General features: G+C 37.1%; 1 long non-coding RNA gene across 1 annotated transcript; it reads right to left on the bottom strand.

Annotated features, from left to right (window-relative positions):
• Positions 1-36,438: 36,438 nt before the first annotated feature.
• LOC147350165 (uncharacterized) lies at positions 36,439-75,570 on the bottom strand. Its single transcript, XR_015149194.1, has 3 exons — positions 75,490-75,570; positions 55,323-55,430; positions 36,439-37,830 (listed from the first exon to the last, which is right to left on the bottom strand). It is a non-coding gene; the product is annotated as an uncharacterized LOC147350165 (long non-coding RNA).
• Positions 75,571-144,179: the final 68,609 nt, after the last annotated feature.

The raw sequence follows: 144,179 nt of genomic DNA, 5'->3' as shown, positions 1-144,179 counted from the left end.
CATCTATTTCTGCTTTATTGACTATGTCAAAGCCTTTGACTGTGTGGATCACAACAAACTGTGGAAAATTCTGCAAGAGATGGGAATACCAGACCACCTGACCTGTCTCTTGAGAAATATGTATGCAGGTCAGGAAGCAACAGTTAGAACTGGACATGGAACAACAACTGGTTCCAAATAGGAAAAGGAGTACATCAAGGTTGTATATTGTCACCCTGCTTATTTAATTTATATGCAAAGTACATCATGAGAAATGCTGGAATGGAAACACCCTGCTTATTTAACTTCTATGCAGAGTACATTATGAGAAACACTGGACTGGAAGAAACACAAGCTGGAATCCAGATTGCCGGGAGAAATATCATAATCTCAGATATGCAGATGACACCACCCTTATGGCAGAAAGTGAAGAGGAACTAAAAAGCCTCTTGATGAAAGAGGAGAGTGAAAAAGTTGGCTTAAAGCTCAACATTCAGAAAACGAAGATCATGGCATCCGATCCCATCACTTCATGGGAAATAGATGGGGAAACAATGGAAACAGTGTCAGACTTTATTTTGGGGGGCTCCAAAATCACTGCAGATGGTGATTGCAGCCATGAAATTAAAAGACGTCTACTCCTTGGGAGGAAAGTTATGAGCAACCTAGATAGCATATTCAAAAGCAGAGACATTACTTTGCCAACAAAGGTCCGTCTAGTCAAGGCTATGGTTTTTCCTGTGGTCAGGAGGACCACATCCATAGTATGGATGTGAGAGTTGGACTGTGAAGAAGGCTGAGCACCAAAGAATTGATGCTTTTGAACTGTGGTGTTGGAGAAGACTCTTGAGAGTCCCTTGGACTGCAAGGAGATCCAACCTGTCCATTCTGAAGGAGATCAGCCCTGGGATTTCCTCGGAGGAATGATGCTAATGCTGAAACTTCAGTACTTTGGCCACCTCATGTGAAGAGTTGACTCATTGGAAAAGACTCTGATGCTGGGAGGGATTGGGGGCAGGAGGAGAAGGGAACGACAGAGGATGAGATGGCTGGATGGCATCACTGACTCGATGGACGTGAGTCTAAGTGAACTCTGGGAGTTGGTGATGGGCAGGGAGGCCTGGCGTGCTGTAATTGATGGGGTCACAAAGAGTCGGACACGACTGAGCGGCTGAACTGAACCGAACTGAACACATACACACATATAACTCAATTACTTTGCTGTTCAGCAGAAACTAACACAACATTATAAAGCAACTGTACTCCAAAAAATTTTAAAAAGTAGCGGAAAATGTCAATATGGAAATTCACTAAAACATACTTTAAAATTAAGCTTTGTTAATCATTCTTCACTGAAAAAGACATGCAAAGCTACAAAAAATAGCATATCCTCTGAATTTCAATAATGCAAACCAAAAATGTGATACAAGAAGAGCAAGCTAACATTTCTGCTACAATAAATTGTGAATGTTTTGGGAGGAAATTAATTGCATTCTTGTCTACAAAATTTCTGAACTATGCAATGCACTAGTTACAATAATGCTTGCATATTTGTGGGAAAATGTACAAAGATGTTCATTATTGTGTTGCTTTTTATATGAAAATGTCACAAATCTTAAAAATGAATAATCAAATAAATTATGGAACATACATTCTATGAAATATACATATTTTTAAGTCATTAAATTCAAGTCCAACTCTTTTGAAACCCCACGGACTGTGGCCCACCAGGCTCCTCTGTCCATGGGATTTTCCAGGCAAGAATACTGGAGTGGGTTGCTATTTCTTTTCCCAGGGTATCTTCTTAACCCAGGGATCAAACCTGCATCTCCTGCTTGGCAGGTGGATTCTTTATCACTGAACCATATGGGAGTCCCCTATGAAACACTATGAAGCTATTAAAATTGTACATGAAGTAACTGTCTGTGGAGATGTTTCTGATAATGAAGACTAAGGAATGAGTCAAGTGATAGAAGTAATAAAATTACTATCATAACAAATATATATTGGGTTCTTTATCAGTGTCAAATATTATTATAAACATCTCAAATACATTACACTTATATTCACACACTACTTCTGTAGTGCAGGTACAATTGTAACTCTCTTTTCACAGATGAGGAAATGGAGTCTCCGAGAAATTTATCATCTTGGTCAAGATTACAGGACTAGTGAACCTGGTGAAACTTGGAAACAAACCAAGGCAGCCTGTTCCTCAGGCTATATTATTCCTACTGGGAGATACAATATTAATATACATACACATACAGACACACATAAGCTCAGTAGTGAGTGTGTATGTGGGTGTAACTTAAAGATACTAGAAATTAAAGGATACTGTTTGATGGGGAAAAAAAAATTGTCCTGTCACTGTAAACCAACAATGCTTTAAAAAGAATGATAGGATAAACATCAAACTTCCACATGTGGGACCAGAATATAGGCTATTATATTAATCTTATAAAAGCTGTTGCTGTATTTGCTTGTATAAAGCTTTCTTTATAGCCACAGAGCTTTGCTGAGGTTAAGCATTTGATAAATACGTTGCTAAATTACTGAGTAATGGAATGTTTGAATGTTCACAATGCTTGTGAAGTGCTTGTGCTTAGTTGCTTATTCGTGTCTGACATTTAGTGACCCCACAGACTGTAGTCCACAAGGTTCCTCTGTCCATGGGGATTTGCCAGGCAGGAATGCTGGAGTGGGTTGCCATGTCCTCCTCCAGGGGATCTTACCAACCCAGGGATCGAACCCAGGTCTTCCACATTTTAGGTGGATTCTTTACCATCTGAACCACCAGGGAAGCTCAAGAATACTGTATGGGTAGCCTATCTCTTTTCGAGGGTATCTTCCCAATCCAAAGATTGAACTGGGGTCTCCTGCATTGCAGGCAGATTCTCTACCAGTTGAGCTATGAGGGAAGTCCCCTTTACACTCTACTTAAATTTCTCTACCACAAATTCTCCTATCAGGGCAGTTTACAAATATCTAACCCTTGACATATATAGAAGAAATGCCACATCCAAATTTGCCACTATGCAAAAATGTTCATTGAATGGAATTTAATGCATTTAAATCATAAAATGGCTCGCTCTCATTTTGTCACAAAAGAAATGCTATAACCAGTGAGAGTGTTCCTGACCTAGGGAGCAGCAGCAAACCCAGTCACCTTGGAATCTCATTTGCCGTAAATGACAAGATACAATAACCATAAAACCCTATTATAATAGTGTACTTACATGCATACATTTACTGACTGTATATGATATAAACAATACACTACATGCACAATATTCTATAACTAAAGTATTAACCTATCTCTACCAAGGGGAAAAACAGAAACAGTACCTCATCAACAATGGGTACCTCACAAAAAAATAGTAAAGCAGAATTAAAATTACATTAAAAAAAACCATTAAGGCTCCTTCCATCCTTAAGTTCCATGAAAAATACGCTCCATGATATTGCAAATATGATAAATATATCTTAAAAATAATCAAATTTTGATGAGAAACATTCTCACACTAACTTTAAAGACAGCATTGCTTTTACCACTTAGGTTTCTTAAGATTTTGAGAGGAATAAGAATTCTACACATAATGATCAAAGGTTTAATCCAAAAAGAGGATATAACAATTATAAATATATATGCACTTCTTTTAGGTTAGTTGAATTATTGGAAATGAGGTCATATTATTCATAGCCTTATGCTATAACAAATTTTGACAATTATCTCTAGACATAAGTAAGTTTTATAAATAGTTTAAGTTCATGCCACCTTAGGGTATCAGTAAGATTTTCAGGCCACCCCTAGTAAGGAGAAATACTCAGTTGAAAACAGAATTTAAGCATAGAGTTTACTAAATTTATTCAAAAGTTTAATAACAAACCACTTAATATCATCATTTATATGATTTTGATGGATGTTTCTATGTTCCTTTGAAAATTTTAAATACTCTGGGTCACCCTTATGAGTTCACTGAGGTTTTCAGGGGCATGTTTTCATGTATATGGAAACCATGGTGTCATAATAGAATTTAAATTCCTTAGTTTGAAAAAATATTTTCAAAGGTATATTTTAATTCCAAATGTAAATTATTTTAACTTAGATTTGTTAATTAACATTGAATTAAATAACAGAATTAAATAATACATTACTATTAATTATGTTAATATCAATATCCTTGATTAATGTAATTTTTTTCAAGTTTTTATGATTTTGTTTAGGGGTATGGTCCTTTTCTGATCTATATAGTAACTGGCAATTTCTTATAGGTTTCTTCTGTTTTTAGGTAAAAGGTAAATGTATAGTTCTCTGGAATGTTTCTAAATGTTTTCATGACCTATTCATTTCTATATTGATAGTTATGTTAACCTGTCAAAATGAAATATGAGCTTTATGGCATCAATAATAGCTGTTTGAAGAGTGGCTGTTATAAAAATAAAGAGAGAGGGGCTTATGACTCACATTTTATCATTCTAAATATATATATAATTTTTTCTATGATGTGAAATATTTTTATATTGTGAGAAAGCCATAAATGTGCCACTAAAAGTCTTCCCAAGGAAATAAATTCTGGATATATTTAATGATGATATCAACATAAAATCATGCTTTTAGAAGTCATGTGTATAAATGAATATTTTTCAATAATTTAACATTGTAAATTGAAAGCCAAATTTCACTAGAGATAGATAAGAGATACCAAATTAGTTTCTAGTGCTTTTAATACTACTATTAAGTGTAACCATAAATGAATTAACTTTGTTAACTTCACCATGAGATATAAAGATATATAATCTTCCTCACAAGTCAATGCCAGAGTCAACTGAACTAAACTTTATCAATAATGCCTGGCACAAGGAAGTCATTAATCTAGTAGGTACAGAATTTAGAATTTCAAATTTATTTCTGAAAAACTAAATTGTTCATCTGTTATTTTGCTTAAATAGTTTACATTTCATCAATATTTACTTGAAAAATATTTACAAATATTTCTGTATAATCTGTCAATTATTGTAGTAAGAACCAGAGATGAAAAATTGAGCAAGACAAACATTGTTGGCCACAATGGAGCTTCCTTTATTAGTATGTGTCTGAGATGTGGGGATACAGAAAAAGTACTCACAGGATACAAAAATGTAACATTTCAAAAAGTGATCAATATCATGATTAACTACTCACTGGGAAGTTATTTTGGATAGAATGGAAAGGGTAATAAGGCAACATCTAAAATCAGGACTTAATAATAAGGAAGAACAAGTCCTACCTCCTAGGAAAATAGATTCCCATGCAGATGAATCTATACAAAGACCAAAAGATGGGAATAAACCAGAACTAACTGATGAGTAAGACAAATGTTAGAGAAGAGCTGACTCATTGGAAAAGATACTAATGCTGGAAAGATTGAGAGCAGGGGGAGAAGAGTCCAACAGAGGATAAGATGTTTGGTTGGTCTCATTGACTCAGTGGATATGAGTTTGCTCAAACTTCAGGAGATAGTTTGAGCCTCCAGGGAAACCTGGAGGCTGCAGTCATTGGGATCTCTAAGAATCAGACACAACTGAGCGACTGAACAACAAAAAGTACAGCTACAACAGAATGAGGAATGTTTCAGGGGGTCTCACTGCAGGAGAAAGGAGGGATCAGATTTCTATATCATGACAGGAAGGCTATTGTTGGGCTTGCCTTGTGGCTCAGCTGGTAAAGAATCTACCTGCAATACAGGAGACCTGAGTTTGATCCCTGGGTTGGGAAGATCCTCTGGAGAAGGGAAAGTCTACCCCTTCCATTATTCTGGCCTGGAGAATTCCATGGAGTATAGCCCATGGCACAAGTCAGACACAACTGAGTGACTTTCACTTTCACTTCACACTTTCAAAACTGTGTTGTTGTTCAGTCGCCCAGTCATGTCTGACTTTTTGCAAACCCATGGATTGCAGCATGCCAGGCTTCCTTGTCCTTCAGCATCTTGTGAACCTTCCTCAAACTCATGTCCATTTAGTTGGTGATGCCATCCAGCCATCTCGTCCTGTGTCATCCCTTTCTCTTCCTGCCTCCAATCTTTCCCAGCTACCAGGAACTTTTCTCGGAGAAGGCAATGGCACCCCACTCCAGTACTCTTGCCTGGAAAATCCCATGGATGGAGAAGCCTGGTGGGCTGCAGTCCATGGGGTCACTAGGAGTCAGACATGACTGAGCGACTTCACTTTCACTTTTCACTTCCATGCATTGGAGAAGGAAATGGCAACCCACTCCAGTGTTCTTGCTTGGAGAATCCCAGGGACGGGGGAGCCTGGTGGGCTGCCGTCTATGGGGTCACACAGAGTCAGACACGACTGAAGCGACTTAGCAGCAGCAGCAGGGTCTTTTCTAATGAGGCAGCTCTTTGCATCAGTTGGCCAAAGTATGGGAATTTCAGTATCAGTCCTTCTAATGAACATTTAGGACTGATCTCCTTTAGGATTGACTGGTTTGATCTCCTTGCAGTCAAAGGGACTCTCAAGAGTCTTCACCAACACCACGGTTCAAAAGCATCCATTCTTTGGCGCTCAGCTTTCATTATGGTCCAACTCTCACATCCATACATGACTACTGGAAAATGATAGATTTAACTAGATTTTCCTTTGCTGCCAAAGTAATGTCTCTGCTTTTTAATATGCTGTCTAGGTTTTTCATAGTTTTTCTTTCAAGGAGCAAGTGTCTTTTAATCTCATGGCTGCAGTCACCATCTGCAGCGATTTTGGAGCCCAAGGAAATGAAGTGTGTCACTGTTTCCACTGTTTCCCCATCTTTTTCCCATGAAGTGATGAGACCAGATGCCATGATCTTGTTTTTTGAATGTTGAGTTTTAAGCCAGCTTTTTCACTCTCCTCTTTTACCTTCATCAAGATGCTCTTTAATTCCCTTTTGTTTTCTGCCATAAAGTTGGTGTCATCTGCATATCTGAGGTTATTGATATTTCTCCTGGCAATCTTGATTTTGATTCCATCTTGTGTTTCATCCAGCCCAGCATTTGCATGATGTACTTTACATATAAGTTAAATAAGCAGGGTGACAATATACAGTCTTGATGTACTCCTTTCAAATCTGGAACCAGTCCGTTCTTCCGTGTCCAGTTCTAACTGTTGCTTCTTGACTTGCATACAGGTTTTGCAGGAGACAGGTAATGTAGTCTGGTATTTCCATCTGTTGAAAAATTTTCCAGTTTGTTGTGATCCACACAGTCAAAGACTTTAGTATAGTCAATGAAGCAGAAGTAGGCAGGAAGGTTGGATTTGTTCTAATACTAGTAGAAAGATTTTGGGTGATTTAATCAAGTTGTAGATGTGATTAAATCTGTTTAAAACAGAAACTCAAAGTTAGATAATTGTTAGGCTTTTGCATTAGTTTAACCGGGAGAAAATGGATTTGTAATAAATGGTATTAGAGGAGATGTGGAGAAAAAATTCATTTGGGAAATATTTTGGAATACAACCAAGAGAATGAATTTTCTGAAAGCAGGCATGGAAGATTAATTTGGGATAATTTATGCCATAGAGGAATTCTGATACCATAACAAGAGAATGAATGAATTATGAATTAATGCAAGGGAGTGTAGAGGAAACAAGTCAAGATATCTTCTTTTGGACATATAAAATTAGAACTAACACACACAAAAGATGTGCTTTTCATTATAGGGGACTGGAATGCAAAAGTAGGAAGTCAAGAAACACCTGGAGTAACAGGCAAATTTGGCCTTGGGAAACAGAATGAAGCAGGGCAAAGACTAATAGAGTTTTGCCAAGAGAACACACTGGTCATAGCAAACACCCTTTTCCAACAACACAAGAGAAGACACTACACACGGACATCACCAGATGGTCAACAACGAAATCAAATTGATTATGTTCTTTGCAGCCAAAGATGGAGAAGCTCTATATAGTCAGCAAAAACAAGACCAGGAGCTGACTGTGGCTCAGACCGTGAACTCCTTATTGCTAAATTCAGACTTAAATTGAAGAAGATATGGAAAACTACTAGACCTTTCAGGTATGACCTAAATCAAATCCCTTATGATTATACAGTGGAAGTGAGAAATAGATTTAAGGGCCTAGATCTGATAGATAGAATGCCTGATGAACTATGCAGTGAGGTTCATGACACTGTCCAGGAGACAGGGATCAAGATCATCCCCATGGAAAAGAAATGCAAAAAAGCAAAATGGCTGTCTGGGGAGGCCTTACAAATAGCTGTGAAAAGAAGAGAAGCAAAAATCAAAGGAGAAAAGGAAAGACATAAGCATCTGAATGCTGAGTTCCAAAGAATAGCAAGAAGAGATAAGAAAGCCTTCTTCAGCGATCAATGCAAAGAAATAGAGGAAAACAACAGAATGGGAAAGACTAGAGATCTCTTCAAGAAAATTAGAGATACCAAGGGAACATTTCATGCAAAGATGGGCTCAATAAAGGACAGAAATGGTATGGACCTAACAAAAGCAGAAGATATTAAGAAGAGGTGGCAAGAATACACAGAAGAATAGTACAAAAAAGATATTCATGACCAAGATAATCATGATGGTGTGATCATTCACCTAGAGGCGGACATCCTGGAATGTGAAGTCAAATGGCCCTTAGAAAGCATCACTATGAACAAAGCTCGTGGAGGTGATGGAATTCCAGTTGAGCTATTTCAAATCCTGAAAGATGATGCTGTGAAAGTGCTGCACTCAATATGCCAGCAAATTTGGAAAACTCAGCAGTGGCCACAGGAATGGAAAAGGTCAGTTTTCATTCCAATCCCAAGGAAAGGCACTGCCAAAGAATGCTCAAACTACTGCACAATTGCACTCATCTCACATGCTAGTAAAGTAGTGCTCAAAATTCTCCAAGCCAGGCTTCAGCAATATGTGAACGGTGAACTTCCTGATGTTCAAGCTGGTTTTAGAAAAGGCAGAGGAACCAGAGATCAAATTGCCAACATCCAGTGGATCATTGAAAAAGCAAGAGAGTTCAAGAAAAGCATCTGTTTCTGCTATATTGACTATGTCAAATCCTTAGACTGTGCAGATCACAATAATCTGTGGAAAATTCTGAAAGAGATGGGCAAACCAGACCACCTGACCTGCCTCTTGAGAAATCTAGATGCAGGTTAGGAATGAACAGTTAGAACTGGACATGGAAAAACAGACTGGTTGCAAATAGGAAAAGGAGTATGTCAAGGCTGTATATTGTCACCCTGCTTATTTAACTCATATGCAGAGTACATCATGAGAAACGCTGGGCTGGAAGAAACACAAGCTGGAATCAAGATTGCTGGGAGAAATATCAATAACCTCAGATATGCAGATAATATCACCTTTATAGCAGAAAGTGAGGAGGAACTAAAAAGCCACTTGATGAAAGTGAAAGAGGAGAGTGAAAAAGTTGGCTTAAATCTCAACATCCAGAAAACAAAGATCATGGCCCGGTCCCATCACTTCATGGGAAATAGATGCGGAAACAGTGGAATCAGTGTCAGACTTTATTTTGTTGGGCTCCAAAATCACTGCAGATGGTGACTGCAGCCATGAAATTAAAAGACACTTACTCCTTAGAAGGAAAGTTGTGACCAACCTAGATAGCATATTCAGAAGCAGAGACATTACTTTGCCAACAAAGGTCCGTCTAGTCAAGACTATGGTTTTTCCTGTGGTCATGTATGGATGTGAGAGTTGGATTGTGAAGAAAGCTGAGAGCGGAAGAATTGATGCTTTTGAACTGTGGTGTTGGAGAAGACTCTTGAGAGTCCCCTTGGACTGCAAGGAGATCCAACCAGTCCATTCTAAAGGATGTCAGTCCTGGGTGTTCTTTGGAAGGAATGATGCTAAAGCTGAAATTCCAGTACTTTGGCCACCTCATGCGAAGAGTTGACTCTTTGGAAAAGACTCTGATGCTAAGGAGGGATTGGAGGCAGGAGGAGAAGGGGACGACAGAGGATGAGATGGCTGATGGCATCACCATTTCAATGGACGTGAGTTTGAGTGAACTCTGGGTGTTGGTGATGGACAGGGACGCCGGGCCTGCTGCAATTCATGGGGTCGCAAAGAATCGGACACGACTGAGCAACTGAACTGAACTGAACTGAGTACATTTCCAAAGGAAGAATCTGAGTAATTTGTTAGATAAATGGACATATGAATCTGGCACTCATGGGAGATAGCAAGACTATAACAATAAATCTGGCAATCATTAGAATATAAATTATTTAAAACCTTGAGGGTAAATGACATTATGCAATGTTATGCAATACAAGGAGTAAAGAGCCCAAGGTGAAGCCCAACGTACCCTAGAGTTTTGAGACCCCCTTTAAGAGAAGCCTTAGAAGTGGGGCTAGGGTACAAAGAAAATTAGGATATTCTATTGCACTAATTCCTGGAAATGGAGTTTTCTGTTTGTTTGTTTTAAGAAATTGGGAATGATGTTCTATCATATCCTGCTGAGAAGAAAATTAAAGTGAAAATATAGGATTAATATTTTGCAAGGTATAAAATGCTTTCAGTTTTAGTAAGGACTCTTATTCGCATGTTAATGAAGAAAGCTATTGTAGTGTAAACTTAAGAAAAAATAAGGATAAAAAAATGACAGCATTTACACACATTTGGTGTATTAACTGTACAGTATTATGGAAAATAATGGACTTTAGATTAAGTTGCATCACTTCAGGTTTCTTTAAAAGTAACAATTTAGTGATTAATGGAAAATAATTCTATTTATTCTGCTGATGAATATACAGAAGTGTCAGTGATTTATTATTTTTTTCTGATATTAATAAAATAATATTCAAATTTTAAACATCAAATTCCTATTTTAAAATCTAATTGTAATAAAGCTTATATTTGAGCCACTTAAATTGCATAAAATAGAAATATAATTTAGAAGACTTTTTAAGATATTTAATTTCATTTTCAAAAATATTTGTTATATTTATTGATAATATGTTTGTCAAGACTCAGTAGTTCAACTATATTATTAATATTTTAGCACAATGTTTTTTGTAATAAAAATATACGCATGTGAGTATCTTTGTTTGGAGACAGACAGACATACATAGAAGAGTCAAAGAAGAGGAAATGAGCTTTGGGGAGGGATGAAAAATTTTAATAGCATAAATGTATCAGCTGTATGAAGACATTGCTATTCAACTATAATTTAAACAAGAATATATTTTTACTTGTCCTTCCAGACTAAATATAAGCTAACTTTCGAATGTGTTTTGGGGCAGGCTTTGTTATATCAAATGCCATTAGGAGTGTTGTAGACCATTTTATATACCATTTTTAGAAGGGATGAGCTTAAAGTACAAATGAATACTAAATATAAATGAATAGAAGTATTTCTTAGACTAGTAAGAAAGATTAAATATTATCACATTCAATAGTTCAGTGAAGGCACATGGAATTTTAAATATATACTTTTTCAAATAGAATTGTATGTTATAAAATTTGGTTTTGTATTACTCAAAAAGGTATGCCTGTTGTTTGAAATTTCCTACTGCTAATTGGATGTGAATCCAGATGAGTATTTGCTTAGCAGTAGATTATTAGAATGCAGACTACTTAGAAAAGAAAATACTTCTCCTTGGTATTACTGAACACTTCTGTTAGCATAAGATTTTGTATCACTATACTGAAAGATCCCCTTACTTCCAGGTGGTAATAGTTGTGATAAAAAAATGAAGAACAAAGAAAACTCCATAACACCACACATTATCCCTTACTAAAAATTTCATGATGACAGGATTAAATGAGAGCTTTTACACTGAGCCAGTGTTGAAGGAGAGACAGAGGGGGAAAGTTATGTGAAATCCTTAAATTCACTAATAAAATTTTCTTTAAGCTTATGCATCAATGAAGAATTCAAACTTTATGTGAAAGGAAGGAGAATTTAACGTCTCCTTTCATGAAAACATCTGAACACAGAAACAGTTGGAGAAAACAAAGGATCAAAACAAAAATTTTCAAACTTAAAATGTTATCGTTGAAAATAGAATACTCCAATTCCAGAGAACATAAATAGTTAGCATGTTATAATGAATAGAAAAATAATGATGCAAAATAAAACCAATGGTTACATTTGCTTTATAAACATTGAATAGATAGAGATGTTTTCAGGAAAAATATTGAAAGTCTTTATACATTTTATACATGTCTCCAACAGTGTATTGAAAAGGATAAATCAAAATAAGAAATTAAAATCTGGACTTTACTATATTAATTATAGCTATCATTTGGTTAACTTTGCATAACCCCATTAAATCTTTATAATATTGTAAAGTCTTAGCCAGTTTTTCAAAGCAAGTTTTTGGCCACCATTTAACAAAATGGAAAAAGACTGGAAGTTGTTTGATAATGCCTTAAAGATATTTCAGTCATTTTCATTCCAAGACATATTGTTTATCTTATCCCCAAGCAAAATCTCTCATAGGCACACATTGAATTTTTTAAATTTATCAACTTCTTATTTAGAGTTTATATCTAAATTCAATACTGTCTGATTTAACTATGTAGACAAGATTTGCTTTTATTTCACAGAATATGCTGCATAAATAAAATTAATTCTTTGTTTTTTGAATGTTACAATGACAATGTTTTAAGTGCATAGTAAGTGCTTTTGTTCTAACAAGTCATAGTGAAGGTAAGACTCTCCTCAAGATGTGGCAAGTGGAATGTTCTCTTAGGTTTGGGAATTAGAATACTTTCATATTGAGGATTGTTTTTCTGTATATGTTACATTATGCTATATCAAATGTCTATTTTACATAGGAGAAATGTGATATCAAGTATATGACAAATGGGTACATTAAAAGAAAATGGTAAGTACATTTTTTAAAATGTATTTTTTCATTTAAATACTAGATATTTATGTCTGTATAAAATATAGTTCAGTTATCAAAGTATTTTTCTGTTAAAGCTGGCCTTAACAATCTATTTGCACAAAGTGCATTTATGCATTAAATTGAAAATAATAGCACATATTGTTTTAAAAGATGTGATTTATGTGTAATATGTGAGTTATATAATTTATGTAACATAAAATATTTATATAATTGGCCCCTTTGACAGACATTTTCTGGACCAGATGAATAAATTCATAAATGATCCCCTTATTGCCATTAAACTTGTCACTTCTGCTCTCTTCTCCAAATGACAGAGGCACTGATATTTTATAAAAGCAAATTTATTCTTGTTGTTCTCTAGCTTAATTTCACTCACTCTATCCCTATTAAATTTAGAATGCATTTCAACATGCCTAGCAGACATAAGCTCTTGCTTCATCTTGACTTAATTTCATTGTACTCTCTGCTTCATTCATTAATCTCTGGCTACCTTGGTCTCTTGTCTCTATGGGCCTTTATTGCTATCAGAACTTTATACATCCTTTCTCTATATTTTGAATACTCATTCACCTTTCCTTTACCTTGCAGGCATCAGATCACTTATTTCAAATTAGACTAGTGTTCTACTTTTTGGTGCTTCTATAGATTTATTTTATTATAATTTTAACATAATTTTTTCAAAAAATATGTTTTCTGTAAATGTCAGAATAGAATGGTGGTTACCAGGATTTGGTGGGTGGGAGACCTGGCTATCTGTTGTTTAAAAGCACAGAATTGCAACTAGTAGATAAATAAATGTAGTGATTATACACAACATTGCAGTATTATAAACTTCAAAGTTGCTAAGAGACTAGACCTATATTGTTCACATCACAGAAAGGAAACAGTTATGTGAGATGATAGAGATATTAGCTAACCCTATGGTGGTAATCAAGCTTCCCTGGTAGCTCAGCTGGTGAAGAATCTGACTGCAATGCAGGAGACTCTGTTTCAATTCCTGGGTTGGGAAGATTCCCTGAAGAAGGGAGAGGCTACCCACTTCAATATTCTCAGGCCTTCCTGGTAGCTAAGATGGTAAAGAATTCACCTGCAATGAGGGTGACTTGGGTTTAATCCCTGGGTTGGGAACATCTCCTGGAGGAGGGCAACCCACTCCAGTATTCTTGCTTGGAGAACTCCATGGACAGAGGAGCCCGGTGGGCTACAGTCCCTAGGGTCACAATGAGTTGGAAATGACTGAGCAACTAAGCACAGCACATGGTGGTAATCATATTGCAATATATAAATGTATCAAATCAACATTTTGTAAATTTAAACTTACAAAATTTCCATCTTATTTTTTTAAATCATGGTTTTCTTTGTTTTGTGTAGTCCTTTTATTTATATTATTATTTTTGGAATGCTCTAGCAGCTATTTAAGTTATGGCCAACCTAGATAGCATATTCAAAAGTAGAGACATTACTTTGCCAACAAAGGTTTGTCTAGTCAAGGCTATGGTTTTTCCTGTGGTCATGTATGGATGTGAGAGTTGGACTGTGAAGAAAGCTGAGCACCAAAAAATTGATGCTTTTGAACTGTGGTGTTGGAGAATACTCTTGAGAGTCCCTTGGACTGCAAGGAGATCCAACCAGTCCATTCTGAAGGAGATCAGCCCTGGGATTTCTTTGGAAGGAATGATGCTAAAGCTGAAACTCCAGTACTTTGGCCACCTCATGCGAAGAGTTGACTCATTGGAAAAGGCTCTGATGCTGGGAGAGGTTGGGGGCAGGAGGAGAAGGGGACGACAGAGGATGAGATGGCTGGATGGCATCACTGACTCGATGGACATGAGTCTGAGTGAACTCTGGGAATTGGTGATGGACAGGGAGGCCTGGCGTGCTGCAATTCATGGGGTCACAAAGAGTAGGACACGACTGAGCGACTGATAGGATATGATCTGATCTGAGCAGCTATTTCAATACTCAAAATGATAAAATGCAGTTCTCAAAGCCTGAAAAGCATTTGAGCAAGCATCAGTATAATTTTTTCTAGATTTCTCTCTCAAATACTGGGGCAAAGAATTACAGTGACTATGTAACGAAAATAGCTTAAAATCCAATTAAAGATTTTCTCCATGATGAAGAAATTGAATTAAATTTGTATTTGCTTTTAAAGCACTAAGATAAACTAAATTTTTATTTTTGGCATCTCTATACAATGAGAGAAATTAGCACACACACAAAAGAGCATTATTTTATAGGTCATTTTTTTAAATGATATAATTTATCTGGTAGTAAAACAGTACCTTGTAGGGAAAAGTAGAGTTGACATAGCAGTATTCTATAGGCATTACAGCCTTTGGAAAATTATCTAATTTAAAAGTAAGATATTTTGGTTATGGTTGATTAAGCTATTTAAGCTATCTTTCCTCTTATATGCTGCTGTCTTTACATAATCTGAAACAAAATACATAAAAAAATATAAATTTTATCTCCTGATATATTGCTGTGTATATTTTTGTAGTTTAAAATGCACATTATTGTGGTTTTTAAGCTAATTCTACTCTGGATTGAAGATGAGTATTTTAAGAAGTTAGTTACTTCCCATCTTCTGTATAGATTGATTCACATCACACACACACACACACACATACACACACACACAGACACACACATGACACTCCTAGACTTATTGTTCTGATAACATTTAAGAATTAGATTTTATAGTATATTTAATACATATTTATTTGACTTATGGAGTGGATTATAAAGATTATGAAGGGTTTATATATAACCTTTATTTACCTCATTTGTCCCACATTATTGTGAGTAATACAATGTTAATAGTTAGTATTTTCAATTCATGGATGGAAATTATGTTTCTGTGTTCATCAATTCAAATAAACATGTTTGATAATCAGAATTGCAAGTTCCAAAATCCATATCTTCTTCATTCCAGTGACTTTATTAACATAGAGAAAATCCTTAAGTCTATAGCAAGCAATAGATAAGGTATGCCATATTTATTTTTGTGCACTCTTATTCAGAGGGTCTGTTGTTGTGCCTTTCAATCACACAGTGCCTCCTCCTGTGCTTCCAGCTTAATTAATACAGTCCATGGATCTGTAAATCTCTTAGGAATTTTCTAACCTAAAATACAACTTTAGGTCACTAAGGCAGAAATTTAAAAAAACCTTAATGCAATTAGTGTGGCTTTATTTTGCATTGCATGTTATACTAAATTCTAATCTGGGTTCCCAAAGATTTGTAGTTGTTTATCTATATTTTGGGAGGCAAGCAATGCAAAATGCCTTTCTGTGGGATGAGTCACTTCAAGGAGTATGACTAGAGACAGCAGATTAGCATTGCTTGACAAAGCACCTTATTATTACAAGCACTGAAAGGGACAAGAAATTGTATTTGAGTGAAAGGAAAAGAGGAGGCAGAAGAGGAAAATCATCAGTGCAAACCATAACAACCAGAAAATTGGATGAAAAGAATGAAGTCAAAGTTGTAGGAGGAATACCAAATGCAAGCATAGCCTGCTGCTCTACTTATCAGCTGCATACAGGCCAAGCTCCTCTAGAAAATCCAATTTGTTTAGAGGAAGTGACCAAAAAGATAGAGCCAAGCAAATGATCCAATGTGCCCTGTAACAAAACATACCAGAGAAGCAGCTTTCCACAATTTGAACCATTTCCCACTAGGCTTTGTCATGAGAAACCACCCACTTCAAAAAAGCACAAAGAATCCTTAATTTGTTCAGAGTTATTATATATATATATATATTCAAAAATTTATGTAGTGGGAAAATGTATAGACCACTGAAACACTGAATTCACATTCTTTTAAGTAGTAAAATTCTAAAACCTGTAGCATTCATTCTAAAATATCTGAAAATATGTTCTTGATCATTTTAAGAAAATAAAACCTAATTAAGGAAAATAAAAACAAAACAGTTTGGCAATAATTACATCAGATGAAGATTCAAAAGTGCAAGTAGACTATATGGACCATCAGATGCATACTAAGTCACTTCAGTTGTGTCCAACTCTTTGCAACCCCAGCAACTATAACCTGCCATGCTCCTCTGCCCATGGGATTCTCCAGGCAAGAATACTGGAGTGGGTTGCCATTCTCTTTTCCAGGTCATCTTCCTGAGCCAGGGACAGAATGAAAGTTCTCATGTCTCCTGTATTGGCAGGCGGGTTTTTTTTTTACCACTAGCACCACCTGGGACACCCTTGGAATCCTATGGACTGTAGGATAGCATAATTCTGAAAGACAAGTGCTATACTGGTGGGAATGTGCTACAGCAAGAATCCGTAATGGAATTACCCAGGTTGAAGGACATGTAAGAAACTCGGTCCCTATCATCTTGAACATAAAAAATGAGGTACAAATAAACATGAAAAATGCAGGCTTAAAGAAATATGTTTGCATCAAGGCAGTAATTAACATGGACTTCCCTGGTGTCTCAGATGGTAAAGAATACGCCTGCAATGTGGGAGACCAGGGTTCAATTCCTGGGTCAGGAAGATCTGCTGGAGAAGAGAATGGCTACAGTCTTCAGTATTCTTGGGGCTTCCTGGGTGGCTCAGCAGTAAAGAAACAGCCTGCCAATACAGGAGAAATGGGTTCAACACCTGGGTTGGGAAGATACCCTGGAGAAGGAAATGGCAATCCAATCCAATATTGTTGCCTGGGAAATCCCTTGGACAGAGGAGCCTAGTGGGCCCTAGTCCATGGGATCACAGAGTCAGACATGACTTAATGACTAAACAACAGCAACAGTAGTTAACATAATACAGTAAGCTCCGAAATTGGGCATGGAATCATAGAATCACCAAATTGCCAAATTTCAAACTAAGTTTATCTAGAGATATGGTGCTGGGTTAGTATAAGTCTTGGGATCTTGGAATAGACTGGTATGTGTGTGTTGTATAAATTCTTTTATCTCTAATTTTGTTTGGAAACAAAGAATTTGTGTTGTGGAGTCACAGTTCAGTCTTTATATATTTACATGTAAACCAGAATGATTTTCCTTTACCCCAGTTTCTTTCAATTCTAACTTACTTTGTTCACACTTTCTGTATTTGGTTTATAACTGCCTGAATGTTGCTTCTATGGTTGTTGGTTGCCTATATGCACAGTAGAAATTAATTGTATCACAGTTGTTTTAAAAGTACTGCAGCATTAAGAATCCTTGAAAGTGTTTTTGGCTTAATACTGTGAAAAATGATCTATTTGCTAAAACTATATTTAAGCCTATGTTGTCTTTATGCTCAAAAAGATCAATTTTTCAGTTTGATGGAAAAATGCACTAACTATCCTCTAAGTATCATTTTCTAATGTGTATGAATTATTATTCTGACATTTTTCCTTTATAGCAATTACATAACTTTTTATGGTTTCTTTCATCTATATTTCTACTTACAGTCTTATTTCACATGTGGGAGCATGCAAAACCACTGAATTTCTTCCCATATAGTCTTCCCAATCCAGGGATCAAACCCAGGTCTCCTGCATTGCAGATTCATTACTGTTTGAGACACTAGGGAAGTTCTAATGAAGTGTAATTATTTATAATTTCTAGTGCAATACATTCCCAAAATACTTGAAGTGGTTAGATGGATAAAACACTTAGGTGTTAATTTGTTGCTGTTGTTGTTGTTAAGTTGTCCATTTGTGTTTGACTCTGTGACCCCATGGACTGCAATATGCCAGGCCTCCCAGACCCTGATCATCTCCCAGAGTTTGCCCAAGTTCATGTTCATTGCATCAGTGATGCCATCAAGCCATCTCATTCTCTGATCCCCTCTTCTCCTTCTGCCCTTGGTCTTTCCCAGTAACAGGGATTTTCCCAATGAGTTAACTGTGAGCATCAGATGACCAAAATACTGGAGCTTCAGCTTCAGCATCAGTCCTTCCAGTGAATATTCAGGGTTGTTCTTGCTTAAGATTGACTGGTTTGATCTCCTTGCTGTCCAAGGGACTTTAAGGAGTCTTCAGCATTACAGTGCAAAGGCATCAGTTCTTTGGTGTTCTATCTTCTTTATGGCCCAGCTCGCACAACTGTTATGTGACCACTAGGAAGACCATACCTTGACTATACAGACCTATGTTGGCAGAGTAATGTCTCTGCTTTTCAACACACTATCCAGGTTTGTCATTGCTTTTCTGCCAAGAAACAATCATCTGATTTCATGGCTTCAGTCACTGTCTGCAGGTGTTAGTTTACATGGAGTCTTTTCAAGTTGTTTCAAAATATTTAGAACAATTGATTTTATGTATATTATCTAACCTACTCTTATTTATTTGGTGCTCATCCATGATAATCACAGTTTGAAGGTCTGGAATGAATTTCTGAACAAGACAGACAGTTCTTTCCTCCTAGAATGCTGTCATCCTTCTTAAAAAAGGGACAAAATAATTGAGTAGCTGATCAAATACCCAATTGAAAGAGTTCAGTTTGTGGTTCATATTCTGCATATAATATATGGTAAAATGTGGTAAGACATAAATGACAAATGCAAGCTGCTTTGCAGTGGGAGAGGACTCTTACATCACACACATATCAAGGTATAAACAATAAAAAATAAAATATAATCATAAAAATATGAGAGAGGGCATTTCAAGAAGAAATATCATGTTGGCCAAAAAGTTCGTTTGTGTTTTTCTGTAACCTCTTATCGAATGAACTTTTTGTCCAACGCAACAGAGAGCACATTTTGTGACCAGTATGCCAAGTTCTCTCCAAATATCAGATCTACGTTTTTCCAAAGAATTCCTTACAAGGTATAAAGTTAAGTGGCTCAGTCATGTCCAACTCTTTTTGCCCCCATGGACTGTAGCCTTCCAGGCTCCTCTGCCCATGGGATTTTCCAGGCAAGAATATTGGAGTGGGTTGCCATTTCCTTCTCCAGGGGATCTCCCCAACCCAGGGATCAAACCTGGGTCTCCCGAGCTGCAGTCAGGCTCTTTACCATCTGAGCCACCAGCGAAGCTCTTACAGGTATATTCCTGAGTAATATTTACATATCTACATTTTCTTCTCTGTCTCAATATGGGCCAAATATATGTGAACAGAAATGGTATGCACTTGATTCCTAGGAAAAGTCCTCATAAACAATCAGCTAGTGCCCTTGCCTGACATTTATCTCTTCCAGTTATCTTTTTGACAAAAAGACAGGAGACACGTGAAATTAAATTCTAACTACCAAGTTGTACCATGAAGTTGAGGGTCTATATCCAAGTGGAAGGAGTTGATCATTTCATCATGAGGACCATGAGAATTTCATGAAATACAAGGCATCTTGTCAGCTACAGCCTGGTCACCAAGGGAGTATTGCAGGAAAAGAGAAGGACCATGGTTATCTCAGACTTTTTTCTCAACAGATTCCTAGTTTATTGTTACATATAGGATTGTTCAAGTATAACAGAGAAAATAATTTAAATAATTTTGCAGTGAAAAGAAAAAACTAGAATATATATATTCTTTGGAAAAATTACGAGACACTGTATTTCTGAATAAATCACAAACAATATGTCATTGGACCTACTTTCCATGTGTCAACAGAGAACTCTTGCGGCTCAGAATAGATGGTAGTTTCATTAAACTTTTTAAAATTACAGTTGATTTATAATATTACATTAGTTTCAGTTATACAACACAGTGGTTCAGTATTTTTATGGATCATACACCATTTGAAGTTATTTATAAACTATTGGTTATAATCCCACTGTTATACAATACATCCTTGTTTTTTAGTTTATACATAGGTGTAGGGATTTAAGGAGAAGGCAATGACACCCCACTCCAGTACTCTTGCCTGGAAAATGCCATGGATGGAGGAGCCTGGTAGGCTGCAGTCCATGGGGTCGCTAAGAGTTGGACACGACTGAGCGACTTCACTTTCATTTTTCACTTTCATGCATTGGAGAAGGAAATGGCAACCCACTGCAGTGTTCTTGCCTGGAGAATCTCAGGGACAGCAGAGCCTGGTGGGTTGCCGTCTATGGGGTCACACAGAGTCGGACACGACTGAAGTGACTTAGCAGCAGCAGCCGGGATTTAAGAGGTAAATGCTATTATTTTGTCCCCCATCCCTTCCCCACTGGTAACTATTAGTTTGTTCTCTGTATCTGTGAGTCTGCTTCTATTTTGTTATATTAATTTCTTTTACTTTTCAGATTCCACTTTTAAGTGATAAAATGAAGTATTTGTCTTTGTCTTATTTCAATAATTGTAAAACCCTCCATCCATATTGTTGCAAATGGCAAGACTGAAATATTTTTATGGTTGAATAATATTCTATTGTCTATATAGATCTACAATATCTTTATTTATTCATCTGTTGCTGGACACTTTAAGTTGCTTCTATTTCTTGGCTATTGTAAATAGTGCTGCAATAAACACTGGGGTGTGTGAATTTTTTCAAATTAATGTTTTTCATTTTCTCTCGATATATACCAAGAAGTGGAATTGCTGGAAAGTATTATAGCTCTATTTACATTCCCACCAACAGTGTAAGAATGTTCCCTTTTCTTCATATCTTCATCAGTGTTTGCTGTCTGGTCTTTTTGACAATAACCACTCTGACAGGTGGGTGATAGTTCCTAAACTGGAGAGAGATTATCTATAAGTAGAATTTTATTTGATTTCAGAGTATAATTTTATGACTAGCTTGCAATGAAACTAGTCGGTTGTGGGAGTAGATGATATTGATGACATAGTTAAGAGAGAAGGAACTGACATTTATTGATCACTGAAAATGCTATGAGAATATTCATATATTTTATGATGAATCAAAAATTCTGATGTATATCTCATTTAACCCATTTCTAGCCAAAATAATTTAAAACAATTTAAGCACATTTCTGAAAGTAAAAGATTAGGGTAACCTGAAAAGAAACTGGAGCTGTTTTGCATGATTTATTATATACTACATATTGATTCCTGGGTCAGGAAAATCCCCTGGAGGAGATCATGGCAATCCACTCCAGTCTTCTTGCCTGGAGAAGCCCATGGACAGAGGAGGCTGGCGAGCTATACAATCCATGGGGTCGCAGAGTCAGATAGGACTGAAGTGACTGAGCATGCAAGCACACCTATCTATATAAGATTAACCACAAAATGGTAGTAACCCAGTTTGTTTTTGAGATAATCCAGCTATTCTCAGTTTAAAAAAACAAAATCACAGAAGTGAAGAAAAATCACTAGTTAGTGAAAAAAAAATCACTAGTTAGTCAAAGATATATGTGGATATTAAAGAATTATGCATGTGTGCTTGGTCATGTGTGATTCTTTGCAGCACCATGGAGTGTGGCCCACCAGGCTCCACTGTCCATGAGATTTTCCAGGAAAGAATAATGGAGTGGATTGCCGTTTCCTCCTCCAGGGGATTTTCCTGACCCAGAGACTGAACTTGTATCTCCTGCTTTGGCACATGAATACTTTACCACTGAAAGAATTATAACCTATAACAAATTAAAATAAATTGCATAACTGTGATACTAATCACCTACCATGAAAGAATATTCCAATGTGAAATATATATTGTTTAATTTCAACAGCCCAAAATTTTATCTATAAAATTCAGAAAGTAATATGTTTATTATTGTAAGATTAAAGTTCATTGCAAGAGTAAATGAAATATTAAATATACACCAGATTTTGACAAATATTAAATATCAATCAATATTAATTGTATGCAAATAATAAATGATAAACATATACTATTTTAGTTTACTCAAATAATAAAGACATAATCATGAAATCAGAACAATTTTCCATTACTAAAATCACTAAGCTCATCATATATATATATTGTATGTTTATGCAAAATAAATGTTCCATTACTTGTGGTTGTGTTAAAAAATATTTATTGCAATGTTAAACACATGATCCAGCAACCCCAGTTGGGCAAATGTCTAGAGAAAAACATGATATATATCAAAGGATGTATGCACCCCAACATTCATTGCAACACTATTTATGATAGGCAAGACATGGAAGCAAACTAAATGCCCATCAGTAGAGAAACGGATAAAGATGTGGTAGATACATACAATGAAATACTATTGAGTCATTAATAAAAGTGAAATAATGCCATCTGCAGCAATTTGGAGACAGGTGGGGTGGAGGAAAAAATCAATAGTCTGGGTGGACATGTACACAGTGCTATGTTTAAAATAGATTACCAACAAGGAAGGACTTACTGCATAGCACAAGGGATTCCGCTCAATATTCTGTAATAAATAGAAGAAGAATTTTGAAAAAGAAGATATACATGTATAACTGAATCATTTTGCTGTACACTTGAAAGATAACATTGCTAATCAACTATACTCCAATATAAAATAAAATTTAAAATAATTAAAATATAAAATTTGATAACCTAAAAAAGGCAAAATGTGTGTAACAGATTGTATCTAATCTAGTTATACAAACAGGGTAAGATTTCTTTTGTTCTTTGTTATCTCTTTAGCAGATTACCTGTGATGCACTTTATAAGGGATAAAGCTGTTTTATTCTTTTTAAAAATTTATGGATATGTGTACTGGTAGGATCAGATCAGATCAGATCAGTCGCTCAGTCGTGTCCGACTCTGTGACCCCATGTGTTGCAGCACTCCACCTCCCTGTTCATCACCAACTCCCAGAGTTCACTCAGACTCACGTCCATTGAGTCAGTGATGCCATCCAGCCATCTCATCCTCTGTCGTCCCCTTCTCCTCTTGCCCCCAATCCCTCCCAGGATTAGAGTCTTTTCCAATGAGTCAACTCTTCACATGAGGTGGCCAAAGTACTGGAGTTTCAGCTTTAGAATCAGTCCTTCCAAAGAAATCTCAGGGCTGATCTCTTTAGAATGGACAGGTTGGATCTCCTTGCAGTCCAAGGGACTCTCAAGAGTCTTCTCCAACACCACAGTTCAAAAGCATCAATTCTTCGGCGCTCAGCCTTCTTCACAGTCCAAATCTCACATCCATACATGACCACAGAAAAAACCGTAGCCTTGACTAGACGAACCTTTGTTGGCAAAGTAATGTCTCTGCTTTTGAATATGCTATCTAGGTGTTCATAACTTTCCTTCCAAGGAGTAAGTGTCTTTTAATTTCATGGCTGCAGTCACCATCTGCAGTGATTTTGGAGCCCAGAAAAATGAAGTCTGACACTGTTTCCACTGTTTCCCCATCTATTTCCCATGAAGTGATGGGACTGGATGCCATGATTATTGTTTTCTGAATGTTGAGCTTTAAGCCAACTTTTTCACTCTCCACTTTCACTTTCATCAAGAGGCTTTTTAGTTCCTCTTCACTTTCTGCCATAAGGGTGGTGTCATCTGCATATCTGAGGTTATTGATATTTCTCCCAGCAATCTTGATTCCAGCTTGTGCTTCTTCCAGTCCAGCGTTTCTCATGATGTAATCTGCATATAAGTTAAATAAACAGGATGACAATATACAGCCTTGACGTACTCCTTTTCCTATTTGGAACCAGTCTGTTGTCCCATGTCCAGTTCTAACTGTTGCTTCCTGACCTGCATACAGATTTCTCAAGAGGCAGATCAGGTGGTCTGGTATTCCCATCTCTTTCAGAATTTTCCACAGTTTATTGTGATCCACACAGTCAAAGGATTTGGCATAGTCAATAAAGCAGAAATAGATGGTTTTCTGGAACTCTCTTGCTTTTTCCATGATCCAGTGGATGTTGGCAATTTGATCTCTTGTTCCTCTACCTTTTCTAAAACCAGCTTGAACATCAGGAAGTTCACGGTTCACATATTGCTGAAGTCTGGCTTGGAGAATTTTGTGCAACACTTCACTAGTGTGTGAGATGAGTGCAATTGTGCAGTAGTTTGAGCATTCTTTGGCATTGCCTTTCTTTGGTATTGCAATGAAAACTGACTTTTCCAGTCCTGTGGCCACTGCTGAATTTTCCAAATTTGCTGGCACATTGAGTGCAACACTTTCACAGCATCATCTTTCAGGATTTGGAATAGCTCAACTGGAATTCTATCACCTCCACTAGCTTTGTTCGTAGTGATGCTTTCTAAGGCCCACTTGACTTCACATTCCAGGATGTCTGGCTCTAGGTCAGTGATCACACCATCATGATTATCTGGGTCGTGAAGATCTTTTTTGTACAGTTCTTCTATATTTTTAATTATATTTCTACAACAACTGAACATTGAGGACAGGATTAATTTGGCAGTTTCTGAACTGAGTGGACACAGCTGAGGTTCTTGTGGTAGCAGAAATATAAGGTAAAAGTCTTACTTCTGGCTCTCTTCTCTTTTAGTATGAGAGTGGATGTGTTAGTCACTCAGTCACATCTGACTCTTGTGACCCTTTGGACTGCAGCCGCCAGGCTCCTCCATCATGGGATTCTCCAGGCAAGAAGATTGGAGTGGGTTGCCATTTCTTTCTCCAGAGGATCTTCCCAAAACAGGGATTGAATCTGGGTCTCCCACATTGTAGGCAGATCCTTTACCATGTAAGCCAAAAGGAGGCCATTTAGTATCAGTTCAGTTCAAATCAGTCACTCAGTCGTGTCCGACTCTTTGCGACCCCATGAATTAGAGCACGCCAGGTCTCCCTGTCCATCACCAACTCCCGGAGTTCACTTAGACTCACATCCATCGAGTTGGTGATGCCATCCAGCCATCTCATCCTCTGTCGTCCCCTTCTCCTCCTGCCTCCAATCCCTCCCAGCATCAGAGTCTTTTCCAATGAGGCAACTCACCTCATGAGGTGGCCAAAGTACTGGAGTTTCAACTTTAGCATCATTCCTTCCAAAGAACACCCAGGACCGATCTCCTTTAGAATGGAATTTTTGGATCTTTGGCAGTCCAAGGGACTCACAGGAGTCTTCTCTAACGCCACTTCAAAAGCATCAATTCTTCTGTGCTCAGCTTTCTTCACAGTCCAACTCTCACATCCATACATGACTACTTGGACAACCATAGCCTCGACTAGACGGACCTTTGATGGTGAAGTAATGTCTCTGCTTTTCAGTATGCTATGTAGGTTGGTCGTAACTTTTCTTCCAAGGAGTAAGGGTCTTTAATTTCATGGCTTGCAGTCACCATCTGCAGTGATTTTGGAGCCCCAAAAAATAAAGTGTGACACCGTTTCCACTGTTTCCCCATCTATTTCCCATGAAGTGATGGGACCAGATGCCATGATCTTCGTTTTCTGAATGTGGAGCTTTAAGCCAACTTTTTCACTCTCCTCTTTCACTTTCATCAAGAGGCTTTTTACTTCCTCTTCACTTTCTGCCATAAGGGTGGTGTCATCTGCATATCTGAGGTTATTGATATTTCTCCTGGCAATCTTGATTCTAGCTTGTACTTTTGCCAGCCCAGCGTTTCTCATGATGTACTCTGCATATACGTTAAATAAGAGGTAACAATATACAGCCTTGACGTACTCCATTTCCTATTTGGAACCAGTCTGTTTTTCCATGTACAGTTCTAACTGTTGCTTCCTGACTTGCCTACAGATTTCTCAAGAGGTAGGTCAGGTGGTCTGGTATGCCCATCTCTTTCAGAATTTTCCACAGTTTATTGTGATCCACACAGTCAAAGGCTTTGGCATAGTCCATAAAGCAGAAATAGATGTTTTTTGGAACTCTCTTGTTTTTTCAATGATCCATCAGAATATGGCAATTTGATCTCTGGTTTCTCTGTTTTTTCTAAAACCAGCTTGAACATCTGGAAGTTCATGGTTCATGTATTGCTGAAGCCTGGCTTGGAGAATTTTGATCATTACTTTACTAGCATGTGAGATGAGTGCAATTGTGCGGTAGTTTGAGCATTCTTTGGCATTGCCTTTCTTTGGGATTGGAATGAAAACTGACTTTTCCAGTCCTATGGCCACTGCTGAGTTTTCCAAATTTGCTGGTCTATTGAGTGTGGCACTTTCACAGCATCATCTTTCAGGATTTGGAATAGCTCAACTGGAATTCCATCACCTCCACTAGCTTTGTTCATACTGATGCTTTCTAAGGCCCACTTGACTTCACATTCCAGAATGTCTGGCTCTAGATGAGTGATCACACCATCATGATTATCTGGGTCGTGATGAATTTTTTTGTACAGTTCTGTGTATTCTTGCCACCTCTTCTTAATATCTTCTGCTTCTGTTAGGTCCATACCATTTCTGTCCTTTATCGAGTCCATCTTTGCATGAAATGTTCCTTTGGTATCTCTAATTTTCTTGAAGAGATCTCTAGTCTTTCCCATTCTGTTGTTTTCCTCTATTTCTTTGCATTGATTGCTGAGGAAGGCTTTCTTTTCTCTCCTTGCTATTTTTTGGAACTCTGCATTCAGATGCTTATATCTTTCCGTTTCTCCTTTGCTTTTTGCTTCTCTTCTTTTCAAAGCCTCCCCAGACAGCCATTTTGCTTTTTTTCATTTCTTTTCCATGGGGATGTTCTTCATCCCTGTCTCATGTACAATGTCATGAACCTCCGTCCATAGTTCATCAGGCACTCTATCAGATCTAGTCCCTTAAATCTATTTCTCACTTCCACTGTATAATGATAAGGGATTTGATTTAGGTTATACCTGATTGGTCTAGTGGTTTTCCCTACTTTCTTCAATTTAAGTCTGAATTTGGCTATAAGCAGTTCATGATCTGAGCCACATTCAGCTCCTGGTCTTGTCTTTGCTGACTTTATAGAGCATCTCCATCTTTGGCTGCAAAGAATATAATCAATCTGATTTCAGTGGTTGACCATTTGGTGATGTCCATGTGTAGAATCTTCTCTTGTGTTGTTGGAAGAGTGTGTTTGCTATGACCAGTTTGTGCTCTTGGCAAAACTCTATTAGCCTTTGCCCTGCTTCATTCCATATTCCAAGGACTACTTTGCCTGTTACTTAGGTGTTTCTTGACTTCCTACTTTTGCATTCCAGTCCCCTATAATGAAAAGGACATCTTTTTTGGGTGTTAGTTCTAGAAGGTCTTGTAAGTCTTCATAGAACTGTTCAACTTCAGTTTCTTCAGCATTACTGGTCGGGGCATAGGCTTGGATTACGATGATATTGGTTTGCCTTGGAAATGAACAGAGATCATTCTGTCGTTTTTGAGATTGCATCCAATACTGCTTTTTGGACTCTTTTGTTGACCATGATGACTACTCTATTTCTTCTAACGGATTCTTGCCCACAGTAGTAGATAATAGTCATCTGAGTTAAATTCACCCATTCCAGTCCATTTTACTTCACTGATTCCTAGAATGTCAACGTTCACTCTTGTCATCTCCTGTTTGATCATTTCCAATTTGCCTTCATTCATAGACCTAACATTCCAGGTCCTATGCAATATTGTTCTTTACAGCATCGGACCTTGCTTCTATCACCAGTCACATCCACAACTGCATATTGCTTTTGCATTGGCTCCATCCCTTCATTCTTTTTTTTTTGTAGTTATTTCTCCACTGATCTCCAGTAGCATATTGGGTACCTACCTTTAGTACAGAAACAGACAAAACATCCTCTCCAAGTTCAAGATTTATGGTGGAATAAGCACTGGTAATATAATTCTTACATCTTGTAAGGATCACTGCTAGTTTTTTTTTAATGGTATACAAATATGGTCAGCCAGGAATGTATTCTGCAAGTATTTTTCACAAGTGACTTATATCTCTCCATCATATTTGAAACAGGTTTACATATATGAATCCAATCTTGCAGTAAGCCAGAGAATGGTGTCTCAGATTTTGATAAATAAGGTATTTATAGGTAACCAGTCACAAGTAAATGGTTGTTATTTGTGGGGTGAGTATCATCTTAAGAGGAAAGTTAAAAAATAGCCAGGGGAAAATACTAAGAGAAAAACTGAAGGGGAAATGTGATCATTTATGTTACTTTCTTGCTCACAGAATCTTTTTTTTTTTTCTCTACTATTCCCTCCCTCTTTCATCCTTCTGCATCTCTTAGTCCCTCCTTTCCTCAAAATCAACTCCTGGGAAGAGGGAGACAATGATCTTTCAGATATATGGCCCCCTTCACATGTGCATTTCCATACAAAAAGAGACAGGTGCACCATATCTTTAGCTGGTAATGAACCACTTTCTCTGAGGACCCAAGTTGTGAACCTCATGACCTAACTGGGATCTCTTAATGTATTAGCCTGGATTTAACATTTATCATCCACATACCATGTGGCTAGGAAGCAGGAATCACAAAGATAAGATTAGAGGATAACTGAGAACTTGAGTAGGAGGCTGTGTCCCTACATGAAGTCAATAATTTGACCAGTCATTGTGCTTGGGACTTGGAGAAGGCAAACAGAAATACTAGGTGGAAATACTGACACAGAGGGGGGAAAAAGCCTTGAATTCTATGTTTTTATCTCAATAGGAGGAAAATCAGCCCTTCTTATTCAGACTGCCAGTGGAGCTGATGCCAGCGCAAAGCTACCCAGGCCTCCTATGTAATTCACCTGCTCTCCTCCTGCTGTTATTACTCATTTATTTTTCCTTCTTCCCTGTGTTCTCTTGTCAACTATTCAAGCTCACATGAGGAAAAAGAGAGTAGAATGGCAAAGACAGACTATTACTTAAAATCTTAGCAGCAGCTTCTTAGTTTAGGGACAACATAGAGATAAGAAGAAATAAAATAATTTTAAAAATACAGTGTCTGCTTCTGAGTTTGAACTATTTATTCTCAATATAACCCTTTCTCTGCACATCCTTTGAAGGGAGCTAGGGAAGAAAGAAACACTATATTACTGCAAGAGGCTGGGACAATGGAAGATGGACTGCAGAAAGAGACTTCAAGAAACACAGAAATGGTAGCAACAGGGATTCAGAAAATCCCAGAAGGACAAAATCCTCATCTAGGGAATAACTAGCAAATGGCTTAACGTTGATAGATTGAAGGAAATCTCTGAGGCAGTGACTGGTGAAATATGTTTCAACATATTTCCTTTATTCTGTCTTATTCCTTGCCATTCCTAGTACATACTTATGCTATTTATTCCATACAAGTCTCTTACTTTTGATCTGGTGATGCATCAGTATCAGTTGTTGGTAATTTTAGTCAGCTTTTCACTTTTCTCTTTACTTTTTATTCAGTATTTTTCATACAAATATTTTATTTTAACTGAGGAACAGAGTTTCCCCTCCCAATCACCTGTAAACTGATTTGGAAGACAACGGCTAGGCAAATTAGGCCTCAGCATTCTGTATGCCAGATAGAATAATTATGGAGCCCCCTGGGGGAATGAAAGGCATTTTATCTGCCTATTTTGTCCTTTCTGAAAGAAAAGGGAGTAAGGCAGTGGCATTCTCACAGTATGTTGGAAAAATACCCTCAATGGCAACAAATAAATGTATCAGTTTGGGCTCTGAAGGTAATGATACTGGTTTAATTCAACATGTAAAACAAATATAGCTAACAAAACAATAAGCCACGGCCAAGTGTAAAACGATATCCTTTGTCAGCACTCAGAATTAAAACAGTTACATAAGAATTAGAAAAAGAGGGATAGGTAAAATGGGAAGTCACCCAATACTTCCGTATGTTCTATAAAGAGGAAGTTAAATTTGATCAAGGTGGTGACCCCTCTATCAAGGCTATGTATAAGATTTTAATGAAGCAAACAAATTGCTGTTTAAATAACCATACTGTAGTTCCTAACCCTGCAACTATTTTTATTTTGGTACCATCATCTACAAAACTTTTCTCTATAGTTGATCTACATTCTGCTTTTATCCCCTTATTCCTCTTTTGAATGACTATTAAAGTTTTGTTGGTGTTTGCTTATAAATGAGTCCAGAATTTATGGCAAAGGAGTTTGTAGGATTTCAGGTTTTTTATTTTCTCTTGTTATTTACAGGAAAACTTGAAGAGAGTTGTCCCACCTGAGAGATTTATGAATTATTCACAATGTAGATGATTTGTTGGTACCCTTGGAAACTAAATAGCAATGCAAAACTGATACATGGACTTGGCTAACTATCCTTGCTTCACAGGGGCAACGGATGTCAGTAGACAAACTACAGTACTGCTGGAATGAAGTAAAGTATTTAGGGCATCTGTTGTCAGCTAAACCCAACAAGTGCTACAATCTATAAGTCAGATATGCTACACTAGGGGTTTCTAAAAGCCAAAGAAGTATGCAAACAAACCCCAAATAGACAATTTAGGGACAAGTAGGGTATTATAGAGATTGGGTCCCAGCTTTAGTGAATGCTAGAAAACCACAACGGAGCAGTTATGTGGCAACACTCTAATTGTCTGGGTTAGTTTCTAAGGAGCTAAAGAGACTCTGAACCACTGAAGTGGGCTATAGTCTCTCTCTCAGTTTTAGAGATTCTAGATTTTGAGAAGCCTTTCCACTTGTTTTGTTATGAAGATAAAGGTGCTGCTAGTTAAATTTTAACTTAAAACTTGTTAGCAGACTAGAGATAAATAACATATTTTTCCATTCTTCTGCAAGTGTGGGTGCATGGAGTGTCTGAACACCTCCAAGAAGATAAATGGAAACCACACTTTTGAGTTACCATGAGTTACTGAGCTATCGTGGGTTACCTGACAGCTATCTTACAGGTGCACAGGATCTAGCATTCAATGCACTATCAAACTAGCTATTAATGAGTGCTGTTTTGTACTTATGATATTTACTTAGAAAGCATTCCCCAAATTCCCTAAATCTTACTTACAAATCAGATCCTGAGGAAATAGAAGATGATGATCATCACAGGAATAATAGAGGATATTAGACCCTGATTAGAATGTCTGATATTCCTGTTCCAAATACACATGTGATTATATGACGTTAGTGTGAGAGAGTGTAACACACATAAGTACATGTGTACGCATGTTTGGTCTAACGCAACGGGGGACATTTGGAAAAGTAGGGAATTCTTGATTTTGATGAGAACTAAAATGTCACTTGGAAAATTCATGGTCGATTTGCAGAGGCTTTACAACTAATTTCCTGCTTGCTGCTACTGCTGCTAAGTCACTTCAGTCGTGTCTGACTCTGTGCGACCCCATAGATGGCAGCCCACCAGGCTTCCCTGTCCTTGGGATTCTTCAGGCAAGAACACTGGAGTGTGTTGCCATTTCCTTCTCCAATGCATGAAAGTGAAAAGTGAAAGTGAAGTCGCTCAGTCGTGTCCAACTCTAGCGACCCCATGGACTGGAGCCTACCAGGCACCTCTGTCCATGGGATTTTCTAGGCAAAAGTACTGGAGTGGGATGCCATTGCTTCTCCGAATTTCCTACTTAGATATTAGTAATCCATTATAGAGCTTAATAAAGGCAAAACAATAAAAATTTTTAAGGCAGTGCTTTTTCTGACAAAGTTAGAAGAAAAAAAAAATAAAACATGAGACTCCAAACTCAGAAGACCCATTTTTAATAAGAAATTTTCAAAGAATAGATACATGCATAACTGAATCACTTTGCTGTACACCTGAAACTAACACAACATTATTGCTCAACTATACTCCAAAATAAAATAAAAATTTAAAAAATCAAGTAGTCCTAACTATCTGGAATTGGAAATGTAGATAGCTAATACAGTGTTGCCATCAACTCAAAAGTGATTTTTGAATTTGAATAAATCTTAATATCTTGTATAATTCTCTGCAATAAATCCTCAGTGTATGAATAAACCATTCTGAATGGCATAGAATAGTTTTATGAAAGTGCTGGAGGCAGAAGTTTAACTCAAAAGTACAAATGACAGAAAGTTTTATTGAAATTAAATCATTCATGTATATTGGAACTTGGTGATTTTTGCATCATGATTATCATTGTAAACTGCTCAAAGTTTCTCTAGGAATAAAAATCTGAGTTGTGCCTGATGGAAAAAAAAAAGAAAGAAAGAAAAAAAGAAAAGAAAGAAAGAAATGTTCATTCATTTTAAAAAGATCCCACAAGAGAATTACCCGGATTTAGAAAAATAAATGAAACTCAGTGAGTAATGGGAACTATCTTATGAAGAAATTCCTATATCAGTCTTTATTTGCTTTGTTAAAATTGCTGTCACCAATAAAGCCAAAGTAACTAGACTCTGTGTGTGCTCAGTCGCTCAGTCTTATCTGACTTTTTTGAGACCCTAAGGACTGTAGCCCACCAGGCTCCTCTATCCATGGAATTTTCCAGGCAAGAATACTGGAGTTGGTTGCCATTTCCTATACCAAGGGATCTTCCCAGCCCAGGGACTGAACCCAGATCTCATGTTTCCTTCACTGGCAAGAGGATTCTTTACCACTATGGCACCCAGGAAGCCCCTACCAAAAAGATGAAATTATTCAAAACTTATTAAAGAGGAATGCTTTTTTCAGAGTTCTTTGTATGCCAATTCCAAGATACCTGCAGAATATTCCTCATCAACTTTACAAGAAACCTGGCAGCAGTTGGGTTTTATAGAATCAACACCCATGGGAGGTAAGGGATTTGGTCTAATTACATTATGTATGATGCTTGAATTGCCTATTATCTTTTCCTTTTCAAAAGTTGATTATCAAACAGTAGTACTAGCTCTCATAATACACAGAATTCTTACTTCAAGGTATCAGAGCATATTGAATCAGAGAGGAATTAATTTTGTTTTCCCTGCCATGTAGAAGTTACATAAATGTTTGTGGGTACCTATTGGTTATTACATTTCTTTATCCTCAGCCCTTTGGATAAATAGAATGGATGAACCAAACTCTAAAGAAATCAAAACCCAACAAAACGGTTCAATGATTTATTGGCTAACCTTCCACAATCTATTGGATTAAAATGGTCTGAAGCTTTACTATTATACTAGCTTTGGTACAAAGTACAGAATTCCGGCAAGCAAGAATATACTTTTCCCTTTGAACTTATGTTTGACATGTCTACAAATTGGGTCTGAGATGCTGCCCTGGGCCTGATTTAACTGAATGCTCCATAATTGTTTCCAATATTTAAAAAGGGCTTCTCCCTTCCCTGGAAAGTAAAGTCACAAGGACCTGGAGGATCAACATAGAGAAGTCTGTCATTTCTCTTGGGAGATTTCATCTACATAAAAGTGTTCCAGAGGAAGATAGGCTGTCCCCATGCTGAGAGGGATCCTTTCAAGTGTTACTTATCATTCAGAAAGCTATTAATGTGAAATGAATACCTAGTGGGATTCACGTTTCCTTTGTGAGCCAGCACCTCAGGAGGACTAAACTGTGGCTTCCACAAAACACCAGAAATCTAAGTTTTCCAGACTCACTGATACTGAACGCAATTGAACTGGTACAGAACTCAATTGAAAGGAGGTCTTCTAAAGAACTTACTACCAATATTTTACCTTACTATACTATTCTTATATTTTATTCTAATACCCTATTCATAGTGAGAGTTGTTTCAGTGACTTAAAGGACCAAATTTACATTTAACTTGCTATATTACTTTTCTTCCTATACTTACAATAATGCATACAGAAGGGAACAGCTGGGTACTGACAATATGAGGCTACCTCAGAAAAGACAGGAAAAGGCAATGGCAACCCACTCCAGTACTCTTGCCTGGAAAATCCCATAGACAGAGGAGCCTGATAGGCTGCAGTTGAAGGGGTCACTAAGAGTCGGACATGACTGAGTGACTTCACTTTCACTTTCATGCATTGGAGAAGGAAATGGCAACCCACCCCAGTGTTCTTGCCTGGAGAATCCCAGGGACGGGGGAGCCTGGTGGGCTGCCATCTCTGGGGTCGCACAGAGTCGGACACAACTGAAGCGACTTAGCAGCAGCAGCAGCAGCAGAAAAGACAGAAAGATGTAGAAAAGGAAAGCCTTTAACTAATAGACAAATCTGGCACTTGCAGACAGAGGTTACAAAAGACAGGTCTAACATTATTCAGTTAATATTGGAAGGTAAATTCTTGCTGCTAAAATATAGACAGATAAACAAAGATGAATGCCTATTATTCATGGAGACATAATTAACTTATCATAATAAAGCTATTGATTTTAACCTATGTGAAAAATGGCCCACTGTTTGTATTTGTTTTAATGAGTTAAAACAATTAGAGCTATGTACTTAAACACTATAATTTCAATCTGAACACTTCAATGAGTGCCTCCTAATAAGACTTCAAAGCCTGTTAACAGCCATGGGCATCGTTTTCTTTCACATCCAGGAAAAATTATCTGGGAAGACAGAATAATTACCACAGCACCTAGATTAGTGTATAAATGTAATGTTGCTTATGTGATTGATGAAAACAAGAAAAATGTACTGGCTTTACAAGAAAAACTCACAGAAAAGACAGAAAGATGTAGAAAAGGAAAGCTTTTAACTAATAGAAATCCAGCACTTACAGACAGAGGGTGCAAAAGACAGGTCTAATATTATTCAGTTAATATTGGAAAGTAAATCTTCCAATTTTAAAAATTTAAATATTTTATTTATTTATGTATTAAATACATATTATTATAAATATAAATACATAAAATAATATTAAATAGTTATTTTTTAAATAAAATAATTTTTTAAATTAAATATCAAGCTCGAGTCAAGCAATAAATATTTAACAGTTTGTGTAATTAATTTTATCATGTTGTTAATCAAGAATCTGCCTTAACCATTCATTATTAGCATAATATATTTAAGGGTAATTCTCCAAGACAAACATTGATTTTAAGACAGTCCATCCCATTGTTATTCTGATAACTGCTTTGCTTTTTATTTTGATAGGGACTTGCTAGATATTTAGACAGCTAGATTTCTCTGCAGCTACTATGAGAAAGGTTGAACTAGAAGTAGAGATAATGGAAAAGTCAAGATGTTACTAACAGTTATGAACAATAATAGGAGACAACATATAGGTAAACACACATCTAAAAATATTAATTGTAGATTTTTCTGATGCCAAACGGAGAGTGAACTAAACCTCTCTTTTAGCATTTTTCCTTTTAAAAATGTGTTTGTATGTTATTCCTCTGTATCTTTGAGATGTGTGCAATTTTTTCAAAAAGATAAATGAATTTCTTGCAAGTTTTGCATTCTAGGGGTGTCTTTCTTGAGAGTCATGGAGTATTAGCATCAAGGAGGTGGCACCCTATAATCTATTCTCTGTGGGAGGTTATCCAAGGAACTTGGCTCCAAGTTACATCTTCCACTTGTCAAAAAAAGATACAAGAAGTGAATGCAGTAATAAAATTTCATTTTCTGAAACCGAAACCAATAAACAAGGGTAAAAATGCAACCACGCTTACACCAACCATGCTTACAAGAATAAAATTCATAGTACAATATTTTCCTTCTTTATATATCCACTCTCATTACTCATTACTGGACTCACTTCCACGACTTGATTTTTCATATACCCGTAAATACCAATAAAGTATGCACACCATGTTATTTCTGATCTTGGTAAGATATATCATCACAGTGTCTGTATGTAAATAATCCTACTTTGAACATGGGAGAATTCCTATTTAAAAAATGAATTATCCATGTTGACACAGTTCTTACATTTTATAAACTATTGGTTGTTCATTGTTGTCAAACATCTTGGGAAAATTTATTTTTGGTGAGGTCCCCACCACTAGATGATTTCTCAAAACTCCAACAGTTTTTTTTTTTTTTAATCTTTATTTTGTATTGCAGTTTAGCCAATTTAAAATGTTATTATAGTTTTAGCTGAACAGCAAAGCAACTCAGCCACACATATACATGTATCCATTTCTCCTTCAACCTACCCCCCCCACCCCCGCCCATCCAGGCTGCCACATAACATTGAGCAGAATTCTATGTGCTATACAATATGTCCTTGTTGGTTATCCATTTTAAATATAGCAGTGTGTAGGTGACCATCCCAAACTCTGTAACTATTTCTTCCCACTGGTCACCAGAAGTTTGCTTTCTAAGTCTGTGAGTCTGTTTCTTAGCTGTTGTAAACAGTGCTGCAATGAACATTGGGCTGTATGTATCCTTTTGGATCATGTTTTTCTCTGAATATATGTCCAGGAATGGGATTGCAGGGTCATATTGTAGCTCTATATTTAATGTTTTGGGAGGAATGTCCATGCTGCTCTCAATGATGGCTGCACTAATTTTCATTCCCACTAACAGTGTAGGAAGACTCCCTTTTCTCCACACCCTCTCCAGCTTTTACTGCTTGTGGATTTTTTTGATGATAGTCATTCTGGCTGTTGTGAGGTGATATCTCATTGTAGTTTTTATTTGATTTTCTCTAATAATTAGCAGTGCTGAACATCTTATCATGTGCCTATTGGCTATCTGTATGTCTTCTTTGGGGGAATATCTTCTTAGGTCTTCTGCTCATTTTTCAAGTGGGCTGTTTTCTTTGATGCTGTTAAATGTCATGAGCTATTTGTAAATTTTGGAGATTAATCCTTTATTGGTCACATCATTTGCAAATATTTTCTCCCAATCTTTGGGTTCTATTTATCATTTCCTTTGCTGTGCCAAAGCTTTTGAGTATGAGTAAGTCCCATTTGTTTATTTTTGTTTTTATTGCCATTATTCTGGGAGATGGAACAAAAAAAGATGTTTCTGTAATTTATGTCAGGGAGTATTCTGTCTGTTTTCTTCTAGGAATTTTACAGTCTCTGGTCTCACATTTAGGTCTTTAATCTATTTTAAGCTTGTTTTTTTGTACAGAGTTAAATAATGATCTATTTTCATCAAAACAGCAATGTTTAAAAATGTGGCTGCAAATGATTTAGGATGCCTTCAGTAGTATTTTCTTTGCCCAATTCTTAATGAGTTCCTGAAGTATCAGTTCAGTTCAGTTGCTCAGTCATGTCCAACTCTTTGCGACCCCACAGACTGCAGCACACCAGGCTTCCCTATCCATCATCAACACCTGGAACCTACTCAAATTTATGTCCATCATGTGAGTGATGTCAAACAACCACCTCATCCTCTGCCATGCCCGTCTTCTTCTGCCTTCAATCTGTCCCAGCATCAGGGTCTTTTCCAATGAGTCAGCACTTCACATCAGGTGGTCAAAGTATTGGAGTTTCAGTTTCAGCATCAGTCTTTCCAATGAATATTCAGGACTATACTGAAATATAGTTTATAACAAAACATTAATGTACCAATATTAATACAATAAACTATAGTTATTAAGAAAAATATAAATTTAGTTCCTGAACAGGTTTTCAAATTGCTATATATTTAAATTTTCTACATCTACTTCTAGATATTCCTAAGAGAAAATATTTACAACTGTTTCATAGAGAAGTAACTACTGCTCAAATTGTGTCCATAACATGTAATGTGTACCTGTTCGCATTTTCTTTTGATAAAATTAACATGAATTTACATTCCAAACAACAGAGTAGGAGAGTTCATTTATCTCCACAGCCTCTACAGAATTTATTGTTTGTACTAATGAGAATGTACTGTATAACAGAGCGGACTCTACTCAACATACTGTGGTGACCTAAATAGAACAAAATCCAAAAGTGAGATTACACACACAAACACACACAAACACATAAGTGGTTCACTTTGTTGTAAGGCAGACACAATATTTTAAAGCAAATATGCTCCAATAAATTTTTTTTAAGTATGCATTAACACTTGGAAGAGAGTGTTTGCTATGACCAGTGCGTTCTCTTGGCAAAACTCTATTAGCCTTTGTCCCGCTTCATTCTGTACTCCAAGGCCAAATTTGCCTGTTCCTCCAGGTGTTTCTTGACTTCCTACTTTTCCATTCCAATCCCTTATAATGAAAAAGATATCTTTTTGGGGTGTTAGTTCTAGAAGGTCTTGTAGGTCTTCATAGAACCATTCAACTTCAGCTTCTTCAGCATTACTGGTCGGGGCATAGACTTGGATTACTGTGATATTGAATGGTTTGCATTGGAAACGAACAGGGATCATTCTGTTATTTTTGAGATTGCATCCAAGTACTGCATTTTGGACTCTTTTGTTGACCATGATGGCTGCTGCATTTCTTCTAAGGGATTCTTGCCCACAGTAGTAGATATAATGGTCATCTGAGTTAAATTCACCAATTCCAGTCCATTTTATTTCGCTGATTGCTTAAGTGTCAATGTTCACGCTTGCCATCTCACTGTTTAACCACTTCTAATTTGCCTTGATTCATGGACCTAACATTCCAGTTTCCTATGCAATATTGCTCTTTACAGCATCAGACCTTGCTTCTATCACCAGTCACATCCACAACTTGGTGTTGTTTTTGCTTTGGCTCTGTCTCTTCATTCTTTCTGGAGCTATTTCTTCACTGATCTCCAGTAGCATATTGGGCACCTACCGACCTGGGGAGTTCAACTTTTAGTGTCCTATCTTTTTGCCTTTTCATACTGTTTGTAGGATTCTCAAGGCAAGAATACTTGAAGTGGTTGGCCATTCCTTTCTCAAGTGGACCACATTTTGTCAGAACTCTCCAACATGACCGGCCATCTTAGGTGGCCCTACACTGTATGGCTTAGTTTCATTGAGTTAGACAAGTCTGTGGCCCATGTGATTAGATTGGTTAGTTTTCTGGGACTGTGGTTTTAGTCTGTCTGCCCTCTCTCAGTGCCTACCATCTTACTGAGGTTTCTCTGACCTTTGACTGGAGTATCTCCTCTCAACCTCTCACTGATCCAGCACCCCACAGCCACTGCTTGCCATCACAGAAGCACCCTTTACCAACAACACAAGAGAAGACTCTACACATGGAGATGTCTAGATGGCCAACACTGAAATCAGATTGATTATATTCTTTGCAGCCAAAGATGGAGATGCTCTATACAGTCAGCAAAAACAAGACCAGGAGCTGACTGTTGCTCAGATCATTAACTCCTTATTGCCAAATTCAGACTTAAATTGAACAAAGTAGGGAAAACCATCAGACCATTCAGGTATGACCTAAATCAAAACCCTTCTGATTATACAGTGGATATGAAAAATAGATTAAGGGACTAGATCTGATAGAGTGCCTGATGAACTATGGATGGAGGTTCATGACATTGTACAGGAGATAGGAATCAAGACCATTGCCAAGAGAAAGAAATGCAAAAAAAGTGAAATGGCTGTCTTAGGAGGACTTAGAAATATCTGTGAAAAAAAAAAAAGAAGTGAAAAATAAAGGAGAAAAGAAAGATATAAACATCTGAATGCAGAGTACCAAAGAATAGCAAGGAGAGATAAGAAAGCCTTCCTCAGTGATCAGTGCAAAGAAATAGAGGAAAAAAATACAATGGGAAAGACTAGACATCTCTTCAAGAAAATTAGAGATACCAAGGGAACATTTCATGCAAAGATGGACTCAATAAAGGACAGAAATTATATGGACCTAACAGAAGCAGAAGATATTAAGAAGAAGTTGCAAGAATACACAGAAGAACTATACAAAAAAGATCTTCACAACCCAAATAGTTACGATGGTGTGATCACTGACCTAGAGCCAGACATCCTGGAATGTGAAGTCAAGTGGGCCTTAGAAAAGCATCACTACGAACAAAGCTAGTGGAGAAGATGGAATTCCAGTTGAGCTATTTCAAATCCTGAAAGATGATGCTGTGAAAGTGTTGCACTCAACGTGCCAGCAAATTTGGAAAACTCAGCAGTGGCCACAGGACTGTAAAAGGTCAGTTTTCATTCCAATCCCAAAGAAAGGCAATGCCAAAGAAAGGCAATGCCAAAGAATGCTCAAACTACCGCACAATTGCACTCATCTCACACGCTAGTAAAGTAATGCTCAAAATTCTCCAAGCCAAGCTTCAATAATATGTGAACTCTGAACTTCCAGATGTCCAAGCTGGTTTTAGAAAAGGCAGATGAACCAGAGGTCAAATTGCCGACATCCATTGGATCACTGAAAAAGCAAGGGAGTTCTAGAAAAACATCTATTTCTGCTTTATTGACTATGCCAAAGCTTTTGACTGTGTGGATCACAATAAACTGTGGAAAGTTCTGAAAGAGGTGGGATTACCAGACCACTTGACCTCCTCTTGAGAAACCTATATGCAGGTCAGGAAGCAACAGTTAGAACTGGACATGGAACAACAGACTGGTTCCAAATAGGAAAAGGAGTATGTCAAGGCTGTATATTGTCACCTGGCTTATTTAATTATATGCAAAGTCCATCATGAGAAACACTGGGCTGGAATAAGAACAAGCTGGAATCAAGATTTCTGGTAGAAATATAAAAAACCTCAGATATGTAGATGACCCTGAAAGAAAGTGAATGTGAAGTGGCTCAGTCGTGTCCGACTCTTTGTGACCCCATGGATGGTAGCCTACCAGGCTCCGTGATCCATGGGATTTTCCAGGCAACAATACTGTAGTGGGCTACCGTTTCCTTCTCCAGGGGATCTTCCCAACCCAGGGATTGAACCCAGGTCTCCTGCATTACAGACAGACGCCTTACCGTCTGACCCATGACACTACCCTTATGCAGAAACTGAAGAAGAACTGAAAAGCCTCTTGATGAAAATGAAAGAGAAGAGTGAAAAAATTGGCTTAAAGCTCAACATTCAGAGAACTCAGATCACTGCATCTGGTCCCATCACTTCATGGGAAATAGATGTGGAAACAGTGGAAACAGTGGCTGAATTTATTTTTAGGAGGCTCAAAAATCACTGCACATGGTGACTGAAGCCATGAAATTAAAAAACACTTACTCCTTGGAAGGAAAGTCATGACCAACCTCGGCAGCATATAAAAAGCAGAGACATTACTTTGCCAACGTAGGTCCATCTATTCAAAGCTTTGGTTTTTCCAGTAGTCATGTATGGACGTGAGAGTTGGACTCTAAAGAAATTTGAGCACCAAAGAATTGATGCTTTTGAATTGTGGTGTTGGAGAAGATTCTTGAGAGTCCCTTGGACTGCAAGGAGATCCAACCAGTTCATCCTAAGGGAGATCAGTTTTGAGTGTTCACTGGAAGGACTGAATCTGAAGCTGAAACTTCAATACTTTGGCCACCTGATGGGAAGAACTGACTCATTTTGAAAGACCCTGATGCAGGGAAAGATTGAAGGTAGGAGGAGAAGGGGATGATAGAGGATGAGATGGTTTGATGGAATCACTGACACAATGGACATGAACTTGAGTAAACTCTGAGAGTTGGTAATGGACAGGGAGGCCTGGCATGCTGCTGTCCATGGGGTCACAAAGAGGCAGACATGACTGAGGAACTGAACTGAACTGAAACCTTGGAACACCTTATTTTTTTTATGCCACTGAATAGTGGCATAAATAGAAAATAATTGTCCATGATTTAGAGTATAAAAAACATAATGGATGTGATAAAGTAAGAGGAGAGAGGAAGCAACTATTGGGCTATGCAAGAATGACTAGTTAATAGTATGGTTAGTCAGTTCAGTCAGTTCATAGTATAGTCAGTTCATAGTTCAGACTAGTTCATAGTATAGTAAGTCAGTTCAACTTTCTTTATATGTCCAAAACACATTCATACATGACCACTGGAAAAACCATAGCCTTGACTAGATGGACCTTTGTTGGCAAAGTAATGTCTTTGGTTTTTAGTATGCTGTCTATATTGGTCATAACTTTCCTTTCAAGGAGTAAGCGTCTTTTAATTTCATTGCTTCAATCACAATCTGCAGTGATTTTGGAGCCCCCAAAAATAAAGTCTGACACTGTTTCCACATCTATTTGCCATGAAGTGATAGGAATGAATGCCATGATCTTAGTTTTATGAATGTTGAGCTTTAAGCCAAAATTTTCATTCTCCTCTTTCACTTTCATCTACAGGCTTTTTAGTTCTTCTTCACTTTCTGCTATAAGGGTGGTGTCATCTGTCATCTGAGGTTATTGATATTTCTCCCATCAATCTTGATTCCAGCCTGTGCTTCATCCAGCCCAGCATATCTCATGATGTACTCTGCATAGAAGTTCAATAAGTAGGGTGACAATATACAGCCTTGACGTACTCCTTTTCCTATTTGGAACCAGTCTGTTGTTCCATGTCCAGTTCTAACTGTTGCTTCCTGACCTGCATACAGATTTCTCAAGAGGCAGGTCAGGTGGTCTGGTATTTCCACCTCTTTCAGCATTTTCCACAGTTTATTGTGATCCACACAGTCAAAGGCTTTGGCATACTATAAGTAGAGAAACTTACATTTCATCAGCATCTTTCAGAATTAGTATGCAGTCTAGGAGTTTTGTGTATTGCCATTTTTGAAAGTGTTATATAAGAGTTTCTTGAGATAATATAGTTGAACGTAGTCCGTTGATAATTTCAGATAAATTGATTTACATATAATTTATGTAATGACATTTTCATATGCTAAGTTTTGATGAATCAAAGAACTGACTTCTTTGGAAAACAATAATGTTTCATTTCCTCAAATTGGTTAAGTCAAAACAATAAATTGTTTTAACATGATGATATTCTTTGTCAAGAAATAAAAAGTTTTTCAATTTTCAATTAACTAGAAAATATCAATGCAGAGGGGAGATAGAGTATATATATTACAATAAGATATTCAGTTATACATATATATATATACACATATATAATGTATATACATATACATTATACATATATACATATATAATGTCAATTTAAAAAAAACAGAACATGTGACATTATTTTCACTACAGATAAGATTTTACTTTATATTGAAACATTATACATATTTTCACACAGTTTATTTGAACCTCAGTATAACCTGAATAAAGATGGACAGTATATTATTTCAAAGGTATACCTAATTCTAGACAGGAAAAAAAAATTATATATTTAGTAACACATGCCAACTATCAAGTTTGCAGTACTGTTCTCTTAGATATGAGCATCTGGAGATTTTAATAGCAAATAGGTCCAGCCTGTTTTAGAGAACTTTAATGAACCTCACCCTATCAGTTGCTATAGCACCATAGATTCCAGAATATGAACAGATAATTCCTTCAATGGAGCTTTGAGTTTCACTTTCACATAATCACCTAATTTGTATTTCCACCTGCATTTGTCAAGACATTTCAATGGGCTTCCCTTGTGGCTCAGCTGGTAAAGAATCCGCCTACAATGTGGGAGACCTGGGTTCGATCTCTGGAATGGGAAGATTCCCCTGGAGAAGGGAAAGGCTACCCACTCCAGTATTCTTGCCTGGAGAATTCTATGGACTGTATAGTTCATGGATTGCAAAGAGTCGGACACAACTGAGCAACCTTCACTTTCACTTTTCAATGATTTCAGTGACTTTCTATGATGTGATATCAAAAGTGAAGAGCTGGAATGGTAGAAAACAAGTAATCCATTGCTTGGTGGTAGAAACATAGTGAATGAATGGCTAGGAGTGAAATGAACAGAAATTTTTGTCACAAAAGTAGGAAAGGCTGCAGAGCTATGTTTAGATTTCTCTGAGGCCACAGATATGGGAAAAATATATTATCTCTCACAGTCAGTGAACCCTGAGAGAAGAAAATCAAAGATATGACCTTAAGAAATGCATTTAATGGCCAAGCATTCTCTACAGTTAGAAAAATTTTTAAATATATATAGTTAGAGAATCAGACTTCCTCATCATAGAAGAGAAGAAACAAAAGAGAGTGCAGTATGCCAAGATCTCCCTGGAGAAAGCTCTCAGACAAACAGGAGAGTGTTATTAGAGATTGGGTGTTCAAATGCACCTTTTACATTGCTTTCTGTAAAGAGACTTCTTGAATTTCTGTACAGGTATTTCTTTTTGGGTGATCTATCCTTTTTTATATTTTCATTATTTGGAAAAATTTACAAAACACATAGGAATAATTGCTTGTTAATCCTCCACTCAAAGTCAATTGCTGCTAATATGTATACATATACATTCACACTAATGTATATTTACACACCTTTTTCATTGATATGTATTTACAGGTTGTATACATTTGTTCATAATGTTATTATTCTACATGTTTAATATAGATTTAATACTATGCCATTCAGCAATATTTTTTAAATGACTTTCATGGTTATATGATATCTTATAAAATTTTTTGTATAATCTGTTCCAAGTTCTTCTAATTGAACTTGGGGACTATTTCCAATATTTACTATTCAATACAGTTGTACAAGAAACACATTTTTTAAATGTCAATATGCATTTAAAGATCAGTGATCTTGGGAAAATGTGCAACTACATTTTAAATTGTGTTTATATATATCCAGAAAACATATCAAGTGTATCAAAATTATATATCACAATTTTGTATATTATATATTTCAAAATATACAGAAATACATTATGCGTATATATTTCAAATTTTAAGAAATATAATACCAAATAACCAACAATTTAGTTGAGTGATTGTTGTGTGTACCTATTTCAAAGCAAAACATAGGTACTTTAGAAGTTTTTCTCCAATTCCTATTGAGTCAATTTTCCCCTACAGCTATCAGTACTTTAGAGTTTTTTTTAGGTTATCAATAATTTATACTGGCAAGCTGTAGCATTTTTATTACTAAAACTTTGATGTACATAAACCAGGAAGGGATACATATAAAGACTGATTATTGCAGGTGAAGTTCTCATCAGCATGCAGAGAGGTGCGTATTAGCATGTTGAAGGTTGAATAGGGAATGCTTTGGTATGAAGCACTGTGGGGCTGAGGAGATGATAGGAAAGGAAGTTAAGTTTCCTTTAAAAAAATAAGGAGTTAGACATCAAAGTAGTCACAACAAAGCCCCAACTAACCTGTGGGAGATTTGAAGCTAGAAGAGCCATCAAAGTGTTCCAGAGTTGGAGCAGGAATGTTAAGCTATTAAATTAGCTAGGGCTAACGTAACAGTTACAACTGGACATGGAAAAACAGTCTGGTTCAAAATAGGAAAAGGAGTTCGTCAAGGCTGTATATTGTCACCCTGCTTATTTAATTATATGCAAAGTCCTTCATGAGAGACACTGGGCTGGAAGAAGCATAAACGAATCAAGATTGCCAGGAGAAATACCAATAACCTCAGATACTCAGATGACACCACCCTTATGGCAGAAAGTGAAGAGAAACTAAAAAGCCTCTTGATGAAAGTGAAAGAGGAGAATGAAACTGTTGGCTTAAAGCTCAACATTCAGAAAATGAAGATCATGGCATCTGGTCCCATCACTTCATGGGAAATAGATGGGGAAACAGTGAAAACAGTGGTTGACTTTATTTTTGGGGGCTCCAAAATCACTGCAGATGGTGATTGCAGCCATGAAATTAAAAGACGCTTACTCCTTGGAAGGAAAGTTATGACTAACATAGATAGCATATTGAAAAGCAGAGACCTTACTTTGCCAACAAAGGTCCATCTAGTCAAGGCTATGGTTTTTCCAGTGGTCATGTATAGATGTGAGAGTTGGACTGTAAAGAAAGCTGAGCACCGAAGAACTGATGCTTTTGAACTGTGGTGTTGGAGAAGACTCTTGAGCGTCCCTTGGACTGCAAAGGAGATCCAACCAGTCCATTCTAAAGGAGATCAGCCCTGGGTGTTCTTTGGAAGGACTGATGCTAAAGCTGAAACTCCAGTACTTTGGCCACCTCATGCGAAGAGTTGACTCATTAGAAAAGACTCTGATGCTGGGAGGGATTGGGGTCAGGAGGAGAAGGAGAGTACAGAGGATGAGATGGCTGGACGGCATCACTGACTCGATGGACGTGAGTTTGAGTGAACTCCGGGAGTTGGTGATGGACAGGGAGGCCTGGCTTGCTGTGATTCATGGGGTTGCAAAGAGTCGGACACGACTGAACAACTGAACTGACCACCTCACGTGGCCTTTCCTCTGTGCACATTTATTCCTGTCAGTTCTCACTTCTTCTGAAGGTACTAATTCTATTGGATTAGGTGTGTGTTTGTGATCATGTGCACTCAATCGTGTCCAACTCTCTGCAACCCTATGGACTGTAGCCTAACAAGCTCCTCTGTCCATGGAATTCTCAATGCAAGAAATACTGGAGTGGGTTGCCATACTCTTTTCCAGGGGATCTTCCTTGGACCCAAGGATGGAAACCTTATCTCAGCCCAAATTATGAAGAAGATACAAAATGACCAAAAAAAAAAAAAAAACACAGCAAAAATAGTGTGCTTGGAACAAAAGCAAGGTACTACACATGCACCTTGCACACAGCATCGATAAGAGGTTGGGTAAGCCAACTCTAAGCCACCCCTCCAACCCAATCTATGAACCTACCTCTACTCTCACCCTCAATAAGAAACAAGCACACTCACTCCCACAGGAGTAAGGAAACTGTTCCTTATTTTTACTCCCTTGTGCTGTAGCACAAGTCCTATAAAAACCTTGCCTGAATTTCTTTTCTGACCACTTATCAATTTCTGTTGATTTAGGAGTTCGAGATCCCTGGTCAGTAATGCTTGCAAAATCACTTCCTTCCCCATAATGAATAACCCTAAATAGGGGCTATCCAGCCTAGAAGATTATTCACCACCATGCAGCCAGTACTCCATGAACAAATGAATAGCATAATGTCATGAAAGTACAAAAGATTAAAAATGAGTAATCATGCTACTACATAAAGTCATTAGAAATTGCCTGGGACATACTAAGTAGTCAATACTTTCTCTTCTACACCATTATCATTGAGTATAGAAAGGTGAAATACATTATTAGGACAATCATCAAATTCATCAACCATAACTTTACTCACTTTGAAGGACGTATTTCATTGGGTTTCCCAGATGGGTTTCCAGGCAAAGCCCTCATCCAACACACTTTTTTTTAATTGCCTGAAAATACTAGTTATCAAACTGCTTTTATCTAAAAAACTAAATTACTTAAAATATAACCTATTAAAAGGACCTAAGGACTATCACTACAAATAGCGTAATGGATTGCAATTTTAAAATCGCTGTCATTTAGATTTACTGCATATATTAATGGTAGATTGGCCAAGGCTGAAAGATATTATAAAAATGCAAATCAAGTTTATGTATTAATGGAGAGTTTATATACTCAGGAAAATACTATTAGTATTAGAATTGAAGAAATAATGAACTAGAATCTCTAGAGTTTTAAGAATAAAATGAGATTTAAGGGTCAAATTGACTTTAGTTTCCTCCTGAGAAAATTTTTTGACTTTATAGAGTGTAAATATCAAACTCAGAATTTATAGAAAAACAATATTAAGGCTACTATTACAAAATGTTAAATTATGGAACCACTGAATTGGGTCATTCATGTGAACAGAGGAAACACTATTATGTAAATATTTTGTGAGGTTATAAACATAAAATTTGTATCTTATCTAAAATGAAAAAATAATACATTTTAATATTTAAAATATGAAATTTAGTTTGTGAATATAAAAATATTTTTATATATAACACATACTGATTTTTAAAATTTTACAAAATAATTTTGTAAACAAAAAGGAGCATAAAATGAATGAACAAATACTAACATTAGTTTAGTTCATGTATATATTCAAATTAAAACACTTTATATTTCCAGATTCCTCACATATCTCTGATATTTTAAATTATTTGAAATACTTATTGAGTAAATAAATACGTTCAAATAATTATCATTGAGTTTGTGATCTGGAGAATATGAGATGTACATTCACCATAATAAGATAGATAAACTTAAATTCAATGTCAAGTATATTAGAAATAGTGCATTAGGTGTTTGAACAGATAAAGTTATAATAATTAATTTCAAGATGCAATGAAGAATAAAGACCCTTATTCTACTAAAGATCAGGATTACTAGAATGTTCAATCATCCTTCATCCAACAAGTATTTGTTGAACTGTTATATGTGCCAATCATGTAGTTACATGAGTTGTTAAGTTTGTAATTATGATAGGTTATTAGCCACTACCCCCACTATCCTCCCACTAGTGCTCTTCTCCAACATCTTGAGCTTTATAGCAGAACACCTAAACTCCCTACAATTAAAGGCTCAAATTCAAGTAGAACTAGTTGTCATCTGGACACTACTTCAACTCTGACTCCAATCTACAGTGAATAGGTGGTAATAGCATTATATGGTTTCCAACATTCTGGATACTATTGCAGGATTTGTATTCAATCACCTACATTTCCCAGAATTCTCTTCACTCTAGAGAAGGAACCAGAGATAGCTTGAGATGTTGAAGATGGAGGTGAAACAGTGGCTATGTTTCTTTTAATCACAAAAAGTCAGTGCAGGGCATGAGAGATTACAGCTGGTCACATATTGTCTCTTCTGCCATTGATGCGAGGAAGCAGCCAGGCTCCTCTAACTCCTGATGGATTCCTTAAGATCATCCAATACTGGGGCCAGGTGTATGTTTTGCTTCATGATAAAGGGTATTATCTTTTCCTGTGGAATGTCTCTATCTAGGTGACACTCAGGTATTGAGAGACTAAGGAGGGTTTTGGGCTATCTTTGTGGGTTCCAGCACATCCTCACAGATTCAAGTTTTTCCTTGCTTCCCTAATTTGTGCCTATATTTCTTTGCTGATGGCCCTACTGATTTCAGGGTCTAACTGCAGATGGAAAAAAAAAATCAGCTTTACCTAGACTTTTTTTTCTTTTTTTTTTTCAGTGTTTTATTTTTTATTATTATTATTTTTAATTTAAATTTATTTATTTTAATTAGAGGCTAATTACTTTACAATATTTTATTGGTTTTGCCATACATCAACATGAATCCACCACGGGTGTACACGTGTTCCCAATCCTGAACCCCCCTCTCACCTCCCTCCCCATCCCTCTGGGTCATCCCAATGCACCAGCCCCAAGCTTCCTATATCCTGCATCGAACCTGGACTGGCAATTTATTTCTTATATGATATTATACATGTTTCAATGCCATTCTCCTAAATCATCCCCCACCTCCCTCTCTGAGTCCAAAAGAACTGTTGGACTTAGAAGTCCAATAGAACAGAGTCCAAAAGACTGTTCTATACTTACCTAGACTTTTTAATGATCCCCAATGATGTCGCACAGATTATATAGTAGCTTAAATGGTAAAAAGTCTGCCTGCAATGCAGGAGACTGGAGTTTGATCCCTGGGTCAGGAAGATCCCCTGGAGAAGGAAATGGCAGTCCATTCCAGTACCCTTGCCTGGAAGACCCCATGGATGAAGGAGACTGGCAGGCTACAGTCCATAGGGTCACAAAAAGTCAGACATGACTGAGTGACTTCACTTTCAATGATGCCTCTAACAAATGCTTTTATGTATATTCTTTAGTAAGTTCTGCTTCTCTTGTTTTCAGATATAAACTTTAGTACAGCAAATGTTTCTAGTGGAACAGAACCCTAAAATGGGTAATTTGAATTGTGTACAGTTTATCCATAGTGATCTTATATGATTACAGATACTAAAGACAGTATTTGCAATGGTAAAGACAGTGTTTGTACATCATATTATGTGGTAAAACATGGAAATTGACAAAACAATGACATAAAACATCACTTGTAATCAAGAGATTAGACAACAAAAGATATTAGGTAACAAATTATTTGCTACCATAAGAAATGTTGTCAAAATAAACAGTATAATAAGGTTAGATGTTTGTTTTAAAATATACTGGAGAATTTAGGGATTAAAAGAGGAACTCATAATATTAACTGCCAAACCCAAGCTCTTGCTTCTTTGAATATCTTAAACTTTTACAGCTCCATGGTTAAAATTTCTGAAAATAAAGCCCTAAATTTAATCCTTCTAGTAATCAAGTTATACCACAAAAGAAATTCCAAAATATTCATGGTCCATTACTTTGAAGTAGGGAATCAATTTTGTAGGAGTGGAATTTTGAAAATTGGGATGCATCTATAGTTAAATCCCATGGAACTTAAACTTCTAAACTGTTCTGATCCTCCTTCAACTGTGGAAATATCTCTTTACACCTTCTACAGGGAGGTTGATCTTCTCTTGCCTCAAAATCTATAGCTTCCTCTGAAATAATTGCTTTATTAGACACTGATGACCTTCAGGATTTATCCACTTACTTTCCTATTGCTTTTATAAACAAACTAAAACAATTTCTGCTGAGTACTAGGAGAGAATTTGTTTCCTTATCTTTTTCACCTTCTAGTGTGTGTGTGTACTTAGTTGCTCAGTTGAGTCCAATTCTTAGTGACCTCACAGATGTAGTCTACCAGGCTCCTCTGTCTATGGGGAGTCTCCAAGCAAGAATACTGGAGTGGGTTGCCATGCCCTCCACCAGGGGATCTTTCCAACCCAGAGATCAAACCCAAGTCTCTCACATTGCAGATGGATTTTTACCAACTGAGGCACCAGGAAAAATCAAGAATACTAGAATGGATAGACTATCCCTTCTCCAGGGATCTTTCTGACCCAGGAGTCAAATTGGGGTCTTCTGCATTGTAGGAAGATTCTTTACCAGCTGAGTTACCAAGGAAGCCCACCTTCTAGAGGGCTCTCATACTTCTTGGCTTGGGGATTCTTTCTCCATTTTCAGAGACAGCAGTGTGGCATCTTCCAAACTCTTACTCCATTTTCATCATCACCAGGTGACAATGAAATCCTTATCTGATTTTGGCCCTTCTTAGACTCACCCAGATAACCCAGGATAAACTTTCATCTTGTTTCTTAGCTTAGTCATAACTTACAAAGTTGCTTTTATCATAAAGAGGTGACATATTCCCAGGTTGCAAGGATAAAAATGGGAACATTTTATTGCAATTATTTGGTTTATTAATACTCTTCCACTTTCTATTGTCTGCATCTATCATTAGACTCAAGTTAAAAATAAGTTAGTGTGTGCGTGACAAAGTATGACCCATAAGATGTGACACATAGCAAACAGTAACAGAAACTTGGGAACACACAGGGATGCAATTTCAAACTGAGGATCACTGTGGAAAGGACATTAGCTGGATTGGGTTGAGTTTATTGCAATGAGCTCACTAAACAGATTTACAAGTAGCTACAACGTCAGGAAGCAACAGTTAGAACTGGACATGGAACAACAGACAGGTTCCAAATAGGAAAAGGAGTACATCAGGGCTGTAAAATGTCACCCTGCTTATTTAACTTCTATGCAGAGTACATCATGAGAAATGCTGGACTGGAAGAAACATAAGCTGGAATCAAGATTGCCAGGAGAAATATCAATAAACTCAGATATGCAGATGACATCACCCTTATGGCAGAAAGTGAAGAGGAACTACAAAGCCTCTTGATGAAAGTGAAAGTGGAGAGTGAAAAAGTTGGCTTAAAGCTCAACATTCAGAAAATGAAGATCATGGCATCTGGTCCCATCACTTCATGGGAAATAGATGGGGAAACAGTGGAAGCGGTATCAGACTTCATTTTTGGGGGCTCCAATTGGAAAAGACTCTGATGCTGGAAGTGATTGGGGGCAGGAGGAGAAGGGGACGACCAAGGATGAGATGGCTGGATGGCATCACTGACTCGATGGACGTGAGTCTGAGTGAACTCCGGGAGTTGGTGATGGACAGGGAGGCCTGGCGTGCTGCAATTCATGGGGTCGCAAAGAGTCGGACACAACTGAGCGACTGAATGGAACTGAACTGAACAACAATGTGATCCAGTTCAGAACTGAGAATTTTAATAGGTGTAAGAATTTAAAAAAAAATCAGTTTGAGATAATTTCTACATAATATTTTTTCTCCTCTCCTGTTTCTTATCACATCCATAATAGTTTATGTTCAGTTAACCATGTATCTCAGTATTAAGTTACAGTATATTAAAGGAGGAATTCCACAGCTTGAAGAGGAAAAAACTCAAGACGGTAAAAAAATACTTCCCATCCAATTTGGAAATGATTGCTGTGTTCTCAGGTATAAGAATAGATATTTCATTTATGAAAATTTGATTTTGTGAATATATTTACTTGGAATATATATTAAATGCAGTTAAAATAGTATGTGTGAATACTAACCTGATATTTAATTGTGGTGGGTTCATATGGTATAAGCCTAATTAAACTAGAATTCCACTTTTTTAATTGTTCCAAATTATTGTGGGCATAAGATGATTTGTGAGACTTGAAAGACAGAAATGAGGGAAAAAATCATTTGTTAAAAGTTAGAGGGATTATTTGCATTTTAAAAGAGGCCTAAAATAATTATTAATACAAGGAATAAAGAAATAAAATAGTCACTTACAAAGACAGCATAAGAGGTAAGTGTCAAACAGAGGAAGTAGAGACTAAGGAAACAAGTTATCCTGTGCTAGCAGTGATGGCATTTTCCTTAGATTTAGAAGAGCAAAATTCTACAGTACCTTGAAAAAAGAATGAGTAAAACATTGTTACTAATAGATAATACCAGAAATACAGCAATTATAGAACTGAAATTATTCAATCTCTGCTTGATTTTAGATTTTGTTGGACTTTTCTCAAGTGCAAAGATAAATGTACACTAACAGAGTTAATCAAAATTTAGAACTTCACACATTGTAATGTACTATTTCCCATTTGCTGAGAGGGTTAATCCTTGGGAGTCAGAAACATGGAATCAGAATCCCTAAGAATTCTAGAGCCATGAGTCATTTTAAAAATATTTTAAACATTTTTGTACATTTCACTCACCAGTATCAGTTCAGTTCAGTTCAGTTCAGTTCAGTCACTCAGTCATATCTGACTCTTTGTGACTACATGAATGGCAGCATGCCAAGCCTCCCTGTCCATCACCAACACCCGGAGTTCACTGAGACTCAAGTCCATCAAATCAATGATGCCATCCAGCCATCTCATCCTCAGTCGTCCCCTTCTCCTCCTGCCCCCAATCACTACCAGCATCAGAGTGTTTTCCAATGATTCAACTCTTCACATAAGGTGGCCAAAGTACTGGAGTTTCAGCTTTAGCATCATTCCTTCCAAAGAAATCCCAGGGCTTATCTCCTTCAGAATGGACTGGTTGGATCTCCTTGCAGTCCAAGGGACTCTCAAGAGTCTTCTCCAACACAACAGTTCAAAACCATCAATTCTTCAGCGCTCAGCCTTCTTCAGAGTCCAACTCTCACATCTATACATGACCACTGGAAAAACCATAGCCTTGACTAGATGGACCTTTGTTGGCAAAGTAAGGTCTCTGCTTTTGAATATGCTATCTAGGTTGGTCATAACTTTCCTTCCAAGGAGTAAGCATCTTTTAATTTCATGGCTGCAGTCACCATCTGCAGTGATTTTGGAGCCCCCAAAAATAAAGTCTGACACCATTTCCACTGTTTCCCCATCTATTTCCCATGAAGTGATGGGACCACATGCCATGATCTTCGTTTTCTGAATGTTGAGCTTTAAGCCAACTTTTTCACTCTCCACTTTCACTTTCATCAAGAGGCTTTTTAGTTCCTCTTCACTTTCTGCCATAAGGGTGGTGTCATCTGCATATCTGAGGTTATTGATATTTCTCCCAGCAATCTTGATTCCAGCTTGTGCTTCCTCCAGCCCAGCATTTCTCATGAAGTACTCTGCATATAAATTAAATAAGCTGGGTGATAATATACAGCCTTGATGTACTCCTTTTCCTATTTGGAACCAGTCTTTTGTTCCATGTCCAGTTCTAACTGCTGCTTCCTGACCTGCATATAGGTTTCTCATGAGGCAGGTCAGGTGGTCTGGTATTCCCATCTCTTTCAACATTTTCCACAGTTTATTGTGATCCCCACAGTCAAAGGCTTTGGTATAGTCAAGAAAGCAGAAATAGATGTTTTTCTGGAACTCTCTTGCTTTTGCCATGATCCAACAGATGTTGGCAATTTGATTTCTGGTTCCTTTGCCTTTTCTAAAACCAGCTTGAACATCGGGAAGTTCACGGTTCATGTATTGCTGAAGCCTGGGTTGGAGAATTTTGAGCATTATTTTATTAGCATGTGAGATGAGTGCAATTGTGTGGTAGTTTGAGCATTCTTTGGCATTGCCTTTCTTTGGGATTGGAATGAAAACTGACCTTTTCCAGTCCTGTGGCCACTGCTGAGTTTTCCAAATTTGCTGACATTTTGAGTGCAGCACTTTCACAGCATCATCGTTCAGGATTTGAAATAGCTCAACTGGAATTCCATCACCTCCACTAGCTTTATTCATAGTGATGCTTTCTAAGGCCCACTTGACTTCACATTCCAGGATGTCTGGCTTTAGGTGTGTGATCACACCATCGTGATCATCTTGGTCGTGAATGTTTCTTGTACTGTTCTTCTGTGTATTCTTGCCACCTCTTCTTAATATCTTCTGCTTCTGTTAGGTCCATACCATTTCTGTCTTTTATCGAGCCCATCTTTGCATGAAATGTTCCCTTGGTATCTCTAATTTTCCTGAAGAGATCTCTAGTCTTTCGCATTCTGTTGCTTTTCTCTACTTCTTTGCATTGATCACTGAAGAAGGCTTTCTTATCTCTCCTTGCTATTCTTTGGAATTCTGCATTCAGATGTTTATATCTTTCCTTTCTCCTTTGTTTTTCACTTCTTTTCTTTTCACAGCTCTTTGTAAGGCCTCCTCAGGCAGCCATTTTGCTTCTTTCCATTTCTTTTCCATGGGGATGGTCTTGATCCCTGTCTCCTGTACAATGTCACAAACCTCCGTCCATAGTTCATCAGGCACTCTCTCTATCAGATCTAGTCCTTTAAATCTATTTCTCACTTCCACTGTATAATCATAATGGATTTGATTTAGGTCATACCTGAATGGTCTAGTGGTTTTCCCTACTTTCTTCAATTTAAGTCTGAATTTGGCAATAAGGAGTTCACGATCTGAGCCACAGTCACGTCCTGGTCTTGTTTTTGTTGACCTAAAACATATTAGGTTGGTGTAAAAATTCTGTTTTTGTGTTTTTAATTTTGCCATTTGATATTAGAATACATTCTTAAATAAATGTGGTTATATTATATATCATCTTAATGCACATTTCTTGCTTTATCATTTTTTACTAATGACTTATTATTTGCTGTTTATATATATATGCATATATATATATACACACACACATACATATTAGACTATAGAAATGATGTTAGACAAACAGAAAATCTAAGTGATTTTTCTGAGTTCAAAATGGGTTGTAAAGCAGCAGATACACCTCACAACATTAACAGTGCATTTGGCCCAGGAACTGCTAATTAATGTACAGTACAGTGGTGATTCAAGTGTTTTGCAAAAGAGATGAGAGCCTTGAAGATGAGAAGTGCAGTGGCCAATCATCTGAAGTTGAAAATGATCAACTGAGAGCCACCATCAAATCTGGTTTTCTTACAACTACTAGTTGCCAAAGAACTCAACATTAGCCATTTTAGAGTCATTTGGCCTTTGAAGTAAATTGGAAAGGTGAAAGAGCTCAACAAGTGGGAGCTTCAGGAGCTGATTAAAAAAATAATCATCATTTTGAATTGTCATCTTCTTTTTTGCTATGCAACAACAATGAACCATGTCTTGATCAGATTGGGATGTGCAATGAAAAGTGGACTTTATCCAACAACCAGTAATAACCATCTCAGTGGCTGGACTGAGAAGAAGTTCCAAAGCATTTCCTGAAGCCAAACTTACACCAAGGAAGATCATGGTCACTGTTTGGTGGTCTGCTCTCTATCTGATCCACTACAGCTTTCTGAATCCTGGTTTACATTTGAGAAGTATGCTCACCAAGTCAATGAGATGCACCAAAATCTGCAAGGCCTGGGGCTAGCACTGGTGAACAGAATGGGCCCAATACTTCTCTACGACAATGACCAGCCACATAATGCACAATCAATGCTTCAAAAGGTGAACAAATTGGGCTATGAAATTTTGCCTCATCTGCCATATTCACCTGACCTCTTGCCAACTGACTACCACTTCATCAAGCATCTTGACAATTTTTTTCAAAAATTTTTTTCAGGGAAAACTCTTCCACAACCAGCAGGGGGCAGAAAATGCTTTCCAAGAGTTCTTTAAATGCTGACACATGGATTTTTACACTTCAGGGATAAACAAACATTTCTTGGCAAAACTTTGTTGCTTGTAATGGTTCCTATTTTGATTCATAAAGATGTGTCTGAGTCTAGTTACAATGATTTAAAATTCACAGCCTAATGGTAGAGGTAGGGTATAAAATACATTCAATTTTATATATGTTGTTTTGAGGAAGTTGTGACATCCAAGTAGTCATGTCTTACCTTAGCCAAGAAATGTTGAGTCAAATTTAAAAAGGAGACCTGCTTTATTTAGAGAAATAAAGGCACATTTACGATAAGGAAAATTTCCCAGGTATTTAGTGAATGCAAATAACTGATGTGAGTAAAGGAAATACAAAAAAGTGACAGTGATAGAGAAATTAAAGATGTTATTAATATGGAGGGTGGCCAAAGATAAACTGTGATGACTAATGAACATCACTGAATGTTGAAAACAAGTTTAAAGGAGTGAGACCTGGGGAAGGAAATTATATTTGTACTTGAAGATAGCACAGGTGATACCATGGTGGTGGTTTAGTCACTAAGTTGTGTCCGGCCCATGCAACCCCATGGACTGTAGCCTGCCAGGCTCCTTTGTCCATGGGATACTATAGGGTGATACTATAGGATGAGTTAAAAAAATATACCCAGTTCACTAAGATAAGAGGACAACTGAGCTTTGAGGATATTCACTATAGAGGAACAAAGTGAACCCCAAATGCCTACTAAACCTTTTGGATATATTAATCAATAATTCTTGTGTACCAACTGGAAGAAAATAGATATTATATTTGGTAAATGGTCATACCATTTATTTCTCTACAATAAAAAGTAAATTGTTAATATTAGCAAAGAAAAAATACATCCAATTAGGTCCATCAGGTATTTCTAAATGTACTGACCTAGAAATCACCTGAATATTCTGTTCATAAATTTTTTTTTTCAGTAAAACACCTTTCTATTAGGAACTCATATTTTTGAGATTAGTTGTTTGTCAGTTGCTTCATTTGCTATTATATTCTCCCATTCTGAAGGATGTCTTTTCACCTTATATAGAACAGTCTTTTGGATTCTGTGGGACGGGGGGTGGGGGATGATTTGGGAGAATGACATTAAAACATGTATAATATCATATAAGAAACGAATCACCAATCCAGGTTGGATGCAGGATACAGGAAGCTTGGTGCTGGTGCACTGGGATGACCCAGAGGGATGGTATGGGGAGGGAGGTCGGAAGGGGGTTCAGGATGGGGAACACATGTACATCCATGGCGAATGCATGTTGATGTATGGCAAAACCAATACAATATTGTAAAGTAAAATAATAATAATAATAATTTTTTAAAAAGAACTCATAAATACTTAACAAATACATACTAATTCCTTTAAAGAAAAAAAATCACAAAATATACTTTTCAAATCCATTTATCATTGCCTTTATATTTTTCCTATTTTCCTCAATCCCAGGGGGGCAAAGAATCTCAGCAGATGCTTTTATTTTCTTCTATTGCAAAAATCGCTGCAAAGAAATACAGAACATGAAAACTGCTTTGATTCTTAAAATCTGCAAAAGGCTGAAAAGTAGGGAAAAGCTATTTTTCAGTTTTCTTTCCCCTAAGAATAATCACTGAAACTACAGTTTTAGTATAAAAGTTCTTACTTCTAATACCAAAATAATATTTATTTTTTTGATTTTTGTGACATGTATTCATAAAATAATCTGGAACTGGACAAAGAGCGATAAATCAACTGGAGCAGTTTTTCCATGAATGATGCTCGAATCAACAAAGATTGAGGCCTCTGAACACCGCCGTGACTCACAGCTGCAGGATGCTACACTTATTCAGGAAGTTCAGTCATGCATGCACCAAGCACTGCTTGCTCAGCAGGAAAGAAGCCCTCTTAGAACTATGGACTCAGCAGAATCCCTCAATATAAGTTCCATTACAGCCTCAAAATGCTATAAACACTCCTTTCTTGTCTCCATATATAGCAGTTTTCACTCTACATTTACATTGACATTTGTATCATAAGTATAAATATATGTTATGTATATAAATGTAATATATGCATATACACACATATATGTATATAATCTATGATGATAAAACACTGTAGAAGCAGACACTTTTCTCCAGTTGAGTATGTGAGGTGCCAAATATTCATTAAATCACCTTGCTACTGTTCTATAATTGAATTTATAAGCCACTTCATTAACTCATAATTTATATTGAACACTACAAATTGAACTCTGTGCTAAATGCTCTAAGATTTGAAGAAAAAGTGTACATTGTTTTAACATTGTAGGTGCTCAAAATTTTTAGAGCATTTGGACAAGAAAATGAATAATTAATATCTAGCAACAATGTGGTTCCACAGTATTATAAAGATTTTTGATTATACATGTGAATTTAAACCAGGCACACACCTCTATCATCAGAATATTATAGTTCCTCTTTCAAATTTTAACTCTTCTGGATGCTATACTAATTCTTATTTATCCAGAAAATAAAATCATTTGCTATTACTTTCTAATAATAAATTATTGGGAAATAAAGTTGGAAAATAATGAAAAAGTTCTAAGCCTCAGATTCTTTTCTCTAAATAAGATTTTAATATATAAAACTTTGACTTTCAAACATATAATTGCTTAATTAGGTCTCATTTAATTTTGGTTTTACTTCCATTACTCTAGGAGGTTAGATAAAGCAGATGTTGCTGCATTTATGTCAGAGTGTTCTGCTTATGTTTTCCTCTAAAAGTTTTATAGTTTCTGGACTTGCATCTAGGTTATTAATCCATTTTGATTTTTCTTTTGAGTATGCTGTTAGGAAGTGCTCTAATTCAACAAATAAAGAAGTAATATTCCACTATATACAGTGGAATATTACTCAGCATTTGCATCAGTTGTAGTGAGGCAGATGAAACTAGAGTCTGCGATACAAGAGTGAAGTAAGTCAGAGAGAGGAAAACAAATATCATATTAAAACATATATATGGAATCTAAAAAAATAATGGTACTGATGAACCTGCTTGAAGGGCAGGAATAGAGAATCAGATGTAGAGACCAGAACTGTGGATACTGGGGAAAGGAGGGGGTGGGACAAACTGAGAGTAGCATTGACATATATTCACTACTATGTGTAAAATTGGGCTTCCCTGGTAGCTCAAATGGTAAAGCATCTGCCTACAATGCAGGAGACCAGGGTTTGATCCCTGGGTCGGGAAGATCCCCTGGAGAAGGAAATGGCAACCCACTCCAGTATTCCTGCCTGGAGAATTCCATGGACTGAGGAGCCTGGTAGGCTACAGTCCATGGGGTTGCAAAGAATCGGACATGACTAAGCGATTTCACTTCACTTTTACGTGTGAAATATATAGGTAGTGGGAAGCTGCTGTATATCCCAGGGAGCTCAGCTTGGTGCTCTGTGACTACCTAGAAGGGTGGGAAGGGGGAAGGTGGGAAGTGGTTCAAGAGGGAAGGGATATTGAAGGAGCAAGATACTACTTTTCACTGCCCCCCAAAATGGGAAGTAAATGTGAACTAAACTTGACCACCAATTTAATGCTTCCATAAAAACCTCAAGTCTTCAAGGTACAAAGTAAGGGAATGAGACAACTGAAAATTATAGTTCATGTGTAGCAATTGAAACTCTCATTTATCATTGTGTGTTAGTCACTCAGTCGTGGCAGACTCTTTGCCACCCCATGGACTGCAGCCCACCAGGCTTCTCTGTCCATGAGATTTTCCTGGCAAGGATACCGGAGTCTGTTGCCATTTCCTTCTCCAGGGGATCTTCCTGATCCAGGGATTGAACCTGGGTCTCCTTCACTGCAGGCCGATTCTTTACCAATTGAACTACAAGGGATATCCACCATTCATTATTGGTGGGAATGCAAAATGATACCAAACACCTTAAAAGTTTGGCAGTTTCACAAAACTAGATATACCAATCAAGAAATTGTGCTCCTTGCTATTTGCCCAAATGTGCTTAAAATTTATGTCTACACAAAAGCCTGTAAATGAATGTTTATAACAGCTTTATAAATAATTACCAAAACTTAGAAGAAATCAATATATCCTTTAGGAGGTGAATAGAGAAATTTTCTTACATCCACAATATAAAATATTTCCCAGCATTAAAAAGAAATGAGCTATCAAGCTGTGAAAAGACAGAGAGGTACTTTAGATACATACTACTAAGTAAAGCAAGCCAATATAAGAAGGATACACACTACTTGATTCCAATTATATAATGCTACAAAAAAAGGAAAGACTATGGAGATAGTTAAAAAATTTTCTGTCATTGCTTTCCTAAGGAGTATAAAGTGGAACGTCGTGGTGGTTTGGAGAAATTTGCATTTCTCTAATGACTGGTGATACACATCTTTTTCTTTGCTACAGGCCATATGTATGTCACAGTCAGATAAATGTTTAGTCAAATACTTTGACTATTTTTGATTTATGTTGTTGCTGCTATTGAATTTTAGGAGTTCTTTACATATTCCTGATATGAACCCCTCATTGAATATGATTTGCAAACATTTTCTACTATTTGGTTTGCTGCCCTTTCACTATTAATAGTGCTATCAGTTCAGTTCAGAGTGTTATGAGGCAAAATAATTTTAATTTTTATGTAGTTCAACATATCTAATTGAAGAAGCCTAAACACTGTTCTTTCCACTTTCAGTGGCTACCTGGCTGCTGGTTTTCAAAGCCATTACAGCAGTGAGTCTTGAAGAAAAGAAACAGGGCGAACTAACTCATCACACAAAACACTGTTAATGTTGGAATTACTTTGTTTTCAGAATAAACATTTTCTACTTTTTGAAATACTTTGGCTGATTTCCAGAGTTCTGGACTAGCTGACTGTTTTTGCCAGTTTTTCCTGTCATTGTTACAGGAGAGAATTTTCAGATGTCTTCACCATTTTCACAGACATCCCTCTCAGCATGTATACTAGTGACGTATTTGTCAAAAAATTGAGAAATAAGAACTCATGGTGAAGACTGGAGTAAAATAACATTAATTTACAGGCTAAAAACATCATCATCTTCTGTAACTCAGCCTGAAACTTAAAAAGCATGTTGAAAAATTACTACTATTCTAATGTTCTTTAAATTCAGCTTTACTTAGTATTTCAAAATATTCTCCAATATTTTTGATAAAATATTAGGCTTAAAATAGTTGAACCTGTTTAGGAAAGCATGAAATTTATCTATACTTAAATGAGACACAATAATTATTCTATTTATTCTAGCCCTAGTTTCTTTCTCTACTATTTCTTGTATTCTTGATTCAGTAAATTATTTCATTCCTTTAAAATTTTTTTAAAATGTCTTTAAAACTATATTAAATTAATGCTCATTGTCTTTTTCCTCCTGTTGATTCTGTTTTCCTCTCAAATGATTTCTTCCCTGCTGTGGTAGGTAGGAGTCTATGGGAAATAATGTCTTTTTAATTAATTTTTATATCCTTGTAGTGTGGATGTATTCAGTTCAGTTCAGTCGCTCAGTTGTGTCCGACTCTTTGCGACCCCATGAATCACAGCACACCAGGCCTTCCTGTCCATCACCAACTCCCAGAGTTCACCCAAACTCATGTGCATTGAGTCAGTGATGCCATCCAGCCATCTCATCCTCTGTCATCCCCTTCTCCTCCTGCCCCTAATCCCTCCCAGCATCAGGGTATTTTCCAATCAGTCAACCCTTCGCATTTGAGGTGACCAAAGTATTTTATTATATATTAGTATCTATTTAAATTTTATGTCCCTTAAGATAGTCTATCTCTTTTTTTGAAGTGCTGTTTAATGTTAATATATTGTCTAAATTAAGCATAATAACTAATGATTTTATTTCTTCAGGATGTACTTACATGGTACATAGCATTGTGATGTTTCTATTTCTTATTTACAACACATTATAGCCAATAGAACAGAATGTGCATATAATTTTTGTCCTAAATCTTCTCTTCATATTGGTATAAAACAATGTCATTATTTGGAATTAAACTTCAGGAAAAGTGATTTACTGGCAGAAATCAAACTTCATTACTCACCTGCCTGATTGTTTCATTCATTTCTACATATTTAATATTAAATTCAAAAGTATCTTTGTGCTATTGGAGATTTATCCAAATAGTTTTTATAGATAAATTATTTTACCTTTGTTTTTCACATCTGATTTTTGACCCTGTGGTACGTATTTTGGGCTTCCCAAGTGGTCCAGTGATAAAGAATCCACCTGCCAATGCAGGAGAGTCAAGAGAGGAGGATTCAATCCCTGGGTCAGGAAGATCCTTTGGACTAGGAAAGGGCAACACACTCCAGTATTCTTGCCTGGAAAATTTCATGACAGAGCAGCCTGGCAGGCTGCAGTTGATGGGATCACAAAGAGTTATATATGATTGAGTGAGCACACACATATCTTTAATGTTAAACAGAGCAAAGCAAATACTAAAATTAATACTTTAAAAACTGTCTGGGATCGTGTGTGTGTGGGCATGCACGCGCATGTGTGTGCATACGTGTATTTTTGCTTTCATGCAATGGGGGCAGGGAGAAGAGAGAGACCCATTCAGTTAGATTCATTCCTTCCCTTACTCCCAGCTAACAGTTACCTTTATTTGCTGTTGCCATTTGATTTTTAAGAAATTAGTGTGTAAACTATTTATGTTTATACTAAAAGAGTCCAATAACATTAAAGAATTTATTCCATGGTATCACAGAAAAATTGATTATAAATTCTGTTTAAACCATTTAGTAGCTTTGTGGACTTAAGGGAATAAAATATCTTCTCTAAATGTCTAGCCCATAATCTAACAAGGTGTTATATTTTTATACATATTTTTTAAAAGATTCAGTGAACTAAATACTTATTTTTAACACTTACTGCAATAATTTTAAACTTTATTATTTTTTTCTCCATATTGATGTAAAAATGAGAAAATAAGTTGTATATCCCCAGAGTATTTATAAAAGCAACCTCCAGGAAATTTGCATTAATCTACATTGTATACATTAATATGTATGCTGATCAAATATAGCAGTACACTACTGAATAGCTAGTTGTTGCATTTAATATCTTCAATTAAAAGATGAAGTCTGTTAAGTTTTATCTTTGTCACTTGGTCCTTCTGTAACACATCTGGCAATTTGAGTGTGATAAGATGGCCCCTGATCAAACATTAAAAATTGATCAAACATTAAATATTCTAAACTTCATAGTAAAGAGCCATTTTATTCTAGAAATTGTGTCAATTTATGGAATGTATAAGAAAACACATTTATCTAGGCAAGTCTGGAACCAAATTAAGAGAATCAAAGTGTTGCTGACACTGGAGACTGTGAGAATGCAGTTCATAATAGACCAAAAAATAATATGTACATAAATATATATACATGAATGAAAAATAATCTATTTTTACCATTTGTTTCTTTAAAATCAGGTGAATCAGAATGCTTCACATATGACAGGGAAGATGAATCTCATGATAGTAACTAATTTTGGAAACAAAAAATGTTAATCATCCAAATGAAATAGAGACACTTAAACACTAAAGAAGTAACTTTGCATCTATACCCTTTTATACATTTTTCTTAGTAATGAATAACATGAGAGCCTATCTGCCAACATATTTTTTTTCTTCAGAAAAGTTAAAGTTTTTAGAAGTAAATCCATACAGAATATACATGGTAAAAAGTTTATTTTTTGATTTATTCTACTAAATTATTGGTAGATTTCTTTCTTTACTTAGGGTGGGGAGATGTATCAAAATAATCTCCTCCCTTAATAAAGATGTGTTAAATAATACATAAACATCTATATTTTTTCCTACCAAAGTTTATTGTTCATTATCATGTCTATAACTAAAGAGAAATGACATGAATCCACAATATACAGTTTAACATATTCCATCAGTTTCAAAAGATTTAACATATTAAAAGCCTGTTTCTAAATTTTTTCATAAGTTTTATGTCATTTAAATATTAATATATAATTAGTAAAATTCGGAGTACATTAGAAAACAGGAAAAACTGAATTATAAAGATCTCATTAACTCGCTTAAGGGATTAAACACATACCTGCACAAGGGGAATTTTTTCTTTGAAAACAGAAATAGTCTGACTCATTTGATACAGAAAATAATCAGCAATATATTTTCTATTCCTTTTGCCTGTTAGAAATTGCAGATTATGTTTTATCTAATGTCTTTAAGGAATTCATTTTAATATGTTGCTTCAGATTTCAATATGCAACAGGAAATCGTCCTTCAAATTGTCAGTTTATGTTTCTACTTAGCCTATGTGCTTATACATAATTGTTGGTAACTTTCCTTCTATATTTGGTTATACTTGGCTAGTATACCACTTTTGGTCACTGAATACGTATCACTCATGGACCAATCAGAGACAGAAAACCAGTATGAGATCATCATATATTATGAATGGTCTCACATGATTGTTGGAACTGGTACTAGTCAGATTTGTCAGGAATGTCAGGAAATGTAAACTGGAACTCTCCGGCATCACCTATAAGCTGCAATCTACAATCAGAATTCATTCTTCACTGAAGCCTCAATCAGTTCTTACGGCCTTTAAGTGATAGACTCAGGCCCATCTAGATTATTTAGAATAATAATCTCACTTAGAGTCAGTTGATTTGGACTTTAATCATCTTTGCAAAATGCCTTCACAGTATCACCTAGACTAGTATTTGGAAAACTGGAGACCTCAGCCTTGCCAACATGATACATAAAACTGATGGTAGACTACCTCTTCTTACATTAGAGCCCATACACATCTCCTTGATCCATAAGGAATCTCCAAATAAAGAGGAATGACAATGTAATACAACTGAGAATATAATAATCCCTTCCCCAGAGAAGCATGCAAAATATTCAGGTAATGTTTACTCTTCTCCTTTGACATTTATAACTTAAATATCATGACAAAACTATGAAGAATATATCTTGTGGTAGATAAAAAAATATTTTTTTTATTTATATATACTTATAGGGCTTCAAGGAGCCGTGGCTGTGCGGGCTCAGGAGGGCCTAGAGGAGCTATCCCACTTTGAAGGTCAGGAAGGGTGGCAGTGAGGAGATACCCCTCGTCCAAGGTAAGGAGCAATGGCTGCGCTTTGCTGGAGCAGCCGTGAAGATATACTCCACACCCAAGGTAAGAGAAACCCAAGTAAGACGGTAGGTGTTGCAAGAGGGCATCAGAGGGCAAACACACTGAAACCATACTCACAGAAAACTAGTCAATCTAATCACACTAGGACCACAGCCTTGTCTAACTCAATGAAACTAAGCAATGCCCATGGGGCAACCCAAGACGGGTGGGTCATGGTGGAGAGATTTGACAGAATGTGGTCCACTGAAGAAGGGAATGGCAAACCACTTCAGTGTTCTTGCCTTGAGAACCCCATGAACAGTATGAAAAGGCAAAATGATAGGATACTGAAAGAGAAACTCCCCAGGTCAGTAGGTGCCCAATATGCTACTGGAGATCAGTGGAGAAATAACTCCAGAAAGAATGAAGGGATGGAGCCAAAGCAAAAACAATACCCAGCTGTGGATGTGACTGGTGATAGAAGCAAGGTCTGATGCTGGAAAGAGCAATATTGCATAGGAACCTGGAATGTCAGGTCCATGAATCAAGGCAAATTGGAAGTGGTCAAACAAGAGATGGCAAGAGTAAATGTCGACATTCTAGGAATCAGTGAACTGAAATGGACTGGAATGGGTGAATTTAACTCAGATGACCATTATATCTACTACTGCACGCAGGAATCCCTCAGAAGAAATGGAATCGCCATCATAGTCAACAAGAGTCCAAAATGCAGTACTTGGATGCAATCTCAAAAACGACAGACTGATCTCTGTTTGTTTCCAAGGCATTCAATATCACAGTGATCCAAGTCTATGCCCCAACCAGTAACACTGAAGAAGCTGAAGTTGAACGGTTGTATGAAGATCTACAAGACCTTTTAGAACAAACACCCAAAAAAGATGTCCTTTTCATTATAGGGGACTGGAATGCAAAAGTAGGAAGTCAAGAAACACCTGAAGTAAAAGGCAAATTTGGCTTTGGAATACAGAATGAAGCAGGGCAAAGACTAATAGAATTTTGCTAAAAAAACGCACTGGACATAACAAACACCCTTTTCCGACAACACAAGAGAAGACTCTATACATGGACATCACCAGATGGTGAACACCGAAATCAGGTTGATTATCTTCTTTGCAGCCAAAGATGGAGAAGCTCTATACAGTCAGCAAAAACAAGACCAGAAGCTGACTGTGGCTCAGACCATGAACTCCTTATTGCCAAATTCAGACTTAAATTGAAGAAAGTAGGGAAAACCAATATACAATTCAGGTATGACCTAAATCAAATCCCTTATGATTATACAGTGGAAGTGAGAAATAGATTTAAGGGCCTAGATCTGAGAGATAGAGTGCCTGATGAACTATGGAATGAGGTTCGTGACATTGTACAGGAGACAGGGATCAAGACCTTCTGCATGAAAAAGAAATGCAAAAAAGCAAAATAGCTGTCTGGTGAGGCCTTAGAAATAGCTGTGAAAGAAGAGAAGCAAAAAGCAAAGGAGAAAAGGAAAGATATAAACATCTGAATGCAGAGTTCCAAAGAATAGCAAGAAGAGATAAGAAAGCCTTCTTCAGCAATCAATGCAAAGAAATAGAGGAAAACAACAGAATGGGAAAGAGTAGGAAATCTCTTCAATAAATCAGATGTGATTTTCCTGAAGGAAAATACCAAAGGAACATTTCATGCAAAGATGAGCTCAATAAAGGACAGAAATGGTATGGATCTAACAGAAGCAGAAGATATTAAGAAGAGATGGAAAAAATACACAGAAGAACTGTACAAAAAAGATCTTCATGACCCAGATAATAATGATGGTGTGAGCACTGACCTAGAGCCAGACATCCTGGAATGTGAAGTCAAGTGGGCATTAGAAAGCATCACTACGAACAAAGCTAGTGGAGGTGATGGAATTCCAGGGGAGCTATTCCAAATCCTGAAAGATGATGCTGTGAAAGAGCTGCACTCAACAGGCCAGCAAATTGGAAAACTCAGCAGTGGCCACAGGACTGGAAAAGGTAAGTTTTCATTCCAATCCCAAAGAAAGGCAATGCCAAAGAATGCTCAAACTACCGTACAATTGCACTCATCTCACACCTAGTAAAGTAATGCTCAAAATTCTCCAAGCCAGGCTTCAGCAATATGTGAACCGTGAACTTCCCGATGTTCAAGCTGGTTTTAGAAAAGGCAGAGGAACCAGAGATCAAATTGCCAACATCCGCTGGATCATCGAAAAAGCAAGAGAGTTCCAGAAAAACATCTCTTTCTGCTTTATTGACTGTGCCAAAGCCTTTGACTCTGTGGATCACAAAGTGTGGAAAATTAACCCCACGATCAGTTGCTGAAATAAGGAATGAAAAATTATGAGAATTTTTTTCTTGTGAATGTATGTGTGCATGCTGCTCTGTCACTCAGTTGTGTCTGACTCTGTGACCCTATGGACTGCACCACACCAGGCTTCTCTGTCCATGGAATATTCCAGGCAAGAAACTAGAGTGGGTTGCCATTTTCTATTCCAGGAAATCTTCCTGACTCATGGATTGAACCTGTATCTCCTGCATCTCTTGTGTTGGCAAGTGGATTCTTTACTATCTGAACCACTTTTCCAATGAGGAAAAGACTCATTGGAAAAAACTGTGGAAAATTCTGAAAGAGATGGGAATACCAGACCACATGATCTGCCTCTTGAGAAATTTGTATGCAGGTCAGGAAGCAACAGTTAGAACTGGACATGGAACAACAGACTGGTTCCAAATAGGAAAAGGAGTTCGTCAAGGCTGTATATTGTCACCCTGTTTATTTAACTTATATGCAGAGTACATCATGAGAAACGCTGGACTGGAAGAAACACAAACTGGAATCAAGATTGTTGGGAGAAATATCAATAATCTCAGATACTCAGATGACACCACCCTTATGGCAGAAAGTGGAGAGGAACTAAAAAGCCTCTTGATGAAATTGAAAGTGGAGAGTGAAAAAGTTGGCTTAAAGCTCAACATTCAGAAAACGAAGATCATGGCATCCGGTCCCACCACTTCATGGGAAATAGATGGGGAAACAGTGGAAACAGTGTCAGACTTCATTTTTCTGGGCTCCAAAATCACTACAGATGGTGACTGCAGCCATGAAATTAAAAGACACTTACTCCTTGGGAGGAAAGTTATGACCAACCTAGATAGCATATTCAAAAGCAGAGACATTACTTTGCCAACAAAGGTTCATCTAATCAAGGCTGTGGTTTTTCCTGTGGTCATGTATGGATGTGAGAGTTGGACTTTGAAGAAAGCTGAGTGCCAAAGAATTGATGCTTTTGAACTGTGGTGTTGAAGAAGACTCTTGAGAGTCCCTTGGACTGCAAGGAGATCCAACCAGTCCATTCTGAAGGGGATCAGCCCTGGGATTTCTTTGGAAGGAATGATGCTAAAGCTGAAACTCCAGAACTTTGGCCACCTCATGCGAAGAGTTGAGTCATTGGAAAAGACTCTGATGCTGGGAGGGATTGGGGGCAGGAGGAGAAGGGGATGACAGAGGATGAGATGGCTGGATGGCATCACTGACTCGATGGAGTGAGTCTGAGTGAACTCTGGGAATTGGTGATGGACAGGGAGGCCTGGCGTGCTGTGATTCATGGAGTTGCAAAGAGTCGGACACGACTGAGTGACTGAACTGAACTGATAGGGCTTCTTTTGTGGTTCAGATAGTAAAGAATCCACTTGCCAACACAAGAGATGCAGGAGATACAGATTCAATCCATGAGTCAGGAAGATCTCCTGGAATAGAAAATGGCAACCCACTCTAGTTTCTTGCCTGGAATATTCCATGGACAGAGAAGCCTGGTGTGGTGCAGTCCATAGGGTCACAGAGTCAGACACAACTGAGTGACAGAGCAGCATGCACACATACATTCACAAGAAAAAAATTCTCATAATTTTTCATTCCTTATTTCAGCAACTGATCATGGGGTTACACCTAGTTTTATAACTACCTTAATTTACTACCATTCCATACTCCCTTTGCTGTCATCAGTCACTTCAGCTGATCCTGGATGTTTGCCTGCTGAGGTGAACTAAACCTTAATCCTAAGGGCCTCCATTAGCAATCCTGTATAAATTGGATTGTTGAAGTAGTTCATTGATTTTAATCCCAGGACATGGTAAGGGATACGTAAGGCATCTCTTATATTCCAGATATGTTTTTTTTTCTTCCTTATCTCCATTTTTTAAGGCCAAAATTTCCCCTTGGTAATATTAAAAAAAAAATCACCCAATATAGTATACCAACATGTTGAATAATTTATTTACTGACTTGATTTAGAGACACAAAGAACCACAAAGTGGCCTAATGAAAGTTAAAATTCTACTTCAATAGAATTATTATTGTCTCTCTTGGAAGAAACATTTCTCTTTGAAATTTACACTTTTAGAGTACCAGATCCTAAGGTTATTGGGATGATGTTTTTGATTTCCAGGAATTATTATAAGTTCTGAGCCAATGTATAGTAATCATAGAAAAGTATGATTTTTTTCTTCTCCATAAGACACAGTCGCCCTGGTAAATTTCTGTATTCCCCATGCAGAAGTCTGAGAGATATATTCAACAGTACAAATGTTGACAGGTTGGATGGGACCCAGCATCCCTTAGGGGTCATGGCTCTGTTTTCATGACTAAAATTGGGTTTCTGCTCATTCTATTCTAAACTCATCTTCTTATACAAACCAAATAAGCTTTTAGTAGACTGCCCTTTTATTATAGCAACACAATGATTAACTTGCTTTGACTCCATTGTCCATTATTGTAACCACATACTCCTTACCTTTGGTGATTAAAGTGCCATAATTTTGTCCTGTTGCCCTAGGATCCAGTTACACCCATCGAATTTAGGGATCCTAGTTCAAGGCCAACAATTTCCATTTTGATTTCTGACTTACAGAATGACCATGAAAAAGAAAGTGAAAGTGTGAGTTGCTCAGTTGTGTCCAACTCTTGGCAACCCCATGGACTATAGACCACCGGGCTCCTCTGTCCATGGAATTCTCCAAGCAAGAATATTGGAGTGGGGTGTCATTCCCTTCTCCAGGGATTTCCTGACCCAGGGACTGAACCCGGGTATCTTGCATTGCAGGCAGATTATTTACCACCTGAACCACCAGAGAGACCCACAGAATCACCATAGAGCTCTTTAAGAATGGTTGAGTTTCTCTCACAATTGTGGTAAAAGGTTTGTCCTCCAGATCACTGGGGCAGGTGAACAATTTTTACAAAATAAATCTACTCTAACATTCCAACCTCCATGAACTTCTCACTAGCATATAAAAGAAGTTCTGGTAATTCAACTTATTTATGGTGGACAATGGGTCTGTGTTTCAGAAGATATACCACACAAACTGTTATAGACATTTTTAAATCTTCAAGCAAAAACACCAAATCTGGAATCTTGGTTTAGTAGACAGGAGTTAAAAAATTAGGCTTGATCCAAGTTTATATTTCGTTTACCATGAAGGCCATATCCTTAATTATTTTCTAAATATATTTCTCAGATTTTTCTAATTTAGACAGCCATGAAGTTTTCTTGGTGTATGGAACAACTATATGGCTAACACTTTGCTTCTCACCCTTTATGGCCTTATGGGATTTGTTCTGTGTCTAGAAACAAAGAAGGGTGATGGGAGTAGGTTCTGAAGAGCATTATCAGTTCCATATATGGAAGCTAATTCAGTGGAGATAATCACAGTTTCTTTGGGAAAAGGAGAGTTAAACTCCACAGTCAGTGGTAGAAGAGCCATTTTTACAGGCAAATACAACTTGGTAGCATCTAGATGTCAATGTCCCTAGGTTCATCAGGATCTAACCATATATTCCCATTTTCAATTTTCAGGATGCTATCCACCCCTCGCCCCCACATAAATGCCCTCATTTTAACTGAAGTTTCACTGTAAAGTTGAGAATTCAATCTATACTGTAATTTAGCTCCTCACAGAACTTGATTTTCAGAAAGTGTGGCCTTGAGGCTTCAGGACATGAATTCATTTGAGAGCAGATTTAGAATATCTCAGTCATTTATGTGGAACTTAAGATGGTAATCTGAATCCCAGAGATTATTCTTTTATTTTCTTTAGCTTGATCATGGGCAACTAGCCAAATTCACTATAGACTATTTTTCACAGTAAAATGTATGTTCTCAAATCTTGTCAAACTCTTTCTTACAGAGGCCAAAGCTAATACAATCAGTACCAGTGGTAGCCCTAGAAAAAACTTCAGGATGGAATTTTAGAATATGATCTATCGCTGATGGGGGAGGTGATACTTCCTAATACTGGTGTTTAGAGTGATGAAGACCCTTGGAACACGGGTAATATTGCAGTTACTGATGTTTTATTATTAGAGACAACAGGGATCATAGCTCTATGTGGAATTATTGGCACCTGAAAGTCATCTAGTTGTAATTGGGCCAGTTGAAAATAATAAAGTCCTAGCTAATTCATGCAAAACGTGGTGCAGTGCAAAAAACAGTGAAGCTATAGATACAGCTGGTGGTATTCCACCACAATCAACCACTTTATCAAGATGAAAAAATCAGCAAGCAAAACATTCACATTGGTTCTGTGACTTGTGGAGTTCTAGAAGGAACTGAGTCTGGAACTATGCCTCCACACCCCTTAAAATTAAGATACAATTCTTTCATCAAACTCACACTGGTTACCTATTTTACATATGGCAAGCTATATCTTTCAATTCTGTTCTCTCAAATCATCCCACCCACTTCTTCTCCCACTGCATCCAAATGTCTATTCTTTATAACTGTGGCTCTTTTGCTGCCCTGCCCATAGGATCATTCTTTGACAACCTAGAAGGATAGGGTGGGGAGGGAGGTGGGAGAGGGTTTCAGGATGGAAGGAACACATGTGTACCTATGGTAGATTCACACTGATGGATGGCAGAAATCCATCCCAATATTGTAAAGTAATTATCCTCCAATTAAAATTTAAAAAACATAAAAGTTTAAGATACAATTCTAAATAATACAAGATAATTCATAAAAAAAGGAAACAAGTATGATATTTCAAAAATGTGTAGGAATACTAAAAGCTGAGAGGAAATTTTATGCTTAGATATATGGAAGAAAAGGAATAGGCTTCCCAGGTGGCTCAGTGGTAAAGTATCCACCTAACAACACAGGAGCCAGGGGGTTCAATCCCTGGGTTGGGAAGATCCCCTGGAGGGAAAAATGGCAATCTACTCCAGTATTCTTACCTGGAAAAAAAAAATAACACATTCATAAAAGATCAAAAAAGAGTCAGACACAGCTGAGTATGGATGTGCAGTATGCAACAAGGGATAAGTCTGAATATGTGATATATTCTTCATATCAACATTTAGGGGAAAATACAAATCAAACTGAAAGAAAATGTGAGGAACTAAATAAGGGCAACATCAGCATATTAAAGAACTAGTATATAGTGGAGGAAGAAAATAAGTGGATATTAGGAACAGTTTTACTCCACAGAAAAAAAAGATTAAATAGAACAAATTTTTCAAAAGCACAACTAAATATGACTCAATGAATAAAGATTATAGACTTTGTCTGGTTCACAGTAATTGTTAAAAATCACTCACACCCCATAAAACCTATACTACTTTATATCTTCTCTGTTGTAACATTTGAAAAATTTAATGAATAAACACCAATATTGCATAAACTCTTAATAGGAATAAAGGAAATGTTACCATGCTTTTTATGATTCCAGAGTACCCCACATTAATACAAACCACTAACAAAGATAGCACCAGAAAGTTATCTCCTGAATATAGATGCTATATATATATATCGGAGAAGGCAATGGCACCCCACTCCAGTACTCTTGCCTGGAAAATCCCATGGACAGAGGAGCCCGGTAGGCTGCAGTCCATGGGGTCGCTCAGAGTCGGACTGGACTGAGCGACTTCACTTTCACTTTTCACCTTCATGCATTGGAGAAGGAAATGGCAACCCACTCCAGTATTCTTGCCTGGAGAATCCCAGGGACAGGGGAGCCTGGTGGGCTGCCGTCTATGGGGTTGCACAGAGTTGTACATGACTGAAGCGACTTAGCAGCAGCAGTATATATATATATATATATATATAGAGAGAGAGAGAGAGAGAGAGAGAGAGAGGACAAATCCAACAATACATAAAAAGATAAATCAAAAGTAAGTTGTTTTCATACCAAGAATGTTTACTAGAAGAATATTCAAAACTCAATCAATGTAAATTGATAGAAGTAGAAAAATCATTATAAAAGTCAGCATCTTACCTTGATGTGTTATAGTAAAAATGCTCAGAGTCAAAGACAATGAAATTTTGAAATAAGCAAAGTTACTCATAACATACAAAAAACCCAGTGCAATTAAGACTTACTATTCAACAAAACAATTGAGTTTAGAGGGCAATGCAAAGACAGAGCCATGGGCTTAAAACATTAGTCAAACAAGAATCTTATAAACAGCTAAAATGTCTTTCAAAATTGAAAGGAACAAGATTCCAATTTCAGCCCTGGCTTGGAAGTTCTCAATCCCATTCTTACAAGAAAAATTCTGAGCAAATTGAGAAAAAAATATTTTTCTTGAATCCATCAGAGAAAGGAGAGTACAGACCAAACTGACAGTAAAATCCAGAGAGACAGGCAACCACAAAATATTGCAGATAAAGCTTAACTGGAGCAGAAGCTGCTAGAATTGTAAACTAGTCAGAATACATATACATTAATTTGGACAAATTGCTGGAGTTTGTGTATGAAATAGTGTGAATCTCATGAGATTTGCAGTTTGGGGTGAATCCAGTATTTTTGTGAGTTTCTCCTGTAAGAATGCTGCTAAGTCACTTCAGTCATGTCCGACTCTGTGTGATCCCATAGACAGCAGCCCACCAGGCTCTGCCATCCCTGGGATTCTCCAGGCAAGAACACTGGAGTGGGTTGCCATTTCCTTCTCCAATGCATGAAGTGAAAAGTGAAAGTGAAGTCGCTCAGTCGTGTCTGACCCTCAGCGACCCCATGGACTGCAGCCTTCCAGCCTTCCAGCCTCCTCCATCCATGAGATTTTCCAGGCAAGAGTGCTGGAGTGGGGTGCCATTGCCTTCTCTGCCTATAAGAATACCACAAGGTTATAAATTTAAACAAATCAAGACACAAGAAACAATAACCTGGTGTACGAGACAGCAAAAGAGACACTGATGTATAGAACAGTCTTATGGACTCTGTGGGAGAGGGAGAGGGTGGGAAGATTTGGGAGAATGGCATTGAAACATGTAAAATATCATGTAAGAAATGAGTTGCCACTCCAGGTTCAATGCACGATACTGGATGCTTGGGGCTAGTGCACTGGGATGACCCAGAGGGATGGTATGGGGAGGGAGGAGGGAGGAGGGTTCAGGATGGGGAACACATGTATACCTGTGGCGGACTCATTTTGATATTTGGCAAAACTAATACAATTATGTAAAGTTTAAAAATAAAAGAAAAAAAAAAGACACAAGAAAAAATGCACCTCATATCTCTAGCAGGAAGAGAGGAAGATAACCATTGTGAAATATATTGGGAGTGTTCTCCATAACAAAGGCCTACTTTCCAGAAAAACAGACTTCCAGAGACTTAGTTCCCTGATAGAAGGGTATTTCTCTGATTCCAGCTTGTCCTGGCCTTCCTTTCTCATCTACAGAAGAAGAGATGATAAAGAAACACTGTGAAGGTTGTAGTTCAGAGGCACAGACTCACTAAAATGCTGAAACTTGATCATAATATCACAGAAGGTTGTTTCCTCTCCTGCTACTTACCACTGTACCACCAGGGCTCCACAAAGGAGAAGAGTTGAAAGAGTTGCACGGTTCAGTCTTTATTGAAGAGGCTGTCTTGGGGAAAACAAGGTACACCTGGGAAGGCAAGAAAGCACACACCTGAGAAGGTGAAGCCTTTTGCATTTAAAGTTACAGGAAACATTAAAAACATCCCAATATCACCGTATTAACATAAAGTCTCATACAAAAGGTTTAATTGCATCAATTTCCATCATCCAGTGTTGTGAATTAAGTTGTATCTCCCAAATAGATGTTGAATTCCTAACCCATGGTAACTGTGAATATGACCTTATTTGAGGTGTAATCAAGTCAATATGACATCATATTAGATTATGGTGATCCCTAATCCAAAGACTAGTGTCTTCATAAGAACAGAGAAATATTGATTCATACAGAAATAATGTTGTGTGAAAACAAAGGCAGATATTGGAGAGATACATCTGCAGACCAAGGAATACCAATGGTTTCTGGCAACCTCTGCTGCTGCTGCTATGTCACTTCAGTCGTGTCGGACTCTGTGTGACCCCATAGATGGCAGCCCACCAGGCTCCCCGTCCCTGGGATTCTCCAGCCAAGAACACTGGAGTGGGTTGCCATTTCCTTCTCCACTGGCAACGTCAAGAAGCTAGAAAAAGGCAAAGAAAGATAGTCCCCTAGAGCCTTCAGAGAAAATGGCCATTTCAACTATTTTATTTTGGACTTCTAGATTCCAAAACTATGAAAGAACAAATAATTTTTTTCTCTTGTTTAAATCCACTCAGATTGTGGTGCATTATGGAATACCTAGTATACTAATACAGATTTTTTAATGACAGTGGAGTCCTAGTGAAATAAATAGTTGAAAACTGTGAAGTTAATTTGGAATTGGGTAATCAGCAGAATCTGGAGGTGTCTTAAGGTTCATCATAGAATCAGTCTTAAATTTATATGGAAAGAAAAAAAAAACACTAAAATAGTGATAATAACAGTGAAAAAAAAGAACAAACATCAAAATTTACTATAAACCAACAATAATAAGGAGAATGTGGTTTTAGCAAGAAATGGACATCTAGATCAAAGGAGAAGAAGAGAGAGCCCAGAAATAAGTCTATACAAATATTTTCTACTAATTTTTGTGACTAAGGCACAAAGACAGTAGGGGAAAAAAATAGTCTATTCATAAAATGGTGTTGGAACAATTTGACATCAAAAAGTAAGAAAAAGTTAATCTTGACAAATAGTTTATAAATCTCAAAAATTACCTCAAGATTAATCTGAAAATTAAAATGCAAAAACATAAAAATTCTAGAATAAAACATAGTAGAAAATCTGGTTCAACTAGGTTTGCAAATAAGCTTTTAGACACAACACCAAAATCATGATCTATATATTAAAAATTAATAAAAAAAAAATTAGACTTTAGTAATTTAAAGCCTTTGACTGTGTGGATCACAATCAACTGTGGAAAATTCTGAAAGAGATAGGAATACCAGACGACCTGATCCGCCTCTTGGGAAATCTGTATGCAGGTCAGGAAGCAACAGTTAGAACTGGACATGAAAAAACAGACTGGTTCCAAATAGGAAAAGGAATACGTCAAGGCTGTATATTGTCACCCTGCCTATTTAACTTCTATGCAGAGTACATCATGAGAAACGCTGGACTGGAAGAAACAGAAGCTGGAATCAAGATTGCCTGGAGAAATATCAATAACCTCAGATATGAAGATGACACCACCCTTATGGCAGAAAGTGAAGAGGAACTCAAAAGCCTCTTGATGAAAGTGGAGAGTGAAAAAGTTGGCTTAAAGCTCAACATTCAGAAAACGAAGATCATGGCATCTGGTCCCATCACTTCATGGGAAATAGATGGGGAAACCGTGGAAACAGTGTCAGACTTTATTTTTTGGGGCTCCAAAATCACTGCAGATGGTGACTGCAGCCATGAAATTAAAAGACACTCCTTGAAAGGAAAGTTATGACCAACCTAGATAGCATATTCAAAAGCAGAGACATTACTTTGCCATCAAAGGTCTGTCTAGTCAAGGCTACGGTTTTTCCAGTGGTCATGTATGGATGTGAGGGTTGGACTGTGAAGAAGGCTGAGCGCCGATGAATTGATGCTTTTGAACTGTGATGTTGGAGAAGACTCTTGTGAGTCCTTTGCACTGCAAGGAGATCCAACCAGTCCATTCTGAAGGAGATCAGCCCTGGGATTTCTTTGGAAGGAATGATGCTGAAGCTGAAACTCCAATACTTTGGCCTCCTCATGTGAAGAGCTGACTCACTGGAAAAGACTCTGATGCTGGGAGGGATTGGGGGCAGGAGGAGAAGGGGAGGACAGAGGATGAGATGGCTGGACGGCATCACTGACTCGATGGACGTGAGTCTGAGTGAACTCTGGGAGTTTGTGATGGACAGGGAGGCCTGGTGTGCTGTGATTCATGGGGTCACAAAGAGTAGGACACGACTGAGCGACTGAACTGAACTGAACTGAATTTAAAATATTCTACTCTGTGAAAATCACTATTAAAAGAAAGAAAATCAAGCCTCAGGAAAGACAAATCTTAAAAACCATTATCTGAAAAAGAGGTTTATCTAAAGCTCTAAACAACTTTTCAATCTCAAGATAAGAAAACAAAACACCCTAATTTAAAAATCGCAGGAGAGTGGTGTGCCAATAATCTGAACAAACACCGTACATCAAAGAAAATATACATATAAAAAATACCCAAAATAATTTATCATGGAGGAATTACAAAGTAAGAAAAAGCAGATGCCATGGTACACCTATTATTGATAGAATATTAGCAATAATAAAAATAAATGAAACTGACATTATGAAATGTTGGCAATAGGGAATTGCATGAAAATTCTGTGCTGTGAGAATGCTAAATTTGTAACCACTTTAGAACATAGTGTGACAGTTTCTTTTGAAAATAAACAAGTCTTAACCATACTTCAGCAGTTGTGCTTCTAGATATTTGCACAAGTGCTTTGAAAATTTATTTCCACATAAAACCCTGCACATGTTTCTAGCAGTTTTATTTATAATCAAAGCAACCAAGAGGTTGCTTTGTTAAGGAATAAACATGTTAATGATTCTTTATTCATTATGTTAATGAATAAATAAACTGAGGCACATCCATAAAATGGGGTCTTTTCCGTAATAACTGTAAATGGAATATTAAGCCATGGAACATGTGGACAAAGCTTAAGCATCCACTTCTAAGTAAAAGAAGTTGCTTTAAAAAGGCTACCTGCTTTATATTGCCAATTATATGTCTTTAGAAAAGGCAAAACTATCAAGAGAGTAAAAGGTTCACAGATTGCCAGTGGTTTGTGATTTAAACAGGAATGTTTGAGATTTAAACACAGAATTTTGATGGTAGTGAACTTTGTGCAATGGTTAATATATGACATTTTGAATATGTTTAAATACATAAAACTTTACAGCGCAAAGAGTGAAACTTAATGAACCTGGGTTTTCTTAAAAAAAAAAAAACATATTTAGGAAGTTTAAAAATACCAAGTAGAAAATGTCACCAACAAAGCCCACTGGTGTCCCCCAGAAAAATAAGATGAAATCTAGATGAAATTATAGATGAAAATATAGATGAAATTATACTATACAGTCTAATCTATTCTTTTGTGCTTAGTTTAGTTTTCCTAGCTTATACGGGTCTGTGTGCCAAGGCCTTATACCTAACATGTCAGATTACAGATACCCACACAGAACCACTGGGCCCACCTAGTGCTTCTCATTCCAACTTGATGGGACTTTGTGCAGAAGGACTGCTCAAGACACTGCAATTCAAGATGGCAACAGCGTACTGTGTGGAGAGGTGCTAAAATGAAGTGAATGCCGCTCAATCATGTCTGACTCTTTGCAACCCCATGGACTGTAGCCTGCCAGGCTCCTCTGTCTGTAGAATTCTCCAGGCCAGAATACTGGAGCGGGTTGCCATTTCCTTCTCCAGGGGATCTTCCCAACCCAGGGATCAAATCCAGGACTCCTGCATTGAAGGCGAATTCTTTATCCTCTCAGCCATCTACACTGGGTATTTCAGATTGAAGCAACAGGACTGAGGGAACTCTGCCCCTCCCTCTGCAGAGGATCAGCAAAAACTTATAAGGAAATTTTCACAAGCAAGGGCAAATGATCAGTGTAGTCTGACCCGAACAGCATCTCGCTCAGTTAGCCAGACATCAAGATGAGTTTTCAGCTGTTGCTCAGACCTGGGGGAAGTTAAAATTCAGGAACTTGCAGGCAGGAGAGAAGCCTGACATTAGTCAGTTTAGTGAAGACACAATGTTTGATCTTTTGAGGAATGTATTAACATGTTACTGCTGGTTTGCTATTCCATTGTAAAACTCCTCTGTGTTTGCCTGCACTTCCTAGAACTTTCTTGTTGAACATACTGTTTTTCATGTGATATCACTAACTCCTATGTTATTGAAAGACTGTACTTTTATGTTTTTTCTATCTCTCTCACATTCTTACCTATATCTTATATATTTTATTAGATATTACATATTTTCTATTTTTCCATAAAATAAAATAAGCAGTAAAAAACTGAACTATTGTGCATCTTACACATCAATTATGTGTCTCTACTAACCAACTTCTTCCACTAGTTGGTAAAAAGTGGCTGCAACAATTTTTATCACTCATTATTCACCTCATTATAATTTGGACTTCCTCCATTACATTCCCTAAAATATATTTTTCTAAGATCAATAGTGATTTCACTGCAGTTGCTCAGTCATTTCCAACTAATTGCACCCCCATGGACTACAGCATGCCAGGCATCCCTGTCCATCACCAACTCTCAGAGCTTGCTCAAAGTCATGTCCACTAAGCCAGTGACATCATCCAACCATCTCATCCTCTGTTATCCCCCTCCCTTCTTGCCTTCAATCTTTCCCCAAATCAGAGTCTTCTTTAATGAGTCAGCTCTTCACATCAGGCAGCCAAAGTACTGGAGCTTCAGTTTCATCATCAGTCCTTCCAATGAATATTCAGGATTGATTTCTTTAGGATTGACTGGTTGGATCTCCTTGCAGTCAAAGGGACTCTCAAGAGTCTTCTCCAACACCACAGTTCAAAAGCATCAATTCTTGGTGCTCAGCTTTCTTTATGGTCCAATTCTTACATCCATACATGGCTACTGCAAAAACCATAGCTTTGACTAGACGGACCTTTGTCAGCCAAGTAATGTCACTCCTATTTAATACTATGTCTGGGTTTGTAATAGCTTTTCTCACAAGGAGCAAGCACCTTTTAATTTCATGGCTGCAGTCACCATCTGCAGTGACTTTGGAAAATAGTCTGTCATTATTTCCATTGTTTCCCCATCTATTTGCCATGAACTGATGAGATCAGATGCCATGATCTTCATTTTTTTGAAATTTAAGTTTTAAGCCAGCTTCTTCACTCCCCTCTTTCATGTTCATCAAGAGGCTCTTTAGTTCCTCTTCGCTTTCTGCCATATGGGTGGGGTCATGTGCATATCACAGGTTATTGATATTTCTGCTGACAATCTATTCCAGCTTGTGCTTCATTCAATATGGCATTTTTCATGATGTACTGTGTATAGAAGTTAAATAAGCAGTGTGACAATAGACAGCCTGGCATACTCCTTTCTCAATTTGGAACCAGCCCATTGTTCCCTGTCTGGTTCTAACTGTTGTTTCTTGATGTGCATACAGATTTCCCAGAAGGCAGGGAAGGTGGTCTGGTATTCCCATCTCTTCAAGAATTTTCCACCGTTTGTTGTGATCCCCACAGTCAAACGCTTTGGCATAGTCAGTAAAGCAAAAGTAGATGTTTTTTCTGGAAATCTTTTGTTTTCTCGATGGTCCAACAGATGTTGGCAACTTGATATCTGATTCCTCTGCCTTTTCTAAATCCAGCTTGAACATCTGGAAGTTCTTGGTTCATGTACTATTGAAGCCTCTCTGGGAGAATTTTGAGCATTACTTTGCTAGCATGTGAGACAAGTGCAAATGTGCAATAGTTCGGACGTTATTTGGCATTGTCTTTCTTTGGGATTGGAATGAAAATTAACCTTTTCCAGTCCTGTGGCTACTGCTGAGTTTTCCACATTTGCTGGCATATTGAGTGCAGGATTTCACAGCATCATCTTTCAGGATTTGGAATAGCTCAACAGGAATTCCATAACATCCTCTAGCTTTGTAGTGTTGCTTCCTAAGGCCCACTGACTTCACACTGCAGGATACCTAGCTCTAGGTGAATAATTACACCATTGTGGTTATCTGGGTCATGAACATCGTTTTTGTGTAGTTTTTCGGTGTGTTCTTGCCACCTGTTCTTAACATCTTCTGCTTGTGTCAGGCCCATATCATTTCTGTCCTTTATTGTGCTATCTTTGCATGAAATGTTCCCTTGGTATCTCTAATTTTCTTGTCAAGATCTCTAGTCTTTACCATTTTATTGTTTTCCTCTATTTCTTTGCATCAATCACTTAGTAAGGACTTATATGGCTCTAAATCCTATAGTAGTTTATATTGCTGACAATTCTCTTCTTGAAACCCTCACCTTTCTTCGTTTCTTTGATTTCATTTTTTTGTGTGTTTTTTTTTTTTTTTTTTTTAATGTCACTGTCCTCATCTTCTTGATATTCATTTTTTCCCCTTTATCCTCTTTGGGTTCTGTCAAATCTTGTTTGTATAACACAAGTCTCCTTATTTCACTTTTTAACACAATAAAAATATTCCTGTCAGTCAATTGTCACATTTATCAGATTTATCTCACATTAATACTTCTACCTATGTATTTATATCCCTTTATGACAACTTTCTTTGAAGTCTCTATTCACCTTAAAAAGAACAACTTAGAAATAAAACCCAAGAACTCTCCTTCCTGTTCTATACTTTATCAAGATTCCTTATTTTAATACATGCCACTCTCATAAACATTTAAACTTTACAGCCTAGAAATCAAATTCAACATTTTTTAATATTTTTGGTCATTTTATTACTTAGATACACCTTGAATCTATCAGTTTTTCTTCTTTACTCTGATCATTTCCAACTACCGTAATTCTTAGTTTGAAATATTGCACAAACCCAATGGGATAATTCATTTTATCCTGATATATACAGAGCTGACCATAACAAAATCATTTCCTATGTGACAAGCAGAGTTCTCTTGTCAAAATTCAGATCTGATTGTATTGCCCTCTGCTTAAAGTATCTTAATTACTTTCATTTTTTCTTAAATAAATGTCAAAATGTATCAAAATAGAAAACAAGACTACATGTTCTGACCCTACTTACCTGTCTGCTTACATCTAAATATATTTGCATCTTGATTGAGGTGGTCCAGATGCACTACAGTTACTCTATTTTATTACATTGTTTTACTTTTTAAAGGTCCTTTGTTTGCAGAAGGCCTTTGCCCATGCTCTCTTCTTTCAGTTTAGAACATTCCATTCATTTCTCCATTTGCCATATTAATTTTTATTCTACAATTTCAGTTCTATCACTTATTCGATTATCCTTTGCTAACCTCTCTGACTATAAATTTCTTTACACTGCATTTTCATAACACCAAGGAGCTTTCCATCTAGCACTTGATAAATAACTTCGTTTTATATTTGTTTGTGTGATTCATTGATAAATATCAGTCCCTTAGTAGATTCTGTGCTAAGGAAACTGTTTTTCTTTTTTCTTTTATTTTATTCTCAGTGTCTCGAACACACCTGATGGATGGATGGTATCCCTTACGTATTTGTAAAATGAATTAATAAGTGAACAAATAAATAAAACTAGTTCCATGATTTTAACAAATACATTTTAATATATACATACATATATATTTGAGAAAAATAATCTTATTTATATAAATATACATATATATGATAAAATATGATATTTTGTAAAAATCATGGAACATTTTTTATTTCTTCATTTTTTCACTTATTAATCCATTTTACAAATACTTACGGGACACCTCCCATCTATATATAATAGGAGATACAAGTTTGTTTTCTGGGTCAGAAAGATCCCCTCGAGGAGAAAATGGCAACCCACACTAGTGTTCTTGCATGGGAAATCCTATGGAAAGAGCAGCCTGGCGGGCTACAGTTCATGGAGTTGCAAAGAGTTGGAAATAACTTAGTAGCCACTAAACAACAATAGCTATACACACACACACACACACACACACACTTGTGTGTGTTTTTAGTTGCTCAGTCATGTCCGACTCTCTGGGATCCTATGGACTGTAGTCTTCTAGACTTTTCTGTCCATGGAACTCTCCAGGCAAGAACATTGGATTGAGTGTCCATTTCCTTCTCTTCGTGGGGATTTTCCTGATCCAGAAATCGAACCTGAGTCTTCCACGCTGCAGGCACATTCTTTACCATCTGAGTCAATATATATATATATATATATATATATATATACATATTTTTATAGCATGTGCTTTTCTGGTATTCTTATACAGTGCAAAGTGGCTTTGTATTCAGTTCAGTTCACTTAAGTCACTCAGTCGTGTCTGACTCTTTGCAACCCCATAAATCGCAGCATGCCAGGCTTCCCTTTCTGTCACCAACTCCCTGAGTTCACTCAAACTCATGTCCATCAAGTCGGTGATGCCATCCAGCCATCTCATCCTCTGTCGTCCCCTTCCCCTTCCACCCCCAGTCCCTCCCAGCATCAGAGTCTTTTCTAATGAGTCAACTCTTCACATGAGGTGGCCAAAGTATTGGAGTTTCAGCTTCAACATCAGTCCTTCCAATAAACACCCAGGACTGATCTCTTTTAGAATGGACTGGTTGTATCTTTTTGCAGTCCAAGGGACTCTCAAGATCTTCTCCAACACCACAGTTCAAAAGCATCAATTCTTCAGCGCTCAGCCTTCTTCACAGTCCAACTCTCACATCCTTTCATGACCACTGGAAAAAACCTAGCCTTGACTAGATGGACCTTTGTTGGCAAAGTAATGTCTCTGCTTTTGAATATGCTATCTAGATTGGTCATAACTTTCCTTCCAAGGAGTAAGTGTCTTTTAATTTTATGGCTGCAATCAGCATCTACAGTGATTTTGGAGCCCAAAAAATAAAGTCTGACACTGTTTCCCCGGTTTCCCCATCTATTTGCCATGAAGTGATAGGACCAGATGCCATGATCTTCGTTTTCTGAATGTTGAGCTTTAAGCCAACTTTTTCACTCTCTTCTTTCACTTTCATCAAGAGGCTTTTTAGTTCCTCTTTACTTTCTGCCATAAGAGTGGTTTTGTATTAGGTTGGTGCAAAATCAATTGTGGTTTTGCATGGTTGAACTTTGCTGTTTGATATTTGAATACATTCTAAAATAACTATGGATATGCACATTTCTTGCTTTACTCACTTCCCATGTAGCTCAGTCGGTAAAGCATCTGCCTCCAATGTGGGAGACCTGGATTCAATTCCTGGGTCAGGAAGTTCCCCTGGAAAAGGAAATGGCAACCCACTCCAGTATTCTTGCCTGGGGAATCCCATGGACAGAGGAACCTGGCAGGGTATGGTTCTTGGGATCGCAAGAGTTGGATACAACTTAGCGCTATCTTTCTTTCTTGCTTGCTTTTTTTTTTTTTAAAAATAATGACACTACTTGCTGTTTATTTTCTATTTTAAACTTTTATATTCATTTTAATAAATACAGTTATATTTATTTATTAGTAAATAAATATTAATATAATAATTTTTATTAGACAAAAGCAAATTCAAATGATTTTCTCATTCAAGTTCAAAATGGTTAATAAAGCGGCAGAGACAGCTCATCACATCAACAACGTATTAGGCCCAGAAACTGCTAACAAGCATATAGTGCAGTGGTGGCTTAAGAATTTCTGCACAGGAGACAAAAGCCTTGAAGATAAGGAGAGTAGTGGATGACCACAGGAGGTTGACAACTACAAATTGAGAACCATCTTTGAAGTTGATCTTACAACTATAGGTGAAGTTGCCAAAGAACTCAGCATTGACTCTTCTACGGTCATTCCGCATTTGGAGCAAATTGGAAAGGTGAAAAAGCTCAATAGGTTGGTGCTTCATGAGCTGACTGAAAATTAAAAAGAAAATGTTGTTTTGAAGTGTCATCTTCTTTTTTTTTGTGCAACCACAAACCATTTCTAGATCAGATTATGGCAAGCAATGGAAAGTAGATTTTATCCAACAACCAGCCATGAGCAGCTCAGTGGTAGGGGCAAAAAGAAGCTCCAAAGCACTTCCCAAAGCCAAACTCACACCAAGGAAGATCATGGTCACTGTTTGATCGCTGCCCATCTGATCCACTACAGCTCCCCAAATCCTGGTGAAACCATTACATCTGAGAAGTATGTTCAGCAAATCAATAAGGCGCACTGCAAATAGCAATGCTGGCAGCTGACTTTGGTCAACAGAATGGACCAGATTCTTCACAACAATGCTGGACTGACCGTGGCACAACCGACACTTCCAAAGTTGAACGAACTGGGTCACAAAGTTTTACCTCATCTGCCAAACTCACCTGACCTCTCACCAAACGACTACCACTTCTTCAAGCATCTTGATAACTTTTTGCAGGGAAAACATTTCCACAACCAGCAGGAAGCAGAAAATGCTTTCCAAGAATTTGTCAAATCCCAAAGTGTGGGTTTTTATGCTATAGGAATAAACATTTCTTACTGGCAAAATGTGTTAATTTTAATGTTCTTATTTTGATTAATAAAAATACGTTTAAGCTTAGTCATAATGATTTAAAAGTCATATTCTAAAACATCAATTACTTTTACACCAGCCTGAATACTCTGGAAAATAAAACTTCTGTCAGAATTTTCTATTTATTCATAACATTTCATCCCAAGCATTGCATTATCCATGGCAACTCTATAGGACTTTGTTTGGGGAGGGGGGCACAGTTCATAGATCTGAAAGTTCTATACTTGTTTAATAGTTAGATACACATATGAATAGAATGTTCCAAACTTTTTCAGAAATAAACCCCCCTGATGGAACCACACAATCATCATTGGTTTAGTACAGAAATTGTTGCTTTTACTTTAACAAATGTCTAATTTCTCACTCAGTTAAAATGCTATCTACATAACATATACACTTTCAATGTTAATATTCAGCATAGGTAAAAAAATAGAAATGTCAAAAGGTAAAGAGAAACTCTGTAATTGACTGTATTTCTACTCAGGTAAAAGACATCTGGGGACATAAGTCAGTAGGACCAGCCTCAAAATAAATTAGTGGATTAACAAGGGATATGGTTATCCAGAGAATTGCATGAGATGATAATAAAATACCTGGGAAAGTTTAATGATGAAATTTCCCCCAAGGAAAACTGCTGAACAGTCATTAAAGTATACTCTTACATCTCCTAGATTTATTTATTTATTTTTTATCATTCCTCCCGGTGATTCAAATGTGAATAATCACATTTCTAAAAAGGCATGTAACAGTATCTTTAAGCGAAACTATGAAAGTAGTTATGCCTGAAAAGACATAGGTGGCATTTTAAGGTTCTTGCAAAGAGCAACCATTTGTGAATTAAAATGCATGTTGCATGTCATCTTATATTCTAATATTGGTTAAAACTAACATTTAATAAATGCATATTATGCTCTAGACATTCTCTTAGGAGCTATCTTGTTTAATTTTCATAATAACACTCTTTTAACTTATTCATACGTTGCAGAAAGGAAACTGAGGCTCAGTGGAATAGAATGCGTGTGTGAGCTTGTGTACCCAAGACAAGGCTGAGCCAAGGTATAATTAATTGACTCCAAACTCTAGGTATGTTTCATTATGCCATATGATCCTTAGAATGAAAAGGCGTTTTTCCACTTAGAGAAAGATAAAATGTTAATATCCACAATATTGTATCTCTCTTCTACACTGTGCATAATAACTAATAAAACTGCTTACATCTTAAATTATTCTCTGTCACAGTGTTACCACTTAACCTGAGAAGAACACACTCATTTACATTCCAAGGGCAGTTTGCAATTTGAATTAAACATAAGTGTACATAAGAAAGGCATCCCATGATGTTTTCCAGGAAGTTAGCTTCTAAGCACTTATTAGCTAATATGTTTCCTTGGCAGATAAATCGTAAACTAAAATATACTGCTTGTCAGTGGAAAGAAACTGAACTGAGGGCTATTCTGCATCCTAATCTGACACAATAACTTGCCTGACCTTGGAGAAGTCGTTATTTCATATTTCTGGGTCATATTTTTTTTATTCAATATGAGGGAATTGATGAGACAACTTATATAGCTATTTTGAGACTTAAAATATATATTTTTTAATAAAATGATTATTGTAACAGCCCTTCTTTCAAAGATGGCAATCCTCCTAGTTTCCCCACCTTAGTTAATCAACCCACTTGGACTGTCTTCAAACCAGAAATCATTTTTGCTTCATTCCTTTTCCTTATCTCCAATGGAATAATGAGACATAAGCATAAAGAACATTCTTATCACATGGGCACACTGCAGATTGTCCTTCCATAAAGCCTTCTTATCCCACGGATACCCAGCATTTTTCATAACAGATGTGTGAAGACCGTGGATTTTGTTAGCATTTCAATGATCTGGCACGCAGAATGGGAGCACTCAGAACCCTGGGTGCCAGTTGCTCAGGGAGCTACACACAGCTCTAGATAAAGCAGCTGCCCAGCAGGGTTGCCTCTTAGTGCCCGTATCTCTACAGCACCTGGGTGAGGCGAAGCTACTTGGGTATCTAGGAAGTACATTGATTGTATAGCTTTTTTGTGCTATAACATTAGGTATTTACACTTAACAAAAGTTTTGTTTTGTTTTATACTTTCAAAATTTGGCCAAAATTTGATCACTTCTCTTCTTATCTAAAACTGTCACTCCAATCAAACCCTACCTGATCATGAGCAAACTTTTGTTAACTGCTCCTTGGTATCATTCCTGATCTGACATGATGCATTTTTTTATAAGGCAAACATACTGATACCAGTTCATCCTTTCTGACCCAAACCATCCACATACTCCATGGCAATGCTAAATCCACCTTTAACCCCAGCTTCTTTGCTCATTCTGAATTAGCCATACTAGCTCCTGTGTGTCTGCAGAGTAAGTTAAACCAGTTCTCACCTTAGATTTTTGACTCTGCTCATTTTCTTTCACCCCAGGTTTTTCATGGATATTCCTGTCCTTATGCATGTTTCAGCTCTCAGAAAAATCCTTCTCAAATACCTGTTTAAAGTGTCTCAACTCTCTGTCCTTCCCTAGTGCTCACCATTTTTTATTAATATTACTAGTCACCATCTTATATTCTTATTTTTTAACATTAATATTGTTTCCTATTAGGTTGTATCCTCCAAGAGAACACAAGATTCTCTAGTTTAATTGGGAATTCTTAGCAAAATTATTTGAATATATATTAGAGTATATAATAGAGAAAAAGAGACAAAGTGATTGAGGGGTGAATGAGTATAGGAGTACAGACATATTAAAGTAGAGCTGGAGTTTTCTGTGGCACTTGGGACACTGCATTTTTCTTGCATGTGTTTATTGCATGTTTTTCTTAATGCATGTGTTCATACTCATGTGTGATGCATATCTAATGTGAAATTATATGAGCTCTTCCCACTATCATCAGTTCAGTTCAGTAGCTCAGTTGTGTCCAACTCTTTGCGACCTCATGAATTGCAGCACACCAGGCCTCCCTGTCCATCACCAACTCCTGGAGTTCACCTAGACTCACGTCCATCGAGTTGGTGATGCCATCCAGCCATTTCATCCTCTGTCGTCCCCTTCTCCTCCTGCCCTCAATCCCTCCCAGCATCAGAGTCTTTTCCAGTGAGTCAACTCTTCACATGAAGTGGCCAAAGTACTGGAGTTTCAGCTTTAGCATCATTCCTTCCAAAGAAATCCCAGGGCTGATCTCCTTCAGAATGGACTGGTTGGATCTCCTTGCTGTCCAAGGGACTCCTACTATCATAACTTTATATATATCCATATATGGGCTTCTCAGATGGTGCTGGTGATAAAGAACCTGCCTGCCAATGCAGGAGATTTAAGAGATAGGGGTTTGATCCCTGGGTCAGGAAGATCCCCTGGAGGAAGGCATGGTAACCCACTCTAGTATTTTTGCCTGGGAAATCCAATGGACATAGGAGACTTGTTGGCTACAGTCCATAGTGTTGCAAAGAGTTGGACATAACTAAAGCAACTTAGCATACATGCATACACATATCCATATATATAGTTAAAAATCTTACATTCAGAAGAAAGTTATCTCATCAAGGTCAATATTGCTGAGCACCAAAGAATTGATGCTTTTGAACTGTGGTGTTGGAGAAGACTCTTGAGAATCCCTTGGACTGCAAGGACATCCAACCAGTCCATTCTGAAGGAGATCAGCCCTGGGATTTCTTTGGAAGTAATGATGCTAAAGCTGAAACTCCAGTACTTTGGGCACCTCATGCTAAGTGTTGACTCATTGGAAAAGACTCTGATGCTGGGAGGGATTGGGGGCAAGAGGAGAAGGGGACGAAAGAGGATGAGATGGCTGGCTGGCATCACTGACTCGATGGACGTGAGTTTCAGTGAACTCCGGAAGTTGGTGATGGACAGGGAGGCCTGGTGTGCTGCAATTCATGGGGTCGCAAAGAGTCGGACATGACTGAGTGACTGATCTGATCTGATCTGATATATATATATATATATATATATATATATATACATAAATATATATATATATAAAACAGAATGCTGTACTTGTTCCTTTTAGATTAATATTTGTTTAATAAAGAGGAAAAAGTCATGTTTCTCAAAATGCTATAATTTTTTCTATGCTTAGATAAAAATATTCAGATATTTAAATATGGGTTTACTTTACTAATATACAGAAAGTTTTAGGTAAGAAACTGTCTGGTTTGCCGTGTTTTACACATCACAGTAGATTGTTTTCTGATGCAAGTTGATTTGGGCTTTTTGTAGCCTTATTTCTTGCTAAAAAATAAAATATTGGAACAAGAGCAGAAATTCTTTAGAATTGCTCCCTCAAGAGAATGAGTTCTCAATAGAATGTTGTTTTGAAAAGATGAATACTATTGCTGGACCATAGAAATCTTTATTGAGATATATTTTTGCTTTGTTGTATTGTAGTGTAGTACTGTAGTATTATTCTTTTTCTCCAAGCATTATTTGGAATATAAGTTCAAAAACAATTCTAAAACTTAGTTGAAATAAAGACAAAAAGAAGAATAGTGTGGTAACAATGATAAAGTTCCAAAGACAGAAGCTAAAAGTAGTCAGGGGGGGAATATTAACTAAAATTGCTAAAAGAAAAGAAAATAAATGGATAAAAGAAATGTCACTTTAAGACATCAGAATAAAATGAAAAACAGATACGTTTCAATTTAATGACTACTTGATGGCTTATATGAAATGGATTGATTTTCTCAGTCTAACATTTAATAAAAAATCATCTATATTCCAAGACAAGGTTAAAATGTGAGTTAAAGAAACCTTTACACATTAAAGATTTCACATGATGTTTTCCACTGAAACAGTTATGAAGACTTCTTGGAAAATATTTTACAAGGCTAGAATAAAATTGTAGATTTTATTTGATAATTTTCATTGTTCTTAGCTCTAGGTTAAACTACATACATCAAAACCTATTAATGAAATATACCATGTTTGACCACAACGTTTAAATATTTTTGACTTATTTTATGATTGTGATAATTGTTAAGTCAGGTAATTATATAACTATTCATTACAAGAGAAACTTAACCTAATTTCACCTTACTTAAAAAATATTCTTAGTAATGGTGTTATTTTGTGAGCCATAGTTTTAGAAAAGTAGATAGAAGATCCCCAAATTTAAAGTTAGAATAATCTTTTTTAAAATGATGAGAAAATCAATTTAGGAATAGCTTGCTTTTTTGACCAGTATTTACAACTTTCCCACGGCTAATCAACTTTAACATTCCCATACATACTTCCACATATTATATGCTCACGGTTACCAAACACATTAGATTTATCAAAATGAACTTTGAGCAGGCATTAAATTTTGCCTAAGCTATATGTCTTAAATGTTAAACAACAGAACCACTGTTCTTATAATAAGGCAATATTTTAAGTTAAAAGAAAGACATTTTATTAACTTAAATAAACTTAATTTTTTGAAAACAATGAAAATTTATTTTACAAAATAATTTGGCTATAACTCCAATACTTTGGCCACCTGATGTGAAGAGCTGACTCATTTGAAAGGACTCTGATGCTGGGAAAGATTGAAGACAGGAGGAGAAGGGGATGACAGAGGATGAGATGGTTGGATGGCATCACTGACACAATGGACGTGGGTTTGGGTGGACTCCGGGAGTTGGTGATGGATAGAGAGGCCTGGCGTGCAGCGGTTCACGGGCTTGCAAAGAGTCACACTTGACAGAGTGACTGAACTTAACTGAACTTTCCAGAGAATATTTAATTAATTTGGTTATAGCAGTTTTCTAACAGTATATCCCGTAAAACTAATGCTTTTAAACTGATATTATAAGGACACCAATGACGTTGAATTTAGAACTACACTGACCCAATATATCTCAACGAGTTACATTTTCAGAATACTCTATTTCCAAACAAAAACATTTTCTGAAGTCCCATTGGACATATACGTTTTTGGGTACATTCCTTACCCACTGCACATGGCTTAAGGAAAAAGAAAAGATTTACAAAATTATACTAAGTTCAACAATTTTACAGTCTAGTTTTAATAACCTTCAAGAAACAGATACTGTCTTACAGAAACTGGTCAAGAGTCTAGAGCAGGAAATCTATTTGCCTTATATGAGGTCCATGACACATGGCTACCAAACTAGCTGAGAACATCATTGCAAAAATGGATATTCATGTAAACATATTGGACTTCTCTGGTAGCTCAGCTGGAAAAGAATCTGCGGACAGTGCAGGAGACCCTGGTTTGATTCCTGGGTCAGGAAGATCATACCACATATATGAAAATATTAGGTGAATGACACAGTTCAGTTCAGTTAAGTTCAGTCGCTCAGTCGTGTCCGACTCTTTGCAACCCCATGAATCGCAGCACACCAGGCCTCCCTGTTCATCACTAACTGCCAGAGTTCACCCAGACTCACGTCCATCGAGTCAGTGATGCCATCCAGCCATCTCATCCTCTGTCGTCCCCTTCTCCTCTTGCCCCCAATCCCTCCCAGCATCAGAGTCTTTTTCAATGAGTCAGCTCTTCGTATGAGGTGGCCAAAGTACTGGAGTTTCAGCTTTAGCATCATTCCTTCTAAACAAATCCCAGGGCTGATCTCCTTCAGAATGGACTGGTTAGATCTCCCTACAGTCCAAGAGACTCTCAAGAGTCTTCTCCAACACCACAGTTCAAAACCATCAATTCTTTGGCGCTCAGCTTTCTTCACAGTCTAACTCTCACATCCATACATGACCACAGGAAAGACCATAGCCTTGACTAGATGAACCTTTGTTGGCAAAGTAATGTCTCTGCTTTTGAATATGTTATCTAGGTTGGTCATAACTTTCCTTCCAAGGAGTAAGTGTCTTTTAATTTCATGGCTGCAGTCACCATCTGCAGTGATTTTGGAACCCCAAAAAATAAAGTCTGACACTGTTTCTACTGTTTCCCCATCTATTTCCCATGAAGTGATGGGACCTGATGCCATGATCTTCGTTTTCTGAATGTTGAGCTTTAAGCCAACTTTTTCACTCTCCACTTTCACTTTCGCCAAGAGGCTTTTAAGTTCCTCTTCACTTTCTGCCATAAGGGTGGTGTCATCTGCATATCTGAGGTTATTGATATTTCTCCTGGCACTCTTGATTCCAGCTTCTGTTTCTTTCAGTCCAGCGTTTCTCATGATGTACTCTGCATATAAGTTAAATAAGCAGGGTGGCCATATACAGCCTTGACGTCCTCCTTTTCCTATTTGGAACCAGTCTGTTGTTCACGTACAATTCTAACTGTTGCTTCCTGACTTGCATACAAATTTCTCAAGAGGCAGATCAGGTGGTCTGGTATTCCCATCTCTTTCAGAGTTTTCCACAGTTTATTGTGATCCACACAGTCAAAGGCTTTGGCATAGTCAATAAAGCAGAAATAGATGTTTTTCTGGAATTCTCTTGCTTTTTCTATGATCCAGCAGATGTTGGCAATTTGATCTCTGGTTCCTCTCCCTTTTCTAAAACCAGCTTGAACATCAGGAAGTTCATGGTTCACAAATGCTGAAGCCTGGCTTGGAGATTTTTGAGCATTACTTTACTAGCGTGTTAGATAAGTGCAATTGTGTGGTAGTTTGAGAATTCTTTGGCATTGCCTTGCTTTGGGATTGGAATGAAACTGACCTTTTCCAGTCCTGTGACCACTGCTGAGTTTTCCAAATATGCTGGCATGTTGAGTGCAGCACTTTCAGAGCATCAAGTTCAATGATACAGTGATGTATTAAATACAGGTCTATCAAGATGAGGGAGAGCTATTCATAGAAGAAGGCTTGCTTACATAACTGAACACATAAGCAGAGTAAAGGACAAAAAACATACGCTTTTTTTTAAATTGAATTAAATAAATTCTAACTTAATAAGTCCTAATGAAGGGCTTGGCATCCCACTCCAGTATTCTTGCCTGGAGAATCTCCTGGACAGAAGAGCCTGGAGAGCTATAGTCCATGCAGTCACAAAAGAGTTGGATATGACTGAAGGAACTTAGCAAGCATGCTTGCAATTTGATAATTACTCATTATCTATTCATAATAAGTTTTATTCAACCAACCAACTATAGAGGAGATATTTCTCAATATAACGCTGGGTATACAAGGAAATAAATTTTTTAAATTGAGAGTATATACCCAGCCAGCATTCATTTATTATTATTCTTTTAACTTGCAAGAGGCATTTAAGCCAGTGTCTAAATGTTTTCTTTCTAGAAAGAGAAGATGTGTCTTTTTTATCATGATAAAGCAATCAATGTTAGTTTATGTTTAATAAGTTATCCATCAAAAGCAAAGATGTCTTATGAATGATTCACATAAATTTTCCCTAATAAGCACCCTTGCAAACACTATTGACTGTGGCAAATTTGAAATTAAACAGAGAAATAATTTTACCCTTGCAGGTGATGGCTGTTTTGTATGGAATCTTTCTGCATATTTCTGTAGCTAATTGAAGAATATCTCATGGAATTTTTTTTTCTTTTTCCCTGGAAAGAAACAACTTAAATGAAATTTAATTACCACAATTATAGAACATATATAAATTTAATTCAAGAAATTCATCTCATTTGCAGTTACCCTATGTAATCACCCTTTTACATTCTCCTCTACTTTTGCAACCAAGCACAATAATTAGTCTGACTTTTTTTGACACAATATAGTGTAAACAATTTTACTTCCAAGTTTTACCATTAAACACTAAAGAGATTTGTGGCCTTTGGTTTCTTTCAATTTTAATCAAGAATGGACCAGGGTATTTGGATTTGATCATTATCTGATTGCATATTCCCATTCCAGTGCTTCCTTGGAAACAATTTGCTTCAATCTAATGTTTTTGAGTAGAAACATTCTCTCTGTCTCTAATTTGGTGTGTTATTGCCCTTCCTTCTCTAACAAAACTAGTAAAAAATCTTGGATGATTTCTGAATTATTAGAAATGTATATTAAATTGTCTTTAACAAAGTGAGGGCTTACTCCTTCATTATTTAACTGAATAATACCAAGAGATCAATTAAGAGTTATCAGATCCATATTTAATTATGTCTTGAGAATTGGATTTATCAATACTGAATTCCTTTAAATTTTTACCCTTTATTTCCTTCAAAGAGATCACACAATCCATATATTGGGAGTGTCAGCATTTTTTTTAAAGTTACATGAGCCACATCATGATACCCACAGACAGTTAGATATTATATCTTGGGAAACAAATAAATCACCTTGTGAGTTGCTATACCTTCTTTTTTGGTGCACATGATCTTAGCTAAGTTCAACCAAGAGGGAAAAGGGCTTATTATCATGATGGTGGCTATATGATGGAGGTATGAATATAGAAAATTAGAGGAAAACACCTTTCTCCTTATGTGTGGCAAAGATAAGCCTTCTGGAAATGTTAGTACTAGGCACATGGAAATTCAGTATGTAATAATTAGCATCGTAGGAGAGACAATTAGCAAGACACTTCCACAAGACATCAACTGCATAAAATCTTGAACAAAATAATATAAAATATGTCCTACAGCATCATTTGGTACAAAACTGGCAGTTTGATACAGCGTTTCAGGCTTTCAATAAATGATACACCTCCAAAAATACTAGCTTTCCTGACAGATGGTCTGTTCAATCTATTTTGGAAAATCAAAAAGAAAAGAAAGCAAAACTAAAACAAGTGGAAAACAACACCTCTAATTTTTAGAATATTAATAAAACAGAAATCACTAATAAAAACCAAAAATAATGGTACGTTATATGGAAATATAATTATTTCTTTGAAGTTTTGAGAATACAGGAAAAAAACATAGAGATATATCTGACTGAGAACATTCTTGCTGCCTTTAATAATAAATAATCTTTAAAGGAAGGAGTCTCTCTAGGATTGAAAAAATTCTCATGTGATGATTCTCATAGATGATTCCTAATCAAGATGTCCTTTTCATTATAGGTGACTGGAATGCAAAAGTAGGAAGTCAAGAAACACCTGGAGTAACCAGTAAATTTGGCCTTGGAATACAGAATGAAGCAGGGCAAAGACAATGAGTTTTGCCAAGAAAATGCACTGGTCATAAAAAACACCCTCTTCCAACAACACAAGAGAAGACTCTATACATGGACATCACCAGATGGTCAACACCGAAATCAGACTGATTCTATTCTTTGCAGCCAAAGATGGAGATGCTCTATACAGTCAACAAAAACAAGACGAGGAGCTGCTGCTGCTAAGTTGCTTCAGTCGTGTACGACTCTGTGAGACCCCATAGACGGCAGCCCACCAGGTTCCCCCATCCCTGGGATTCTCCAGGCAAGAACACTGGAGTGGGTTGCCATTTCCTTCTCCAATGCATGAAAGTGAAGAATGAAAGTGAAGTCGCTCAGTTGTGTCTGACTCTTAGTGACCCCATGGACTGCAGCCTACCAGGCTCCTGAGTCAATGGGATTTTCCAAGCAAGAGTACTGGAGTGGGGTGCCATTGCCTTCAGACCATGAACTTCTTATTGCCAAATTCAGACTTAAATTGAAGAAAGTAGGGAAAACCACTAGACCATTAAGGTATGACCTAAATCAAATCCCTTATGATTATACAGTGGAAGTGAGAAATAGATTTAAGGGCCTATATCTGATAAATAGAATGCCTGATGAACTATGGAATAAGGTTCGTGACACTGTACAGGAGACAGGGATCAAGACCATCTGCATGAAAAAGAAATGCAAAAAAGCAAAATGGCTGTCTGGGGAGGCCTTACAAATAGTTGTGAAAAGAAGAGAAGCGAAAAGCAAATGAGAAAAGGAAAGATATAAACATCTGAATGCAGAGTTCCAAAGAATAGCAAGAAGAGATAAGAAAGCCTTCTTCAGCGATCAATGCAAAGAAATAGAGGAAAACAACAGAATGCGAAAGACTAGAGATCTTTGCAAGAAAATTAGAGATACCAAGGGGACATTTCATGCAAAGATAGGCTCGATAAAGGACAGAAATGGTATGGACCTAACAGAAGCAGAAGATATTAAGAAGAGATGGCAAGAATACTCAGAAGAACTGTACAAAAAAGATCTTCACAACCCAGATAATCACGATGGTGTGATTACTGACCTAGAGCCAGACATCCTGGAATGTGAGGTCAAGTGGGCCTTAGAAAGCATCACTATGAACAAAGCTAGTGGAGTTGATAGAATTCCAGTTGAGCTATTTCAAATCCTGAAAGAAGATGCTGTGAAAGTGCTGGACTCAATATGCCAGCAAATTTGGAAAACTCAGCAGTGGCCACAGGACTGGAAAAGGTCAGTTTTCATTGCAATCCCAAAGAAAGGCAATGCCAAAGAATGCTCAAACTACCACACAATTGCACTCATCTCACATGCTAGTAAAGTAATGCTCAAAATTCTCCAAGCCAGGCTTCAGCAATATGTGAACCGTGAACTTCCTGATGTTCAAGCTGGTTTTAGAAAAGGCAGAGGAACCAGAGATCAAATTGCCAGCATCCACTGGATCATCGAAAAAGCAAGAGAGTTCCAGAAAAACATGTATTTCTGCTTTCGTGACTATGCCAAAGCCTTTTACTGTGGATCACAATAAACTGTGGAAAATTCTGAAAAAGATGGGAATACCAGACCACCTGATCTGTCTCTTGAGAAATTTGTATGCAGGTCAGGAAGCAGCAGTTAGAACTGGACATGGAACAACAGACTGGTTCCAAATAGGAAAAGGAGTACGTCAAGGCTGTATATTGTCACCCTGTTTATTTAACTTCTATGCAGAGTACATCATGAGAAACGCTGGACTGAAAGAAACAGAAGTTGGAATCAAGATTGCCTGGAGAAATATCAATAACCTCAGATATGCAGATGACACAACCCTTACAGCAGAAAGTGAAGAGGAACTCAAAAGCCTCTTGATGAAAGTGAAAGTGGAGAGTGAAAAAGTTGGCTTAAAGCTCAACATTCAGAAAACGAAGATCATGGCATGTGGTCCCATCACTTCATGGGAAATAGATGGGGAAACAGTGGAAACAGTGTCAGACTTTATTTTTTGGGCTCCAAAATCATTGCAGATGGTGACTGCAGCCATGAAATTAAAAGACACTTACTCCTTGGAAGGTAAGTTATGACCAACCTAGATAGCATATTCAAAAGCAGAGGCATTACTTTGCCAACAAAGGTTCGTCTAGTCAAGGCTACGGTTTTTCCTCTGGTCATTTATGGATGTGAGAGTTGAACTGTGAAGAAAGCTGAGCACCAAAGAATTGATGCTTTTGAAGTGTGGTGTTGGAAAAGACTCTTGAGAGTCCCATGGACTGCAAGGAGATCCAACCAGTCCATCCTAAAGGACATCAGTCCTGAATGTTTATTGAAAGGACTGATGTTGAAGCTGAAACTCCAATACTTTGGCCACCTTATGTGAAGAGCTGACTCATTTGAAAAGACCCTGACGCTGGTAAAGATTGAGAGCAGGAGAAGGGGACAACAGAGGATGAGATGTTTGGATGGCATCGCTGACTCAGTGGACACAGGTTTGCTTAGACTCCAGAAGTTGGTGATGTACAGGGAGGCCTGGTGTTCTGCTGTTCTTGAGATCACAAAAAGTCGGACATGACTGAGTGACTGAACTGAACTGAGGCATTCACAGCAAGTAATAGTAATATCCTCAATACATTATTGCAAATTTGACAGGAAATTTATTGAATATGTGATAGTATCCTTGTGGAAATACATGAATCCAGTTGTACATTTAAATAATATTAAAATGCATTCTACTTTTTAGGGTTAACATTAGGAAACATGACTCTTTCCTAATTTTGTATTGTAAATATAATTTTCCATTGTAGCATACAATTTTCTGTTGTAAATACATTTATTTTATTTTATATAAAGCTGATTATTTGAGTCAGTACCTTTTAATCTGATCTGTAAAAATGAAAGCTCTAGATTTCATATTTCCCACTTTGATTTACTTTCCATAACTTTCTTATACATTTGATAAAGTTTTAGAAGGTATTTTGATAGGAGAATTTTCTACTGCTTGATTCAGATCAGATCAGATCAGATCAGTCGCTCAGTCGTGTCCGACTCTGCGACCCCATATATCACAGCACACCAGGCCTCCCTGTCCATCACCAACTCCCGAAGTTCACTCAGATTCACGTCCATCGAGTCAGTGATGCCATCCAGCCATCTCATCCTCTGTCGTCCCCTTCTCCTCCTGCCCCCAATCCCTCCCAGCATCAGAGTCTTTTCCAATGAGTGGCCAAAGTACTGGAGTTTCAGCTTTAGCATCATTCCTTTCAAAGAAATCCCAGGGCTGATCTCTTTCAGAATGGACTGGTTGGATCTCCTTGCAGTCCAAGGGACTCTCAAGAGTCTTCTCCAACACCACAGTTCAAAAGCACCAATTCTTCGGCACTCAGCCTTCTTCACAGTCCAACTCTCACATCCATACATGACCACAGGAAAAACCATAACCTTGGCTAGACGAACCTTTGTTGGCAAAGTAATGTCTCTGCTTTTGAATATGCTGTCTAGGTTGGTCCTAACCTTCCTTCCAAGGAGTAAGTGTCTTTTAATTTCATGGCTGCAGTCACCATCTGCAGTGATTTTGGAGCCCAGAAAAATAAAGTCTGACACTGTTTCCACTGTTTCCCCATCTATTTCCCACGAAGTGATGGGACTGGATGCCATGATCTTCGTTTTCTGAATGTTGAGCTTTAAGCCAACTTTTTCACTCTCCACTTTCACTTTCATCAAGAGGCTTTTAGTTCCTCTTCACTTTCTGCCATAAGGGTGGTGTCATCTGCATATCTGAGGTTATTGATATTTCTCCAGGCAATCTTGATTCCAGCTTCTGTTTCTTTCAGTCCAGCGTTTCTCATGATGTACACTGCATATAAGTTAAATAAACAGGGTGACAATATACAGCCTTGACGTACTCCTTTTACTATTTAGAACCAGTCTGTTGTTCCATGTCCAGTTCTAACTGCTGCTTCCTGACCTGCATACAAATTTCTCAAGAGGCAGATCAGGTGGTCTGGTATTCCCATCTTTTTCAGAATTTTCCACAGTTTATTGTGATCCACACAGTCAAAGGCTTTGGCATAGTCACGAAAGCAGAAATACATGTTTTTCTGGAACTCTCTAGCTTTTTCGATGATCCAGCGGATGTTGGCAATTTGATCTCTGGTTCCTCTCCCTTTTCTAAAACCAGCTTAAACATCAGGAAGTTCACGGTTCACATATTGCTGAAGCCTGGCTTGGAGAATTTTGAGCATTACTTTACTAGCATGTGAGATGAGTGCAATTGTGCGGTAGTTTGAGCATTCTTTGGCATTGCCTTTCTTTTGGATTGGAATGAAAACTGATCTTTTCCAGTCCTGTGGCCTCTGTTGAGTTTTCCAAATTTGTTGGGATATTGAGTCCAGCACTTTCACAACATCATCTTTCAGGATTTGGAATAGCTCAGCTGGAATTCTATCACCTCCACTAGCTTTGTTCATAGAAACAGCACATTAAGATGAGATAAAAATAAGAAATGGTCACATAGGCACACATGTGAATATTGCATGGTGAACAAATTTGAAATAACTGTGAAGTACCCTACGAGACCTTCAGTCTAATAATAACCAGATCTTACAAAAGCCACACTCTGTGAGCTGTTGGTGTTTATTCAAAAGGTAGGGAAGTGCAAAGACCTGCCTCTTCATGGGAATGTTAAATATGATAGTTGGAGCTGTGAGCACCAAGAAGCAAGCAGCAGGCAGACTTGTGGGTAAGGGATATGCAGGTCTCCTTGAGGGCAAACATTAAGGGAAATAAGAGAAGAAGTGACATCTATAAACAAGTAGCAAGTTGAGATCCCTGAGCCTGGATCTCTGGTTCCCTTCTCTTTGTATCTCTGATTCTCTGTCTTTTTCTCCTTTACCCACAACACTCACTTAGTCAGGTCAGCCATTGCATCAGAGAAAGCCCCACTTTGATGGTTCTCCTGGTTGCAATCAAAAGCAGAGGCACACTTTCGGTGGAGAAAAGTGTTCCCATTTGAAGCTCATGGGACAAATACTGAAGGAATGAGTTCATGTGCAGAAATTATCAACTAGAAGACAGCAAGCTACTAAGTTTAGGTTATCAGAAATGTACAAAGCAACACAGTAGTAAAACAAATCTAAATCCTTAAAAACTACAGACAAGTATCTACATTAGTCAGGGTTTTCCAGAAAAACACAGCCAATAAGAAATTTTATACATATATAAAATAATATGTGGCTCACACAATTATGGATGCCAAGTCCCACAATCTGCCATCTGCAAGCTGGAGGCTGTGTTGTGGCTTGAAGACCTGAAAGCTAGAAAGGAAATGGTTAAAGATTCCAGTGAGTCTGAAATCCTGAGAACCAGTAGCGTAGAAAACAGAAGACAATTGATCAGTGTTCCAGTTCATGAAATCAGGTAAAGAGTGCCACTGGAACTTCCTCTACCTTTCTGTTCTGTTTAGGACCACATGAGATTAAATAGAACAGATTTATAGAACATGATGCCCACTCACATTGGGAAAAGCCATCAGCTTTATGCAGTTCCCCAATTCAAATGCTAACATCTTCTCAAAGCAGGCAGCCACACAGAGAAATTTATTTTTAATTATTTTATTTTATGATTAAAGTATAATTGCTTTACAATGCTGTCTTAGTTTCTGCTGTACAACAAAATGAACCAGCTGTATGTATACATATATCCCCTGCTTCCCACTCCACTCCTCCCATCCCACCCCTTCAGGTCATCACAGAATATGATGCTTCCTGTGCCATACAGCAAATTCCTGTTAGCTATGTAGTTTACACATGGTAGTCTGTTTACGTTAATGCTACTCTCTCAATTTGTCCCAACCTCCCCTTTCCCTGGGCTTCCCTTGTAGCTCAGTCAGTAAAGAATCTGCCTGCAATGTAGGAGATCTGAGTTCAATTCTTGGGTTGGGAAGATACCCTGGAGAAGGAAAGGGCAACCCCCTTCCCTTCTGTGTCCACATGTCTGAAGAAAGTTTTTAACCAGTTATCTGGGCATTGTGTGTTTCTGTCAAGTTAATACAAAAAATTAATGTATCATACATGCCAGCACATATGTCTACACATAAATTGTCCCCCAAACTCCATAAGACACAGAGCTTGTGTTTAGACATTTGTCGTTCAGAAAGCACAGAGAGTCCTGTAAAATGTTTTTACCCCTGTACAGGCAGATTCACATAAAAAAGATGGGAGAATGAGTGAGAGTCAGGTGGAGATGGTGGGGAAAACCTGAGACGTACCCCATCTTCCTTCCCACTGAATGCTTGAGTGGCTCGGCCATGGCAATACTGAGATGGTCTCCAACACTCTTGCCTTCAGATTAAATTCTATATAGTTTCAGGCAAGTTAAATCCATGTCTCAGCTAGGTTAAGTTAGTCTCAATCCACTCACCCTTTCTCTTTGAATGATCAGTGCAGAGATGAGCATGAGATTTAGATTGTAAAATCGAATATGGACAGCATTCATGAACTGGACCAGCTGCTAGGATGGAAGCCAAAACACAAGACAGGACAGAGTCAGGACAACCACAAACAAACTGTAGTGGAATATCCTTAAGACTTGATGCAGTTTGATTAATAAATGTCTTTTATTGTTTAACCCAGTTTGAAGAAGTTTTCATATCTTTGATATAAAGTATTTCTAATGAACAGACGTGAAAGTGGCTCTCTTGTGTACAAATTATATTCTAGTAACTAAAACTAATACCTTATTTGTATCAGACTAAAGACTATGTGCTATGTTAGCTACTCATCCTTTGAGAATTATATGAATATAGCAGCAAAATATTCTTTTTTTACTTTGAGAATTTATAAAAGGACATATAAGATTGATTTTAATCAATTATTTTTATATGTGCATGTACAAAGAGGCAGCAAAACATTCAGAAAGCCATGATAGATACCTCCTATCTTAGTTTATCTAGGGAAGAGTTGTAGTCCAATAGGCCAAGGACCTCATCATAAGCCCTTTAGATATTAGTAACTAGGAAATTCTAGAAAAGTGATAGCCATTCTTTATAAGTGCACACAGACGGAGATTAGGGAAGGCTTTGCTGAATCAGCATAGTGTTATGAACTGACAATCAGCCTGAAGAAGACCGCTCATTAGCAACCTAAACCAGGAAAACACCATAGAGAACTAAAGATCTCCATGGGTGACGTGGAGCTGAAAGCTGTCAGTGAAGACTGCTTCTTCTTCAGCACAATTGCCTTTAAAAGGAAAGTTAATGGGGAAAAACAGCAAACCAGATCAATAAAATCAGCATGACCTTCAAGACGGCAGGAGGCAGAGCATGTTATCCAACCAAGTTAATGGTGTCTCAAGCATTCAGAGACTCCACTTGTTTTGAGGTTTTTGTTATTTGTATCTGACATGGCCATTACACACACAACTTCGAAACATAATTATTAAAAACTGACCAAACATGTTCTACATTTGACAGGAAATCACAAGGAACCATCATTAAGGCCATATAAAGACTAAAAAGCAGAGAGTATTTGAAGAAGCTTTGCAGAAGTATCAAATAGAAAAAAGAATTTTTAATGAAAGGAAAGGTATAGGTAGGATATTTGTATAGTTTTTGTTAGAAAAATAAAGAAATGAGAGTATTTTTATTCAAAAGTATAGGTATAACTGGCAAGTTCACAAAGAAGAAAATGTCAAATAACTGACAAATATTGATTAGTTATAATGAAGATATCTATATAAAATCAATGAGTAATTTCAGACTCTATTAATCTCTACAATATAATTCATTTTCTCTGAATTTGTAAAATTTAAAAACAAATAAAGAGCACAGATATAATCAGTTACATAAATGTATAGAAATAGAAAGATATATATATATATATCTTTCTGTTATGCAGATGTAAAAATCTAAGTTTTATAAACAAAATTAACACATATGCACATACATTTGTGCATGCAGAGTTGCTTCAATTTTGTCTGACTCTTTGAGACCTCATGGACTGTAGCCTGCCAGGCTCCTCTGTCCATGGGATTCTCTAAGCAATAGTACTAGAGTAGGTTGCTTGCCCTCTTCCATGGGATCTGCCCAACCCAGGGATTGATCCTTTGTCTCCTACAGCTCCTGCAATGGCAAGTGGATTCTATTCCACTAGAGCCACCTGGGAAGCCCCATATACTCACATACATACAGGTCAAAGGAACATTATATGTAGATATGTGCATATAAGACATACCTCTCTCTCTCTATATATATATATATGTATGTATATATATGTATATATATATATGTATGTATATATATAGATAGATACACACACATATGCTTTTATGTATATATATCACAGAAGTACAAAAAACATATTCCAAATGCCACAAATAAACTTGCAATAACACTTTGACACAGAAGCTTTGTGATCTTAGAAAAGAAATATTGCAGTTTAAGCAATGTTTCATTTTATAGAAAATAAAATGGAACAAAATGAGATTATACATTAATACTCTAAATATGGATAAACGCATTTTATGCATTAGCTTTTCAAAGTAATAGTTTTCAAATTTTAAAGAATAAAATTTAATATGACCACTTATATTCATAAACATATTTTACTTTTTAAAAATTACCATAAGTTTCCAAACTTCAGCTAAAATTAGAGTGAACTTTTTTTGTTGCATCCTATTGCAGATCTTAAGTTTTGTTTTTGAATGTAGAATCAGAGATTATAGGCAAATGACGGATATCCACTTGAATTGAGATTCAGTTCAGTTCAGTTCAGTTCAGTCCCTCAGTCGTGTCCGACTCTTTGCGACCCCATGAATCACAGCACGTCAGGCCTCCCTGTCCATCACCAACTCCCGGAGTTCACTCAGACTCACGTCCATCGAGTCAGTGATGCCATCCAGCCATCTCATCCTCCGTTGTCCCCTTCTCCTCTTGCCCCCAATCTCTCCCAGCATCAGAGTCTTTTCCAATGAGTCAACTCTTCCTATGAGATGGCCAAAGTACTGGAGTTTCAGCTTTAGCATCATTCCTTCCAAAGAAATCCCAGGGCTGATCTCCTTCAGAATGGACTGGTTGGATCTCCTTGCAGTCCAAGGGACTCTCAAGAATCTTCTCCAACACCACAGTTCAAAAGCATCAATTCTTCAGCGCTCAGCCTTCTTCACAGTCCAACTCTCACATCCATACATGACCACAGGAAAAACCATAGCCTTGACTAGATGAACCTTTGTTGGCAAAGTAATGTCTCTGCTTTTGAATATGCTATCTAGGTTGGTCATAACTTTCCTTCCAAGGAGTAAGCGTCTTTTAATTTCATGGCTGCAGTCACCATCTGCAGTGATTTTGGAGCCCAAAAAAAATAAAGTCTGACACTGTTTCTACTGTTTCCCCCTCTATTTCCCATGAAGTGATGGGACTGGATGCCATGATCTTTATTTTCAGAATGTTGAGCTTTAAGCCAACTTTTTCATTCTCCACTTTCACTTTCATCAAGAGGATTTTTAGTTCCTCTTCACTTTCTGCTATAAGGGTGGTGTTATCTGTATATCTGAGGTTATTGATATTGATATTGAATTGAGATTAGTTTGAAACAAATGATCCACAGATAATTCACATTTGTAGAACACAGTCTGTCATATGGCTCTAAGTGAAATGAAAGACTGAATTGTTTAAAGACGTGATTCAAGTCAGTTGACTACAAGTCAGTTGGCTAGAGAAAAGTAAAGACTATAAATTCTTTTTTTAATGTTTATTTGTCTTTGGCTGTGCTGGATCTTCATAGCTACACAGTCTTTTCTGTACCTGTGGTAAGCAGGGGCTACTCTGTAGTTGCAGCGAATGGGCTTCTCATTGTAATGGCTTCTCTTGTTGCAGAGCACAGGCTCTAGGGAATGCGGGCTTCCAGTATCTAGAGAACAGGTTCAGTAGATGTGACACACTGGCTTAGTTGTCCTGTGGCATGTGGGATTGTCCTGTATCAGGGATCAAACCCATGTCTTCTGCATTGGCGGGCAGGTTCTTTACCACTGAAGCACCAGGGAAGCCCACAAAATTTTTTGAATAAGGAAGCTCTCAACTAGGAATATTGCTCTAGTCTCTCTACAACACAAATTTCCCTCAAATAGTTGGTCCAAAAAAAGAAATTTACCTCCTATAAATCTTCAGTTTAATTCAGTCGCTCAGTCGTGTCTGAATCTTTGCGACCCCATGAGCCACAGCACACCAGGCCTCCCTATCCATCACCAACTTCTGGAGTCCACCCAAACCCATGTCCATTGAGTCAGTGATGCCATCCAATAATCTCATTCTCTGTCATCCCCTTCTTCTCCTGCCCTCAATCTTTCCTAGCATCAGGGTCTTTTCAAATGAGTCAGCTCTTTGCATCAGGTGGCCAAAGTATTGGCGTTTCAACATCAGTCCTTCCAGTGAACACCCGTGACTGATCTCCTTTAGGATGGACTGGTGGATCTCCTTGCAGTCCAAGGGACTCTCAAGAGTCTTCTCCAACACCACAGTTCAAAAGCATCAATTCTTTGGTGCTCAGCTTTCTTCACAGTCCAACTCTCACATCCATACATGACCACTGGAAAAACCATAGCCTTGACTAGATGGATCTTTGTTGGCAAAGTAACGTTGTTACTTTTAATATTGCTGTATAGGTTGGTTATAACTTTCCTTCCAAGGAGTAAGCATATTTTATTTCATGGCTGCAATAACCATCTGCAGTGATTTTGGAGCCCAGAAAACTAAAGTCAGCCACTGTTTCCACTGTTTCCCCATCCATTACCTTAAAAATGAGGCATATAAATTTAAAAATAAAAAGGAAATGAAAGGAGTGAAATATGAAGTACTATTACTAGGAAAAAACAATATTGTTAGAGGTGCATTAGTTTTGTGAATACATGTTGCCATTAGCCAAAAACAATAAATCCACATCCTACATAAAGATTTTAAAAATGGAAGCTACATTATGTCAGAAAGGAGAGAATGATATATCAGAGAAGGTGAAATGTGCATTGGAAGAATTAGGATTAGAGGAAAAGAATAACTGATTGTCCAAAAAAAAAAAAAAGATGCAAGCCTCAAAAGATTAAATGGAAGAAGAGATTCTAAAAGAAAATCCAGCAAAGAACTTTCTATAATTTTAGGCTGTGTTACTAAAACAGATACTATCTTTGGCTTCCAGATCTAAAGATTTTACTTATAAGACAGTGTTTCTCAAACTTCTTCATCTCAGAAAATTTTACCATTCTTAAAAATGGTTGAGAACCCCAAAGAGCTTTTGATTGTGTGTGGGTATATCCAATAATATTTACCATATCTGAAATTAAAACAGATATATTTATTGAAAGTGAAAGTCTCTCAGTCATGTTGGTCTCTTTGTGACCCCATGGACTATACAGTTGCGCGCCAGGCCTCCCTGTCCATCACCAACTGAACTGTACAGTCCATGGCATTCTGCAGGCCAGAATACTGGAGTGGGTAAACTTTCCCTTTTCCAGGGGATCTTCCCAACCAACGGATTGAAACCAGGTCTCCAGCATTGAAGGTGGATTCTTTACCAACTGAGCTATCAGGGAAGTGATATTTAAAAAAATAAAATAAATAAAATAATAATAATAAGATCAATTTATGTTAACATAAATTTCATATTTTTTATTTGAAACACATATCATTATAAAAATTGTGAAAAGAATAGCATTGTTTGCATTTCTTGTCTCCCTTAATTGAAGACAGATTTATTTTCATATCTGCTTCTACATTCAATATGTTACACCATGTTATTTTGGTTGAATGGCATTTAAAAAAAATCTATCTTCAGAGAAATATGTAGTTGGAAAAGGGCAAGAATTTTTTAAAGGCTTTTCAGATAATTGTGGATATTCTTCTTTTATACTACAGCAAACATGGTATGGAATCTAATCAATGATAAAATCGATGATCTATCTTGTGCTTTGAATGCATCTTTAATGAAATGTGATTTTGTTTTTGTTATTTTGTTTTCTTATTACCCATCTTTCCTAATCCTTAAGACTTTCATTATATACCTGTGGTGTGACTGAGTATGTATAATGCCCAGTCACTGTCACATGAATGGGTAGTGCAGTGATGCAACATTGATGGCATAGGAATTATTTCTTCCCAGAACCGAAATGCTGGGTCTAGGTGAAATAGCTCATCAAACAGAGACTTTTGAAAATATGTATATAGGAAAATTATGTTGTAATTACTTGGATACTTAGCTAGCCTACAAGTCTGTAAAGTCCAGCCCCAATCTGAGCTTGCGGACTCTTGCTGGTGACCACTGACAAATAGAGTGACTACTCATAAAAGCAAGATGTAGGGAGACAATGTGTTCATGAATATTCCCCAGGCTGAAACCTATGAGCAACAAAAGTAACATTTATTTTGTGCACGTTTATTGTGTGTGTTGGAATGTCTATTTTTGCCAATCTTTAAATCCACTTCCCTGTGAAAATGATTCAAATAGTAAGGAACAGCACAGTGTAATTACAACCCAAGGAGAAAAGGCACTTAAGGTGTAAAACCTAAGTGTGTACCTCTCTTAAATTTCTTTTATGCATTTATATACAACATTTGGAATATTTTTTGAAATAGCATAAAATCTTTTATGAAATCTGTCAGGATGCATACTTGGGAAGAGTTATCACTATCATTCTATAATGTAATAGTTTTTTAAATTATTTAGAAAAGTAAATCAAAAGATACTGAATTTTTAAAAAACCCACTCACAGGGACTTGCCTGGCGGTCCAGTGGTTAAGACACGACACTTCCATTGCAACGGGTGAGGGTTCAATCCCTGGTCAGGGAACTGAGATTCCACATGCTGTGAGGCACAGCCAAAAAGTAGAAAAATGAAATAAAAAAGGTTTGTTATTTCTCTAAAACAGGCCCACTCATAGCTTACTAACAGTAAACACTACTACTGCTTTTCTTCCTCAGATGTGATTTTATCTATTTAAAAATACATATAAACTACATGAAATATATGAGAAATGTAGTTTCTTCTAGGGAAAATTCTAAAACTTGTTTCTTGCATTGGAACTTTAAATGGGTACCAAGTGATATTCAATATTCTGTGATATTATTATAAATGATAATCTAAAAGATACAGTGAAATTGAATTTTGACCTCTTATTCACCTCTGGATAAAAATGATAAAAGACTATGGAGACCAGGGAATTTAAACTGAAGGAAAAATCAATAAAATTAAGTAGATTTTCCTCAGTAGCCTGGAGTGTATCTTTATGCCTGTGCTAAACTGCATTTAAGATCTTTTTTTTTTCTTTATGCTTTCACAAAAAGCTTTTAACCTTATTATAGAAATTAAAATCTTTCCGTAATCATTACAGATTAATATCTTTAAAAGAAATTATTTAGCTTTCCAGAGTTTTGGCTCTTCTTAAATTTTAAGTTACTTTGATAATTCTTTGAATAACTAAAGAAATATTACACTTCTGGCATGTCTGTATGTTATATAGTAATAGCATCAATGAGCATGATATCACCCTCCAAGTCAGGTTTAACTATAGAGTAATCAAGGGAATGAGAAGTAACAAGTCAGAGTTCACTAAGTGCAGAACCACAAAAGTGAGAATAAGGAAAGTGGCCACCCTAAATTGAATGATTTACAATTCCCACATCTTTATAAGATAATATGAACTCTAATCCCTCTCAACAAGCAACCTTGAAATAAACATCATATTTCGATATTATTCCAAAGTTTCACTGCTCCTAAACTTGGAGGAAATCATGGAATCTGCTCTTCCTATCATTTATCAATCTGTTCTTTGGAGAGAAAGCTGGTATGGAGTGCAGCCAAAATGATGCCTCAGGATGTCTTCACATGTGTCCCACCTTACTTCCTCTCCCCTGGGAATGCAGAATGAGAATTCTCATAAAATCTCATCTCATTACGGCAAGCCTACACATGGCTGTTAGTGTAAAGATCATATTCTTCTGCTGACCCTACCAACACTCTATAGATTCTTGTACAGAGATGTCATCATTTTATATGTCATATGTTGCCAGTAACTTGATAATACGTCAGAAATCACGTGTATCAAGAAGCAGAATCAAGAGGGACAATCTGTAAATGCACATAGTCAAATTGGTTTTTGGAAAGTCACTCTCATTTGCTGAAATTACATTTAAAACTCTTTTGCCTAGAGCAGAGACTATGCTTCTGAGAAATAGCCGTGGGGTAAATTCCTGTGACTTTACCACATGTCGCACTCTAGAAGGTAGGATTACAGAAGCAGCAATGAATAATACAAACAATTGAAAAACATTTTATTTGAACAATCTGATTTAAAATTCTCAACCAGTTTGTGAATTGAAAATTATGATTCTTCTTATACATGGATGAAAACTGAGACTCTATGGGTATGCAAGTAACCTCAACACGCATAAAAATCTAGTGAGGGCTAAGAATCTGGTTTTATTTCATTTCAAATACATATTCTTAGTTACATTATTCTTCTTTTTTCTAGAAAAGTCCTAGTCTATGATGCAGAATCATATTTGTAATTATTCACAAACCCTTTCATTTCCTGCCAGTGGTCTATCTTAGAGAAAAAAAAAAAAAAACACACACACACAGAAATGTGTATATGTGTGTATATGTATTTATACACACACACATGCACGCACCTTAAAATCTCTCTATTTCATATCACTTTATTAAATTAGTGGCTTGCCACGTGGTGCTAATGGTAAAGAACCCAGCTGTCAATGCAGGAGACATAAAATATGCTGGTTCAATCCCTGAGTCAGGAAGATCCCCTGAAGGAGGGCAGGGCAACCCACTCCAGTATTCTTACCTGAAGAATTGCAGGGACAGAGAAGCTTGACGGGCTACAATCTACAGAATCTCAAAGAGTCAGACACGACTGAAGCAACTTGCACATATGCTATTAAATTAGAATCAGAATAAGAATCAGAAATCTATCTATACTTCTCTTAATCTTCAGGATTGAAGATTTATTTAAATTACCTCATATATAGCTATTTTATATATAATAGCAGAAATTTGTCATTTTAAATCATAATTTATCATTTCCAACTTTGCATCTTAACCGGCATTTTAAGGAGCTGCTAAAACATTATTTTTCATGAACAAAGTATTTCATTTCTAGATGAATTAGTTCAGAACATTTTTATATTTCTGGGACAATCATAATGTGCAGTCAAAATACAGAACCACTGATACTTCAAGAAACCAGAAAGAACAATTTATCTGAAGTTTTATTCCTAAGTGCCAGGTATCTTTCTTTGATAACAGAGAAGTACCTAGGTTTTCTGATACTCATTTCCTTCAAGCTGTGCCATTCATATAAAAAACAAAAGTCTCATTTAGGCCAAATCTATACCATTACACTTCTATAAAAAGGAAGGAAATTGAGAGTTCAACCCAAACATCTCCCTCCACAAAGATATAAGGTTTCTCTCAGATTGTACTGCAAAAAGTTAGTATAGTAGAAGGAAATTCATATGAAAATACTTCTCACGTTTCACTAGCTTATTTCCTTTCTAGCTCTGAGTTTTCAAAACGAAATTCATCTGGAGATGCAATAGTTTTGAAAATATTGCATAGATACAGGAATTTGGGGGCTTCTGCCATGGCTCAGCAATAAAGCATCCACCTGCAGTGCAAGAGATTCGAGTTTGATTCTTGGGCCAGGGAGATCCCTTGAAGGAGGAAATGGAAGCCATTCCAGTATTCTTGCCTGGAAAAAAAATCCCATGGACAGAGGACCCTGACAGGATACAGTCCATGGGATCCCAAAAAGTCAGACATGACTGAGTAACTAAGCAAACATAGGGAATTTGGCTTCAGTTTAGTTTAGTTCAGTCACTCAGTCATGTCCAACTCTTTGTGACCCCATGGACTGCAGCACGCCAGGCTTCTCTGTCCATCACCTACTCCCAGAGCTTGCTCAAACTCATGTCCATTAAGTCAGTGATGCCATTCAACCATCTCATCCTCTGCCATCCCCTCTCCTCCTGCCTTCAATCTTTCTCAGCATCAGGATCTTTTCAAATGAGTCAGTTCTTCACATCAAGTGGCCAAAGTATTGGGGTTCAGCTTCAGCATCAGTCATTCCAATTAATACTCAGGACTGATCTCCTTTAGGATGGACTGGTTGGATCTCCTTGCAATCCAAGGGACTCTAAAGACTCTTCTCCAACACCAACGTTCAAAAGCATCAACTCTTCAGCACTCATCTTTCTTTATGGTCCAACTCTAACATCCTTACATGACTACTAGAAAAACCATAGCTTTGAATAGATGGACCTTTGACAACAAAGTAATGTCTCTGCTTTTTAATATGCTGTCTAGGTTGGTCATAACTTTTCTTCCAAGGAGCAAGCGACTATTAATTTCATGGCTACAGTCACCATCTGCAGTGAGTTTGGAGCCCAAGAAAATAAAATCTGTCACTGTTTCCATGGTTCCCCCATCTATTTGCCATGCAGTGATGGAACCAATGCCATGATGTTCATTTTTTGAATGCTGAGTTTTAAGCCAGCTTTTTCACTCTCCTCTTTGGTCAAGAGGCTCTCAAGTTCCTCTTCGCTTTCTGCCATAAGGTTGGTGTCATCTGCATATCTGAGGTTATTAATATATCTCCTGACAATCTTGTTTCCAGCTTGTGCTTCAGCCAGCCCTCCATTTTACATGATGTACTCTTCATATAAGTTAAATAAGCAGGATGACAGTATACAGCCTTGACATGCTCCTTTCCCAATTTGGAACTGGTCTGTTGTTCCATGTTTGGTTCTAATAGTTGCTTCTTGACTTGCATACAGATTTCTCAGGAGGCAGATAAGGTGGTCTGATATTCCCATCTCTTTCAGAATTTTCCACAGTTTATTGTGATCCACAGAGTCAATGGCTTTGGCATAGTCGATCAAGTAGAAGTCGATGTTTTTCCGGAACTCTCTTGCTTTTCCTATGATCCAACACATGTTGGCAATTTGATCTCTGGTTCCTTTGCATTTTTTAAATCCAGCTTGAATATCTGAAATTCTTAGATCATGTACTATTGAAGCCTGTCTTGGAGAATTTTGAGCATTGCTTTGCTAGCATATGAGATGAGTGCAATTGTGCAGTAATTTGAATATACTTTAACATTGCCTTTCTTTGGGATTGAAATGAAAACTGACCTTTTTCAGTCCTGTGATCACTGCTGAGCTTTCCAATTTGCTGGCATATTGAGTGCAGCACCTTCACAGCATCATCTTTTAGGACTTGAGAGAGCTCAACTGGAATTCCATCACCTCTACTAGTTTTGTTCATAGTGATGCTTCCTAAGGCCAACTTGACTCCAGGATATTAATTAGCAATTTACCTATATTAAATTTGAGGTTAATATACTGTGACCATGGCTAAGTCCATCTCATTACCTGTTTTCAGTCCCCTAACTATGTTACCTATGGTTACCTGGGTGAGATATAGTTGGCCTGCCTAGATACTTAAGTAAAAGTATGAAATTTTTTTATAATCCTGTTGGGGCATAGAACTAATACTTTAAAATCTAATATCCAGTGGTTTGTACTCAGCCTCCTGCAAAATTTTGTGCATCAGTACATTTCTATTATTGCTACTTTATCACTAGAATTTCATCAAAAACAGAGCATCTAAAACTCTATGTAAGTTCATTCTTTTTTAATAAATTTAATTTTAATTAAAATTTCTAATAATTTGGTATGCATTCAATCAAAATTCCAAATAGTTTCATTTAAATTTTATCTTGCCTTATAACAAAGTAGCTATGATTATCTAATGTGTAATTATTATTATGACAAACAGCTAGCATTAATAAAGTTTTAATAACAAAAAGCCTTCAGTAACAAGCTTTCAATAAATATTAAAAATCATTGACTCATGAAAACAGAATAGAATGTGACAGCCTAAATTAAACCATGAAACAGAAGAATTCAGTGGGAAAAGCAGGTGACTTCCAATAAATTATTTAGTTTACTTTATAGTGTTATATCAATATTATTCAATATTTTTACTTTGGGTCATATACTGAGTTATATAAGACATTAACAGGAAATTTGAGTGAAGAATGTATGCAACTCTGTACATTTTTGCAATTTCTTCTGTAAATCTAAAATTATTTCAAACTAACAAGTTAAAAAACCCATTGTAGTTTGGTTCCTTTTTTGGACAGTTCTAATAATAAAGAAAAAGATTTTTTATACTGAGCCATTATTTGTCTTCCTAAAACTTTCACTCACGCATTCTATCCTTCTCTCTGGAGGAACTACAGAATACAGTTAAGACCATGTCTGTGACAGATAATTTCAGATATTTGAATGGACTTACCACATCGCTGAAATGCTAACTTTTCCAAGTTAAACACTCTCTAGTTCGTCAGGTTTACATCATGTAATAGGTTTTTAATACCTTCACTATCCAGTTACTTTCTCTGTAAATGTGAAGGTACAGGATCTGTTATGCCCTAAGGTCTGTGGTGACAGCAGTGACTCTTGGCAGATGCAGACACACTTGACAGAAACATTTCCTGCTGCAGACCCTCAATCGCTAGTCCTACCAGCAGTGTCTCTCTCAGCTGTCAAACCTTCCTGGAGACAGGAGTTCCTGGCAGCTTGTGAAACTAACAGTGACAGCTCTTGTTAATGTTAGCTAGTAATGTAAGTAGCAATTTCCAGTAGTACTCAGGGCTTTTCAAAATTTCCTTGGGGTGATGGAGTGATTGGTATTTTTGAGGAGTCTTTCTATTCCTCACCATTGCTACATTATTCCTTGTCAAAGACTTCTTGGATATCAGGGGAGGGAATTCTCATCGATATAAAACACATTGTTTTACTACTCGGGCTGACTTAACAAAATACTATAGATTGGGTGGTTTAACAGAAGTTAATTTCTCACAGAACTGGAAACTAGGAAGTCCATAATCAAGGTGCCAGCCAATTGAGTCTGGGTGATGACTTGTACATGACCGCCTTCTTTCCTGTGTTCTGACATGGCCTTTCCTTGGTCCTTGAACAAAGAGAAAGGACTCAGGTTTCTCTTTGTCTTAGTAAAAGGCACAGTTCTCTCAGATTAGAGCTCCAACTTTATGACCTCACCTTAATCTCCTCTTTAGAGACCTTATCTCCAGTAAAGTTACATGGGAAACTGGGAGGAGGTAGGGCTACAGCATTAGAATCGGGGTTGGAGGGGGCAGGTGGAGAGGGCATAACTCAGTGCATAGCATTCTTACCCTGGACCACCAAAATTCATGTCTTCCTTATACGCAACGTACATTCATTTCATTCTAACACCTCCAAAAGCTTAGCACATTCCAGTATCAACTTAGGGCTTCCCTGGTAGCTCAGTTGGTAAAGAATTTGCCTGCAAAGCCGGAGACCCCAGTTCAATTCCTGGAATGGGAAGATCCCCTAGAGAAGGGATAGGCTACACATTCCAGTATTCTTGGGCTTCCCTTGTGGCTCAGCTGATAAACTGTCAACTTTAAATGTATCATCTAAATCAAAGTATGATTGTCCTGAGGAAAAATTCCTCTCCAGCTTCCTGAAACTAGACAAGTTATGTGCTTCCAAAATATAATGATGGACGTGTTTAAGATAAAACTCATTCCAAAATCCTAATCAATTCTAGATCCCAGCAAGGCAAATTCCATTAGATCTTAGGACTTGAAAATAATCCTCTTCAGATGCAAAATTTTCCCTCCAGGCTCAGGGCAGGGACAGAGTCACCCCTAAGCTCTGTGGATGGTGCTGACCCTTCAGCTCTTACAGGAATAGTCCTACTGCTGAGGCATCCTGGATCCTTGAAATCACAGAGGCAGCCCTATATTCAAAAGCAAGCAAGGAGACGACTCTGCCCCCTAGGGCCATGGGGTGAGTGAAGATCTGATGGTCTCTGAATCACCTTCTGCGTTATTCTTTCTTTGAAGAATAATACACATTTATAGAAAAATTGCTCTATGGTCTGCTGCTGCTGCTGCTGCTAAGTCGCTTCAATCGAATCTGATTCTGTGTGACCCCATAGATGGCAGCCCACCAGGCTCTGCCGTCCCTGGGATTCTCCAGGCAAGAACACTGGAGTGTATTGTCATTTTCTTCTCCAATACATGAAAGTGAAAGTGATGTCCCTCTATGGTCTGGTCCTGCAGAATTAGAAAAATTGACAGCCTTCCTTCATTTCATCCTCCTTTTTCTGTCTTCTTTAGTTCAAACTGGCTGTATCCCTATTGGTATAAACACATCTTTATTACTGGTTTCTGCAGAGATTGCTGATTAAGTCCATAATTCATATCCATAATGTCTTAATCAAATGGTCATTCAGCCTCAACCTTAGTAAAGAATAAATTTCTCATATGTTTCCAGTATGGATTGGATGAGAATTTTCCAGATCTTTAAGCTATGCTTACTTTTTGCTTAACAATCCCTTATTATATTTTTCTCTCTCCTGTATTTTAGTACACACAGTCAGTAAGAACCAAGCCACTCCTTCAGCATTTTGCTTGCAAATTTCCTTCATTAAATATCAAATTTCATCTCTCACATCACTAAAACACTAGAACACAGTTCAGCCAAGTTCTTTGCCACTTAATAACAAGAATTACCTTTACCCTCCATTTCCAATAAGATGTTCCTCATTTCTGTCCAAGACCTCACCAGAATTGTCTTTAGTGTCTATATCTCTAACATGCATCTCAAAACTTTTCTAGCCACTATCTATCACCCAGTTCCAAAGCTCCTCCCACATGTTTTGGTATTGTTACAAATTCCCCACTTCTCAGCTCCAAAATTAATATTAAGAATCTCCTGAGAAATAATCCACACAGAATATACTTATTTTTACACACACACACACACCACATTTATTTGTTTATTTTAAATTGGCTTATGTGAGTATGGTGAAATTTCATTTGGAAAGCTGGAGACCCAGAAAGCTAATGATACCAATTCAAGAGTGAAAGCTGTCAGTCTTAAAATCTAAAAGCCAATTTTCTGGTTTGAGTCCAAAGGCAAAAAAAAAAAAAAAAAAAAAGAAAGAAACTAAAACCTAATATCCCATCTCAAGCAGTCAGGCAGGAGAAATTCCCTCTTGTTTTCAAGAAGTCCAGACTTTTTATCCTATTTAGACCTTCAGCTGATTCTACGAAGGCTAGCCATATTGGGCAGGGAAATCTGCTTTACTTAATCTGTAAATTCAAATGTTAACCTCATCCAAAAACACTTTGACAGACACACCCAGAATAATGCTTGACCAAAATCTGGGTATCTCATGGCCCAGTCAAGTTCACACATAAAATTAACTGTCACATCCATGTGGTCAAACTTCTGTTTGTAACACGTATACTTCTCTAGATCGAGTGGCCATGGCTTACCATTAGCTCTCAGGAAAAAAAAAAAAAAATATATATATATATATATATATATATAATATGTATATATATGAGCACAATAAACTGTGGAAAATTCTGAAAGAGATGGGAATACCAGGTCACCTGATCTGCCTCTTGAGAAATTTGTAGGCAGGTCAGGAAGCAACAGTTAGAACTGGACATGGAACAACAGACTGGTTCCAAATAGGAAAAGGAGTTCGTCAAGGCTGTATATCGTCACCCTGTTTATTTAACTTACATGCAGAATACATCATGAGAAACGCTGGACTGGAAGAAGCACAAGCTGGAATCAAGATTGCCGGGAGAAATATCAATAACCTCAGAATGCAGATGACACCACCCTTATGGCAGAAAGTGAAGAGGAACTCAAAAGCCTCTTGATGAAAGTGAAAGTGGACAGTGAAAAAGTTGGCTTAAAGCTCAACATTCAGAAAATGAAGATCATGGCAACCGGTCCCACCACTTCATGGGAAATGGGGAAACAGTGGAAACAGTGTCAGACTTCATTTTTCTGGGCTCCAAAATCACTGCAGATGGTGATTGCAGCCATGAAGTTAAAAGACACTTACTCCTTGGAAGGAAAGTTATGACCAACCTAGATAGCATATTGAAAAGCAGAGACATTCCTTTGCCAACAAAGGTTCGTCTAGTCAAGGCTATGGTTTTTCCTGTGGTCATGTATGGATGTGAGAGTTGGACTGTGAAGAAGGCTGAGCGCCGAAGAATTGATGCCTTTGAACTGTGGTGTTGGAGAAGACTCTTGAGAGTCCCTTGGACTGCAAGGAAATCCAACCAGTCCATTCTGAAGATCAGCCCTGGGATTTCTTTGGAAGGAATGATGCTAAAGCTGAAACTCCAGTACTTTGGCCACGTTATGCAAAGAGTTGACTCATTGGAAAAGACTCTGATGCTGGGAGGGATTGGGGGCAAGAGGAGAAGGGGACAACAGAGGATGAGAGGCTGGATGGCATCACTGACTCGATGGACGTGAGTCTGAGTGAACTCTGGGAGTTGGTGATGGACAGGGAGGCCTGGCCTGCTGCGATTCATGGGGTGGCAAAGAGTTGGACACAGCTGAGGGACTGATCTGATCTGATCTGATATATATATAAACAATTTGTAAATGGCTCCAATTTAAAAGGTTCCTTCCAGTAGAGTTCCTGCTATGTTTTCTAGAAGTTTCAAAGAAGTTGCATTAGGAGAGCAATGCAATGGCACCCTACTCCAGTACTCTTGCCTGGGAAATCCCATGGTTGGAGGAGCCTGGTAGGCTGCAATCCATGGGGTCACTGAAATTCAGACACGACTGAGCAACTTCACTTTGACTTTTCACTTTCATGCATTGGAGAAGGAAATGGCAACCCACTCCAGTGTTCTTGCCTGGAGAATCCCAGGACGGGGGAGCCTGGTGGGCTGCCATCTACGGGGTTCGCACAGAGTCAGGCACGACTGTAGTGACGTAGCTGCAGCAGCAGCTTTCTGTATAACCGCATCTTAGCTGCCATATTGTTTGAAAGGGATCATTTAATCACGCTGGGCTCAGTTGAACAAGAGTTCCCACATTGGTGCCCTTCCAAAGTCTGTAGTAAGTTACATCTAAAACAATCACGGAGAATTTGAACTAAAGTGACTAAACAGATTGGTCAGAGTCCCATTTTCTTTCAATACGACTGCTTCTAAGTAAAAAGAATTACATTTAAGCATTAAATTGTATTCTAAATAACATTCCTGGGCATATTATAGTTCTCCAATTTAGACACACAGACTATCTCAATCCTATATTGCATAGGTAATAGAATATTTTCATAATTTTGTTATATTTGAAGATAACTTTTATTTTTATTTTATAATCAACACATATACACTGCAGAATATTTCAAAATGAAAAAATAGAAAATTCCATGCTACCAGACATAAGAGGTACTAACATTTTGTATTATATACTTATGGGTACACATTACATACAGATATAATTCTTTTAAAAACATTTAATCATTTATTCTTTCAGTTGAGTATTTTACTTTCCTTCATGTATATGTCTCATGTCATTTAATGATTCCTTCTCATTTCAGTTGCTTCACTAATTTTCTTTAAATACTTTAAGAAGTATTTTATGCTTACAAACCTAGTAAAGAAGGTAATACATATTTACCCAATACTGATTATTAGTGTAAAATTTATTTAAAATATCAAATAATTGATTATTGCTCTTTAATCATAACACTTTCCCCTAATCTGAGATGTAACCCCTATCCTTAATCATCATTAATAACCCCAATCCAAGGATTGAACCTGGGTCTCCTACACTGAAAGCAGATTCTTGAGCCACAATGGAAGCCCATTAGCATTGCCTACATAGTTCTGAATGTTGTAACTAACTGATCTTATATCCCAAATTTTCCTTCTAAGCTAATTAACGTCCTTCATTAAGCACAATTATTTTTGTTTTAGGCCTCAGATCCTGAACTATGAAGACATAGGCCATTTTGGTGACTGTCCCAGAAAACAGGCCAGGAGCCAAGGAAATTAGAAAAGGGTCAAGAAGATAGAGGGCCTCGCAGAATTGTCTGGTTTTTCATCCACCAGCTACTATTCCTCTTATTTGAGAGTGGACTCTGAAACTGTTCTTTTCTTGGTTTGTTTGCCTGCAGATCCAGAAAACACATACAGAATGCCTGGAGGAAGAAAACAGAAACCAGCAAGGCTGGTATTAATTCTGGCAGTTGTGAGAGAGAGTGTGAGTGTACAGGGAACAGTCTGTGAGTGTGGGTCTAGCTGAAATCAGAGGTGGGCTAATGTTCTGTTAATATTTCAGCAACATAATTTATAAGTTATTCTTGTCAGTGTTAAAAGTGTCACAATTAAATTTTTGTTTTTCTGAATATATCTATTTATATTCATGACTAAAAGTAACTTTGCTGAAAATTCAATTCCGGGTACAATTTGCATGCCCTATGGACTATATAGCCTGCCAGGCTCCTCTGTCCATGGGATTCTCCAGGAAAGAATACTGGAGTGGGTTGCCATGCTATCCTTCAAGGGATCTTCCCAACCCAGGGATCAAATCCACATTTGTTATGTCTCCTGCATTGGTGAAAAGAAAGTGAAAGTGAAGTCGCTCAGTCGTGTCCGACTCTTTGTGACCCCATGGACGGTAACCTACCAGGCTCCGTGGTCCATGGGATTTTCCAGGCAAGAATACTGGAGTTGGCTGCCATTTCCTTCTCTAGTGGATCTTCCCAACCAGGGATCGAACCCAGGTCTCCTGCATTGCAGACAGACGCTTTACTGTCTGACCCACTAGGGAAGTGCAGGTTATTTACTACTAGGGCCATTTTGGAAGCTAATCTCAAAACTGCAAAGGTAAAGAGTAGTCCTTTATCATTCCTGTTGAGCTGAGGAATCTATCAGTAGTCTTCTTGGTGTTCCATTTGACATGATCTCTCTTTCTCTTTGCTGTTTAAATAATCTAATATTATTGCTGCTGCTAAGTTGCTTCAGTCGTGTCCTACTCTGTGCGACCCCATAGACAGCAGCCCACCAGGCTCCCCCATCCCTGGGATTCTCCAGGCAAGAACACTGGAGTGGGTTGCCATTTCCTTCTCTGATGCATGAAAGTGAAAAGTCAAAGTGAAGTCGCTCAGTCGTGTCTGACTCTTTGCGACCCCATGGACTGCAGCCTACCAGGCTCCTCCATCCACGGGATTTTCCAGGCAAGAGTACTCGAGTAGGGTGCCATTGCCTTCTCCGAATCTAATATTATTAGGATAGCTAATATTCTTAAGATATTTCTTTTATATGATGATTTTGACAATCATTTCCATGAATCTAAGTCTTCATTTCTTGTAAGTGCTTGTCTGAAATTCATTATGATTCTGGAGTTTGAAAATGCGTGACTTTAACGTTTTGAATTTAAGCATATATAATTTCTTTGGAAGATAACATCCCATATTGTTATTATTACTTTTCTCTGTACCACAAGTTAGGTGCATTTTAGACTTTTTCATTTTAATCTTTGTAACTTTTTTTTCTTCCCTGGTGGCTCAGAGGTTAGTGTCTGCCTGCAATGTGGGAGACCCAGGTTCAATCCTGGGTTGGGAAGATTCGCTGGAGAAGGAAATGGCAACCACTCCAGTATTCTTGCCTGGAGAATCCCATGGAGGGAGGAGCCTGGTAGGCTACCATCCACCAGGTCGTAAAGAATCGGAAAAGAACGAGCGACTTCACTTTCACTTTCATTTTACATCAAACAATACTAGGTAATTTCTTGAGTTATGCATTTTAGTCAAGTAATCTTGTCTTCATTGATGTTCAAATTTCAATTTAATTCAATTTAAATTTCATTTTCCATTTTTGTTTTAAAGATGTATTATTTAGTTTTACACCAATATATTCACTGGAAGGACTGTTGTTGACACTGAAGTACCAATACTTGGGCCACTCGATTTGAAGACCCAACTCAGTAGAAAAGACCCTGAGGCTGGGAAAGATTGAGGGCAGAAGGATAAGGGGGAAACAGAGAATGAGATGTTTGAGTAGCATCACTGACTCAATGGACATGAATTTGAGCAAAATCCGGCGGATGGTGAAGGTCAGGGAAGCCTGGCAGGCTGCAGTCCATGGGGTCACAAAGAGTCAGTCACAACTTAGTGACTAAACAACAACAACAAATATTATTATTGTCTTGTCTTTTGTTCATGTTTTTATTTTATCCTAAGAAACAAACATTTCTATATTATTGTAAAGATGATTCTATTACTGCAGTGCTTGGATTGTATCAATATTCTACTATCGTTTGATATTACTCTCTGATGTATATATTTATAAACTATATGTGTTGTTGACATGTGATTATTATTATTATTTTATGTGCATCTATGTGTTTGTTTTATATGACACAGTCACTTAAAGAGCAAAGCTAAGGCTTTAAACTATTAGTAATAATTTGCATTTATTTTTGCTATATTCCCTGAAATTATTTACAGACACTCAGACCATATTAGAGGGTACTCCCCAAAGTGAATAGAAATTCAAATGTCTTGACATGGTTGTGATTCCAAATTTTCAAGGGGAGCTTTTTATTTGTTCAACTTTTGTATGTTTTTTTTTAGTTTCATTTTGGATTCTTTTTCACAAGGAGCTTAGAACAAGCTAGGCATAGTATGTTGTACTGTTTTTATCTATTTATTTATTTATTTTTATTATTATTATTATTATTTTACTTTACAATATTGTATTGGTTTTGCCATGCATAAAATGAATTAAATAGTCCAGTTTTACGGTTTTTGAATGTTCAGTAGAATTCCCTCTGAAGACAGCTAAATCATTGTATTTCTGTGGGCTGACTCTTTAAAAATAGTCTCTATTTCTCCCTTGGAAATTTGTCTGTTTAAACTGTTATCATTGGGCCTGTTTTTAGGAAGTGTATTGTTTTGGAAATTATACACTTAAAGTAATTTGAAAATATTTGCATACTAAATATTCTCATTCCAATAATTATTTCTCCCTTGCAATTGCTTATATTTGTAATTATTGTTTTTTTATTACATTGGTGAATAGTTTGTCAATCTTATATAAATATATTAAACATATTTCTCATTTTAATTTATTAAAAAGCTTCATTTTATGTTATTTTTAAGTCATTAATTTTGAGTTTTTATATTATCCCTCATGTTTGCTTCATTTCAGTTTACTTCATTGAAGTTTAATATTGTTTTAAAGTTGTTACTTAACCCATTTATTTTTCATTCTTTCATTTCACTATATGAATGGCTAACAGTACTTTCTAATTTTATTTTGTCTCATGAGTTCAGACGTATGTTATATTCATTAACTTTAAAAATATTTTCCATCTATTTTTATTTTTGCTCCCATCTAAAGTGTTTAATTGAGTGGGAAATCCATTATCATTATTTTTTTAATAAATACCTCATACTTTGTATTTTACTCATACAGTGTGTTGTATTAGATTTACTTTATGGTATCTATGCGACTTTTTAATAAATGTTTTGATATGGGTAATACGGTTTTTGTAAATGTTCATGTATTTCTCTCCCACACACACATAGACACATAGACACACAGACATGCACACACACATGTACTACAGAAGGCTTTTGTGAGAACATAGAGAAAAGGTGCTCATCTACAAGTCACAAAGTGAGTTCTTGGTAGGAACTAAATCAGGCACCACCTTGAACTTGAACTTCACAGACTTCAAAACTGTGAAAAGTCAATTTATGTTACTTACACCACCTAGTTTGTGGCATTTTGTTACTGCAGCCTTGGTAGATTAATACATCCCATAATAAAGCACATTTTGTCCTTGGTTTATAATGAATATTAAAACCTAATGGAAAATAATAGAAACAGAAATCCAGAACAGAATAGAATAGAAATTCATAAATAGAATAGACCTATTAAAATGATTTGTTACATATTAAAGAAAATATCTAAAATCAGTGGAATTAAGAAAAATTTTTATTGGTGAAGTAGAGAGTCATTTGAAACAAGATGAAATTAGATCCATACCACAGCATACACCGGAATAAACACAAATGTAACCGAATGTTAAAAAAATATAAAATAAATAAAATTATGTAAAGGGTTAAAGAATGGAGATGAAAATTATTAAAAAGTCCAGGTGGATATTTTGTGAAAATATTTTTATGTGAAGCTTTTTAAAAATGTATTTATACTTGGATTTACATTGCTTATATCATACATGGAAGATATATTTTGGGGTTTAGGTTTCTTGGATAAAACTCATTTCCCATCAAGTTTGTGGCATCATTACCTGTTAACATAGACTTTAGAATTACAGAAAATGCTAAAACCATCCTGGATTGTAGAAGTTAAGCAGCTGGCCTGAAATCCAGGTCTCTCTAAATTACAAAAGAATGCTGTTGGGGGAAAAAAAAGAAAAGTTCTTTAGAGGGGATTTATGTCTTGGTCTTATTTTCTTGTCAATATACTTACATCTTGATCTACTGGTAAATAAACTTCTGATATTTGCTAGGAAGAGAGAATTTCCTATGGATTAGTCTCAGAAGAATGGCCATACTTTAGGATTGCCTAAACAAACCTAGAATGTATGGATTTATGAAGCATGACTCCTTGGAAAATGTCATACAAGTCCTGAAATAATCCAGGTATAAAACAAAGATGCTTCATAACTTAAATTCTCTTGGTTGGATGAGGCAGCCCACCTATTGCATTCAGTGACCTCATCTATCACACTGACCCAGAGGGAATGTGTCCAGTGTGAGATGGGAATGCCGAGGAGCCCTGAAGAATGTGCCAGACCTCTCCCACCTTTGCCTTTGCTTCTTGCATGATTGCATCTTTCAGAGTATTAGTAGAATTTTAAGCTGGATAATGTCACTGATTTGTGTGAGTCAGATCTTAAAATTCAATTTTTGTGTTAGCTTTCAGTGGCACTGTAAACAGGATTACTTTACAGACTCATAAATCATAATGGTTAGAGCACTTCTTAAAAGATAAAGGTGGGGGTGAGAAAATGTAAAGAGGCTCTGATGACAGAATTAGTACCTGCTTATCTTTTGTATGAGGGAAAACTTATCAGCATAAATAAGGGTAAATTCACATGGGAAATCTTATCAGTGGAATTTGGAGAAAATAAATCCAGTGTAACTGGATAAATAGATTGTTAGGCATCATAAAATTAAAAAAAAAAAAGGTAACAAAATCTCTATTCCTCTGTTTTTGCTAACAGCTCTAATCCAGTTTAGATATCTGAAAGAAGAGTACATGGAAGTTGGAGAAAAATCTATGTATAGGACAGATTCTTCCTATCACCAGAAAGCTTTCTTAAGCCTTTGGCAAAAGCAGCCTTGTGGCTGTGGGGAAATGTGGTGTTCATTCACAAAGTAACCCAATAAAGATGAAATCAATGAAGTCACTCAGTCGTGTCCGACTCTTTGCGACCCCATGGACTGTAGCCTACCAGGTTCCTCTGTCCATGGGATTTTCCAAGCAAGAATACTGGAGTGGGTTGCCATTTCCTTCTCCAGGAGATCTTCCTGATCCAGGGATTGAACCTGCATCTCCTGAATTGGCAGGCATTCTTTACCACTGAGCCACCAGAGAAGTGCACAAAAACAATACAGAAATGCAAAAAGCAGACTTAGCAATGCAATATTTTATAATAATAGAAAGCAACTGGAGATACTACATGCTAACAGACAATCTGATACACAACCCCTGGGGAGGAGTCAGCAGGGAGTGTGGCAGAGGCTACTTGTTTGGATTAAAAGCCTTTCAATAGACTGATGGATGGATTGGATCTGCTGTTTCAGCTTTGAGCCTTCTTTGATGGTGACAGAACAGGAGATGACAGATCTGGAGACCCCACAGGCTGGCCCCGGGGCCTGCCTGGAGCTCACAAACACATAGGGTACATTATCATCCTCAGACAACAGCTGGAGGTTCAGGATCATCTCCAGGGGCTCAGCTAATCTGCAGCAGTAGATAAATGCAGCTATTGGTCACATCTACCCTGAGAGGGGTCACTGCCGTATTCTTTCCCATACAAAAATAGAATCCTTCAGAAGTGATTGAAATGTTAGCAATATAAATGGCTTTAAACTTCCTTTATAATGATCATAAAGGAAAATTTAGTTTAATGCCATTGACAGGGGTGTTGATTGGACGTTTTGATCTTGGATGCCTCTTAGAAACTTGCTTTTGGGAAACCACAGTGATATTCATCAGGCAGGATTTTACGTGTCTCAATACTGTTCAGACAGACTGCCTAATGCAGAGAAAAAATCCACACCTCACAAAAACAGAAAGCATGAGGAGACTTGAAAAAGCATGCGAGGAATGACAGCCAGATCAGCTGTGTGGACTTGTTTATTTGGTTTATAAAAATGGAGTGATCAAAATAAATATATGGAGTTTTTCTATTAAGAGTTCAATAGTTTATTATCAAAGCTTGATTGGTGAAGGGAGCAGCTCCGGCTGTACTTCCTACTCCTTAAACACCTTGGAAAATTCACTCTATATCCTACTCTGAAAAAATTCAAATCCAATTATGAGGATCAAGATTCATAACAGAGGATTTTCAAATAAGGTATATAATTTATTGCTTTAGTTAAGCCCACAGAATCTGAAAGAAGACTTAATGAAGGCCATGATCTTGCCCTACCACTGAGAGTGAAATGAAGGTGGAGTATTAGGCTGTATTCAATAGTTTGGGGAAAATGGCCTTTGGTTAGTAAACAAGAAAGAAAGCAGCATATCAGAGCCCACTCACAAGGTAATCAAAGGAGCAAAATTCAAGGGGTGCTTATTGCCTTCAGAAGGAGGTTGATTAACTCCCTAAAAGATCAAGGATGGAAGCTTCCAAAGACCATTTTCTCCCATCACTCTCTGATCCGAACCTTATGGTTCTGTTTCAGCCAAGGCAAACCTGAACACCTGGTTCACTGATGAGAATTTCTGGATATAGGAATACTTCACTGTTGAGAAATCAACAGCAATACACCATAGAGATGACACAGCCTTGGAGGAAGAGGGAAAGACCAAGTTTTTACAGTGGTCAAAGTTAAGAAACTTTTTTTTTTTTTTTAAGCAGTGGAGGAAACACCAAGTTCCCACTCTTAGTGCCTCATTTGAATATTCATAGGATCTTAGGATAAAGACAAGCACACTTATGTATAATTAAGTAAATAGGCTCAGAATGAATGGAAATCTTTGGGGAAATTTGAAAAAGTAAAGTGGATAATGTAGATGACCACCAAATAACAGTTGCAGACTCAGAAAGATTTAAGGCCTAACCAGATGCGTCAGTCCTATCCCCAAACATAGCTACCTGTTTCTATGAATGTCTGAAATTAAACTTTGCATTTGTGGACTAAGAGATGACACAAAAATATGAACCAACTCACCAAACTATGAGGTTATTGATCCATCCAAGAAACTCTCTCCCATGGATATAGGAAAAACATCACCTTTTCTTGCCTTCCAGATCATGTGGTCCTAAGCCTGAGACTAAGTAAGCATCCCCCCACAAGTTAATGCTCCAAACATTGTATCAATAACATTATTTTTGACAGTATGTATTGCAGAGACATATTAGGTTGGGACATAAATTTACCTCATCTAGCTTCATTAACTTGTTGTTCAGTCACTAAGTCATGTCTGACTGTTTGCAACCCCATGGACTGCGACATGCCACTCTTCCCTGTCTTTCATTATCTCCTAGAGTTTGCTCAAACTCGTGTCTATCAAGTCAGTGATACAATCTAACCATCTCATTCTCTGCTTCTCCCTTCTCCTCTTGCCTTCAATCTTTCCAAGCATCAGGGTCTTCTAATAACTCATTGATTCCTCTATTACCAAATGGCAGAGGCAGCTCTGTGATTCTTTATTTGCCAAAAACCATGCTATGTGCCTGGGATCAGGGGCCAAGTATAATTTCTAGTGAGTGACATTATAATTAGCTTTGTACTAAATCTTATATCTTCTGAGCTGGAAAGTCTGCCTTAAGAGGAAGGTAGAAGGCATATAGGCAAAATTGCCCGGTTTGTAGGAAGAATCATTATTTCCCTATGAAATATTCAAATCCTGGGCATCTTTTGGTTGTTAATTGGCTTATCATTTTGTAAAAGATTTTGGAGAAAATTTTGTAAGATAAATGACAACAACAACCAGAAAAACATCACAAAGGCAAAAGAAGAAAGACACTGCAGAATATGAGACTGTTAGATGGCATCAGTGACTCAGTGTGCATGAATTTGAGCAAACTCTGGGAGATAATGAAGGACAGGGGGGCCTGATGTGCTACTGTCTATGGGGTCACAAAGAGTCAGACACTACTTAATGAGTGGACAACAACAAAATTGAATTGAAAGGGATATACTTGACAGGAAAGAGTTAAAGCATCTGGATTGTGGTTTGTCTCTCCTGGATACTGGTGAAATACTCCTGGAGAAAGAAGTAGGTAACCTGTTTAAACAACTTTAAAAGTGTTAACGAAGACTCCTTCTAAATAAGACTGCTAATATTGTTTAGAAGGAAGGAGGGGTCTTATCTATTGCAACTCTTAGCTAGATATTTTTGGCTTAGAATTCCTTAGAGTAACAAAGCTAAAATACAAAAACATAGCTAAAATCCAAAGATTTAAGTAAACATGACCCCTTGAAAATATTTTTAAAACATATTCAGCAACCTTGTCTTTTTAAATTTTTTAATTAATTTTTTTAAATTTTAATTTGAGGCTAATTACAGTATTGTGGTGGTTTTTGCCATACATTGACATGAATCAGCCATGGGTGTACATGTGTTCCCCCCATCCTGAATCTTATCTGATATATTTATAATGAAAATAAACTGTTATAGAATATGAATAACTTGCTAAAGTGTACATACCAACAAGTAGCAAAATGATGTTGAATTCAGATAGAACCGAACTGAACTGAACTGCCTCATATTCTGCCATTGCATACCAATAAGTTTGGTGATTGTTATCATGTTTCCTGGTTTCTCTACCAGCCCATTTGGTGCTCTATGACACAAGTGCAGAAAATGTCCCTTTTACCTGTATAAGAGTGCTGTTTGGAATCTCATGTTTCATAAGCTTTCTAAAATCAGTGTGACACCCCTCAAAATTATAAGAGATACACTCAATTTCATTCATATATATAATCAATAATGACATGTTTCCTACACAATCCTGTTTTAACTTATGTACAAAAAAATTTCTCTCATTCTTCTTTCAATGAATTCTCACACAAACTGACTCCTTAAGTACCCTTCAGAAAATTTGTCAGACACGTAGACACGAGAGTGATTCATTTTGGAACCCTTGCTTCACTTATATAATAAAAGAGCAAAACATTTTTGTGTCATGTATTCAAGAAATTTGAAATCTTAAACTGAGATTAGAAACATTATCCTATAAAACAGCCATTGTATCAATACAAAGCACTAAAAGAATTGGTAGACATAGGCAGCTTTTGTTGTAAATATACACTACTGAAATGTCTTAGCAAAATTAAGATCTGCTACATTTTACATATAAATAAAGCAAGCTATACAATTAGCAAAGTGATGCTTCCAAATTAAGTAGATTAAAGTAAGTTTTAAGCTTTCAACCTTAGCAATGCCCTAAGATTTTATGAATCTGTTTAACAGTAAGGAATCACAATATGCATTAATGGAATAAGGGCTAAGAGTAAGACCATAGGGTCTTTCAAAAATTGCAATTTATGGCTAAAAAATGAGCAGATAGTGAGAATGCCCAGAATAGACATGTGTTTTTAAAAGCAGCAGACCATAAAGTGAATGCTTCAGAAAATAAAGGAGGCATATGGAAGGAGAGTGTTTTCACCTATTCACCTGTAAATGAAGATAATGCTGAATAAATATGTACTGTCATTAGTGCACATAAAAGTGAAATAGGAACCTTGAATGTCTTTATGGTTTTATGCAACATAAACTATGGTTTGTGCTGTTAACCATTTCTATAGCTCCATAGTTATAACTGTGTGGTAATATGAGTCAGGCCAAAACCAATAGGAGAACTGAAAGATCATGTTCTAATTCTTGCGTTAAAGAATACTCATATGGCTTATATAAATAGTAATTGTGAGCCTTAGTGCCCTCATTTTTTAAAATTTTTATTTACATGTTTATTTATGGCAGAAAGTAAGGAAGAACTAAAAAGCCTCTTGATGAAAATGAAAGTGGAGAATGAAAAAGTTGGCTTGGGGCTCAACATTTAGAAAACGAAGATCATGGCATCTGGTCCCATCACTTCATGGGAAATAGTTGGGGAAACAGTGGAAACAGTGTCAGACTTTATTTTTTGGGGCTCCAAAATCATTGCAGATGGTGATTGCAGCCATGAAATTAAAAGACATTTACTCCTTAGAAGGAAGGTTATGACCAATCTAGATAGCATATTCAAAAGCAGAGACATTACTTTGCCAGCAAAGGTCTGTCTAGTCAAGGCTATGGTTTTTCCAGTGGTCATGTATGGATGTGAGCGTTGGACTGTGAAGAAAGCTGAGCACCTAAGAATTGATGCTTTTGAACTGTGGTGTTGCAGAAGACTCTTGAGAGTCCCTTGGACTGCAAGGAGATCCAACCAGTCCATTCTGAAGGAGATCAGCCCTAGGATTTCTTTGGAAGGAATGATGCTAAAGCTGAAACTCCAGTACTTTGGCCACCTCATACGAAGAGTTGACTCATTGAAAAAGACTCTGATGCTGGGAGGGATTGGGGGCAGGAGGAAAAGGGGAAGACAGGGGATGAGATGGCTGGATGGCATCACTGACTCAATGGACGTGAGTCTGAGTGAACTCCGGGAGTTGGTGATGGACAGGGAGGCCTGGCATGCTGCGATTCATGGGGTCACAAAGAGTCGGACATGACTGAGTGACTGAAGTGAACTGAACTAATTATCCATATTGGAGAAGGCAATGGCACCCCACTCCAATACTCTTGCCTGGAAAATCCAATGGATTCAGAAGCCTGGTGGACTATAGTCCATGGGGTCGCTAAGAGTCGGACACGGCTGAGCGACTTCACTTTTTTACTTTCATGCATTGGAGAAGGAAATGGCACCCCACTCCAGTACTCTTGCCTGGAAAATCCCATGGATTCAGGAGCCTGGTGGACTACAGTCCATGGGGTCGCACAGAGTCGGACACGATTGAAGTGACTTAGCAGCTGCAGCAGCATAATCCATATGCTGTCTGTTTCATGTCTAATTTGAAAAATAAAATAATTTATGTGAAAATGCATTTTTAATCACACAGTGCTGCATTTTTAGGTACTGCTGTTTCATGGTACTAAAACAGAACAGGATTCAGATTGGAGGCCTCTTTGCCATGATGATTTATTGAAGAATTTTGGGTACGTTAGCAAAAAATTATTATGAATGCTAATTTCATATTTGCACGAAATCACCATCAATTTTACAGTGTGATGTGAACAGGACTTGAGTGAAAGCTAGACACCAAAGTACAGGGCATTCTCCAGATATACATTTATGATTATAGGTTAAATCAACTCATTGACCCAATAGTAATATAAGAGATACTCGGAAGTGCTTGATTTTTCAAAACATACTAATTATAATTTAAAATATTGTAAACAAATATTTTATCATTTATTATTATATTTATATGTTCATATATATGCATTATTTAGCATTTTTAATCCATTTATTTAATAGCAAAGCAACAATACAGAAGAACTAGAAGTATAGGTTAGAACTGATAAGACACAGACACAATTCTTCGTGCTTGGACTCAGTGTCGTACATCAGAGCTAAACCTTCTGTCCTCAGACAACTTTCCATTTACTGAAAGATTTTTCCATGATCTTCCAATGATACATTATTTTTAGTGGTACCTGAAGCCCCATCACCAACACCAATATTGATTTTATTGGCAGGAGATGGGGCGGATTCATGTAGAAATCCATTTTAGGATTGGTTTATGAACCCAAGTGTCTCTCAGAAGTGAGATGATTTGTTATTAGAATAGCTCATCTCCTGCCAATAAAAGCAATATATGGCAAAACCAATACAATATTGTAAAGTTTAAAAAAAAGTTATAAAAAAATAAATAAAATAAGTAAATAAAATGCGTTTCTGAGGATGAAGGCTGCATAAGGGGAATTTTGTCAAAACTAGCATTCAGCTAATTTTATTAAAAACAAATCCTGGCAACAGCAATATTCAGATTTCTGTAAGTCTTGCTGGCTCTTCCTACTGGTGGCATCAGTTTTCTGATTGAATAAAGTTAAGGATAGTCTAAGTTACTTTGGAAGTTAGGAAACACTTAATTAGTGATTTTGTTATTTTTTACTCTTTATTTTGTTGGCCCTGTTTGTGAATATCTGATGTCATTGTATTGTTTGGTAACCATTGTGGATTACCCAAAGACTGAAAATTTAAATAGGGTTGTAGGAGCCAGATTTCTTCTCAAATAGGGCACACTTTCACTTTTTTCTTGGATCTTTTTACTTTTCCAAAATAACAAAATATTTTCAAGAAAATGATTAAAACAGCAGTTTCCCTGTGAGTGAGAAATGGGTTATGGGAAAATAATGCTTTAAGCACAGAGCCTTTATCTAGTTTACAGGTACCCTTTGAAAATCTATGGAACTGTGGAAGTCTCTATTCTTTATATATGTAAAATATCATTCTCTCAGACTTTGAACCCAATCATCTTTTTTCTATGCCATCTCCCAGGACAGACTTATGAATAAATAGGGTCACTTTGGACTCCTGGCTTCTGATTCACACTCTTTCCTGGACTCCAGCAAGTCTTTATTTTAAGGATGAACAGATGATTAATCAGGTACCTATAGTAAAATGGATTACTTGAAGCTATGGAGTTACTGCCAGCAACCAGCATTCCCTAGCAGATAGATGAAGTTATCTGTCACAAGATGACTTATTTGAGTAAGTAGAAAATGTAGCATATAAAGCATTTAACATGGGTTAATAATTAATTACACTTAAAGGTTCACTTTAGAAAATGCTAACAGCACTCTGTGATCCTAAGGATTTAAAGAGTCCACTTATAAACTTGATCATTTTTCTTTCTATGATTACATTATATGGGTAGTCATGAATTTTGACAACAAGGGACACATAATGAACTTCCTTTTTGCAGGCTTACTGCACCTCATGTGTATTATTCTCCTTTCACTCTGCAGCTTAGATTTGGGCTGTGCAGCCTGAACAGGTGCAGAGTGATGAGCTCTCTAAGCAGTTCTATGCACATTCCAGGGCTGGTTGAAAACCACTGAACGGATACCTTGCCAAGAGGAAAATCTCCCCAAACAGGAACAGATGTTAATATGGGCAAAATGTTCTGTAACAATAAAAATTTTATTCCAACATTTATAGAAATTCTTTTATTCCACAAAATGTTTCAGTATTCCTTTTTATACAAGACTCATTTTGTTGCAGAGTTTCTGTCATTTCAATAAACTGCTACATAATAGAGAACAGTAATAATTTAGAAAGTAAATAATTTCTTTTAATTCTTGAACACAGATCTCATGGACTCTTGCAGGTTGATTTTTTAATTTTGATTTAAAGAAATCCTATGATAAGAAATTAAGTGAAATTTAGTTGGAGAGTTAGAGCTATGTTTGACCAATCTCTAACGTAGCTTTTATATATAAATTGATTATTTAAAAATTCATACTCTTAGGTGAACTGCCAATAAATTTTACTTTTTAAAAATTTCCACTGTTACTTTATAAATTTATTTAAATGTACACTTGAAAGTGAAAAATAACCTTTTAAAATTATTATTTTTTTTTCTGGTCAGCTATAAGTTAAATAAGCAATTTTCAGGGCATGATAATATTGAGTTGTCACTAGCTGTCACTAGTTTTGAAATACTTCCTAGTTATTTTAGATGATCCTTTTCATTTAATAAGTAAGCATATTAAAAAAATTGTTCCACAAATAAAAATCACTATTTGATTTTTTTTTATTTTCTTATTTAATTTTCTTCTTCTTATTATTATTATTTACATTATTGTACTGGTTTTGCCATACATCAACATGCATCTGCCACGGGTGTACCCATGTTCCCCATCCTGAACCCCTCTCCCACCTCCCTCCTCATACCATCCCTCTGGTGCATCCTAGTGCACCAGCCCCAAGTTTCCTGTATCCTGCATCGAACCTGGACTGGCGATTCTTTTCTTATATGATATTACACATGTTTTAATGCCATTCTCCCAAATTATGCCCCCCCACCCACAGAGTCCAAAAGACTGTTCAATACATCTGTCTCTCTTTTGCTGTCTCGCATACAGGGTTGGCGTTACAATCTTTCTAAATTCCATATATAGGCATTAGTATACTGTATTGGTGTTTTTCTTCCTGGCTTATTTCACTCTGTATGATAGGCTCCAGTTTCATCCACCTCATTAGAACTGATTCAAATGTATTCTTTTTAATGTCTGAGTAATACTCCATTGTGTATATGTACCACAGCTTTCTTATCCATTCATCTGCTGATGGACATCTAGGTTGCTTCCATTTTCTGGCTATTATAAACAGTGCTTCAGTGAACATTGGGGTACATGTGTCTCAATTCTGGTTTCCTCAGTGTGTATGCCCAGAAGTGGGATTGCTGGGTCGTATGGTATTTCATATTTCCAGATTTTTAAGGAATCTCCACACTGTTCTCCATAGTGGCTGTACTAGTTTGCATTCCCACCAACAGTGTAAGAGGGTTCCCTTTTCTCCACACCCTCTCCAGCATTTATTGCTTGTAGACTTTTGGATCGCAGCCATTCTGACTGGTGTGAAATGGTACCTCATTGTGGGTTTGATTTGCATTTCTCTGATAATGAGTGATGTTGAGCATCTTTTCATGTGTTTGTTAGCCATCTGTATGTCTTCTTTGGAGAAATGTCTTTTAGTTCTTTTGCCCGTTTTTTGATTGGGTCGTTTATTTTTCTGGAATTGAGCTGCAGGAGTTGCTTGTATATTTTTGAGATTAGTTGTTTGTCAGTTGCTTCATTCGCTATTATTTTCTCCCATTCTGAAGGCTGTCTTTTCACCTTGCTTATAGTTTCTTTTGTTGTCAGAAGCTTTTAATTTTAATTAGATCCCATTTGTTTATTTTTGTTTTTATTTCCAATATTCTGGGAGGTGGGTCATAGAGGATCCTGCTGTGATGTATGTCGGAGAGTGTTTTGACTATGTTCTCCTCTAAGAGTTTTATAGTTTCTGGTCTTATGTTTAGATCTTTAATCCATTTTGAGTTTATTTTTGTGTATGGTGTTAAAAAGCGTTCTAGTTTCATTCTTTTATAAGTGGTTGACCAATTTTCCCAGCACCACTTGTTACAGAGGTTGTCTTTAATCCATTGTATATTCTTGCTTCCTTTATCAAAGATAAGATGTCCATAGGTGCGTGGGTTTATCTCTGGGCTTTCTATTTTGTTCCATTGATCTATATTTCTGTCTTTGTGCCAGTACCATACTGTCTTGATGACTGTGGCTTTGTAGTAGAGCCTGAAGTCAGGCAGGTTGATTCCTCCTGTTCCATTCTTCTTTCTCAAGATTGCTTTGGCTATTCGAGGTTTTTTGTATTTCCATACAAATTGTGAAATTAGTTGTTCTAGCTCTGTGAAAAATACCATTGGTAGCTTGATAGGGATTGCACTGAATATATAGATTGCTTTGGGTAGTATACTCAATTTCACTATATTAATTCTTCCAATCCATGAGCATGGAATATTTCTCCATCTATTAGTGCCCTCTTTGACTTCTTTCATCAGTGTTTTATAGTTTTTGATACATAGGTCTTTAGTTTCTTTAGGTAGGTATATTCCTAAGTATTTTATTCTTTTTGTTGCAATGGTGAATGGAATTGTTTCCTTAATTTCTCTTTCTGTTTTCTCATTATTAGTGTATAGAAATGCAAGGGGTTTTTGTGTGTTGATTTTATATCCTGCAACTTTACTATATTCATTGATTAGCTCTAGTAATTTTCTGGTGGAGTCTTTAGGGTTTTCTATGTAGAGGATCATGTCATCTGCAAACAGTGAGTATTTTACTTCTTATTTTCCAATTTGGATTCCTTTTATTTCTTTTTCTGTTCTGATTGCTGTGGCCAAAATTTCCAAAACTATGTTAAGTAGTAGTGGTGAGAGTGGGCACTCTTGTTTTGTTCCTGACTTTAGGGGAAATGCTTTCAATTTTTCACCTTTGAGGATAATGTTTGCTGTGGGTTTGTCATATATAGCTTTTATTATGTTGAGGTATGTTCCTTCTATTCCTGCTTTCTGGAGAGTTTTTATCATAAATGGGTGTTGAATTTTGTCAAAGGCTTTCTCTGCATCTATTGAGATAATCATATGGCTTTTATTTTTCAATTTGTTAATGTGGTGTATTACATTGATCGATTTGTGGATATTGAAGAATCCTTGCATCCCTGGGATAAAGCCCACTTTGTCATGGTGTATGATCTTTTTAATGTGTTGTTGGATTCTGATTGCTAAAATTTTGTTTAGGATTTTTGCATCTATGTTCATCAGTGATATTGGCCTGCAGTTTTCTTTTTTTTGTGGCATCTTTGTAAGGTTTTGGTATTAAGGTGATGGAGGCCTCATAGAATGAGTTTGGAAGTTTAACTTCCTCTGCAATTTTCTGGAAGAGTTTGAGTAGGATAGGTGTCAGCTCTTCTCTAAATTTTTGGTAGAATTCAGCTGTGAAGCCGTCTGGACCTGGGCTTCTGTTTGCTGGAAGATTTCTGATTACAGTTTCAATTTCCGTGCTTGTGATGGGTCTGTTAAGATTTTCTATTTCTTCCTGGTTCAGTTTTGGAAAGTTGTATTTTTCTAAGAACTTGTCCATTTCTTCCACGTTGTCCATTTTATTGGCATATAATTGCTGATAGTAGTCTCTTATGATCCTTTGTATATCTGTGTTGTCTGTTGTGATCTCTCCATTTTCATTTCTAATTTTATGGATTTGATTTTTCTCCCTTTGTTTCTTGATGAGTCTGGCTAATGGTTTGTCAATTTTATTTATCCTTTCAAAGAACCAGCTTTTGGCTTTGTTGATTTTTGCTATGGTCTCCTTTGTTTCTTTTGCATTTATTTGTGTCCTAATTTTTAAGATTTCTTTCCTTCTTCTAACCCTGGGGTTCTTCATTTCTTCCTTTTCTAGTTGCTTTAGGTATAGAGTTAGGTTATTTATTTGACTTTTTTCTTGTTTTTTGAAGTATGCCTGTATTGCTATGAACTTTCCCCTTTAGCACTGCTTTTACAGTGTCCCATTGGTTTTGGGTTGTTGTGTTTTCATTTTCATTTGTTTCTATGCATATTTTGATTTCTTTTTTGATTTCTTTTGTAATTTGTTGGTTATTCATCAGGGTGTTGTTCAGCCTCCATATGTTTGAATTTTTAATATTTTTTCTCCTGTAGTTGAGATCTAATCTTATTGCATCGTGGTCAGAAAAGACGCTTGGAATGATTTCAATTTTTTTGAATTTACCAAGGCTAGATTTATGGCCCAGGATGTGATCTATCCTGAAGAAGGTTCCATGTGCGCTTGAGAAAAAGGTGAAATTCATTGTTTTTGGGTGAAATGTCCTATGGATATCAATTAGGTCTAACTGGTCTATTGTATCATTTAAAGTTTGTGTTTCCACCCCAAACTCAGCAATATAAACAAGATGAAGAGACAGAGGAATACCCAGCAGGTAAAGGAACAGGATAAATGCCCAGCAAATGAAACAAAAGAGGAAGAGATAGGGAATCTACCTGATGAAGAATTCTGAATAATGATAGTGAAAATGATCCAAAATCTTGAAATAAAAATGGAATCACAGTTAAATAGCCTGGAGGAAAGGATTGAGAAAATGCAAGAAAGGTTTAACAAGGACCTAGAAGAAATAAAAAAGTGTCAATATATAATGAATAATGCAATAAATGATATCAAAAACACTCTGGAGGCAACAAATAGCAGAATAACAGAGGCAGAAGATAGGATTAGTGAAATAGAAGATAGAATGGGAGAAATAAATGAATCAGAGAAGAAAAAAGAAAACAAATTAAAGGAAATGAGGACAATCTCAGAGACCTCCAAGACAATATTAGATGCCACAACATTTGAATCATAGGAGTCCCAGAAGAAGAAGACAAAAAGAAAGACCATGAGAAAATACCTGAGGAGATAATAGTTGAAAACATCCCTAAAATGGGGAAAGAAATAATCATTCAAGTCCAAGAAACCCAGAGAGTCCCAAACAGGATAAACCCAAGGCGAAACACCCCAAGACACATATTAATCAAATTAACAAAGATGAAACACAAAGAACAAATATTAAAAGCAGCAAGGGAAAAACAACAAATAATACACAAAGGGATTCCCGTAAGGATAACAACTGATCTTTCAATAGAAACTTTTCAGGCCAGGAGGGAATGGCAAGACATACTTAAAGTGATGAAAGAAAATAACCTACAGCCCAGATTACTGTACCCAGCAAGGGTTTCATTCTAATATGAAGGAGAAATCAAAAGCTTTACAGACAAGCAAAAGCTGAGAGAATTCAGCACCACCAAACCAGCTCTCCAACAAATGCTAAAGGATATTCTCTAGACAGGAGACACAAAAAATGGTGTATAAACTCAAACCCAAAACAATAAAGTAAATGGCAACGGGATCATACTTATCAATAATTACCTTAAACATAAATGGGTTGAATGTCCCAACCAAAAGACAAAGACTGGATGAATGGATACAAAAACAATATCCCTATATATTTTGTCTACAAGAGACCCACCTCAAAACAGGGAACACATACAGACTGAAAATGAAGGGCTGGAAAAAGATATTCCATGCAAATAGAGATCAAAAGAAAGCAGGAGTAGCAATACTCATATCAGATAAAATAGACTTTAAAACAAAGGCTGTAAAAAGAGACAAAGAAGGACAATACATAATGATCAAAGGATCAATCCAAGAAGAAGATATAACAATTATAAATATATATGCACCCAACATAGGAGCACCGCAATATGTAAGACAAATGCTAGCAAGTATGAAAGGGGAAATTAACCATAACACAATAATAATGGGAGACTTTAATACCCCACTCACACCTATGGATAGACCATTTGATGTTTTTGGACTGTGGTGTTGGAGAAGACTCTTGAGAGTCCCTTGAATTGTAAGGATATCAAACTAGTCAATCCTAAATCAGTCCTGAATAGTCATTGGAAGGACTGATGCTATAGCTGAAACTCCAATATTTTGGCCACCTGATGCGAAGAATTAACTCATTTGAAAAGACCCTGATGCTGGGAAAGATTGAAGGCAGCATAAGAAGGGGATGACAGAGGAAGAGACGGTTGGATTGCATCACCAACTCGATGGACATGAGTTTGAGCAAGCTCCAGGGGTTGGTGATGAACAGGGAAGCCTTGCATGCTGCAAGTCAATGGGGGGTCACAAAGAGTTGGACATGGCTGAATGACTGAACTGAACTGAACAGTTTTATATTTACTATAGTTCTTTCATTTGGAAAACATTCAAATCATCAGAATAGAAATTTTAGAATTTCAAAGGTGAAAAATATGGTTTAAAAATGTACACTATTATTTTCTTCTGAAAACAACTATGTACTGTATTCTTTATGAGCTTAAACATACATTCACAGGAAATATTGTAATTCAGTGCTTTGTGTATGGCATCAAAAGAGTTGAATTAGAAAATAAAATTTAGAAACTTAAAATATTTTCTCACCCAGTATGTAATAGACATTTTACTAATTGAAAGTTTCAATTATTTACTTAGTGTCATTGTCATATAAGCTCAAATACACATCTCTAATCCAACAAGTATAAAAATGATAGTATTTCAAGTGTCAGACATTTGCCAAATTATGCTAAACATTTAATTTCATACTAGGTACAGACAACTTGAATAATCAAATTCAACTTCTGGAAATGTTAAATACTGCTTTACTACAAGCCTGTTAGGGCCAAAAGATTGTCTCAATGAGATTCCTTTTAAAAAACATATCATGAAAGTACTCAATGAAATCCACTTTGCCTCAGTATGTTCAGAAGAAAAAAAAAATTTTTTTTTTCTGAGCAAGTGAAGTTCAGAAGACAAAAAAGTCAGATTTCCAGGCTACTACAGTTAGTCTCTGTGGGTTAATTTAAGTAACTCTGGGGCAAGTGGACACATAACTTCCCAGTAGCCAGCAGCTGCAGTTAGTAGTTTTTGTTGTCAGATTGATATAAAAGAGCAATCACCAGATCCAGCTTTATTTTGCATTGAATGCAAAAAAAAAAAAAAAAAAAAGCGTATTTACTAGAAGGTAAAGAACACTTTTAGCTATCAAAGTTTATCAATTCAACATATTATATTTAAAGTATGAACTCTGTCTAAGTGAGGACAGATTAGTACACTGTGTAATTGGTTGGTAAGTGCCCAATATGCTACTGGAAGTCAGTGGAGAGATAACTCCAGATAGAATGAAGAGATGGAGCCAAAGCAAAAGCAATGCACAGCTGTGGATGTGACTGGTGACAGAAGCAAGGTCAGATGCTGTACAGAGCAATATTGCATAGGAACCTGGAATGTTAGGTCCATGAATCAAAGCAAATTGGAAGTGGTCAACAGGAGATGTCAAGAGTGAATGTCGGCATTCTGGGAATCGGCAAACTAAAATGGACTGGAATGGGTGAATTTAACTCAGATGACCATTATATCTACTACCATGGGAAGGAATCTCTCAGAAGAAATGGAGTAGCCATCATGGTCAACAAAAGAGTCTGAAATGCAGTAATTGGATGCAATCTCAAAAACGACAGAATGATCTCTGTTCGTTTCCAAGGCAAACCATTCAATATCATGATAATCGAAGCCTATGCCCCAAACAGTAATGCTGAAAAAGCTGAAGTTGAATGGTTATATGAAGACCTATAAGACCTTTTAGAACTAACACCCAAAAAGATATCCTTTTCATTATAGGGCACTGGAATGCAAAAGTAGGAAGTCAAGAAACACCTGGGGTAAAAGGCAAATTTGGCCTTGGAGTATGGAATGAAACAAGGCAAAGGCTAATAGAGTTTTGCCAAGAAAATGCACTGTTCATAGCAAACACCCTCTTCCAACAACACAAGAGAAGACTCTACACATGGACATCACCATATGGTCAGCACTGAAATCAGATTGATTATATTCTTCGTAGCTAAAAATGGAGAAGCTTTATACAGTCAGCAAAAACAAGACCAAGAGCTGACTGTGGCTTAGATCATGAACTCCTTATTGCCAAATTCAGACCGAAATAGAAGAAAGTAGGGAAAATCACTAGACCATTCAGGTATGATATAAATCAAATCCCTTATGATTATACAGTGAAAGTGAGAAATAGATATAAGGGACTAGATCTGATAGACAGAGTGCCAGATGAACTATGGAGGGAGGTTCGTTACACCGTACAGGAGACAGGGATCAGGACCATTCCCATGGAAAAGAAATGCAAAAAAGCAAAATGGCTGTCTTAGGAGGCCTTACAAATAGTTGTGAAAAGAAGAGAAGCGAAAAGCAAAAGAGAAAAGGAAAGATATAAGCATCTGAATGAAGGTTTCCAAAGAATAGCAAGGAGAGATAAGAAAGCCTTCCTCAGGGATCAATGCAAAGGAAAAGAGGAAAACAATGGAATAAGAAAGATTAGAGATCCTTCAAGAAAATTGGAGATACTAAGGGAATATTTCATGGAAAGATGGGCTTGATAAAGGACAGAAATGGTATGAACCTAAGAGAAGCAGCAGATATTAAGAGGTGGCAAGAATACACAGAAGAACTGTACAAAAAAGATCTTCAAGACCAAGATAATCATGATGGTGTGATCACTCACCTAGAGCCAGACATCCTGGAATGTGAAGTCAAGTGGGCCTTAAAAGCAACCATATGAACAAACCTAGTGGAAGTGAAGGAATTCCAGTTGAGCTATTTCAAATCCTGAAAGATGATGCTGTGAAAGTGCTACACTCAATATCCCAGCAAATTTGAAAAACTCAGCAGTGGCCACAGAACTGTAAAAGGTCAGTTTCCATTCCAATTTCAAAGAAAGGCAATGCCAAAGAATGTGCAAAGTACCGCACAATTGTTCTCCTCTCACATGCTAGTAATGTTCAAAATTCTCCAAGCCAGGCTTCAGCAATAAGTGAACCATGAACTTCCAGACATTCAAGCTGGTTTTAGAAAAGGAAGAGGAACCAGAAATCAAATTGCTGACATCCACTGGATCATCAAAAAAGCAAGGGAGTTCCAGAAAAACCTATATTTCTGCTTTATTGACTATCTTAAAGCCTTTGACTGTGTGGGTCATAATAAACTGTGGAAAATTCTGAAAGAGATGGGAATACCAGACCACCAGACCTGCCTCTTGAGAAACCTGTGTGCAGGTCAGGAAGCAGCAGTTAGAACTGGACATGGAACAACAGACTGGTTCCAAATAGGAAAAGGAGTATGTCAAGGCTGTATATTGTCACCCTGCTTATTTAACTTATATGCAGAGTACATCATGAGAAACGCTGGGCTAGAAGAAGCACAAGCTGGAATCCTGATTGCCAGGAGAAATATCAATAACCTCAGATGTGTAGATGACACCATCTTTATGGCAGAAAGTGAAGAGGAACTAAAAAGCCTGTTGATGAAAGTGAAAGATGAGAGTGAAAATGTTGGCTTGATGCTCAACATTCAGAAAATGAAGATCATGGCTTGTGGTCCCATCACTTCATGGGAAATAGAGGGGGAAACACTAGAAACAGTGTCAGACTTTATTTTTTGGGGAGCTCCAAAATCACTGCAAATGGTGACTGCAGCCATAAAATTAAAAGATGCTTACTCCTTGGAAGGAAAGTTATGACCAACCTAGATAGCATATTAAAAGGCAGAGACATTACTTTGCCAACAAAGGTCCGTCTAGTCAAGGCTATGGTTTTTCCTGTGGTCATGTATGGATGTGAGAGTTGGACTGTGAAGAAAGCTGAGTGCTGAAGAATTGATGCTTTTGAACTCTGATGTTGGAGAAGACTCTTGAGAGTCCCTTGGACTGCAAGGAAATCCAATCAGTCCATCCTACAGGAGATTAGTCTTGTGTGTTCATTGGAAGGACTGATGCTAAAGCTGAAACTCCAATACTCTGGCCACCTCATACAAAGAGTTGACTTATTGTAAAAGACCCTGATGCTCAGTGGGATTGGGGGCAGGAGAAGGGGACCACAGAGGATGAGATGGCTGGATGGCATCACCGACTCGATGGACATGAGTTTGGATAAAGTCCAGGAGTAGGGAGGCCTGGCGTGCTGCGATTCATAGGGTCGCAGAGTCAGACACAACTGAGCTACTGAACTAAACTGAACTGAATGCAAAGAAATAACAAATTTGAATCAATATGTGATTTGAACATAAAGGGTTCAAAAGATCAGTGAATACATTGCAACTCAGAGCAACAAATGTTAATACCTACCCTTACTGAAGAGTTTTCAGAAGTTCCCCAGTGTTTAAGGAGGATATGTTATTAATAAAACTGCATATATATATAAAATTATAATTTGACATTTATTAATTTGGGTCTTTGTTAGTCACTGGTAAATTGTATATCATTTGTTCCCTAATCACAATTGTCATTGTTAACAAATTCTGTATTGCCTTTCTAAATCCTGAATTATTGAGCCTGCTCAGATATTATATTATTTGATAATTATTTAAAGTGGGTTGATTAAGATGAATGACTCAAGAGAAGCAAATTGAATTTAAGAGAAATGCATGGCTAATAACTATTACTCCCTGAGCACATAATTTATTATAATGACATTAATAGTTTTCTTTTATGTCATATGCTTCCAGTTCCATTCAGAACTTTATCATTAAATGCAGGAATTGGGCACTGTAACCTACTGCAGTAAGAAAAAAAGAATGGATTATCAGAGCCTAATAATCTTGAGGTCAGGAAATTTCAAGTGAAAATTTGACACTTATTTGGAGAA

Source organism: Bos grunniens, chromosome 20 (genome assembly GCF_055505025.1).
Source record: "Bos grunniens cultivar Pamir isolate PY7600 chromosome 20, Bosgru_T2T1.0, whole genome shotgun sequence".
Lineage (NCBI taxonomy): Eukaryota > Metazoa > Chordata > Mammalia > Artiodactyla > Bovidae > Bos > Bos grunniens.
Note: the sequence above shows the minus strand (reverse complement) of the source record. Positions and strands in the feature narration are given on the sequence as shown.